The following is a 140,627-nucleotide window of genomic DNA, read 5'->3' on the forward strand; positions in this document are numbered from 1 at the left end:
AAAAAATACATTTGAAAATCTGTTAGGAAGTTGCTATTGTGGAAACTGATATTCTGTCTCCCATTAGCTGTCACAAAGTTTCCCCAGCATTGAAACCAAAGTTTTAGCGGTTGAACACCTGATAAAGGAGTTAGTTTGAGTTCATAGGCCAAGTTGTAGGAATAAGATGTATTTTCAGGTACCCAGCTTGGAATAAAGTGATGAATGAGATTGTCCATGCTATTTAAAGCACTCTCGGGCTTCCCTGGTGGCGCAGTCATTAAGAATCCTCCTGCCAATGCAGGGGACACGGGTTTGAGACCTGGTCTGGGAAGATTCCACATGCTACGGAGCAACTAAGTCCGTGCACCACAACTGCTGAGCCTGTGCTCTAGAGCCCTCGAGTCACAACTAAGGAGCGCATGCTCTGCAACGACTGAAGCCCGCTCACCTAGAACCAGTGCTCCGCAACAGGAGAAGCCACTGCAATGAGAAGCCTGTGCACTGCAACGAAGAGTAGTGCCCGCTCGCCACAACTACAGAAAGCCCACATGCAGCAATGAAGACCCAATGCAGCCAATAAATAAAAATAAATAAATTTATATTTTAAAAAACTTCAAAAAAAAAAAAAAAGCACTCTCTCCTACACCCCAAAGCGTGTTGATGTAACTGTGAACTAAATTCGTATTTTATGGCAAGATAAGAAAAATTTAAGCATAAAAAATTTTCTCTGCCCTTTGGCTTCCTCTCTCCCCTCTACTGTGCGTTGCGTATCTGCATTATTTATTGACCAAATCTCCCCATAGGCAGTAATACCTGCTCAACCATAAAAAGCAACATTCTCCCAGCATCAACAAGACAACTCCTTAGGAGATAACACTCCCTCTTAATCTTGTAAGGAGCCACAATGACTCAAGACCCACTACTCTACTACTGCTAAATTGTGAAACTGTCAAGAATACGTCACTTAAAGTACAGCCCTCTCTCTCAAACACTTCTATAACAGTGCTTTGACCTCTAACCAGGGGAACAATTCACAGAGCTTTCTGAGAGGCTGTGCCAGGTTATAATCCTCAATTTGGTTCAAATAAAATTTTCCATTTCTTTCTGAGATCGACTGATTAAATTTTTTCATCAAATAGCAGAATCCCAACAACTTAAATTTGCATATGATATGGTTCTAATATCGTCATTTTAAAAGTTTGCCCTTTAAGTAATGTCCTTTGCACATTAAAGTAACCATTTTCATCTAAGGAGAAATTGATAGTAATGATATTCGTGGGAGCATGATTTCTCTCTTTAAGTGCTAACAGCAAAATGAAAAGTTGGTGACCCTTGGCCACTTGAATGTGGGCAGGGCTTTTGTCTGCTCCATGTCCCGTTATCTCTCCAACGCCTGGCATGAGAGTCACCCACTGAATAAATATTTGTTGAATTCATTTTACAGGCCTGTGAAATCTGAAGGGCTGGGGAGAAGAAAAGCCTGCACCAAGATGCGAGAAGTCACGACTGAACCCATGGACTGCTCTGTGGCCAGCCCCATAGAGGTGTCCCGTGATCATCTGCCTGAGAACAGAGTCATCACGGCATTCCAACCAGCAAGAACAGAATGGCAGCCTGGCCAGGATGCTCCGGTGTTACTCACACTCAGTACATTTCACTTGGGAGGTTTTTCCCACAGGAGGAGGAGGGAAAGCATTGCTCTGTGATGCGCCTCAAAAGCCAAGAGGACCCTGTGTGTTTTGACCCCCAAAGGAGGGTCACTGGGGATTTGCATCTCTGTTAGATGAGGAAGAAAAGAGATTCCAAAAAGAATCACAGCAGAGAGGAGCCTGGGATTGTCAAGGCTGCAGGGATTTTCAGAAAAGATGTGAGGAACGTTGTAACATACTAATTTAATGATGAGCAAGTCTGGTGGAACCCTCTGACCTGGAAAAGCTGCCTGGTTTTGAATATTGGTCGCTTTTTTTGTAATATCTTAATCTCTTTATTTATAGTTTACCTGTAAGAATCAAAGAGAGAAGCCCCATCCCTAAACCGAACCCCACAATGTTTAAAGTTTGGCCATTTGTACCTCTAAGATGGTTCAAAAGGAAGTACTTGGAAATGAAGCTGGAATATATGGAAATGGATGGAAGCTGTGAAGGTCGGGAATACAGTCGGAGCACTTTCATTCATGTGAATTTTGCAGGGACCCGCCCATCTACCCTTTAGTCTTTAGCACATGCCTTCCTCTCGGTGAGTGTAAGATGGAAGCAGGAAATCTGCTGTCCCCTCCCCCATCCCATTCCCACCTGCTGGGGCGACTGATAATCAAAGCTTGCTATTTCCCTTCAACACGGTCCCAAGAAACACCTCCTCATGGTGCTCAACCAGAGAAACGCAGTGATGGATTCCAGCCTTGGAAAAAATGAGCTAGGTGTATGGAGGCAGAACCATGCTGTATATTCCAGAAATCTGAGAAACTATTTCAAAGATATCTTTGCCAATTCATGTGTTTCACCATCCCTGGTGACGCTGGCGCCTCCCCCGTCGCATCCCCACACTGAAAAGGATGGGGAGGACGCGCGTGTGGCTCTCTGTCTCTGAAACTATGGTCACTCTCATCCTTTGGGATGTTTTGGTCAATTGCAACTTGGAATGCTCTTGCTGCAGGGTCTGACTCTCTTCGTCTGACCCGTGTGAACCCATCACAGATGCCGATGTGATTTCTATGTCCTTGAGAGACGACATCACCCATGATCTCTGGATCGGCCTCCCCACACCACCTCCCTGGCTCAGCCTGACGCTGCTGGGGCTGGCGTGAAAGGATGCTCCCTGCTGTTGGGCCCTCGCCCCGACATCGGGCTGCCCCGAGCCTGGGCAGCATCTTGTTCGTGGTAGGGCGCTCTGGCCATGTGCCTCACAAAATGCCGAGTTGCTTTCGTGCACCTTTCACAGAAACAGAGGCCCTTCACTTTTCCTCCTTTGTTAAAGGCGCATTGAAGGAAAGGAGGAGTGAATTTGGCTGTCTTTTTATAGCTTCTCCAAAGGTCAGGCTTTCTTCTGCGGCTGGAAGTAGCCCGTGACACACTGCGGGCATGAAAGGGTTGGGTTATCAGCTTGGCCTTCATGTCAGGACTGTGCTGAGCACAGAATCTACCTCTCTTTTCTTCAGCAAAGCCACCCGGGGCTCGATTTGATGTTTCATTTCTGCCCTGCGTGAGGCACCCCTGCCCCCAACACTCCCATCCTGCAGGAAGCCTTGAACAATACTCACCTCTTTCCTCTGGGGCACCCCACCTGGACCATATCAGGTGTGAAGCGGGTGTTTCATTCACATGAATAAAAGTCCTAAACGCAAACTAGGCGCAGCTCGTCACAAGCACAGAGGGACACCAAGAACCAGGCATCTGTGCGTGTCCAGAGTCATTTTACAGGACAGTCGTGGAGCCACCGTGTGGCTTTGGTTCACCTGCAAGTACCTGTGTGCGTTACTGATGACTCACTCAACATCCATTGACTCAACACATCCTTTTGGACCACCTACTATGTGCCATACTCTGCTCTAGGTGCCTGGAATACACTCAGAGGACAAAGCAAAGATCTCAGCCATCCCTGAGCTGACATCATAGTGAAGACCCCAGAATGTGTTCAATGAACTCAGATACTCTCGCAAGGGAAAATGGTTGCCATGGGTAGGTAAGCCAGACAACAGGCACTGACCAGGACCATCTTGGCAAACCGCAGGGGAGGTGTTGCGGTCCCAGAGCTTGCTTGTAGTGGACACAGCCCGGGAGCCAGGACACAGCACGCTCTAGTGGGAAGCGCGTGTGCTCTGGGGGCGAGCCACGCTGGGTCTGAGTTCCAGCTCAGAGTCATACTCACTGGGTCTCATCAACTCCACAGCTCTTCTTGCTGGTCTTCAGGTTCCCTGGGTAGTAGGGTTAAGCGAAGAAACACATGGAAGGCATCCATCCCACACTTGGTACGTGGTTGAGACTGAACAACTATTGACTTCCCACCATTCAACTCAATACCACCACGCCCACCCCCAAACACACACACAACACACACATGCACACAGGTTTATAACTCTAATACATTAATCTTGAATATCTAAAGCAGTTTACTCGGATTTGCATGAAACTTTATTTGCTTCTGCTGGAGGAAAAGGAGAATAAGATAAGAGAGAAAATCATAATAATGACTACATTTTTTGAGGGTTTGCTATAAACGCTGTCACTGTTATGCTTTTTGTGTTCCGTAATCCTTCTGATCTCTATGAAGCACGTCATGTTTTCGTTGACCCATTTTAAAGATGAGGAGAGTAAGGCCTACACCAGGGGCCAGCAAATGCTTTCTGTAAAGGGCAGAGAGTACATATTTTAGGTTTTGTGGGTCCAACTATTCACTTTGCCGTGGTACCAAGAAAGCAGCCACAGACATGTAAGCAAACGGTGTGACTGTGTCCTGATAAAACTTTACTTATAACAACAACTGGATTTGGCCTCCGGGCCATAGTTTGCAGACCCCTGACCTAGAGATGTGAACGTCAGCTCAAGCTCATCAGGCCGGTAAAGGTTAAGCTGCACACATTGTCCTGCATCTTGGTTTTGCTCCACCACTGTGTTTCTCTGGAGATGTTTCCATATTACAGCAAACAGCCACCTCATTCTTCCCAATGGCTGCAGGGCCATCCCTGGCAGCTGAAATGTGGTTTGTGTACCTGAACCCCTCCTGGCAGGTCCAGAAGTTGGTTACAGTCTTTTGCTATCACAGATATGCTGACACAAATCTCCTCTACACAAGTCATTCTGCTCTTGGCAAACTGTGTCTTCTAGGAGGGGAATTGAGGCATCCAGCATCTAAGGCACGTTGCAGAAAATTAGACTCTTCTGAAGAGGCCGTGTGAAGATGGGTGAGCCAAGAACTCTAGAATCTTCCTTCATTCCCATGCTCAGCATGCTGGTGCCCCGTGCAAGCAAGCACCAAACACCATGGTTGGCCTCCAGATAAAGGTAACTCTTAAAGTTAATGAATGACTAAATCGCTGTATTGGGACAGGTGAAACTTGATCAATTCTGCCTTCTTGATCGTGGAGTAATTTCCTCCCATCTATCCCATCTAAAGCAGAAATCTAAACTGTGTGCTTCCTGGGGGCAGAGATTGTCTCAGTCAGCATCGATTGACTGATTCATTCATTCATTCGCCGATATGTATCAAGTACCCACAATGGCTCATCTGCTGTGCTACTGCTGGGAATACAGTGACAACAGGAGAGACAAAGCGCATTGTCTTGGGGAGGCTAAAGCCTGGAGGGGTTCCAAGACAAGCAAACAGGTAATTAGTACGCAATGTGATAAAGGGCTTTGGCATAGGACAGATAGGGCATTACAGGAACCCATAGAAGGGAATTCAGATCAGGAGCTGGAGATCAGAGAAGGCCTCCTGGAGAAAACAGAGTCTACCCTAAGACTTGAAACTATTCACTAAAAGTATCAATTAGGGTTGATACCTTTTGGCTGCTATTAACAAACACCAAAAATAACAATGGCTTAAACATGATAAAACTTTCAGGTCAGAAGGTGGGCAGTCCAGAAATGATTGTGACAGTATCGTGGTCACCAGGGATCTGGAAATTTTCTATCTTTTTGGGTTGCCATCCTCAATAATGCCTCATGGTCTACAACAACTGCTGGAATTCCAGCCATCATATCCACATCCCACGATGGAAGCAAGAGTTAGGGGCAGGTAAAAAGGGCCAGTTCCAGCTGTCGACTCCATTCCTCAGGAGCTTTCCTGGAAGTCTCAGCTAAGGACTTGTGTTTTACTGTTTCATTGTTCAGGTCTGTTTCACTGACCTGACATAGTCCCCCTGGGAACACCCAGTTGTACTGTAGAGGGAGACAACATCTGCTGCATTGTGCGCAACATGGAGATGGTGGCATCAGGTAAGAGATGATGGTGGCCTCTACTTGAGAAGAGGTGATGGCAGTGCAGAGAAAAAGAAATGGTTTTGAATTTTTTAAAACCCAATAAAACTTCCAAATCATCTCCAGCTTTGCTCAAGGCTACTTAGGAATCAATACCAAAGGCAGAGTCTCTTTTACAAAGTGATTTATTCCTCCCTTCATCTCTGTTCAGCCAGAACACAAAGAAGGAAACGGGGAAGAGGGAGAAAAGCCTTCTCGCCATTGGATTCTTGCCGCGGAGAATGCACAGCCCCCTACCCCCCTCACCCAAGATGACTTAATAGTCTGAGCGCCTCCCCTGGGCTCCCGGGGTGGAAAAGCATGATGCTCTATGCAACGCCAAGGAGGTGAGGCTGGTCCACGCTCTCCCTTCTTCGTGTGGCCTTCTTAAGGTCCCCTTCCCTTGGATGAGGATAAAGCATGAGGTATGACGTCACCCTCAGGACGCCGGACTCTCAGCCTTAGCTGCCACCCAGGACAGGCATCTTTTTCTCCCTGTGTGAAGAGGTCCTCTCTCCCCCTCCCATCTTTCCTATGCTTTAGGCCCTGCTTTAATTAATGGCATTATATTGAAACATTGCAGATAATTTTCCTTTGGACACCATGTCATCCCTTCAACAAACACTGAACACTGTTGGTAACATCCTGATCACCTTAAGTAGCTTGAAATTGCAAGATACGCTTTATGTCCTTTTACTTTGATCAACACCAATAACTTTCTATTTCTTAATTTCACATATAGTAACTCTTCAAACACGTCAAATATTTCCATGGTCTTCCTGAACCTTAAGTGAAATCACTACTAAATGCTGTGGATCTAAAAGGATGGGGGATGGTGATTCCAATGAGGGCCCTCTCTACCTGACAAGGAAATGGAGTTGAGAGCAATTCAAGGAGGTAAAGTTATAGATCTTAAGATTAATTCGGGACTTCCTAGGCAGTCCAGTGGTTAAGAATCCACCTGCCAATGCAGGGAACACGGGTTTGATCCCTGCTCCAGGAAAATCCCACGTGCAACAAAGCAGCTAAGCATGTGTACCACAGTGACTGAGCCTGCACTCTAGAGCCCATGAGCCACATCTATTGAGCCCGTGTGCCACAACTACTGAAGCCCACACGCCTAGAGCCCGTGCTCCGCAACAAGAGAAGCCACAGCAATGAGGAGCCTGTGCACCACAATGAAGAGTAGCCCCTGCTCTCCACAACTATAGAAAGCCCACACTCAGCAATGAAGACCCAATGCAGCCAATAAATAAATAAATAAATAAATAAATAAATAAATAAATAAATAAATGTATAAATAAAAAAGATTAATTCTATGTTGAGTGTGAGGCTGAAGGCAGAGGCAAGGATGGATTTGGCCTCCAGGTTAGGTAACTGGTACATCTTTTAATCTCCCACAACGGGTACTTTATTTGGCACAGGGCAGATGCTAAGTATTTGTGAAGGAAAAAAACTCCCCCAACCACTCACTTCCTTGATTCGATTTCCTTATTTCTGTCCTATATTCTGATTGTTTTCCTAGTCATTCAGCCTGAAACTCACCGTTGACTCATCTTCCTTTTAGGTTCCGTATTAGTCAGGGTTCTCCAGAGAAGCAGAACCAAGAGGATGTGCAGAGAGGAAGGAAGGGACTCGTATGATGAGGAAGGCTGCCCAGGGCCAGGGTCTGCAGTCGGCAAGTCAGGGGCCTGGGAGAGCTGGCCGTGTGGGTCCCATGGGAAAGCTGGTGGCTTCGGACCCAAGAAGGTCCAATGTTTCAACTCAAGTCCGAAGGCAGGAAAAGGTTGCTGCCCCAGCTCAGTAGCTGGGCAGGAGGAGCTTCCGGCTTCCTTCGGGAGAGTCCACCTTGTGTTCTGTTCAGGCCCCCGGCTGATTGGATGAGGCTCACCCACCATGGGAAGGGCACCTGCTTCACTCAGTCCACAGATTCAAATATTAATCTCAACCAAAACACCCTCACAAAAACACCCCAAATCACGTTTGACCAAATGTCTGGGCACCCCAAGATCCAGTCAAGTGGACACTTAAAACTGACCATCACGGGTCCTTTCTGATTAGCCAACAAGTCCTGCTCTTCTTCTGGAGAGGAGCTTTCTCTGCAGTCAGTATCCTGGCAGGAAAGACAGGCACACGTAGCAGGGGGTGATGGAAGGGAGTTGAATGACGGGACTATTCAGAAAGGCAAGGCTGGGATGAAGGGAACTCAAGATGGTGATGCTTCAGGGACCGGGGAGAGTCAGCAGTTGCCATGACCTCCAGGCCTGATGGTGCGGGCAGCGCAGGTGTGCCGGGCACTGCTCACAGCACTTGACTCGTATTATCTTTAAAAAACACTCCACAGTTTTGGGACTTCCCTGGTAGTCCAGTGGTTAAGACTCTGTGTTTCCAGTGCAGAGGGCACGGGTTCGATCCCTGGTCAGGGAACTAAGATCCTACAGCTGTGTGGTGTGGCCAAAAGATTAAAAAAAAAAAAGATGAAAAAAATCTCCACGGTTTTATTCACATACCCTACAATTCACAGGCATAAGGTGTACAATTCCGTGGCTTTTAGTATATCCACAGCTGCGCAACCATCGCCACAGTCAGTTTTACCCCCCACACCCCAGCCCCAGGCAATCACCTGTCTGCCCTCTGTCTCTGTAGGTGTCCTGTTCCGGACATGTCCTGTACGTGCCTCATACGTTACGTGGCCTTTGCAATTGGCTCCTTCCACTTGGCATGCTGTTTTCAGGTTCATCCACAACACACCCGGTGCCAACTTTTTACAAGTGGGGCAATTAAGGCACAGAGAGGTTAGGTAACGCCTGGTAGGTGGCAGAGCAAGATTTCAGACCCAGGCGGTGTAGACCATGTTGTTAAGCTGCCTGTCGCCACAGAGCCCTCACCCAGGTCTTCATGTGTCATCAAGGGGAGGCTATAGTAATGTTCCCCTGGTCTCAGCCTTCCAGCCCATGTGGAACCCACTGCCCCACTTGCATCCACTCAAGCCATGTCTCCATCACGACTTTCTGGGCTCAGGGGATGTCAGGGCTTTTTATCTGCCCAACATCTGTTCTCCCTTCTGGTGGCTTCCTTTAGGGGAACGACCTTACCGCACTCTTGACCCATGTGGCTTGGGTGGAATTGTCCCCACTCCACCTGCTTCCGGAGCAACCATGTGACCGAGCCTGGCCAATGAGATTAGTCATAATCCCCCAGGCCAGGTTGAGGGCCAGGAATGTGATCTGATGGGAAGAAAATGAAGCTAGAGGTGGGGGAGGGCTGTGTTTTGGATTCTGGGAAAACCAAATTTTCTCTCTCTTCTGCAGAAGCTAGAGGAAAAAACCCTCGTGTTAGGAGGTGATATATGGAAGTGCTGCATAACAATAATTATGTGGCCATATTTGAAAAGGGCCCCAGGGGCCACTGTCAGCCTCACATCAACACTGTAGAAAGCAGAGAGAGGAGAGAGAGAAGCCAAGGATCTGATTTGAGCTCCTGGATCAAACCATACCTGAAGAACACCCTATGGATTTTTCATTTAGCTAGCACTAACAACTTCCTAGTAAAGCAAAGGTGAGATGTTTTGTGTCTCTTCTAAATAATATAAAAGAGGAGTGTGAATTTCATGTCCTAAAATTCCTTTATTCCACAGAACTTAGAATAAAATGCTACCTTAAAGCCTCCAGATAACTGAGATAATTATTCTTTTTAATGCCCATGTTTTCTTACTTAAACACACGTATAGAGAGCATCAGGAAGTAAGCAACAGGTGGTATCTTTGCACAGTTTTCTTTTCTTTTTTTTTTTTTTTGTTTCAATAAAGCTAGTTGGAAGTTAGGCATGGAAAATACCACACAAAGGCCGCTCGCCCAGCAGTGCGGGGAGCACTGCTGTTCACCATTGTTTCCACCTGATGAAGACAGCTTGGTCTGAAATATGTTTCTAGCTGTCACGGCACTGAATGGGCTGGAGAAAACTGGAACTACAAGTCACAGCAGAGCGCAGTGCAGGGGAAGTGGTACAGAGTGCAAATCCTGAATCAGCCCAGAAAAGTAGGATGTAAAGCTTGGGAAAAGCATCCGTTTGGAGGAGGGTTTAAAATAAAGTCCTTGTGGAATTAAACTACTGACTCTTACCCACGGCTGCACATCAGAGTCCCTGCGTGAGTTTTTAGATTATGTTCATCCCTGAGGCCCAGCCCAGAAGCTTCTGCTTCACTAGGACTGGGGGGAGGAGGAGCATCTGTAGTTTTTTGGTTTTTTTTTAATCTCAAGGGTTTATTCTGATGTGCATTCCCAGTTAAGAACTCCAGCATTAAGAAGTAGGAAATTCTGTATAAGCTTGGAAATACTGAGGTTTAACTGAAAAAAAACCAAAACAAAAACAGAAGAAAGTATCATGAAAACAAATTCTCAAAAAGCAAAACACAGCAGCAATGATTAAAAAGCCTTTCTAAGGAGAAGAGTAGACACACGGTCATGCGTTAAATGTCTACCAGGCTTTGGAGTGCAGATGGACCAGAGGAGTGAGGGGCCCTCACAAGGTTGACCCTCCCTCCCCACTTCATAGTTTCATCCAGAAGCTTCTAGGTGTGTTCATATTGAGATCAGCAGGATCGTTTGTCATTACGTGTAATTACTTCTGTTCTATGAGCCCACATGATTTTTTAGCTTAGATTAGTTTATCAAACATTGGCTTGGGGCCTGCTAAGCTCCAGGTATGGGGGGAAGCCCTTGACTTTGAGAAGCTCCCAGCAGCTTGGAGAGGTGGTAGGAGAAGCTGAGGGATGGGGATGGGAGAGGTGGTGTGTGATGACTTCACCTATGAGATGAGGCTTTACAAGGGCAAATAGCCTTCATCAGGCAAAGCGCTGAGCGTGTGGACTGGAGGAAGGCGTGTGTCCAGGTAGCAGCATGAACATAAATAAACATTCAGAGAGACCCCTTGGACACTGCTTGACGCCTGAAGTCGGTTTCATCGTGTGGTACCCCTAGAGGGTGAGCAATCGACCTCCCCTGTGTTTTCCTCTCCCTTTTCTGTAAAAGAAATTGCATCCTCCCGGTTGAGGACGCCCAAGTCAGAGGGCCCGCGCAGCCTGGAGCAGCCAGGGGAGCCCGCCGCACCTCGCAGTGTGTGAACGAGACATGCCAGCCCCGTCCGACAGCGGAGATCAGGAGGCCGGATGATCACCGCTGCCAGCAATGACCTGGCCTTGGCCGCCAGGCGCGGCCCGTGACGTCTGGCAGGGACCGGCGGGCTGGCGGCCGCGGAGGCGCAAGGCCGGGGCGAGGGCGCCCTCTGGCGGCGGCGGGCACCGGGAAGCCCGAGCCCTTCCTCGCCCTTGGCGCGCCGGGGAGCCGCTTTTCCTACACCCCGCGGATCCGAAGGCCCGTGGGGTTCGGTCACGGCCCTGCAGGGCTGCCACTTCGGGAGCAGGAGTGGGAGGAAGCACGGCCCCGAAGGCAGAAGGAGCCTTTTAAACCTCTGAAAACATACTCAGTAGAAAAGTGCTTTGTGTTCCCGCAGAGCCAGAAAGAGCGAATTGGAGGAAAGGTTTCTTTTGTTCCTCGCGGTTGGGAAAGGTCACGTTTTCTTCTCCTCAAATCAGCCGCATCAAGAGGCCTTATGGAATGAAACTGAGTTGTTTGTAATGAGGTGGATAGACCTAGAGACTGTCATACAGAGCGAAGCAAGCCAGAAAGAGAAAAACAAATACCGTATGCTAACTCACATATATGGAATCTAAAAAAATGGTACTGATGAACCCAGTGGCAGGGCAAGAATAAAGATGCAGATGCAGATGCAGACCACGGACTTGGGGCGGGGGTGCTGGGGCGGGGGGGTGGAGCTGGGACGAAATGAGAGAGTAGCATTGACATATATACATTACCAAATGTAAAATAGATAGCTAGTAGGAAGTTGCTGCATAACATAGGGAATAAACTCCATGATGGGTGATGCCTTAGAGGGCCAGGACAGGGAGGGAGGGTGGGAGGGAGTCGCGGGAGGGAGGGCATATGAGGATATATGTATAAATAGAGCTGATTCACTTTGGTGTACCTCAAAAACTGGCACAAGAGTGTAAAGCAATTATATTACAATAAAGAGCTTAAAAAAAATTGGGGCAGGGCTTAAAAATATATATTGTGGTTAACTTTTCCCTGACATTTTATGGAATATTGATTATGTTGTGCTAAAAACTTTATTCCATATTGTTCAAAAGGACAAAAAGTGCCACCAAAAATGTAACAATATAGTTTTAAAACAAAACAAAAGAGGCTTTATGGAAGCCCGGGGTGAGGGTCCAGAGCTTTTATCATATTGTCAAAGTCTGGGATCTCCAGAATGGTCAAGGACCCCAAGGGGTCCCTCCCCCAGAAATTCCTTACAGACTATGTTCGTAGGTGGTCTCTGAAGTATTAGAATTCCCCCAATTCTGCGTTAATAACCTGAATGCCCACCGTTGGGGAAGGAGAGTATGTAAGAGTGGTGGCGGTGGCCCTGCTGTAAAATAGCAGCCAGCTGCAGGGTGCTGACTTGGAAAGGTGGCCAATACTGGTCACGAAGTGAGAAATGTACATGTCAGATCAAGATACACAGTATTATTCCATTTGGGGAAAAATACAAGCCCAAAACTGTAGACATACAGACAGAAGATTTTTAGTCTGGCAATGAACACAGTAAACTATTAATAGTGCTTACTTTTAGGGAATAAGTTTGAAAGGGGTGTTTTTTCCCCCTCTTTTTAATGTACATGCAGCTTATATTGTTTGATTTTGAGGCAAGTGTTACTTTTGGAAGTGAGAGGAAGAAAGGAATGCGGCAGATTGATAATAGTTAATTACAAAGTAAGGCAAGTGGTCACAGTTTCCTGGTAATCAACAAACAGGGAGATTTGCTTGTCACTGTAAATACCCTTTAACTGTTGGAATATCTCACCATGTGTATACATGCATTTATTACAGAAAGTTTTAATTAAAAACAAAAAAAACCAAGGCAATTTAACCTTGTATTTAGTCCGGCAAAAACCGACTGAGGGACTTCCCTCGTGGCGCAGTGGTTAAGAATCTGCCTGCCAATGCAGGGGACCCAGGTTTGAGCCCTGGTCCGGGAAGATCCCGCATGCCGTGGACCAGCTAAGCCAGTGAGCCACAACTACTGAAGCCCGTGTGCCTAGAGCCCGTGCTCCACAAAAAGAGAAGCCACTGCAATGAGAAGCCCTTGCACCGCAATGAAGAGTGGCCCCCATTCACCACAACCAGAGAAAACCCGCGCACAGCAATGAAGACCCAACACAGCCAAATAAATAAATAAATAATTTAAATTCACAGAGTGTCAGGCACTGTGCTAAGCTCTGAAGATAAGGAAATGACTAAGTGGTCTCTACCTTCCTGGAGTTAATGGTCTAGTTCAGTGCTTCTCAAACTTTGATAACCTTCCAAATCACCAGAAAGTGTATTGGTTATTTATATGTAACAAATCACCTCAAAACCCAGCAGCTGAAAACAACCAACATTTATCATCTAACACAGTTGCCAAGAGTTAGTTCAGGAGTGACTCAGCTGGGTGGTCCTGGCTCTGGGTCTCTCATGAGGTTGCAGTCAGGATGTTGGCTGCAGTCATGTCATCTGAAGGCTTGACCAAGGCTGAGGATTCACTTCCGAGATGTTGCACATGATTGGTGGCAGGGGCCTCAGTTCTTGGCCACGTGATTAACTGCTTGAGTGTCCTCACCACATGGCAGCTCTGGCTTCCCGGAGAGGGAGAGATGCTAGAGAGAAAGGTGGAGCCGCGAGGTCTTTCATGACCTAGCAGCCTTGGAGGTCGCACTCCACCGTTTCTGCTGCATTGTTATAAACAAGTCACTAAGGACAGCCCACACTCAAGACAAGCGGAATTCGGCTCCACCAAACAGAGGAAAATCAAGGAATCTGTGGACATACTTTAAAACCACCTCATCTTGTTAAAATGAGGATTCTGATTAGGTAGGTGTGGGGAGGAGCCCCAAATTCTGCATTTCTAGCATGCTCCCAGGTGACACCATTGCTATTGGTCTGTGGACCGCTTCTGAGTAAAAAGGGAATCAAAAACATGCAAAGAACTATAGCTCAGATCACATGTTTGGAATTGTATCGCGTGCAAGGGTAATAGCCTGTCATCCTGGCATCATCTTTGGATGGTGTCCAATTTTAAAATCACATTTTCCCTGAAAGGTCAGAGCAGTAAAGTAAGAGAAAGGCAAGATTACCTTGTTACTACACGAGCACAGGCTGTAACGGAATTAAAAACAATCAAAGGGGGATTCGGAAAATCTCTCTGGCTTGTTCTGGAAGCTCTCAGAAGCGTAAAACATCAGCCATCAATACTAAAGGGGATGCTAAGCAAACAGCAGCGAATCCAGGCTTTTAATAAGGATTGCACAAAGGCCTCCATAGGACTAGGACTCCTGACTGCAATGCTTACAAGATTAGCTTTGAAACAGGAAGGCAAGAAACAGCACCAGCATCTCCGAAGATCAAGGCTTCCACATACTCTGCTGGCTTGAAGGCTGGTATTTTTTTTTTTTTAAGGCTGGTATGTTAAAGAAATCATTTTCCCATTCAACAGCCTAGACTGATATGTTTTCAAATGTAGCATAAAACTACAAAACCTGTATTTTTTTTTTTTTTTTGCTATGATTCATACCATAAAATCTACCCTTTTAAAGCCTACGTTTTAGTGGCTTTTAGTATACTCACAGGTCCATCACCACCTTCTGGTTCTAGAACATTCACACCCCAAAGAGAAACCCCATATCCATTAGCAGTTATTCCCTATTCCCCCCATCTCCTGCAGTCCCAGGCACCCATTAGTCTTATTTTCTGTCTCTGGATTTGCCTGTTCTGGACATTTCACATAAATGGACTCAGATGATATACGGCCTTTTGTGTCTGGCTCCCTTCACCTAGCATGTGTTTAAAAAGTTATTACTATAAAATACACAAAACATTTACTTTCTTAAGCAGTTTCATGTGTAGAGTTCAGCAGCATTAAGTATATTCACAGTGGTATGCAACTATCGCCACCATCCACTTCCAGAACTATTTTCATCTTCCCATACTGAAACGTTGTAACCAAATATCATGTTTTTAAGGTTCCTCAATGTTACAGCATGTATCAGTACTTCTTTCTTTTTTATGGATGAATAATATTCCATTGTATGGATATACCACATTTAGTTTATCCATTCATCAGCTGATGCAAGTTTGGGTTGTTTCTACTTTCTGGCTGTTATGAACAATGTTACTATGAATATTCATGTACAATTACTTATTTGAACACGTTTTCATTTCTTTTGAGCTTATACCTAGGAGAGGAGTTACTGGATCGTGGTAATTCTATGTATAACTGAGGAAATGCCAGACTGTTTTGCAAAGGGGCTGCACCATTTTACATTCCCACCGGCAGTGTATGAGGGCTCCAATTTCTCCACATCCTCACCAACACTTGTTATTTTCCATCTTCTTGATTGTAGCCATCCTAGTGGGTGTAAAGTGCTATCTCATTGTGGTTTTCTGTAATGACTAATGATGTTGAGCATTTTTTTTCCAAATGCTTATTGGCCATCTTCTTTGGAGACATGTCCATTTGCCTATTTTTAATTAGGCTATTTGTCTTCCTGTTGAGTTGTAAGAGTTCTTTATATATTCTAGATGCAAATCCCTTATCAGATATATGATTTGCAAATATTTTCTCCTGTTCTGTTGGTTGTCTTCTCACTTTCATGACAGAGTTCTTCCAAGAACAAAAGTTTTTATTATAATGAAGTCCAGTTTATTTTTTCTTTTATTGCTTGTGCTTTTGGTGTCATATCTAGAGAACTGTTGTCTAATCCAAGGTCACACAGATTTAGCCATATGTTTTATTCTAAGAGCTTTAGAGATTTAGCAGTCTGTTTTGAGTTAATTTTTGTATATGCTGTCAAGTACGGGTCTAGATTCATTCTTTTGCATGTGGATTCACATGAAAAAATCCAGCCTGTATTTTTTAAACCATCAGCAAGAAACGTAGAGAATGGCCTTCCTTTGGTTTCCTGGTAGCATCTCCCCCACCCCCTGACCCCCACACGCCCCTGCTGGCTGAAAGATTTTGAGTTTTACAGCAAAACAGTTTGTAAGACCAGGGGGCCAAGGGCCCAGCTCAACTTGGTAGCATCTTTTCAATAAACCTCCACTGAATTTTGCTGAGATGCACACAGGAGCAGTTATCTGAAAATGACTTCTAATATGGGAGAGCAATTTCTTCATTCAATCCTATCAACAACTAGTTACTGAGTGCCCATTACGTGTCAGCGATTAAGGCAAACATTCCTGCCCTACAGAGCTTATGTCCTTGAAGGGAGAAACAGACAAGAAACATAACAAGTACATTATGTAATATGATAGAAGGTAGTAAGTGCTACGGTGGAAAAGTGCAGAACAGAGTAAGGGGGATGAGGCATGTGGTGGTGTGAGGTTTGCAGTTTTGAAAAAGGTGGTCAGGGTGTGTGTCCTTTCAGAAGTGATGTCTAAATAAAACCTTAGGAGTTGGTGAGGGACTTGACCATGCGGATATCCGGGGGAAAGGACTCCAGGCAGAGGGAACAGCCACTGCAAAGGCCACAAGGCAGAGGCATGCCTTGGTATCTAGAGGAAGAAGAAGGGGGCCGCTGTGACTAGGGCGGAGTGAGGAAGGGGAAGCAGGCACAGAGGGTCAGATCACATGGGTCCTGTAAACCATTTTAGAGACTGTGACTTTGATTCTGTGGTGACTGGGAAAGGCCACTGGGAGGTCCTGAGCTGAGCAGTATCGTGACCTGACTTACGGTTCAAAGAGTCATGCTGGCTGCTGGGTTGAGAATGGATTGTGGGAGGACAAGGGTAGGGCAGGAGGAATAGTTAGGAGGCTTCTAGAATAATCTAGGTGAGAGATGGGGGAGGGGGGAGGGACCTGAGTGGCAGCAGTTGAGACAGTGAAGAGGATTTGGTAGAGCCCGAAGGATGTCCTGGTTGATGGGAGTACAGTAGAGGCAGGTGTTAAAGGTGACTGTAGAGCTTTTGGCCTGAGGACCAGAAGGATGGAGTTGCCATTCCCTGTGATGGGGGGAGGCCACTAGGGAAGCAGGTCTGGGGGAGGAGAGGTGGGGAGCTCAGCTTGGGGCGGGCGGAGCTTGGGATTCTCTTGACTTCCAAGCGGAGGGATCTTGTAGGCAGATGGATATTTGAAAATGAGAAATCTGGGCTGGAGATACAAGTGTGAAGAAGTCAGCCACAAAGCAGAATGAGATACCAAGGAAAAGATGATGAACAAAACAGGACCAGGGACTGCACCCTGGGAGCCTCTGGCACTGAGATCCAGAGAAGGAAGAACAGCCGCAGAGGCCATTTTCCTAGCAGTTTGGTAGCTACTTTAAGTACATTCTGTCCCTCCCTTTCTTTTTTCATCTCCTTACCTCCCCTCCTTTTAAGTGGGTACCTACTATGTACCAGGAACTGGAAAAGATACTTAGCCCTCCATAAACTCATAGTCTTTACAGGAAAGACATAAAATGCACGTTTATAAAATAATGGAGATATAGGCAATAACTGAGTAGAAATTTGGCTTTTCAGTTGTTCATCAGCTCCACTAACTATACTACAGACATCTGTTTGCAACCGAGCACAAGAGTTTGGCACTCAGTTGTCTTCAACCCTTCTCTCCCGTGTTTAATTTATTGCAATTATTACCAGAAGACTTATTCACTTGATCACATAAGATTAAATACACGTTCAGTTTAGGAAAAAAGAGAGGTTGTAGAGGACTAATCCAAACCGTCCCGGTGTCAGAGTCCTTCAAAACAGGACCCCTTGAGGCGAGTGAGCCCATCACGATGTGCCGATTACACACAGGGCACTGGGTGGGAGGCAAAGACCCAGTGACATGATTCTCACCACAAGAAGCAGACGATCTAGTCCAGGAGATCCCAACCCTGACTCACCCTAGAATCACCTGGGAGCTTTTGAAACCATTCTCATCCTGGGCCCCATCCTAATTAAGTCAGAATTTTTGGTTCACGATCTGAAAAATTCTAAGATGCTCTTCAGGACATTCTAATGTGCAGCCAGAGCAGAGAACCACTGATCTAGATTTTTTTCAAAAATAATTAAAAAGTTTGCAAATCATAAAAGATTTCAACAAAATATGAAAATTATAGTTTGTTTTGCTCCATTCTTTTGGGAACAGACCTAAAGGAAATGATTATAATTCAACTTCACAAATAATCCACAATTTAATATATTCTCTGATGGAAGTCACCTGCCCTAAACCCACAATTCAAAATAAAAACGTCTTCCACTTACCTGATGGGCTCAACAGTCTTGCTTTGTGAATCTTGAACACCGTGTGTCTTAAATTACTTTGTGTTACCAGTAAACTCATTTTCTTCTTCTCTTGAAGATTTCTGTTACTTTCTTAATGATTCATCCTTGATGCTTTAGCAAAAAAATTAACTATAGACCAAGCAAGGACCAGCTTCATTTGCTGTAATCTGAACACACCTGGCGAACCGTCATCCACATGGCCATAAAGCAGCACAGAGAAAAATCAATACTGGAGAGTTTTATTAATGAAAAAATCTCTCGCAGTTTATCAACAAATTCACAGAACAATAGCTGTACATGTCCTCTTCTGCCAACGTCACTTGTTAAAATACTATCAGCATTTATACACAAGGAAAAGTGGACGCACTTTAAAGTCTTTCGGATAAATATATCGCCACACGGCATCCGGCCTGGATAACGCTCTTCAGAACAGCATACGCTGGAGCCTGTGAAAAACAACAACAATAAGCAAACCAAAGAAACCTGTTCTACACTCCCCTTCAGTTGTAAGGCACAGGCCTGGCGTGGCAGGGCTGGGACTTCTCTGGATAAGTAATAAGATCTAAGAAACAATTTAATTGGGGGGGAAAGAAACCTATTCAAAAGGCTGGAATGCCTCTGCTACAGCCAAACACTTGACCCAACCGGTTTCTCCCGGGAAAGGGGGAAAGTGCTGCGGAAGGGGAAGGGAGAAAAGCAAGAACTAAGACTCCCGGTTGGGAGCGAGGCGTTTGTCTGCTTTCCATCAAGCAATGTACTGGTTTTCTCCCTGACGATCACTTGGTATTTTTCTGGGAACAGAAACCTTCCGGGCCCTCATCCTTCCTAATAAGGTGCCACCACAAGCAAACAGTAAAGGAGGGTCCCCACCAGTTCTGCGTCGTGCTCGAGGCCTATGTCATGGTGCTCAAGCTCTTCATCCCGAAATTTCCTTATCACCTGGTTAAGTAAAAAGAAATTGAAGCAAGTCAGCCTTCCACCTCCCTGCTGTCCTGACTTATTTTGGAGGCTAAAGCCTTGTATTATCACCTAAGACACAGGCAGGCAACCTTTTCCTACCAAGGGCCAGAGTCAGTATTTCAAGCGTTGGGGGCTGGAAGGTCCCCGTCACGACGACGCAGCTCGGCCACCCTAGAGAGGACGGCAGCCGCGGACATGCAGACGAGCAGGGCAGCTGTGCTCCCACAGAACTTTACGTACAGAAACAGGCGGCTGGCCACTGACTTAGGCGTAAAAAAATGAAACAGTTCCCTTACGGCTGTAGAACATTTCTGAGGATATTTACTTCTTTATTATCATTCTGAGGATATTCATGTATTTAATCTGAAGGGTTTGTGCTCATGGCATTTGCTGAGAATCGATTCACGATCCAGAAGCAGAGAGAATACAGGTCTGGGCTCAGGAAACACGGGTTCAGCCCCAGCTCCGCCCAAGCATGTGACAGGGCACATGGCTTCCGCTGCCTCAGTCTGCTTGCCTTTAACATGAGTCTGCTGGCCTAGGTTTCTAAGGCATCGCTACGCCCCAACACTCTGTTTAGTTCCTCTTCCCAAACTGCGTATCTGCCCTCTCCTCCAGCAGCCCCTCCCAGGGCACCGTCAAGCACCTGAAGAAGCTCCTCATACTTTTCGGGCTCCTGCTCCATCAGCATCCTGATCTGGTTGTTGTAGTGGTGCGCTATGGACTCCTCCACAGCCACCGTGCAGGCCATCGCGCCCTCCTTCCCAAGCAGCGAGGTTCCCACACCTGGAATTGTCAGATCCAGAAGGAGATCAGGTCAGGTCAGGGTCTGTCACCTCAGCACCCCGGACTCTGGGGCGGGATGATTCCCTGTGCTGTGAGGGGCTGTCCTGAACACTGCAGCATGTTCAGCAGTGCCCCAGGCCTTTACCACTCGGTGCCAGTGGCATCCCCAGCTGTGACAACCAAAAATGTCTTTAGATGTTGCCGAGGGTCCTCAGGAGCAACCTGCCCTCCTTGAAAACCACAGTTTTAGGTGGTACCAGGTCACAGTGTTAAACCCTGAATCCCACAGTAAGAATGTTCTTCTCTTTTCAGTGCTTTTTCTAACCCTCTGATTATGGCAGGAGCCAGTCTTCACTGGGGGTGAGTGTGGTTTTGGTTCTTCTATACCACTGACTCTCCTTTTTTTTTCTTGTCCTTTTTTTTTTTTGGCTGTGCTTCTCAGCTTGCAGTATCTTAGTTGCCCGACCAGGGATCGAACCTGGGCTCTTGGCAGTGAAAGCGCTGAGTTCTAACCACTGGACCACCAGAGAATTCCCTGACACTCCCTTTTTAAGAGTGAGCCGATCTCAGGTTTAGAACCATCATCAGGGAACATCATTTGACTACAATTGAATTACTGTAGCTTTTTTCTTCTCTGTTGTATTTATTTTCACTGTAACTTCTATTTATAAAAGTACAGATTTTAAGATTCTATCTTAAATAAATTTAAGGGGAAAAAAAGCCAATTTAACTTTGGAAAAACATTAAGTAAATTAAAAGGTTGTAAGAGGACACAGCAAGAGTTGTAGAAGTGGTTATTTAATGATTCAGTCATCCCAGACCTCTAGGCTCACACAGGCTCTTCCGGACAGACACGTACCCAGTGCAAACCCCACCACGTTCCAAAAAGGCATCAGAATGGTCGGCCGCACCCTGAAGGCAACCATCAACTCATTGAACTTCTTCAAGTGGTCCTTCTCTTGATCCCACATTTTCTGTAAGAAACATAAAAACAAAGACACGCAAGCACTGCACAGAGACCGCCTGCTGTGCGCCACGGAAGAAGCTACACGCCCCGTCCATCTGGGGTAGAGGAAGCAAAATGGGGAAAATGATGAGACCTGTGACTTCCCCCATTCCTCCTGAATCATCAGAGAAGAAACCCAAATATCAGACTACAAAGAGACTGACAGCAAACCAAGAGAAGCATCTGTTATCTTAATTCCAGACAAGCGGATCCGGAACCATGGTGCCAGAAGAAGTTCCTCAGACCCACAAGGCGCCTATTCAAGGACAAGGGTCCACACCCAAAAGAAATGAGATGTTTAGCCCATTTCAAAACTGGGAGGGCAGAAAATTACCTTGTATATAATTTCCTTTCAGACAGCCAGAAATGTAAGTATCATTTACATCAAAGAAAAAAGGGAGAATGATCCTTAAGAGCTAACACTTAAGAGTACGTCCCATAGCCAGGTACTGTCAGATAGCTTACATGCATAATTAACCACCTGCACAACTGCTCTGTGAAGGACAAACTGTTATGATCCTCATTATACAGATGAAGAAAGTGAGGCACAGAGAGGTTAACTAACTTGCCCAAGGACTCAGAGCAGGCATTTTAACCTGTGCTAAATGTCTATTACATGCAAGGTATTAGCTGTTCTACACCAGCTCATTTGTCACCAAAACCTAATGAGGTGTTACCAGTTCATTTTGCAGATACGGAAATGGAGAGGTTATGTGACTTCCCCAAGGTCACACAGGTAGGAGGTGGGAGAGAGCTGGAATGTGAACCTTGGTCTGTGTGACCACAAAGCCCAGGCCCATCCGTGTGCCTCTCGGTATAAAATACAAAACATCTCCGCTGGGCCTCACTAGGGGTGGGACCACAGTGTCTCACAGCTGGTGCTTTTACCCAATGCAATGACTCTCAGCCCTTTTTTATTGCCCCCCTCCCGTGAAATTTTAATACTACAGATAGACTGCATATGTTTACATACTAAATGTCCGCGCCTTATACAAGAATGATATGCTTTTTACTCCTCCACGTCCACCCCCATAACCGATGTTTGCTCTCTTGGGGACAACAGTACCTCCCTTGAGGATGCATGACCCAATGTGATTCATTACTCAGAAATAAAAAGGTGCCCACCTGAATGACCGGCCCGACGCTCGTCCGGCCCAGGACGGCCATCTGCCCCGCGTAGATGCGGTTCGCTCCGTATTCACCTGCGTGATCCACCCGGATTATTCGATCCACAGCTGCCCGATTGATACTGTCTAGGGTCATTCCCGAACTGCGAAACCTGACGCTGATTCTTCTTCCATAAGCTGCAATGCAAGTGTTTACTCCCCATTACTCTCGGGTAAAACTGAGATGTTTCCTTCATAGACGGAAGAAAGGGGCATCTTAGAACAAGGGTCACAGATAACCTTCCGATAGGTTGGGTATGCCCACGAGTGTATTCTGTTTAACCTGCAGTGGTTTTGGTTTTTTTAATTTAGTGAATGTACTTCTTTTTTTAAAAATTTATTTATTTATTTATTTAGTTGGCTGTGTTGGGTCTTTTTTGCTGTGCGCGGGCTTTCTTTAGTTGCAGTGAGTGGGGGCTACTCTTCGTTGTGGTGCGTGGCCTCCTCGTTGCCGTGGCTTCTCTTGTTGCGGAGCTCGGGCTCTAGGCGCGTGGGCTTCAGTAGTTGCAGCACATGGGCTCAATAGTTGTGGCTCACGGGCTCTAAAGCGCAGGCTCAATAGTTGTGGCGCACGGGCTTATTTGCTCCACGGCATGTGGGATCTTCCTGGAGCAGGGATTGAACACGTCCCCTGCATTGGCAGGCGGATTCTTAACCACTGCACCACCTAGGAAGCCCAACCTGCAGTGGTTTTTGTTTTTTAAAGTAACTTAGTTACCATTATTTAAAACACAGACAATTTTAACTAAAGATATGGGCTCTGGTTTCACTTTAAGTACATGACGATCTAGAAATACTGACCCTGTCTTCTCACCAGGCAGTTGACATGGCAGCTGCCTCTAGATGGGCACAGTTCTCCAGTTCACCCACCCGTCCCTGCTCTGTTCTGCACCCTGGCTGCACAGAAGCCCTAGGGAGCTCTCAAAAGCATGGCTGCTCCTCCCCAGTCAATCGCTGGGAGGGGGACACTGATGTTTTTAAAAAGCTCTGTGCACAAATCTTCTCTGCAGCCAAGGTTAAGAACTGTAGCTTTAATTTCTCTTAAAAATAACCACACCCATGGGCATCTGACTTTGAGAATTTAATCTAAGCCTTAGAGTTGATTTGATTAAGTACCATCTCAATATGGTACTTAATCAATTCAACTGAACTTTTCTTGCTTTCAAAATGTAAATTCTTCATGATAGATTAGATTTTGTTTTTTAAAACAATCTCCAAACAGTAACACCTTGACTGTAATCTCTGAGGCTTGTACTAGGGCATTCCCAAAGTTCTCTCCCCTAAGAGAAGACTTCTGTAACATGTTTAGATGTATAAGGTTTTATCAACTCATTTTGCAGATACGGAAATAGAGACTCAGAGAGACCATTTAGTTTGTAATGTGAACCTGTACTGACATCATCTTGAGATGTGTTTCAAGGCTCTTATGTATGACTACTGTGTGTTTAACAGATACTTCTCTTCATTTAGGCTAACCCGAACACCCACAAAATACTCAGAAAGTTTCATTCTGGGTACATCTATAGTTTGGGGGGTTTTTTTGTTTGTTTTTCATTAAAAAAGGCTTAAGTGCTTTGGACACAAAGTGATGGGGCAGGCCTGATGAAGCTTGAGGTGGTTCTGCATTTGAACTTTTCAGGCAGGGGATTTTAAATGCCTCACCCTAAACAAAGGAACAGTAGATATGGGGGTCTGAAGCATGTGACCCAGCTTTGATCCACACTTCCACATAACCTGCTCTACCTCACTGAGCTTATCTGACTCAAGAAAGTGGATGGAGTCCAAGTTCTGCCAGGTGTAAGGTACCACTCAGATGTGTGCCATCAGACAGTGGGTCACTGTGGTCTGTGGCCATATGTAGAGAACAATTTGAGACATTTGACGAAGTCAAGGTAACCTATCCCAAGTTTTTGCCTCCACGTCCAAAAATTGGTGCTTCCATCAGTCTGGCCTACTTGTAGAAAGATGGGGCCCAAAAGTTAAAACTGAAAACGATGAGATGATTCTATTTCTTAAAATAATCTTGTTTTCTTGTTCTTTTATTTTGTTATTCCCACCCAAAAACGTGTTAATGGGAAAGAACTTTAAAGACAACTCAATACTTTTTTTTTTTTTGGCCATGACATGCGGCTTATGGGAGCTTAGTTCCTGGACCAGGGATTGAATCCGGGCCCTCAGCAGTGAAAGCACCAAGTCCTAACCATTAGACCATGAGGTAATTCCTCAGTCCTCATTTTTAAGAAATCACGTATTGGGAAATAGAAAGGGGCTGAGTGTGTAGGAGGAGGGTGAGTTCAAACACACAGCTGACTTTTGATGGGTAGAATTATACTTCTATTAAAAACATACTTGACTTTTCCCCAGCATTGCAACACTTTTCCAGATTCAGGCACCTAATAAATTCTTTTTGGGGGGGTATGTATGGAGGGTGGGGTATTGTAATATTTGCTATTTCTATGTTTTCATAATCTCTGCAAGGTGTCTTTAAAACATTTGGGATGGATGCTTTTGGATTGGAAAAATTAATATTATTTAAATGGCCATACTACCCAAAGCAATCTACAGATTTAATGTGATCCCTATCAAATTACCCATGACATTTTTCACAGAACTAGAACAAATAATCCTAAAATTTATATGGAACCATAGAAGACCCAGAATTGCCAAAGTAACCTGAGGAAAAAGAACAAAGCAGGAGGCATAACCCTCCAGACTTCAGACAATACTACAAAGCTACAATAATCAAAACAGTGTGGTACTGGCACAAAAACAGACATATGGGTCAACAGAACAGAATGGAGAGCTCAGAAATAAACACACACACCTACAACCAATTAATCTTTGACAAAGGAGGCAAGAATATACAATGGAGAAAAGACAGTCTCTTCAGCAAGTGGTGTTGGGAAAGCTGGACAGTCACATGTAAATCAATGAAGTTAGAACACACCCTCACACCATACACAAAAACAAACTCAAATGGCTTAAAGACTTAAATATAAGACATGATACCACAAAACTCCTAGAAGAGAACATAGGCAAAACATTATCTGACATAGATCATACCAATGTTTTCTTAGGTCAGTCTCCCAAGGCAATAGAAGTAAAAGCAAAAATAAACAAATGGGAACTAATCAAACTTATAAGCTTTTGCACAGCAAAGGAAACCATAAACAAAATGAAAAGACAACCCGCGGACTGGGAGAAAATATGTGCATATGATGCAACCAATGAGGGCTTAATTTCCAAAGTATACAAACAGCTCATACAACTCAATAACAGCAACAAAAAACCCAATCAAAAAATGGGCATAAGACCTGAATAGACATTTCTCCAAAGAAGACATACAGATGGCCAAAAGGCACATGAAAAGATGCCCAACATCGATAATTAGAAAAAGGCAAATCAAAACTACGAGGTACCACCTCACACTGGTCAGAATGGCCATCATTTAAAAGTCTACAAATAATAAATGCTGGAGAGGGTGTGGAGAAAAGGGAACTCTCCTACACTGTTGGTGGGACTGTAAACTGGTGCAGCCACTATGGAGAACAGTACGGAGGTTTCTCAAAAAAAACTAAAAATAGAGCTACCATATGATCCAGCAATCCCACTCCTGGGCATATATCCAGACAAGACTATAATTTGAAAAGATACATGCACCCCAATGTTCATAGCAGCACTATTTATAATAGTCAAGATATGGAAGCAACCTAAATGTTCATCAACAGGTGAATGGATAAAGAAGATGTGGTCTATCTATCTACACACACATGTATAATGGAATACAATGCCATTTGCAGTAACATAGATGGACCTAGAGATTATCATACTAACTGAAGTAAGACAGAGAAAGACAAATACCATATGATATCACTGACATGTGGAATCTAAAATGTGAACTTATTAAGAAATTAACAAATGAACTTATTTAAGAAGCAGACTCACAGACACAGAAAACAAACTTATGGTTACCAAAGGGGAAAGGGAGTGGGGGAGGGATAAATTTGGAGTTTTGGATTAGCAGATACAAACTACTATATCTAAAATAAACAACAAGGTACTACTATATAGCATAGGGAATTACATTCAATACCCTGTAATAAACCATAACGGAAAAGAAAAAAAAAAAGTGGGATGGACCACAGACAGGGTACAGAGCTAGAGTCAGAAAATATTTATCCTATCTCTAACACAGACCTAAGACAATTTAGAATTATCATGTCTTACATGTAAAATATGGAATGATCAGGTTATTCCCTTTTCAAAGGAAAACACACAATAATAAAAGCTTTCTTACTGAGTTATCATGAAGATAAATTAGATACAGGAAGCAAAGTAACTACAAGTGAAAAAGAATGATTCTTATTCTATTATTGGCTCAACAAAGGAGCATTAAAAATCACGTTCAACAATCCACTGACTTTTACCTGCATTATCACACACTTTAAAATAAAATTGAGAGGGACTTCCCTGGTGGTCCAAAGGTTAAGAATATGTCCGGTAATGCAAGGGTTGGGGGTTCCATCCCTGGTTGGGGAACTAAGATCCTACATGCCATGCACCGGAAGTACTGAGCCCGCTGCCACAACCAGAGAGCCCGTGCATGGCGACGAAAGATCCCGCGTGCCACAACTAAGGCCCGACACAGCCAATAAACACACAAACAAACAAAGTTGAGCAACAATAAAACAAAATTGAGGCGCAGTGCTAGAAGCTCTCAAATGCATCATTTTATATTCATGTTTTCCCCAAATGTGAAATGTATACCAATGGTGGTACCTAGGAGATTGCAAGTGGCTAATGGGAAGATCTTAAGTGGCTATGAACATGCATTAAGTAACACCCATGTTTTTTAGTAAGAGTTATTCTCTTCCAACTCTTTTGATTTCATGGAGACTGCCTCAGTTTACAGCTGACATATCTTAAACATCTTCCTAACACTTGCCAATCTCCCTTTCTTACCAGAAAGGTCTTGGGTTCAAGCCTTGGTAGGCAACAGTACCTAATACAGTAACTTCCTGTTTTCAGCGTTGTTTTTTTTTTTTTTTATGATTACTTTTCCCGGGACAGGAAATACTGGTTTTCCGTTTACCATAAGGATCAAGTTCCCGTGAAATTATTTAAAACTGGAACGCGGTTTAGGAAAAACAAAACTTTAATAATCAAGATACAAATGGCATGGCTATAACGCAAAAATCCTGAAGGTGGTACACGAACGATTTAACTTTGAGAAATTGACCTCACAATTTTCTCAGGCAGCTGGGCTGAAACGAGGATGCGAGGAGCCGGGATTCAAGCCCAAGTCTCCCGACTACCAATGCGATGCTCCTTCCAATACCCCTGTGCTTCTCAATATTGCAAATGCATGCAAATCATTCGATGGGCTTGTTAAAATACAAACATAGCCTCCAGCAGGGCAGGGGAGGGAGGGCAAGCCGACGCCGCCGGTCGTAGGACCACCTACAAGGCCCACGGCGAAGGCTACAAGGACCGCCCCCCACGCCACCAGGACACTGAACTCTCAAGGCCGCCAGCTGTCCTCAGTCCGGAAGGCCGAGCACTTCTGCAGTGACGTCACGGAACAGGTGCTCAATCAGCTCACCCGCAATACAAGGACCCGGAACGGGCGCTCCAGAAAGTCAGCGCGGAAAGCCAGCCCCTTCCCGCCCGGCGGGCCTGCAGCGCGCCACAGGCCTCGCCCCGCTTTTCCTGCCGCGCAGTCGCGCTCCGTCGCAGCCCTGTGACGTAACGGGCACCTCCCCCGTGACCTCTCCGACCCGAGCCGCAGGAGAAAATCCCTTGGCTCGCCGGCCCAGCGCGGGGCGGCGGTCAGGCTCGCCGTTTACCTGAGAGGGGCCGCCGGGCGGCCGTGCGTAGCTGCCACAGGCAGTGAGAAGCCGCCACCCGGGCGCAGCTCATTGCCGCGGCAGCAGGTAGACCCCTCCTTGAACGGAACGATCCCAGCGTGCCCTTAGCGCAGACTGATGTCGCACGGCCGACGTAAGGCAGAGGCGGCCGGCTCCTGCACCGGTGGGAACGCCCCTAGGCCCCCGCTTCCACCCGATTGGTTGGAAATGTCAGATGCGAAGTTTCTATTGGATGCAATCACTATCAATCACTCAGGAAGGGTTGCCATGGAGATGAGAATGCTCATTTGCCCATTCTAAGATCCGGACAGGGTAAAGATTACTCACCTCAATTCCTGGGAAAGAGGACCTTGAGAGAATTGTTTACAAATAGCCATCGTATTTCATGCTTTACCTATACAGGAGATTTTTCTCTATTTGTAGCCACTTTCGAGTAGTAGAAATTACATTCTGAAATTCAATCCACCACATGATCAATAGTGTTATCTCTAGGTATTGGGGTTGACAGACTAAATTTCTTCCTACTCCTTTTCTCTATTGTTAGGTTTTCTACAGAGAACATCTATTATTGCTATTATTGTTTCCACTTTACTGTGAGTGTATACTGGCGCAAACTGGTTTCTAGAGGGGACAGTTGGGCTGGGAAGATTTAGCAACATATTCCATATTTTTAAGTCTATATCCAGTCTGTCAGTGTAGACTCATCAATTGTAACAAATGTATCACTCTGGTGGGGGAGGCTGTGCATGTGTGGAGACGGGGGTATATGGGAAATACTGTACCTTCCTCAATTTTGCTGTGAACCTAAAACTGCTCTAAAAGAATGAAGTGCAAAAAAATTTTGGACACTTGAAAAAACGCATATCCACTGCCACAACAATCCTACTTCTAAGCATTTATGGAACAGAAATAATTTCTCGAATGTGTAATGTATATGAGGGCAAAAAAATCAAAGGTGCATACCTGAAAGGATGTATAACAAAACGTTTAATAATGATAACTTTAAAGGGTTGGGATAGTGAGAAGGGAGCTTTCATTTTCTACTTTAAATCCTTGGATTATACATCTTTTATGTGTTACTGTAAAATATTTAAGATACATTACTATTGTAAAACAATGCTGCTAATTGTTTTCAAATTACTTAACACACTGCAATAATTTAAAATTATAATCAACTATTATATGCCTTTTTAAATCTAAATACTTGGTGAAAGTGAGGGTGAGATAACATTCTCATGTAAAGCTCCTGAGTTGTAAATCTGGCTCTCAAAAGCCTTAAAACCTTGGCTGTCATCCCATTTCCAGGTCTCTGTCTCCTAAAAAACAAAAAAGGAGGAAAAAATGTTGACAAAGATTTATGTCTCAGTTTATTATCAGGGACATTTGGAAACAAAACGTTAACCAGCAAGGGAATGTTAAAAAAAAATTGTGATCCATCTTTGGATAAAATGAGAAGAAAACACTTAGGAAAAAGAAATATCAATTTTTTTTCTTTCTCTTCTTTTCATCCTCCCTCCCTCACTCTGTTCTTTCTACCTTAAAAGGAATCTTGCCAAGATTAACACTGGATGTCCATAAATGTTGCTTATACACGATTTTTACTTTTTTTCTCTACAGCTTTCAATGTTCTCTGTATTTTCTATACTAAACAAGTACATTTGTAATGAGAAAACAAATTTTCATAAAGAAAAGGCTTATTATTCCCTAATTCAATCCTCAAAATAAAAGCAAATGTCTATTTTTCCATTTTAAAGATAAGGGAACTTTGTCTCAGAAAGGTAAAGACACCTGCACAAAATTACACAATTAAGTAACAAAGCCATTCCATGTCCAGAGCACACCCCATGCATTGGAAAGAAAATACACCAAATGGAATTTACTAATAATGAAAGAAGACACATTCAGAATTCTATCTTCCTAGGAATCAGACCTTGCAGTGCCATCCCGGGAAATTAACTTTCTTCTCCAATACTTTCTCAAAGTGGGTCTGCAATCAGATATGTAGCTGCAGGAATTTACTTTGCTAACTTAAAGAGTTAATGCAAACTAAAGACTTGCCTAACTGGATTCTTCTTTTTGCTGGGATGAGAATATTTTGTGATTGCAAGAAACTGCAAGGCTTTGATAAAGAACAAGAACCTGAAGCCAAATGGGGTAGAATAGAGAAATGTTTGCATGGACTTCCCAAATTCCAGCTCCCAGTGTTTTTAATGAGGTGTGTGTTGGGTTGGGGGGCGGGGGAGTGACTGAAAACTAAGTATCCAGCATTGGTGAATAATTATGAAAGTAAACACGGACACAATGGAAGAATGCCACCTAGTCATTAAAAAGAATGAGTAGCTACTCTCCATGTAAAGATCTTCAAGATGTTTTAAAGCGGAAAAAAAGGGACAGCTCTGAAATAAATAAACAAATATCACACATACAACTACAGATACATATCTGCTTGCATATAATAATTTTCTGGGAGAATAAAATAAGCATCATTAGCAGTGTTTTCCTCTGAGAGGTGGGATGGGCAGTGCTTGAAATAACCTTATGTCTTTTAAGTTCAAAACACACGCCCCCCTCTTTGCCTTAAAAGCAAATCTTAAAAAGCATTCATTTGATGATTTTCTATAATTAAACACTTCTTTCTTCTCTCTGATTCTTGGGAAAGGCAAAGAGCAACTTTACAAACTGTTATAGTTTTCTGTGACCACCTGATTGCTGACAAGATGCCTCCAAGAATTCAAATACACACCATCACGTTTTTAAACCAAGACAGTTTATTCAGTAGTTTTAATGCCCATTTGTTCGAGAGAGCTGCACTTTAACAATTATACAGACACACCTGCAGTTATTAGTTATCAAAATATATAAAAACATTCAAGTAAGAAGTATGCAAACTAGCAGCATTTAACTAAAATGGATATATTAGCATATTTCAGTATAATAGGGAAAGAAAACAGCTTCCCTCTCTCTCTCTCTCCCACACACACACACACACACACACACACACACACACACACACACACACACACAGACACACACACACACATCCCACAGAAAACCTGACTGTTCCCAGAAGCATGGTGAAGGCAAGAATATTATACGTATAAATCCTCTAGGCAAAAATGCCAACAATTTAGAATTTCTTAAAAGTGAGGATGGAATGAACTTTCGTTTGCTCAAAATTCCATGATACTTGTTATTAGACTTAAAAATTCATAAACCTTAACAAGATAAGAAAAGCTTGAAAAGCTCATTAGTTTCACAGGTATAAAAATATACCGTGTTAATACTACCTGTAGAAGAGCAAAATAAAAATGATCTGGAAAAGAGACACGTAGACAGAAATGTGTTGCCTATGGTGAGCTTGCTTTGCTTCTCAGAACAAGGAGTCAATCATCTTTGAGTATTGGGGGAAGGGGTGAGGGTGGGAAATATTCTTCACAACAGCAGCTTTCTAAAACCTGCACCCACCTGTAAATTCCAGGCTACCCCCAGGAAAGGTTTAGAGCCAGTGAAAGGAAGGAAAACAATAGAAGGAGGGCACAAAACTACAGAAATCTTTGAAACTACAAATCTTTGAAAAAGATTCTGCAGGTATGAAAATGAAAACTGATTACATTAAACCATAATCTGGGCTTACATTAAAAGGTTTAAAGCTGTCAATTTCGGGTAAACTTATGATGAGGTATTCATTGCATATGGTTTTTATGGTAATGGAAACCTGAAAAGATACTCCACGTTTTGTAAAAATAAAAAATTATAAGCACAGGAAAAACAACAGCCCTTAAAAATATGCAAATGTACATTTAAGATGCTAGCATTCAGTCTAGTTTGGTACACAGGCACACGCCGGCCTGATGCTGCAAACCCACATGCCAAAACACTCAGAGACACAACGGCTCTTTCCAGCCTGGCTCTGAACCGTGACGTGTCATTCAGAGACCTCAGTGCAGGAAGGGAAATGGCTGTTGAAAGACCGAGAGACAAACTTTGCCTCTTAAATCTTGATGGCACAGGGCCCTCTGCCAAGTCTCCAAACCCACGACTAGAAGGGAACGGAAGGTTTGTGGATATCCAGGCCCTTAAAAGCAGCTTCCCCTGAGTAATGAGGCTGTAGCAAAATGCCCAGGAAGCTAGGAAATCTAGGCTGCCGTCCTGCCCCTGTTCCTCTCCTCACAGGGCTCAATCCAGGGCACTCAGGGCCTTGCTGATTCACACAGCAGGAAGGGCTTTTCGCTCATATAATATTACTCTCATATTACATATTACCATGTAGCTGAAATTCATAACCATTCTCTCCGTGCTTCCACCATCTGTTCCATACATCACAATTCAAGGGTTTCAACGTTAAAAAAAAAAAAAAAATCAAGTCTCCATTTTAAGTCTACAGAACTGTTCCAGAGAGTCACTACTTCTTAAGGAACACTTCTCAGCCTAAACCTCCAGAACCTGGTTCAAAAGAACTAACCCAGGATCATGGATAGATGACCTCTACAGTTAACTTTAAAAGACAATACAAATAAGCTTGTAAAAACATAAATGGTCTCTCCTCAATTTTGGCTGAAAAGCTTCAATGGCTTCATAAGTCAGTGTTTTGGTCGAGCCGCCCCTGAGCCGCGGGACTTCAGGCAAAGACATGGTTTTTGACCCTGCTTTTCTAAGTCCCTAAAGCCCTAAGTAGGGGCTGGGTTGTGTAATGTAAACATGGCCACTGGAGCTGCACACATGGAGCCACGTTCAGGAAAGGTCCAAACTCCAGAAAAATATATTTAAAAATTTCTGCTAAATCCCAGGTGGACGTCGCAGGCTGCAGGTCACTAGGCCAGCCTGTAAGCCACACGTGGCAGTGCCCCACCCCCGTCAGTCTAGCCGGTTCCTCATCTCCCTCTGGGCTTCTGTTAGCTTCTGGATTAGGTAACGCTTGTCACGACTTTCCTAAAAACAGAGACAAGGTTCAAGAGCGTATTCAATATACCTGGAAACAAATATCATTATTTCAACCTAAGCAACCACCTATCAGACTTGGGACCAAGGATCCTGACCACTGGACCGTGGCAATGGCCTCCAAACTGCCTCTTTCACTCTTCTCCCCTCCCCAGCCCCGATCCACAAAGTGGCCTTGTAAAAATGTTCTTTTAAAACTGAACATCAGACTTTTACTTACCACCCTCCAATGGTTTTCTACCACACTCTGAATTAAACCCAAACTTCTCACCAGAGCCCTCAGGGGATGCTGTGAGCCTGGCTACGCTGTGGCTCTAGCATCACATTGCCTCTGCCCATCATCCCGCACCCTCCAGCCACACCTCCCTTCCCCCTGGCCCAGGACTGCCCGGCTCACTCCTCGCTGTACCCTCTGCCTGTTACTCTCGTGCCCGAGACCTCCCATAACTGGCTCCTTCTCATCACGCAAGTCTCAGCTCCATCGCTGCCTCCCCAAAGAGGCCTTCTGTGGCCACCATCTCAGCAGCAGGTGGTCCACCCACCACTCTACCTACCTCTCTGTATCACCCTCATAGCAGTTATCACAATCAGAATTTATCTTTTTTCTTTAACTGCTGAGCAGTCTCGTCTCCCTTCGTCACCTCTGTATCCCAGCACAGTACGAGGATACAAACGTCGAGGGAAAGGATGAGTCAGGGAATCAGTGGAGCTGAAGGCAGGGTTTTGGGAGAGTGGGGATGGGAACATCCCACCCCCTCCCTGGGAAAAGCTCCTCTTTCCTTTCAGTGTCCTGGGTAAGCATCCCAGCCTTGCCCCCAGGACCAGTGCTTTCTTACCAGGGACAGCTGCTCTCGGAGCTGGACGACCACCCGTTTGTGCGCTCCCGCTAGGGCAATGAAGTAAAACATAACGAGGCTGCAACACAAGGCAAGAGGTCACTAGAGAATTTCTACCATTGGAAGGCCGCTGGAAAACAAGCCGACACACTCTGCCCAGAACAGTTTTACTTTTGTTAGAAAAAAAAAAAAAGAAAACCCTCATCTCTCCCAAGGAAAGGGCACCAGAAACAACCAGGGGTATACACCTGAAACTAATACAACATCGTAAATCAACTATAACAAAAATCAAAAGAAAAAAGAAACAAAAAATAGCCAGAGAGGTTTTATTTGGCAGTGGCAGCAGAGACTGATTCCGGCCTTGCTTTCTAAAGTCAATGTTAAAAGCTGGTGATACTCCCTGGTGCACACACGAGAAGGGGAGAGAGGAGGAGATGGACGAGAAGGTCAGCTCGGCATGGAATGAACTGGCTGTGGATGATCCTTGTGGAACCCCCCTGGCCTCAGTTTCCTCATCTACAAAACGGGGATAATAGAGGAAAACCCAGTGATAACAAGCCTAAGATAATACAATTTTGAATAAAAGCAACTGGCCATTGGTTCCTGTTTTCTGTGCAGCGGAGGTGGCTGCCTGTCCAATCTCCCCATAGAGGGCTGGGGAAATGAGGGCCACTGGAATCAGTGATGTCAGTCTTCTCATAGCCAAGGACAAGAATGACCCCCGAAGATGTGGAACCCAGATCAGGTAACCACCAGCAGATGCTGCCAGCCAAACCACAGCTGGGGGGCACCGATTAGGAGGGAGCTGCTGGATTCCAGAATCCTCGGAATTCCAGGCTAACTGGCTGCAACCCCCACATCATTTTCTTAATATCAAAGGTATCCTGCCTTGAACAAATGAACTGTTTAACCCCTTTCTTGCAATATGGTGGGGTTTTACTGTAGTAGTATCCACATCATAGGATAATTGTTATGACTGCATGAGTGACTACATGTAAGCTACCACCAATTCCGGTGATTGGTGGCAGTTCTCTTCTGTCCTATAGTCTCCAGGAACACTGAGCCAGTGGATTCTGAACCAACGTCCCCAGGGGAATACATAGCACGTTCCTTTGCACCTCTGGTCACATTTTTGTCAACATATCAATACTGTGTTTTATGTTTCTTGAGAAAGAAGGTTATTAACACATAACCCTGTTTCTGTTTCAAGACACCTTATTTATTATCGCTGAACTGACAGCCAACAGCACCATAACGTGTGTCTGAATGAAGCTGATCTAACACACACACTGTCTTCATAAAACACAGCCCAGCCTTCCTGCACTAGGAACCCTAAACAGCACTGCAGCTCCACGTGTGAACAGTGAAATCACCAACCAAAAGCATAAAATGCAAGAAATATTGCACTAAATCCATCACGAAAAGGACACTCAGTGACAGTCTAAGCTATGGTTTGAATATTTGTGTCCCCCCCAAACTCCTATGTTGTGAAATCCTAATCCCAATATGATGGTATTAGAGGATGGGAGCCTTTGGGAGGTGATTAGGTCATGAGGCTGGAGCCCTCACTAATGAGATTAGTGCCCTTATAAGAAGAACTCCAGAGAGCACCCTAGCTCCTTCTGCCATATGAGAATACCAGAAGTCTATAAGCCAAAGAGGATCTTCACCTGACCGTGCTGGCACTTTGATCTTGGACCTTCAGCCTCCAGAACCGTGAGAAATACATTTCTGTTGTTTAGCCACCCAGTCTATGACATTTCACTACAGCAGCCCAAATGCACAGAGATATTGTGCGTCAGGCAATTCAAATTTTTTTCTGCTCTACATATGTCTACAAATAACCACCAAAAAAAAACTACCACTAGTATTGATTTTTGGGTTACAAAAATATTTTAGCTAGTAAGTACATTTGCAATACAGAAAAAAAAATAAGGAATTTACAAATAATGAGAATGGACTGTAATTAGAACAATGCCTAGTACAAAGGAAGTCCTCAACAGATATTTGTGCTTAGAATTACTTTAACACTCAAAATGAATCACTGCACAAAACCCCTCGTCACCCTTGCACCCAACACTTGTCATTTACTGAGTCTTCACTAAAGGTCAGGTCCTCTGCTAAGCACGTCACAGGCGTCACCATGTGTCCTTCTTCTCACAGCCCTACAAGGTATGTGCCACTCTTATTCCCATTTTCCAGGCGAGGAAACCAAGGCTCAGAGAGGGTATGTGATCACCTGAGGCCACATAGCTTGTAAGTGGTAGAACCAGGGTTCAAGTCCATGCTCCTAATCTGGTGCTCTTCTCTCAGACCAAAGAGCAGCTAATTTCGTGAATAATCACTAGTATAATAATAGGCAATGTTTATTGGGTTCTATTTTATAAGTCAGGCAACTGGCTAAGCACCTTGTATGTGGGATCTCCCTGAACCCGCTCAAGGACCCTCTGAAAGAATTACTATTATTACACCATTTTAGAGATGGGAAAGTGCAGCTAGAGAGGTCTGGTACCATATCAAGAGTCACAGGGGAGCTGCATTTCCCAGCAGAGAGGAGCCCAGCAGGCACAGAGGAAAATACCCGCGGAGGCCAGGAGGTTCTCACGCACCAGATGATCATGAAGAAAGGCACCGCGAAGGCCTCCGACGTGATGCCGCGAGCCAGGGACTGCAGCGAGCTGGGGAAGGTGCTCACCGTCTTGGGGACCACCTCCCAGGTGGTGTTGAAGTTGGTGAACGGCCCACAGGCTTTGGAGGATGAGATGCTGCCAGGACACAGGACAGGGGCTCAGGGCCAGGCCTGCAGCATGGCCGAGTGTCCCTCCGCTGCGCGCCCACAAAGCTTTGTGAATAGTGACCCACGAAGAACCGCCTTACCTCATGGGCCTTCTGGAGTATTCTGGTCAAAAATGCTTACCCTGAAACCTCATGAAATCCCTAGACCTGACTTCTGGTTTACAGGAAATTGAGGACAGAAGGTCAAGTTTAAAAACAGAGTTACCATATGATCCTGCAATCCCACTCCTGGGCATGTATCTGGAGAAAACTTTAATTTGAAAAGATACATGAACCCCAGTGTTCATAGCAGCTCCATTTACAGCACCCAGGACACAGAAGCAACATAAGTATCCATCAACAGACAGATGGATGGATAGGAAGATGTGTGTGTACACACACACACAATGGAATATTAGCCATAAAAAAGAATGAAATAATGCCATTTGCAGCAACATGGATGCACCTAGAGATGATCATACTAAGTGAAGTAAGCCAGACAAAGACAAATATCGTATGATATTGTTTATATGTGGAATCTTAAAAAAAAGGCACAAATGAACTTATTTATAAAACAGAAATAGAAAACTAACTTATGGTTACCAAAGAGGAAGGTGGGGGGGGTAGGGGTAAATTAGGAGTTTGGATTAATGTATACACACTACTATATATAAAACAGATAACCAACAAGGACCTACTGTATAACACAGGGAACTATACTCAATATTTTGTGATAACCTATAAGGGAAAAGAATCGGAAAAAGAAAATATATATATATATATGTATATATATATATACACACACACACATACGCATACATACATACACATATAAAACCAAATCACTGCTGTACACCTGAAACTAACACAACATTGTAAATCAACTATATGTACCTCAATAAAAAAAAAAAAAGACCCTGTTACTTGAAGATAGCTACTCTGGTGATATTTTAGAACAACAATAAACTGAGCATCAGAAATTAAAGAAAAAACAAACAAAAAAAGAAGGTCAAGTTAAATGATACTGCAAGAAAACAATCAGACAACTTCAGAATGGGGGCGTCCACTCCTCAGTCTCCTAAGGTAGAGGTGAGGAAACTGGCTTGGACTCTTTGAAGAATCAAAGGTTAAAAGAGACTCAAGAGACATCGCAACTGAAAGTAATGAGTAAAACTTAAAAGATCTTCATTTAAAAGATAAAGTTATAAAACACTGTTTTGGGAATGGAGAAATCTGAACATGGCAGGAATATGATATTGGCACTAATTTTCTTAGGTGTGATAATGTTATTGTGGGTACATATGAAGGAGAACTTCCTTACTTTTAGGAACTGCACGTTCACGTGTTCAGGAATGAAATGTCATGGTGCCTACAACTTAATTTCAAATGGTTCATCATCACACACACAAAATGTATGTATATATATATAGAGAGAGAGAGAGAGAAAACAAATATAGCCAAATGTTAACAATTGGGGCATCCAGGTAAAGAGTATATAAGTCTTCATTGTTGCTATTTTTTCAACTTTTCTACAGATTTGAAATTTTTCAAAATAAATAGTAAGGAAAAATAAAATTACAATGGAAAAAACTAAATTAAGGCTTACAAGAATTGCCTACATTCATATCACAAAGTTCTGTGTAGGAAATTTTCCACTGCAGCTCTACGTTAGGGATAAAAATAGATTCCTGGAAAAAACCTAAATGTTGTTTAAGGAAAAGGATGAACAATTTATGATCCATTCACACAGTGGAATAAACAACCACGGAGAGAGACACACGTATAGATAAGACTGTCTCAGATAGAAACTTAGTAGTTAGGAAACAGAATTGGAGAGTGAATTTCCACCATATTCTCTTTTACACTTTCTGAGTTCTGTGCCAAGTGAATGGCTTCCTTATTAAAAAAAAAAATCAAAGCTAAAAAATAAAAGAATGAGAGTTCTGTATGTGCTGCCCTGGAAAAGGGCACGATATAAAGTTAAGTGAAAAAAATTAAGCTGCCAAACAGTATGATTCCATATGCATTAAAAAATACACTTTTCATAATAAATTTCTGGAAGTGCTCATAAAACGTTAACAGTGGTCACCTCTTAGAGTAGGACTAAGAGATGAGGATGAGGGGCAATTCTTTTCTCTTCAATTTATACCCTTTTCTGTACTTCTGTTCTAGACGTTTCATTTAAAGATTAAGAAATGGAAAAAAATACGATAAAACAAAATAAATATGAAGAAATGGAATTCCATGAGACTGGAAATCAAGAGTTGGCAAACTACAGCCCATGGGCCGAATCTGGCCCACAGCCTTTTTTTTTTTTTAATTGTCTATTTCTATCATTTTTTTTTTAGACATACAATAAACTGCATATATTTAAAGCGTACAATCTGATATATTTTTTCTCGTTAGTAATGTATATATGGCGATCCCGATCTCCCAATTCATCCCATCCCACCCTACCCCACCCCCGCCTCCCGCGTTCCCCCCCCGCCCCGGCAGCCTATTTTTTATAAATGAAGTTTTACTAGAACACAGCGATGTCTCCCAGTTCCTGTATCATCTGCGACTGCAACACGGATGACATACACACAGCTGAGCTGAGCGGCTGCTACAGAAACCATACAGCGCGCAAAGCCTAAATCATACTCTCTTTCCAGCCTCTGGTATAAACGGTTAGAACACGAGGGAGTTGCATCACTGCAGGCTGACCCCTCAACTTCTCATCCTCAGTCCTGAGCATTTGTGCTCTTTCCAAACCCCACACTCCATTCCTTGTGCCATGGCTGAATTGCCTTTATAGCCCCGGCAGCCAGCACAGTGCCTGGCACACAGAAGGCACTCCAAGTCTTCTCAGTGACCATGTGTTATCTTTATCACCAGAAACAAACAAACAACCCCAAAGGGGGCTAGAAGATAGGCTCTAGGAAGAGGGGTCTGGGTAGAACAGCCCCAACCCACACTCTCAAAAACAACGGGACGCCTGCAAGCCCAAGCTCAGAAGTGAACCAGGATACTCCAGCATCCAGAAGGAGATCCCGAAACAGAGGTGGGCCTCGCTGGGCCAGGAGTGACGTACTGACCTCTGCGGGTGGAGCGCCGTGAGGAAAGGCAATAAAGAACGCAATGAAGCCTTTAACAGAAAAGAGGGACAGGTCAAGGAGGGAATGTGCTAGAAAACTAAGTCATGTTTTACCTTGCCATGCTGATCGTCAGAGGTATTACTGCCAAGCACAGCCCAATCAGCAGCACCAACAGGAAGAAGAAATTGGAATTGGATGCTCTGAACTGCCTCGGAGACGGTCTGCAGGTATAAAGAAGACTTACCTAAGGGGAGAGGAAGAGAGAGGAAAAATCAAGGGCACAGCTTCCTTGAGGATAAATAAGCACAGTCATTGGTATAACCTTTCTAGAGGCTAGTCAGCAATACAGACTAAAATAAAAAAAAACAAACACATGAACCGAACATATGTACGTGGTATTTGCTGCTACAGTTGTTATCAGGGAATAACTGAAAGCAACCAAAGTAGCTACGGATGGGGTTCCTTAAAGGTTAAAGTACATCCACACAATGGAAAACCACAGAGCCCTTAGGATAAACGAGGGAGCTTTACATCCTACCGGGCACCGCGAGGTGAAATGGGTAAACTTCAAAATTCTGCACTGGATGAGCTCACTTACGTTTTTAAAATGTTTTTTTAACATTTTACTGTAGATTTATTTTTTCAGCTTTACTGAGGTATAATTGACAAAAAAATTGTAAGATACGTTGAGTGTACAACATAATGGTTTGAAAGGATTCGTAAAGGATTCTCTATAGGGATGTAAATATGTATTTTTTAAAATTATTTTATTATTTATTTATTGGCTGCATTGTGTCTTCGTTGCTGCGCGCAGGCTTTCTCTAGTTGTGGTGAGCGGGGGCTACGCTTAGTTGTGGCAGCTTCTCTCGTTGCAGAGCACGGGCTCTAGGCACGCGGGCTTCAGTAGTTGCAGTACATGGTCTCAATAGCTGTGGCGCACGGGCTTAGCTGCTCAGCGGCACATGGGATCTTCCTGGACCAGGGCACAAACCCATGTCCCCTGCATTAGCAGGCGGATTCTTAACCACTGCGCCACCAGGGAAGTCCCTAGACATGTATTAAATAGAAGAGACTTTGCTTGAATTTTTACAAGCATACATATTTTTCCTATATATTAAAAATAAATATTTCCACTGAGGGAAAAAAGACTTGAAGAAAACATCACGTGGGGAGGGAGTGAGGGGTGCTTCCAGTTCCTCCTGAATATGATACAAAGCTACAGCCTCAGGAAGGCACGTCAAGCTCCTGGGACTGCAGCAGCCAGAACAGCTGTGAGCCGGGGGCGCTGAGCACCAGGGAGCTTGGTGTCCTGTCAAGGTGTCTGGGGGTAGCCGGCCAGTCAGGCTGGGGTGTCAGAACTCACTTCAGTGTCTGTGACCCATGCATGACCCCCACGCTGTCTTTACTGGGCCACACGCTGGCAAGCCACTGCCTGATATTTTCTGGAAGAAGTTCCTCTGCGCTTTCTTGTATCCATCTCTCCTTTGGTGACTTTAGCCAATTGAAGTTTCCAAATGAAAGTATCAGAACATTCTACAAAGGCCAAAATATCCGGGTAGAAAGTATGATCCAATTCAAGGTCCTGCCTCCTGGATTAAGAGCTTAGGCTCTGGAGTGAGGTACACTTGGGTTCAAATCCCAGAAGTCACGTTCAAGCTGTGTGACCTTGGACCAGTTACTTAACCTCTCTGAACTTCAGCTTCCTGATTTGTAAAATATGGTTATTAGCAGTATCTTCTTCAAAGGGTGTGTGTAAGCATTACATGATCATCTATGTAAAGTGCTGTGGAGGCACCCAGTATTGTTATCTGTTATTACTGTTATTATTATTAATACTATTATTACTTCCATTTATGAATCCTCAGGGCATGACCTAATGGGTGATCAATAATGTTGGGTTTATTAACAGAGAGTACCTCTGGAGGAAGAGATGGAATTCATACTGGTATTGTTTAAATGTTTAATAGTGAGCATATATTGCCTCTATAATGAAGAAAAAGTCTGGTTAATAGGCCCAGATAAATTAGTCATGTGTAGGGCTACCTCATCCATTAAGCACTTAGTTCAGCTACGATGCTTACAGTCTGTGAGCTGTTTGAGGAGCTACACGGGTAATTGAGAACTGAAAATAAATGCACCCGCTCCAAAAGCTAAACAGAAAACTACAAAATTTTAGTTAATAAACCTTTTATTAAACATCACCAGAACGAACCACTGTCAACTGATCAACTGCAACTCCACTCTTACACAGTTACATACAAAAACACTTAAATCACGGGAGAGAAACTATTCTTCAAAAAACTCTCAAAATGATACAAATGTGAAAATCCACTGGAAGTCTTGTTTCCCAAATAAAAGTACATATAAAATAAGGGATGCAATTTTGATGCATCTGATGGGATGTGGGTGGGCTTCAAGCCTATGTGTGCCAAATGTCTTGCAAGGTCAAGGATGGTCTGGGCTATCAACCCCTCAACCCCACTTCTCCTTACCTCTTTCACGTAAAAGATGATAATGAACTTCAAGGTTGCAATTGCAGGAAGAAGGGGTGAGAAAAAGGCTCCAATCCAGCAGATGGTTTGCCCGTAAACAATCCCCAGGACGTTATCAGGGATGGCAAACTCCTGATGTCCCCAGCACTGAAAAAGCTTCCAAGAGGAACAGTAGGTCACCAGGATCCTGGAACAAACAGGACAGTGTATCACCTGGCCTGCCAGTATCTGGCAAGGCCACAGAACCACGTCCACAAATTTAGGGCCGTTTCCACACGTACTTCTCAAGCAACCTGGTTAGTCATGTGTCTAGAAGATGGAGAATACAGTGAACTCTGGAATCATTAAGACCAGGGTCCGAGTCTCAGATCTACAGTTTAGCAGCCAGATAACATTAGACAAGGCTCGTTTTTCCCATCTGGAACATGGGGTATTATAATACAGCCTTCTTCACTGCACTGTAGTGACAATAAATGACACGGCAGTCTCTGTGCTCCGGCTTGTTGCGCAATCCAAAAAGTACTGAGCTATTGTGCACCCACACAGAAAACAGCGTATGAGGACCCTACCACCGCATGCCACTCCCCGGAATCCTAGACACTTCCTACAGAAACCCCAGGCCCAGGGGCCTGAGAGAATCACACACAGTTGTTCCCTGCAGCACTGCCATATGTTAGCAAAAATACTGGAAACAACCTAAAGGCCCAGCAGTAGTGGCTGCATCAATAAGTTAGAAGCCATGAGTAGGATGGAATATTATACAGTCCTTAAAACAAATGAGGAAAATCCACGTGTTCTGACATGGAAGGTTATTCATAGTATTTTGTTTGTATGGGGAAAAGCAAGCTGCGGACCAGTGTGGATATACCGTGACCCCATCTGTGGGGAAAAAGGACATTTCCAGCAACACCGTGTTTACTTACACGTGTATTTATGCAGGTGTGTGTTTTTGTCTTTAGGAACTGCTGGATCTACCCCAAAGTGTTAACCACGGCCACCTCCGCAGAGTGGGGTGGGTTTGGGGAGTAAGGCATAAGGTAAAAAAGGACAATGCTCACTGTGCCCCGGATTTCTATATTTACTTAAATTTAAATATTGAAAAAAAGTTAATATACACACACTCATGTCATACATGTGTAATTTTTTAAAAGGACAGTTTTTTTTTTTAATTAATTATTTTTGGCTACATTGGGTCTTCGTTGCTGCACAGTGTTTCTCTAGCTGTGGTGAGCAGGGGCTACTCTTCATTGTGGTGTGCAGGCTTCTCAGTGTGGTGGCTTCTCTTGTTGCAGTGCATGGGCTCTAGGCACATGGGGTTCAGTAGTTGCGGTGAGAGGGCTCAGTAGTTGTGGCGCAAGGGCTTAGTTGCGCCATGACATGTGGGATCTTCCCGGACCAGGGCTCAAACCTGTGTCCCCTGCACCAACAGGTGGATTCTTAACCACTGTGCCACCAGGGAAACCCTAGTTTCTTCTTTAATGTTTACTTTTAAGGGCTTACTGGACCACTGGCATATGCTTGGAGAATTTGTACAAGTGGGTAAAAAAGTGATTAAGTGAAAAGAGTTTCAGTTAAGGCTCAAGGAGATGCTGAGAATAATGTTTTTTTTAATGACAGCATGGTAATGATAATCCTTTTTTTAAAACTTTTTAAAAATTTTTATTTATTGGCTGCATTAGGTCTTCCTTGCTGTGCACAGGCCTTCTCTAGCTACAATGAGCTAGGGCTACTCTTCATTGCTGTGAGCGGGCTTCTCAGTGTAGTGGCTTCTCTTGCTGCAGAGCACAGGCTCTAGACATGCAGGCTTCAGTAGTTGTGGTGCACGGGCTTCAGTAGTTGTGGTGCACAGGCTTCAGCAGTTGTGACTTGCAGGCTCTAGAGCGCAAGCTCAGTAGTTGTGGCTCATGGGCTTAGCTTCCCCACGGCATGTGGGATCTTCCCAGCCCAGGGATTGAACCCGTGTCTCCTGCATTCGCAGGTGGATTCTTAACCACTGCACCACCAGGGAAGTCCCAGTAATGATAATCCTGATGGTGATGGCTAATATTTTGTTGAGTTCTGTGGCATGAAGTGTTTTTAGTACTTTTATCTGCATTTTGTCATTTAATCCTCACAACAGTGCTATGAGGTAGGTACTGCTACTAATCCCATTTCACAAGTAGGGAAAATAGGCTTGGAGCTTAAATAACTCGACCTAAGTCACATGCCTAGGAAGCAGCAGTGCTGGGGCTTGAACCCAGATCAGGAAATGTGGTGTCCACTGCAGCCCAAGGTCTCCACTAACAGGGCCCATGGCTGTGCCAATGGCAAGACTTCACCCCCATGGGAGCCCCACGGAAAGCAGCACCGTTTCTGCTCTTCGTGCTGCCTTTCTATGGGGCATATAATGGACTGGGGTGGGGATGATGGCCTGGAGCTGTCTGAAAGTCACCAGCGGCTATCAGTGGTTTCCAGGATGTGGTTTCTAGGATGTGGAATCATCCAGCACTTTGTGAAGAGCAGCTGTGACGGGAGCCTGTGGTGGGGGTGAGGTGGGGTACAATAAGAGGGTTACCCCTCACACTTACTTTCTAGGAAAATCCACAAAAAGTGTCACAGCCAAGATGATGATGAGGTCGAAGATCATCAGCTTGTACATTTCCTGCCCAACTTGTGTCTCCCAGCACTGAAACCGAGAGAAAAATGAGCCTGACTTGGAGCAGAAAAAGCCAGGTTCTCCCAATGCCACTTCCAGTCCCTGATCCCACTGCCTCTGGAGGCCGTCAGCCAACCCTACTCTGAGCTCCAGCAGAGACTCTGATTTTCAAGCCCTTAGAAGCACCTGGTGTGCCAGACTGCTACACAGCAAGGAAGTGGATCAACTGGGATTCAAACCCTTGGCTCATGGGCTGTTCTCTTGACCTTGATGCTACTACCCCCAAATGACCCACCAAGCAGGATGCCCATTCCTGCAGCCTCACCGGGTAGAGTTTCTGGTTGTAACCACAGAGCTCACATGACTGGTTATCGCAGGATGTAATCTTGGAGCCCAGGGTGAACACCAGCACACAGATGGTGGCCAGCCGCATAAAGACACACCTGTAGGGAAGAGAGAAGGAGAGATGATGGGAATGGGAGGGCTCAGGGAAGGCGGGCCCCTTGGAACACGGCTGGGGTGCAGAGAAGCTGCCTTTCTTAACAGCAAACCCACAAATGGGCACAGAGTTTCTGTGTGGGATGATGGGTAAGTTCTGAAAACGAACAGGGGTGATGGTGGCACAACACTGAACATGTACTTAATGCCACTGAATTGTACACCTAAAAGGAGCTAAGATGGTAAATTTCACGTTACATATATTTTACCACAATTTTTTTAAACAGCCGAGAAAAAATCAGATCAGAAAGCTGGGAACTCCTGAATCCATGATGACATAGCCACTCCCTGAACAATTCCTGAGAAGCACTAACTGAATCTTCTAAGGATCAGCTTTGAGAGATGGCTGATATATTGAGAAGTGAAAAAAACACACTGCAGTGTTTCATGTAGTTACAACCCTATTTTTAAAAGAAGACAAAACGTATGAACGTTGGCATGAACAACAGGAATCATGCAGATGAGGGCTGCAGGGGAGCTGGATTCAAGAGAGGAGGGGAGAGGGCTCATTTTTTTTCTTTAAAGATGCTTCGTGAATTGTTTGTACTAAAAAATAAGTGAAACAGAAACATTACACAGTGTGTGGGTGGGGAGCAAGCCCACACCATGCGCCTGACGTTCTGTGCCTCCCAGGGGATGCGAGGACCTAGCACCATCAAGGAGGTTTCCATAACTAGAATCTGAAACGGAATCAAATACAAAGTCTGAATCTACAGTCGTTTACAGTGACGAGGGGTCCAGAAAAACAAAAGACACCATGAAGAAACAATGAACTAAATCCAAAATACAGAACATTCTATACTATAGAATGTACACTATAGCATACATATTATACTATAGAATGTATAGGACAAATGCCCCAGTTTCTCCCACAAATCACTGGCATAGTACAGGGGAGGTGGAATTCTTGAAAGAATAAAAGGGATTTAAGAGACAAAACAACCCGACACACCATGTGCTCTTTCTTTGGACCTTGATTTGAATACACCAATTGTAGAAAGCCCTCTGCAACTCCATCAGGAGACTGACTCAATTCTCTGAGGTGTGATGATGGTTGTTTAAAAAGAAAAGGCCTTGTCACTTAGAGATATACCAAAGTGTTTACAGTTGAAACCACACATTACATGAGATTTGCTTTGCTTAAAAGAATCCAGCAGAGTGAGGGAGGCAACACGAAACAAGAACGGTAAAATGCTGGTAAATTGCAGAAACTAAGCGTAATGTCCTGTTTGAAAATTTCCAAAATAAAAAGATTTCTTAAACAAAGATGCAAATGCCATCTGAGACATTTGAGAAGCAGAAAGAAATCATTCCAGTTTCACACAATCCCCACCTGGGCCTCTTAACTCATGTGTGTGAATTCCTTGGGCCTGGCTTTACACCTGCCATTTCTTTATTTTTTATTTTATTTTATTTTTTTTTTAGGAAACTGAATATTCATTTAGCATGAGAGAGATATTACCACAAATTATAAAAAGTTAACGGTAGGACAGACAGTTCAAGATGGTGGAGTAGGAGGACGTGTGCTAACTCTCTCTTGCAAGAGCACTGGAATTACAACTAGCTGCTGAACAGTCATTCACAGAAAGCCACTGGAACTCACCAAAAAAGACACCCCACATCCAGAGACAAAGGAGAAGTCGCAATGAAACGGTAGGAGGGGAGCAATCGCGTTAAAATCAAATCCCATAAATGCTGGGTGGGTGACTCGCAAACTGGAGAACAGTTATACTGCAGAAGTCCACCCACTAAAGTGAGGATTCTGAGCCCCACGTTAGGCTTCCCAACCTGGGGGTCCAGAAACGGGAGGAGGAATCCCCAGAGAATCAGACTTTGAAAGCCAGCGGGATTTGATTGCAGGACCTCCACAGGACTGGGGGAAACAGAGACTCCACTCTTGGAGGGCACACAAAAAATAGTGTGCTAACCAGGGGAAGAAGCAGTGACCTCATAGGACGCCGAACTAGACCTATCTGCTGGTGTCGGAGGGCTGCCTGCAGAGGTGGGGGGCAGCTGTGGCTCACCGAGGGGACAGTGACACTGGTGGCAGGGGTTCTGGGAAGCGTTCATTGGCGTGAGCCCTCCCAGAGTCCACCACTAGCCCCACTAAAGAGCCTGTAAGCTCCAGTGCTGGGTAGCCTCAGGCCAAACAAACAACAAGGTGGGAACACAGCCCCACCCACTGGCAGACAAGCAGATTAAAGTTTTACTGAGCTCCGCCCACCCATCCCAACCCACCATCAGTCCCTCCCATCAGGAAGCATGCACAAGCCTCCTAGATAGCGTCCTCCACAAGAGGGCAGACAGCAGTTATCAAGCAGTATCAGCAGTATTTCATTCTGTGGAACTGAAAACCACAGCCACAGAAAGATAAGGAAAATCAAAAGGCAGAAGACTTTGTACCACATAAAGGGACAAGATAAAACCCCAGCAAAACAACTAAATGAAGAGGAGATAGGCACCCTTCCAGAAAAAGAATTCAGAATAATGATGGTGAAGATGATCCAAGACTTTGAAAAAAGACTGGATGCAAAAAGTTGCAAGAAAAGTTTACCAAAGACCTAGAAGAACTAAAGAACAAACAAACAGAGATATGCTACACAATAACTGAAATGAAAAATGACCTGGAAGACAGAATGGTGAAAATCACTGATGCAGAAAAGAATAAAGAAAAAAGAGTGAAAAGAAATGAAGACAGCCTAAGAGACCTCTGGGACAATGTTAAATGCACCAACATTCGCATTATAGGGGTCCCAGAAGGAGAAGACAGAGAGAAAGGACCCAAGAAAATACTGGAAGAGATTATAGTTGAAAACTTGCCTAACATGGGAAAGGAAATAACTACCCAAGTCCAGGAAGCGCAGAGAGTCCCAGGCAGGATAAGCCCAAGGAGAAACTCACCAAGACACACAGTAGTCAAACTAAAAAATTAAAGACAGAGAAAAGTTATTAAAAGCAACAAGGGAAAAACGACAAATAACATACAAGGGAACTCCCATCAGGTTAACAGCTGATCTCTCAGCAGAAACTCTGCAAGCCGGAAGGGAGTGGCACGATATATTTAAAGTGATGACAGGGAAGAACCTACAATCAAGAATACTCTACCCAGCAAGGATCTCATTCAGATTCAAAGGAGAAATAAAAAGCTTTACAGACAAGCAACAGCTAAGAGAATTCAGCACCACCAAACCAGCTTTACAACAAATGCTAAAGGAACTTCTCTAAGAGGGAAACATAAGAGAAGAAAAGGACCTACAAAAACATAAACAAACCAATTAAGAAAATGGTAATAGGAACATACATATTGATAATTACCTTGAATGTAAATGGACTAAATGCACCAACCAAAAGACACAGACTGGCTGAATGGATACAAAAACAAGACCCACACATATGCTGTCTACAAGAGACCCATAAATATGCTGTCTACAAGAGACCCACTTCAGACCTGAGGACACATACAAACTGAAAGTGAGGGGATGGAAAAAGACATTCCATACAAATGGAAATCAAAAGAAAGCTGGAATAGCGATACTCATATCAGATAAAATAGACTTAAAAATAAAAAATGTTACAAGAGACAAGAAAGGACACTACATAAAGATCGAGGGATCAATCCAAGAAGAAGAGATAACAATTATAACTATATATGCACCCAACATAGGAGCACCTCAATACATAAGGCAAATGCTAACAACTATGAAAGGGGAAATCGACAGTAACACAATCATAGTGGGGGACTTTAACACCCCACTTACACCAATGGACAGATCATCCACACAGAAAATTCATAAGGAAACACAAGCTTTAAAAGACACAATAAACCAGCTTGATTTAATAGATATCTATAGGACATGACATCCAAAAACAGCAGATTACACGTTCTTCTCAAGTGCACATGGGACATTCTCCAGGATAGATCACATTTTGGGTCATAAATCAAGCCTTGGTAAATTGAAGAAAATTGAAATCATATCAAGCATCTTTTCCAACCGCAATACTATGAGATTAGAAACCAATTACAGGAAAAAATCTGTAAAAAACACAAACACATGGTGGCTAAACAATACACTGCTAAATAACCAAGAGATCACTGAAGCAATCAAAGAGGAAATCAGAAAGTACCTAGAGACAAATGACAATGAAAACACAATGATCCAAAACCTATGGGATGCAGCAAAGGCAGTTCTAAGAGGGAAGTTGCTGGCAATACAATCCTACCTCAAGAAACAAGAAAAATCCCAAATAAACAATCTAACCTTACACCTAAAGAAACTAGAGAAAGAAGAGCAAACAAAACCCAAAGTTAGTAGATGGAGAGAAATCATAAAGATCAGAGCACAAATAAATGAAATAGAAACAAAGAAAACAATAGCAAAAATCTATAAAACTAAAAGCTGGTTCTTTGAGAAGATAAATAAAATTGATAAAGCTCTAGCAAGACTCATCAAGAAAAAGAGGGACAGGACTCAAATTAATAAAATTAGAAATGAAACAGGAGAAGTTACAATGGACACCACAGAAATAAAAAGCACCATAAGCGACTACTACAAGCAACTACATGCCAATAAAATGGACAACCTGGAGGAAATGGACAGATTCTTAGAAAGCTATAACCTTCTAAGACTGAATCAGGAAGAAATAGAAAATATGATCAGACCAATCACAAGTCATGAAACTGAAACTGTGATTAAAAATCTCCCAACAAACAAAAGTCCAGGACCAGATGGATTCACAGGTGAATTCTATCCAACATTTAGAGAAGAGCTAACACCCATCCTTCTCAAGCTCTTCCAAAAAATTGCAGAAGAAGGAACACTCCCAAACTCATTTTGTGAGGCCACCATCACCCTGATACCAAAACCAGACAAAGATACTACAAAAAAAGAAAACTACAGACCAATATCACTGATGAATTGAGATGCAAAAATCCTCAACAAAAGACTAGCCAACAGAATCCAACAGCACATTAAAAGGATCATACACCATGATCAAGTGGGGTTTACCCCTGGAATGCAAGGATTCTTCAATATACGCAAAGCAATCAATGTGATACACCATATTAACAAACTGAAGGATAAAAACCACATGATCATCTCAATAGATGCAGAAAAAGCTTTTGACAAAATTCAACACCCATTTATGATAAAAACTCTCCAGAAGGTGGGCAGAGAGGGAACCTACCTCAACATAATAAAGGCCATATACAACAAACCCACAGCAAACATCATTCTCAATGGTGAAAAACTGGAAGCATTCCCTCTAAGATCAGGAACAAGACAAGCATGTCCACTCTCACCACTACTATTCAACATAGTTTCGGAAGTCCTTGCCACAGCAATCAGAGAAGAAAAGGAAATAAAAGGAATCCAAATTGGAAAAGAAGTAAAACTGTCACTGTTCGCAGATGACATGCTACTATACATAGAAAATCCTAAAGATGCCACCAGAAAACTACTTGAGCTAATCAATGAGTTAGGTAAAGTTGCAGGATACAAAATTAACACACAGAAATCTCTTGCATTTCTATACACTAACAATGCAAGATCAGAAAGAGAAATTAAGGAAACAATCCCATTCACCATGGCAACCAAAAGAATAAAATACCTAGGAATAAACCTAACTAAGGAGGTGAAAGACCTGTCCTCAGAAAACTATAAGACACTCATGAAAGAAATCGAAGACGACACAAACAGATGGAGGGACATACCATGTTCTTGGATTGGAAGAATCAACATTGTGAAAATGACTATACTACCCAAAGCAATTTACAGATTCAATGCAATCCCGATCAAATTACCAATGGCATTTTTCACAGAACTAGAACAAGAAATTTTACGATTTGTATGGACATGCAAAAGACCCCGAATAGCCAAAGCAATCTTGAGAAGGAAAGACGGAGTTGGTGGAATCAGGCTTCCTGACTTCAAACTATACTACAGGGCTACAGTGATCAAGACAGTACGGTACTGGCACAAAAACAGAAATATAGATCAATGGAACAAGATAGAAAGCCCAGAGATAAACTATGGTCAACTAATCTATGACAAAGGAAGCAAGGATATACAATGGAGAAAAGGCAGCCACTTCAGTAAGTGGTGCTGGAAAAACCGGGCAGCTACACAAAAATAAACTCAAAATGAATTAAAGACCTAAATGTAAGGCCAGACACTATAAAACTCCTAGAGGAAAACATAGGAAGAACACTCTTTGACGTAAATAACAGCAAGATCTTTTTTGATCCACCCCCTAGAGTAATGGAAATAAAAACAAAAATAAAGAAGTGAGACCTAATGAAACTTGAAAGCTTCTGCACAGCAAAGGAAACTATAAGCAAGACGAAAAGACAACCCTCAGAATGGGAGAAAATATTTGCAAACGAATCAACAGACAAAGGATTAATCCCCAAAATATATAAACAGTTCATCCAGCTCAATATCAAAAAAACAAACAACCCAATCCAAAAATGGGCAGAAGACCTAAACAGGCATTTCTCCAAAGAAGACATACGAATGGCCAAGAGGCACATGAAAAGCTGCTCAACATCACTAATTATTAGAGAAATGCAAATCAAAACGACAATGAGGTATCACCTCACACTGGTGAGAATGGGCATCATCAGAAAATCGACAAACAGTAAATGCTGGAGAGGGTGTGGAGAAAAGGGAACGCTCTTCCACTGTCGGTGGGAATGTAAATTGATACAGCCACTATGGAAAACAGTATGGAGGTTCCCTGCAAAACTGAAAATAGAGTTACCATATGACCCAGCAATCCCACTGCTGGGCATATACCCAGAGAACACCATCATTGAAAAAAGACACATGCACTCCCATGTTCATTGCAGCACTATTTACAATAGCCAGGACATGGAAGCAACCTAAATGTCCATCAACAGATGAAAGGATAAAAAAGATGTGGTACATATATACAATGGAATATTACTCAGCTGTAAAAAGCAATGAAACTGGGACATTTGTAGAGACATGGATGGACCTAGAGACTGTCATACAGAGTGAAGTGAGTCAGAAAGAGAAAAACAAATATCGTATATTAACACATATATGTGGAATATAGAACAATGGTACAAATCAACTGGTTTGCAAGGCAGAAATAGAGACACAGATGCAGAGAACAAACATATGGACACCAAGTGGGGAAAGCGAGGAGGGTTAGGGGGGATGAACTGGGAGACTGGGATTGCCACATATACATTACTAATAAGAAAAAAAATACCCAATTGTACACTCTAAATATATGCAGTTTATTGTATGTTAACTGTATCTCAATAAAAGTTCTTAAAATAAAATAAAAAGTTAATGGTAGTACACACAGTTAGTGACTGGGCCACATTTTTCTTGTCACTCACTCCAGCGCAAGTCTCAGGTTCCTACTGCCAGTTCCCACTGTAAGTCTCCTCCCAAGGCCATGCGTGGGGGTAGTGTGTTAGGCGAGTTAACACCCCTGGGACCCAGCCACCGCTAGGCAGGGCAGGATGAATACTTGTTGGAGGACAAACACTCTCCTCAGTAGGAAAATTCTAAGATATTTTCCACACAAACTCCCAGAGCTGTCCCATAGGACTGAGTCGCAGATGCAACTTGCCAAATAACATATACACCCTTTATCAGCTGCCTTCCCTTCTCTCTCTCTCTCACTTCCTCACTGTCCTGCCGGTATGCAGTTGTCTTTCTAACATTGTCAGAGCATCAGCTCCTCCAAGGGCCCCACTCTATGCCCTCAGCTGTTGATGTGCTAATACCTGAACCAAAAATATACTACAGCTAAGCAGACACTCAAGTCAAAGAGATTTCCCTGCATGCGCAAACTCTGATTCATTCAGAGGGGGGCGTCCAAAGGCTGAAGAGGATTCTTGACTCAGCAGGGAAAGGTACCACAATTGATTAGCAATGTCTGCCGTGGGCACAGGAGGGGACAAGTGGTGACCTGCTTGGCACGTTTAGGCATTACCTGAGGATGGTCAGCCGGATCTCAAAGCCTGGGGAATAATCCTCATAGTGGATGATCTTGGCAAAGATTATTGGGGTAATGAAATTGGCCAGTGTGATCACAATAGAAGGGAGGTACAATATCAAGAGGTTCTCTCCAAAAACCATCTTGTCGATTTCCTGTGAAGATAATGAAACTGGTCACGAATAAAATAAGTTGCATCACAAATGAACCGACCTTAAAAGAACTCAGCTATACGTATGTCAAATCGTTATGCTGAACACCTTCAACTTATACAGTGTTGTACGTCAAGTACATCTCATTAAAACTGTAACGGAAAAAAACAAACAAACAGGTTTAGCAAACAAAACATTGGTTTCATTCAACATGGTACCTAAAACTAAGCCATCTCCTTCCTTGGGTGTTCAGAGGAACCATGATCTAGTACCATACCGCAAGAAAAATCAGCTCTTTTGGATTTATTACAGTGAAACATAAAAAATCCATGCATTCTGTATCAATGGGCAATTTAAAGCATTCTCAAGGCTGTGCTAATTGACTTGGAATAGCCATTCTCTCCTTCTTTCATAAAAATAGACTATTTAATCACATATATGGCTATCTGGGATAAAACTAAATCTGGCTATCTTCCTAGGTAAATGGCTATCTGACTAAATTCTGGCCAAAGGGATGTAAGTGGAAGTTTTAAGTGCAACCTCCAGGTCCTGCCCTTGAAGGGAAGAGGTGTGCTCTCCCCATCTCCTTCACTTCCTTTACACTGGCTAGAATGTGAACACGGTGAGCTACCCTGTGTCATACAGAAGAAGGCCACAACCTGAGGATGGCAGAGCTACAAGACAGAAGGCACCTGGGCCCCTGATGACTGACTTCATGAAGCAGAGCCACTAGACCAACTGAGATTATTATTATTTTCTATCTATTTTTTATTTTTTGGCCACACCGCAGCACGCGGGATCTTAAGTTCCCCAACCAGGGATCAAACCCGTGCCCCCAGCAATGGAAGCGTGGGGTCTTAACCAGTGGACCACCAGGGAAGTCCCCAGCTTGGATTTTTAAAACCACTGTTATTTTACATAAACTGAGGCCCTAGCTAACAAGTCATGCAGTTGGGGATTAAATCCAGGCAGTCCAGCCTGGATTTGAATCTTGTAAATTCCAGGAGTAGGTACCCCAATCACTCTATTTTGGATACTTTTTTTTTTTCTATTGAAAGTGGAAATTCGTCACTCTGATTTTAGGTTCTCTGTCATATCCGCCAAACTTCTATCCTCATAGGTAAAATAGAATGATGATAGTATCTATCTCAGAGGTCTGCAATACACTTAGCACACATAACGTCCAACCAGAGTAAAAGTGAAATTCACTTTCACGGAGCACTTACTTTTTTCATGTGTTCCTGAGAGAATATAGTTGCTCTATAGATTGCATAAAAGCATGCTGCTAAGACAGCCAGCACAATACAGTTCAAAAACAGTCTCAAAGAGTAAATCCGTATTGTTTCTTCTGAGGTCCTTTCTGCTATTTTCTGCCGTATTCTTTCTTCCTCCAGATCTGCCTGAGAACCAAAGAAAACTCATTTGTGAGGCACTGGGATGAAGCGATATTTAGAGGTGGAAACTGTGACTCATCACCGTACCCTCCCTTTAAAGATCCCAAGGAACCTTTAAAGTTTCCTTAAATATTCATCTCCCCCAGGATACCCTCCCAGACTAAGCCCAACCAGTTTCCACGTCTACTAAAAAGGCCTCAGTGAAGGCAGACCTCCTATTTAAGACTGAAATTAGACTTTGCAATAAATGTGAAAACAGAACTATTCAGGACATTAACTATATGTAGTCAGAATTATTTTTTTCTTTCTTTTTTTATCTTTATGGGAGTATAATTGCTTTACAGTATTGTGTTAGTGTCTGCTGTACAACAAAGTGAATCAGCCATATGTATACATATATCCCCACATCCCCTCCCTCTTGAGCCTCCCTCCCCACCTCCCTATCCCACCCCTTTAGGTCTTCACAAAGCATCGACCTCCCCTTCACAAAGCATCCACCTGATCTCCCTGTGTTATGCAGCAGCTTCCCACTAGCCATCTATTTTACATTTGGTAGGGTGTATATGTCAACGCTACTCTCTCCCTGCGTCCCAGCTTCCCCTCCCTGCCCCCAACCGTGTCCTCAAGTCCATTCTCTACGTCATCTCTATTCCTGCCCTGCCACTAGGTTCATCAGTACCATTTTTCTAGATAATATACTTCATTTGATTCCTTCCATCTTACTTTATTAGGGTTTTGGTATCATTGTCTCCTTTCCTGGGCAGGTTTGATCAAGATGCTATTTGTTACTCCTTTTCTCTTGCTTAATGTTTCATATTCTCTCAACTCCACCTTACCATCATAGCATTCTTAGTCCTATTTCTCCGGGTTTAAGCGATGTTTATGACAGGTTCTAATCAAGTGGAAAAATAACAGTGCAAACCAACAAGGACCTACTGTAGAGCACAGAGAACTCTACTCAATATTCTGTGATAGCCTACATGAGAAAAGAATCTAAAAGAGAATGAATATATGTATATGTATAACTGAATCACTTTGCTGTACACCTGAAACTAACACAACATGGTAAGTTGACTACGCTCCCACAAAATTAAAAGAAAAAAAGAATAACAGTTTTCTTCAACTGGGATTAAAATAAGTTCCCTAAATTAAAAAAAACAAAAACAAAAAACAGTACAAAGTGGTGGGGGAGGAGGGAAGATACCGCCTCTTTCCCCAGCCCCAGTTCACCAGCTTCACGCTTGGGGCCAAGGAGATCAACCCCAGGAAGTGGTTCTCTGCAAAAAGCTCTAGAAACACTGGGGACAGCCTGGCCCCCACTTGCTCCCTTGCAAGCTGCAAGCCCGCCTCCCGCCAAGAGAAGACCGAGAGGCACTCACTCGGAGCTCGTAGCGCAGGCTGCTGTGCTTCAGGTCCGCCATGCTGCGGTTGGTGATGCAGAAGTCCCAGCCTGCAAAGATCTTGTTGCAGTAGCTCTGGAAGTGCTCCTCGCTCCGGATCAGGCTGATTTTGAACCCTTCCACGGACCTGACCCCAAAACACAATTACCCTTCTTATAACAACAACAAAATACAGGCTCATGGATTGGCTTTGTCTAAAATTAAAAAGTTACACACGGCTGCATCTTCCACCCATCTGGACGTGCATGGTCACGTTTTGGACGGTTCTAAATGTGTGGCAGCCACCCAGGCACCTCATTGTTGAAAATCACTTCCTTTCATCCATTCAATGGCTTCTTTCACGGCTGGAATAAAATCCAAACTCTTTTAACAGGCCCTAGAGGTCCCGCATGATCCTGCATGGGGCCATCTTTCCCCTCATAGCGCCACTCTGCTGCAAAGACAAAGCCTTTCTTTCCTATCCATAAACACACAAACCTCTCCTCCAGCCTCAGGGCCTTTGCACTTGCAGTTCCCTCCGCCCTCTCCTCTTCCCATGGCTGTCTCCCTCTTATTCCCCAGGTTTGCTCAAATATCCCCTCCACAGATTCCCCACCACCCCATCTAAAGTTGTGACTCCTACTTCAAGTCAGTCTCCTTAGTTTCACAGCAATAACCTAACCTACAATCATCTTATTGAAGTGTTTACTGCTTGTAGTCCCTTATCCTGACTTAATTTTAAATTCCTTGAGGGCAGGTACCCTGGCTGTCTTGCCACCTTTATATCCAGAATACCTGAATATAAAATATGGTCACTATCCAGCTGATGGATAAATGCATGAATAAATGATTTGAACAGTAAAATAACCAAATATTGAGTGAGCACCTGTTTAGGTCACACGCCACTCTGCTGCACAAGTTCATAATCATCACTCATTCAATATGCTTTCCTGGAAAAAAACACACTCGGGCACTTGAGATAAAAACACCAAATGCCACACACTCTGTAGACGAACCAGGGTATTTTTAGGATTTGCTGATTCGTGAAGACAATAGAAATCCAAGGAATTATAGCAACCAGTCGTTCTGCCAAAGGTTCACAGAGAAGAATTTATGTCAGTGCCAACTGGGGTGCTTCTCCAAAATGCAGACTCCCAGGCAATTTCATATCCTGAGATTTTTAATTCAGTGGGCCTCTTGGGGGGTCCAGAAATACGCTATTTATAAAGCTCCATGGTGATTCTGAGATGCCACCCCAGTTAAATGGTCTGATTTAGACCAAATCTACATTTTACAGATGAGAAAGCTAAGATCTAGAGAAGGGAAAAAGTACTTCCGTAGACCCAGAGAGCTAGCGGCAGGACTGGGGTGAGCTCAGGGATGGCGGTGACGATTTTAACGTAGTAAACATTTACAAGGTGGCAGGCCCAGCGCTAAGTTCTTCACCTGCCTTGTTTCAGTTAATCTTCCCAACAACCCTTCTGGGGTTGGGAAGCCAAGGACATTTCCCATTTCCCAGACAAAGGAAACGAGGTTCAAAGGGGTGAAGTGACATCTGAACCTTGGTCTCTGGACCCCCAAATCCTCGCTCTTTGCCACCCTGTAGCACTTCCTCCTCCCTGGGCAGGCCACTCCTCATGACATCACAGCCACCCTCCCTGCAGGCTTCCCCACGCAGCGATCAAGGCCCGGAGGTGCAGGAGTTCCAGCCAGACCCGGAGGTGGATTCGCTGTTCAGCTAATAAAGCTTCCTCTTCAGGGCCCGTTCCAAGGTCCTGGGAGTGCCTCTAGCAATGTGTTCATGTGGTCTTGTTTTTATATTTTATGATTCACAAAAGATATTTTCATGTTCTTTGCCCCTCTACACTGTCTATACTACAGGTCCATAAAACCCGGATCTGCCCCTCCCACGAGTACAGAAGAGCAAAGCCAGAACCCAATCAACCAACATCTCTTTACCAAACAGCTTTCTGCTCAGAACGAGCCACTCCTCATTCTATCACCATGCTGCCTGCTTGCAGGGGGGATGGACACACACCAGTTCATGTTCATCTCACAGATTCTGACTCTGGGGTTTTCTCTGTGGCGATGAGCCCTGGTTTCCATGGAGGACAAACTCAGTCTCTAACACCCTGGTCTCTTCTACACCTGTGGTTCTCCTTCCACAGTGTAGCGCTAGTGCTGGGATATGGCTGCCAGTCAAGGACCACATTTCCCAGCCTCCCTCGCAGTGGTCATGTGACTAAGCTACAGCTGATGGAATGTGAGTGATATCCATCACTCCCAGGCTGAGCCCAGAAACACCTTCCACGTGATACTCCTCCAAGGTCGTTTTCCCTTCCAGCCCTCACGAGGAACATCTAAGCCACATGTTGACGATGGCTGAGCTTCAGTCAACTTGAGTCCCAGCAGGACTGAGAAGGACTCTTCCACACTCCCCTGCGGCCCACTAAGAACTCCATGTAAGAAAGAGACACAACTTCTATTGTGTTGGGCCACTGTACTTTTGGGGATGGTTGTTTCTTAAAGTAATATTCCTCACGTTTCTTGGGAATTGGCACCCCCCAATAAAACGCTTGTCTACCAATGGGAAATGTCACGTTCGCACAAGACCTAACCCACTGGCCACAACCGAAGGGTGGGGATTGGGTGCCTGAATGAAGCAGAGCCAACAAGTCTCTTCAAAGGATTTCTGAGCCTGTGAGCCTGGGAGTCCACATAAGGAAGCTGCCACCAGAAGAATCAGAGATGCAGGAGCCCTCGCTTTGGGTTCTTTTGAATCCATTCCTGTACCCTTGTCCTTCCTGTAATCTGGAGTTTCCTCCCTTCCTTGGCTCTCTCAGTCACTCAATTCCCCTTTACCCCAGTTAGTCAGAGCTGAGTTTCTGCCACCTCAACCTAATAGAGACCCTGTTAGCACACACACCAGATCAAAGATAAGGTTGAGGGAATGGTACTGGCGAATGTGTTCAATGATGACTGACTGAAAACTCCAGGCTGCTACTCCACTCCCAAATGCTGCCTCCATTTCCTCCAGGTCTCCACAGGCTCCAACACACTCACAACCCTTTCCCCCAAAGCCCACCCCTAGACGCTGCTCATCCTTTGGGCAATGGCTCCTGGAGTCCACAGACCTTCAACAGACTTCAGCCATCAAGAGTAATTCAAAGAGAGCACGATGACAAGATAAACTTTACCTTTTCACTATCCAAAGAAGGCTCAGGGCCAGGTAGGCAACTGTGCTTAACACATAAGCCAGAGGCAGGTCATAGACGAAGTTCTGAAACTTCACCCCATCAATGGTGTAATGTCCATAAAAGAGGCAGGTGTCCTCCAGGAAACCCTAAAATAAAGCCAAGGGCATGAGGTCAGGTTGACGAGTTGACTGCAGGGAACCAGGAAACCTGCCTCTGCCTCAAGGACCTCATATTCCGGTGTCATTGTTCATCCCTGAAATCCCAGAGACTAGAAAAATTCCAGATCTGCAGCAACATGGATACAACTAGCGATTATCATACTAAGTGAAGTAAGTCAGAAAGAGAAAAGACAAATACCATACACTATCACTTACATGTGGAATCTAAAATATGACACAAATGCACCTACCTATGAAACAGAAACAGACTCACAGACATAGAGAATAGATGATGGTCGCCAAAGGGGAGGAGGTTGGGAGTGGGGGAGATGGAATGGGAGGGGGAGAGATGGAATGCGAGGGAGGTTGGGGTTAGCAGATGTAAGCTTTTATATACAGAGTGGATAAACAAGGTCCTGCTGTAAAGCACAGAGAACTATATTCAATATTCTATGATAAACCATAATGGAAAAGAATATTAAAAAAAAAGAATGTATATATATGTATAACTGAATCACTTTGCTATACAGCTGTAATTAAGACAACATTGTAAATCAACTATACTTCAATTTTAAAAAATAAATTGAAAAAGAATTTAGACCAATTAAAAAAAATAGAAAAGAAAAATCCCAGAGGTATATGGGGTGCTCAACTAGGGTTTGGGGAATAGGGCACAGATAAAGCCTGAGCATTAAAAATACACAGGGGTACAATCCAAAAATGAAATTAGGGAAACAATTCCACGTGCAATAATAGCAAAAATAATAACATATTTGGGAACAGATTTAACAAATGAAGTATAAATCTTATACTCTTAAAACTATAAAACATTGTTTAAAAATTAAAGAAGGTCTCAGACTTCCCTGGTGGCACAGTGGTTAAGAATCCACCTGCCCATGCAGGGGACACGGGTTTGAGCCCTGGTCCAGGAAGATCCCACATGCTGCAGAGCAACTAAGCCCGTGAGCCACAATTACTGAGCCCTCTCGCCACAACTACTGAAGCCCGCACGCCTAGAGCCCGTGCTCTGCAACAAGAGAAGCCACCACAATAAGAAGCCTGTGCGCTGCAACTAGAGAAAACCTGTGCGCAGCAACGAAGACCCAATACAGCCAAAAAAAAAAAAATTTAAAGAAGATTTAAACAAATGGAAAAACATCCCCCGCTCATGGATCAGGAGATTCATGGCAACACTCGCCAAACGGATCTACAGAATCAACACACCCCTATCAGAATCCCAGCTGGCTTCTTTGTAGAAACTGATAAGACAATCCTAAAATTCATATGGAATTGCAAGGGTCTCAGAATAGCCAAAATAATCTTGAAGAAGAAAAACAAAGTTGTAGGACTCACACATCCCAATTTCAAAGCTTACTACAAAACAACAGTAATCAAGATGGTGTGGTCCTAGCACAGGAATAGACATATAGATCAATGGAATAGAATTGAGTCCAAAAATGAACCCATACATCTGTGGTCAACTGATTTTTGATAAGGGGGAAAAAAGAGTCTTTTCAAGAAATGGTGCTGAAACAACTGGACAACCACATGCAAAAAATAAAATAAAATAAATTGAGCCCCTATCTTACACCATATATAAATTTTAACTTAAAATGGATCAAGGGCCTAAATGTAAGAGCTAAAACTATAAAAGTCTTGACGAGGGCAGAGAGTTAAATCTGCATGACCTTGAATTTCACAATGGATTATTAGACAGGACACCAAAAGCACAAGTAGCAAAAGAAAAAATAAATTGACTTCATAAAAATTAAAAACTTTTGTGCTTCAAAGGACACTATCAAGAAAGTGAAAAGACAATCCAGAGAATGGGAGAAAATACCTGTAAATCATATACGCGATAAAGTACTTTTTAAGAAAACTCATAACTCAACGATAAGACAGATAATCCAATTAAAAGTGGAAAGAAGGGGACTTCCCTGGTGGTGCAGTGGTAAAGAATCTGTCTTGCAATGCCGGGGACACAGGTTCAATCCCCAGTCGGGGAACTAAGATCCCACATGGTACGGGGCAACTAAGCCTGTGCGCACCACAACTACTGAGCCTGTGTGCCTCAACTAGAGAGCCCACATGCCACAACTAGAGAGAGAAAACTCACATGCCACACTAGAGAGAAGCCCATGCACCGCAATGAAAGATCCTGCACGCCACAACAGAGATCCAGCATGCCGCAACTAAGACCCAACACAACCAAAATAAAAATAAATTTTTAAAAATATAAGAGGGTCTAAACAGACATTTATTCAAAGAATATACAAAAGGCCAAAAAGCACATGAAAAGATGATCAACATCATTAGTCATTAGAGAAATGCAAATCAAAACCACAAAAAGATTCCACTGCACACAAACTAGGGTGGCTATAATAAAAATGTTAGGTAATAGCAAGTGCTGACAAGGATGTGGAGACATCAGAAACCTTATGCACTGCTGGTGAGCATGTGAAGTGGTATAGCCACTCTGGAAAAGTCTGGCAGTTTCTCAAAAAGTTAAATATCGGGTTACCATTTGACCCAGTGATTTCCACTCCCCAAAGAATTGAAAAGATGTCCACACAAAACCCCAGACATGAATGTTCTTAGCAGCATTATTCATAACAGCCAAAAGGGGGAAACAACCCGTGTCCGTCACAAATGTATAAACAAACTGTAGTATTTCCACACAATGTAATCTTATTTGGCCACAACAAGGAATTAAAGACTGATAGATGCTCCAACATGGATGAACCTTAAAAACATGCTAAGTGACAGAAACTAGAGACAAAAAGACCATGTATCATATGATTCTGCTCATATGAAATGTCATGAATAAGCATTTCATAGAGACAGAAAATAGATTAATGACTGCTTAGCACTGAGCAGGGGAATTGGTAGGTAGTAGTTAAAGGCTACAGGGTTTCTTTTTGAGGTGATAAAAATATTCTAAAATTGACTGTGGTAATGGCTGCATAACTCTGTGAATATACTGAAAACCACTGAATTGTACACTTTAAATGGGTGAATTGTTTGATATGTGAATAGTATCTCAATAAAGCTATTACCAGAAAACAAACCAAAACCCTCCCCAAACCTAAAGGTGCCCTATGTGAAAGTACAACAGAGAAAAGTCCATGACTTCTTATGGTGGGAATAACTGAACATCTCAAACTCCTCCCTGAATAGCAAGGATAGAACATTCTAGGAGATTGAGAAAGGAAATATATACAGAGAACAGAAATAGTATAAGTAGTACCTAGATGTTCACTACAGTATTGTTTATAAAGGGGAAAGGGAAGCAATCTGAATGGCCACCAAGAGGGGACTGGCTAGATCATGAAAAATCCATATTATAAAATATTAAGAAGCCCATAAAAGTGCACGAGAAAGGTTGAGAAAGCTATGAACCATGTAAAGGATCGGTGTTCTCTGGGAAGAGGTAATTTTATATTTTACTCTATAAGTCTCATATTTTTATGATAACCATGTATTCTTATATTAAGTAGTTAAGTAAATTTTTAATAGAAAAAAAAGCTGTAGAAACAGAAGACTGTCTTTTCTTTAACTCTCCTGAAGCTGGGGAACACAGGCCATAAAAACTTCCCCAATTACACAAAACCTGTTTTTATTGCCCCAGGTTATCAGGACAGTCATCAACCTCTCCCACAAAATCAAGTAATCTTACAGGACAAAGGTCAACTGGGCCTGGAAAATAATTTCTCTGGTATGATCATGAGCTTAGCTCAATTGTTTTTAGTAAAAACAAGCCACTGCTTAATCTCTCTGGCCAGCTCCCTCTTGGGCCTATTTAAATTTAAATTTATATGCGACATGATAAAGGTTATTAGCTAAAACTACTGCAGTAATCATAACATGTACATGTATCAAAGCAACATGTCGACATCCTCAGACGTATACAATGTTACATCTCAATCATATCAATTAAAAAAAAAACACATGCACAACATGAAAGAATGCTACTAGCTTGCTATGTTGAGAACTGTGTTTTTCAGTGAATGAATGTGACAGGCATACTGTAACACATTAGTAAGATTTTAAAAACACAGGAAAAAAAGATGGTTGTAAAAGTGTCACTTGCTCAATCTGTTCAGAGTACTTTTATTTTAGTCAGTGCATAGGATGTCAATTCTGTAATGTGTGTAGAAAAGTTTTCAAAATTCAGTGTGACAGAGGAGTCTGTAAGACTGCTACAGACGTGCAACCCACATGGAGAAAACCACCTGGTGTTTCCAGGAGTGGATGTGATGGTCATTTTGTAATACATACAGAAATGTTTAAAAACACTTGTAAGAAATATGTTAAAGTGGTATTTGCTTGCTACATAGAAAACCCTGTTCAGTGAGTGGATGTTCTGTTCATTCTATAAACATGAACAGAAGTGTTTAAAAACACATGAGAAATAAGTGTAAGTCTGCTACTTGCTTGCATCAGTGAGAACAGTCATATTACAGGGAATGTACATGATGGCCATTCTGTAACGCGTGTAGAATGGTTTTAAAAACACATATTGAAAACAAATTGAAATTGAAATCAACAACATAAAATGAAATTAAAATTCAGTTTCTCGGTCACATTAGCCACATTTCAAGTGCCTAAGAGGAAATGGCTGTCGAATTTCACACCAGGGACCCAGAACATTCTCATCACTGTAGAAAATTCATTCTTTGGGCCAGGGCTGCTTTTATCATGCATACTGAACATCTGTGATCAAGTGCATCTATGTCTCCTGTAAGATCTTTCCTATAACGAAGAAGATCATGGTGTGCGGAGATCTAACAGGAGAAACTGAGGTAACGGTTGTGTCTGGGTGTCCCTGTGTGACTGGGTCCCAGAGTTGGGAGGGGCGGAAGGCTGAACCCTCAGCATGAGCCAAATGACCCCACTCCTAACGTTGAGAGGGTACAGATGTTCTGTGTTTGAGGCCAAACTGAGTGGTCACCATGGTCTTCCCCTCCCCATTCCTCAGGAGCCCATCACGGCGACAGCCCCTAAGCTGTAGGCGGTGGAGGCCACGGAGGAGAAAGTGCTGTGCTACGCAGCTTTCATCTCTGACGTGCTGCAGCGGGACCTGCAAAAGGTGCTGGAACGTTGCGACAAGGTATATGAGCAGCTGGCCAAATACCTTCAACTGAGAAATGTCATCGAGAGACTCCAGGAAGCTAACCACTCAGAGTTATATATGCAGGTGGAGTTGGGCTGTAACCTCTTCGTCGACAGTGGTCCCAGACACTTCACGGAGCTTTGTGGCCCTCGGATATGGTTTTTTCCTGGAGTGGACACTGGCAGCAGCTCTCAAGTTCATTGATCGCAAGAGCAATCTCCTCACAGAGCTCAGTGACAGCCTCACCAAGGACCCCACGGATATCAAGGCTCATAGCCACATGTGGCTAGAGGGCTTAGAGAACCACAAAGCCTGCAGAATTTCCCGGAGCCTCACCAGGACTTCTTCCTAGCTCCCCTGACATTAAAGAGCCTGAATGTCTCTGCGGAAAAAAAAAAGGAGAAACTTCTCTTGTGGGATGTGACCTAAAGAAATGGGGATTTGATCTCACTAGTGTGTACCTCAGACGAGGCACTGACTTTCTTTTCTCCTTGTGTAGTTTGCAGTTCTCCTTTGCATGGTGGACATTTTAACACCCCCCGACAATTCCTCTCAGTTGTTTTGAGGAAAACATGAGATCAGAGATGTAAGAACCACTTTTTCAAAATCAAATACTTTGAATAAATTCGAAGCTTTCTATTTATTGATTCAGAAATGTTCAATGGCATGGCATTTTAATACCAGGAACTTTCAGAAAGATATGTTTATACAGTCGTTATTTCTTAAAACATCTAAAGGAGTGGTTCTCAACCTGGGGTAATTTTGTCTCCCAGGAAACATCTGGGAATATCTGGAGACGTGTCTGGTTGTCATAACTGTGGGGCTGCTACTGGCATCTAGTGAATGGAGGCCACAGATGCTGTAAACACCCTACAGGGCATAGGACAAGCCCCACAACAAAGGAGGATCAGGTCCAAGGCTGAGAAACCCCAGTCAAGAAGGCAGAGATGGCCACTTTTCATAGCTGCAATCGTATGTGATGAAAAAAGTGGGATAAAAAAAGTGAAACTACACACAAAAAATAATTTTTTAGAATAAAGAATAAAAAACCTTTGGACCTACTACAGGAAGGATGTGATTAATTCCACTTTAGAGCAGCAGAATTAACCTGGGATTAATAAACTTGTAAGGGATTTCAGGGAATGTGTGTGTGTGCACAAGTGCAGTGTGTGCACATGTGTACCACACATGCCTGTGTGTGTAATTTCTGGGGAGAAGAGTCACAGCTTTCATCCAGGTAGTCCAGGACCGTGAAGGTTTTTCAGTGTCAGAGAAGTTAAATTCTTTCTGGATTTATTTTCACTGAAACTTCTTTCTATGGGGGAATTCATATTTTGTTGCAGGTCAATATGAAGGTGGTGGGACTTCCCCTGGTGGCACAGTGATTAAGACTTCATGCTCCTAATGCAGGGCGCCCGGGTTCGATCCCTGGCCAGGGAACCAGATCCCACATGCATGCTGCAACTAAGAGTTTGCATGACACAACTAGGGAACCCATGTGCCACAACTAAGGAGGCTGTGAGCCGCAATTAAGATCCAGTGCAACCAAATAAATAAATAAATATTAAAAAAAATATATGAAGGTGGCAGTCATTAGGAAAAGGCCAAGGGCTGAAAGTGACAAAGTACGTTTCCTCTACATCTTAGCAGGGGTGGGTGAACATTATCCTTGCTGAGAAGGTCACTGCAAAACCTGTGTCTTTTACTGCTACTTGTGTCAACACTGGTGTTTGACTCCCATTGCAGACATTCAGGAACCTTGTCTTTAAATTAACCTATTTCAGTACTAAGGGTCCAAATCCAGAATTATGTTAAATACTTACAGTGCCAGAAAGTAAGTCTATGATATAACTGTAAAAGTAAATGAGTCCAGAACTACTTATTGGATACACTGTGCACTGAACATCTGTAAAAAACAAAAACAAGAACATCAGTGGAAATAGCTTCAGTCTCTATAAATTGTCTATCATAATTTGCATATATATGCATGTATATGTATATACATTTAGATGTCATATACAATTATGTATGGATGTCTTTGTAAATCTGTGATTTTCTATTTGCAATCCAAACCCCCATGCACCAAGTACAATACCATTTCCCCCTTTCACTGTTCTCTCTAAATATCTGGGGATATATGTTTTTTTCTATATGTTTTGTATATAAGTCTACTTACAGTACAGTTTTTCTGACTGTATTGGTATTTTATGTTTTGGGGTTCATGTTTGCACACGTTTTGGAAGATGTGGTTGATATAATTATTATTCCATTTTAAGCACATCCAATTTTAAAAGATCTCTACACGTGTGTAAATTAACAAGCAGTCTCACTTAAAAACACACACACATATTTACCTACGTATAATTGACCAATAAATTTTTTGAACACCAATTTTAGTGACACTACATTATGCTTGAAAAACTAATTCACTTCCTCTGTATCAGTCAGCCATTGCTGTGTAACAAATAACCTTAAAGTCTCAATGACTTAACTTCCAAACATTTATTTTCTCCTTCATAGATCTGCAGTTTGAGTTCACTCAGCTGATTCAGGTTAAGCCAGGATGGACCCCAGGTTCCCAGTCGGGCTGAGGTCTGCTCTACATGACTTCACTTTGGGGCAGACTAGAAGAGGCAATGGCTACCCAAGGGGTGCTCTCCTCATGGCTCTTCTCATAAGGCAGGCGAAACACAAAAAGCTATTTCAAGCTAGTAGTCCACTAGATAAAACAAGTCACATGGCCAAATGCAATATCAATGGGGGCAGAAAGTATTCTCTCCCTGTAGTGGGAGGCTTTGCAAAATCACGATTACAGAGGAGTGACAAACTGGAGGAAATAATCCAATCTACTACCCCATCTCTGCGCCTTAGTTTGCCCTTTGTTTTTGTCCTTTGTTAAAATAAGAGAGTTGAACCAGTTCCTCCAAGGCCAATTCCACCTCTACCATTTTATAATTCTAACATGTGTGTTCACTTATTCATTCAACACACATCTCTTAATTACTATGCACCAGGGAGATGTTGCAGATAAAGTGATGAGTAAGAAGTAGTTCCTGCCTTTGAAAAGCTCACCATAAAGTGGTAGAAAAGACAAGTAGGAGTTAGGTATATATAAGGTGCTCAAATAGTTGTATGAACACAGTATTGGAAGCAAAGAGGAGGAAGACGGTCACTCTACTTGGAGCAGAGTCAGGAAGATGGAATCAGATGGCTGCCACTCTGCTCCTCACTCACTGTCCTCAAGACTAGAGGTTGGAAAACTATGGCCCTTGGGCCAAATCTGGCCAGCTGCCTCTTTTTGTCAATACTGTGTTTTCGGAGCACAGCCATGTCCATTCAGGACATTTGTCCAGGGTCACTTTTGTGCTACCATAGTTGCAACAGAGACTGTATGGTCTGCCAAGCCTACAATACTGACTACCTGGCCCTTTCCAGGAAGTGCGCCCACCAGCCACACCAGGCTTTTCATTTCCCCCACGCGCTGAGTTATCCCCAGCTCCGAACCTTTGCAGACGCTGTTCCTCTGCACGAAGATGCTTCCCCAAGCTCTCCAACGACTACCTTCTCCTTGTCCTCCTGGGCTCACCTTAAAATGTCCCTGCATTCACAGAGGGCTGAGGGGACCCCTCGGCCTCCAGTGTCCTGGCGTCCGACCTCTCAGCACCTTATCCTTTCCCCTCTTCCCACAGGCAAATTCATACCTCATATACCTCTTTGTGCGGTCCCTTCCTAACGCCCATCCTCTGCTAGAGCGCATTAACATGGATGTAGGTGTGGCGGTCACTGCTGTAGCCCCAGGACCTGGCTCAGGGCCCAGAGCACAGCAGGGTCCAATAAACACTTGTTGAAGGAATGAAGAAGGGAAGGAAGGTGAGAAGAGGAAGAGAGGGACTTCTTATCCTTTCCTTGAGGGACAAAGTTTACTAGGTAAGTTAAAACGAAAAAGAGAGCATGTGCAGGAGGAGGATGTAGTAAAGGGGAAACAATGAGCAGAAAGAAGAGATGTGTGGTGTTTGCACTCGGAGTCCAGCTCCATTTCCTCCAAGGGGGTGGCCCGCCCAAGGCCAAGGCCCTGCTCACGGCTGAAAGGAGAACTGAACAGGCAATGGCGTCTAGTGAGAGAGATGGCATTCACTTCTAGAAAGAAATAATACTAAAAAAAAAAAAATAACAGCTGCATTTATTGAGCACTTTCCATGGGCAAAGCAATGTATTATTTTATTTAATGTTCATTTTAAAATTATGAGTATTGCTTAATCATTATTTATACTTCTTAAGTTTTCCACATTAAATAATATAGAATTTATATTATTGTTTTCAATTATTTATAATTTAAATAAAAAGCATCTATTATTCTTTAATGAGCTAAGTATTAAACAGTGTAGTAGTATCTGAATACTGAAACAATCATCTCACTATTTAAATCACCATCTTCACTCTATGGATAAGGAAAATGAGGCTCAAAAAGTCTAATCAACTAGCAGAGCTGGGCCTTGAACCTGAACCCAGGGTTTTCACACAGCAGCAGGTGGTACTTATCTATGAAATCGGCATATTAGAAAATGAGGACCAGCATCGGGCATACAGCAGGCACTGAAAGTCAGGGTTTCCACGTTATCCTTATTTGATTTTTAAGTGTAATAGAATGAAAATAAAAACAAATACTATGAGGAGGAATGTTTAGGGCCACAGAAGTGACTGCAGGGGGAGTTCTGGGCAAACAAGTCATGTGACAGAAGCATGAGGTTTCCACTTCCAGCTCCTAGCACAGAGCCAGGTACTAGAGGGTAGTAGATAAACATCTCTGCAATGACAGAAATTAACCCCATTTGAATGAACAGGATGCCAAGATCCAGCTGACGTTGAGAATTCAGTAAGAAAACACAGGTCCATTACCTGCCCTAGTGTCTGCCAGGTGACTGGTGTTCAATAAATGGCAGCCTGAGCATCACCATTATTGGAGATAAAAGCCTGAAATAAAGTGACTGGAGTAGACTGCATTATGTTTACTAAATATTCCACTTTCCTAGCCTCCACTGCTTCTCCCAAATGCCTTGCTGCAGTGGCAAATGACTTGCACTGGCTGATAAGAAATGGCAAAAAGGATGTGTGTCATCCTCAGGCAGAAGCACTGGGAGCCAGCACATGTTTGCCATGGCTCTTTTTCCTTTGGACATAGTCACGGTCAGTGGTCCAGAGACAGGCTGCTCCATCAGGTTGGGCTCCAGTGTGAAGACAACATAGAACAAAGCCACCACCAAACAGGGATGGACATAGAGTGCGAACAAGAAAGAAACCTTTGTGGCTATTGGGTGCTCAGCTAGGGGGTCATTTGTTTCTGCAAACAACCTAGCCTATCCTGACTAATACAGCCACCCACGACTTAGATCATGAAGATGGCTAGAGCAAGAAGCCTTGCAGCTAGGCACACAATGAAAAGAACACTCTTCATGGCAAGCCAGGCCTTCCACTCACCCAAGCCTTTGGCTGGAATGAGCACAAAGCTGCTGTTGGTAATCTTGTATCTGGTGAGCAGGACTGGGAGCAAAACCAGCAGAAAGATGATCAGGAATATCACCAAATTCAGCAACACCAGAAACCGTAAGAAGGAGAAGTAGGACTGGATCCCAGTGCCAAACTTCCCTGGAAAAAAAGAAATCCAGACGTCACTGATCAGGAGTATTGACCCAGTACCCACTGCAGGTTCAGTCAGCAACAGAGGCTGAGCTGAAATTGGGGGATCTTGGTGAGGGAGGAAGGAAGAATTATTTTATATTTTCCACTGTTGCCTTTAAGGCTCTACTTCCTAGTGGTTTAAACTTTCACATATAAATCTACAATCAATCTTAAATTAACACTCTGAGATGGATAGGGAGGGCTCAATATTTATATTTTCTCATAGGAATATCTAATTGACTCAGCACCACTTACTGAAAAGGCGATTTTTTTCTCTAGTGAAGTGCAGTAGTGCTTTTGTAATTGACTATGTATTTATAGGCCTGTTTCTGAATTCTCTCTTCTGTTCTATTGGTCTATTTGTCTATCCTTGCCCCAATACCAGACTATCTCATCACTGCAGACTTAATAATAACACTTGCTATAAGCTGCTCTAAGCCTTTAGGCTTTCTTCTTCCTCAGGCATCCTTGGTCCTTAGCATTTCTATATGAATTTTAGAATTAGCATATTCATTTTCACACATACACACACACATGCGTGTGTGCAAAGTATGCTGAGATTCTGACTGGGATCACATGGAATATATAGGTCAGTTTGAGAACAACTGACATCTGTGTAATATTGAGTCTTTGATTCATGAACATGGTATATCTAGGTTCTTTAATTTCTCTCAACAGTATTTTATAGTTTTTCTGTACAGAATTAGTTCACATAGTTCTTTAGATGTATTCCTAGGTATAATGATACTATTGTATAACTTATTTTTTAAATGTTTGTTGCTGGTATATAGAAATACAGGGTTTTATATATAGATCATACATCTAGCAACTTTGCTAAATACACATCAATTCTAATAGTTTGTCTTTTTTGTTTTCTACAAATAAATCACGTCATCTGCAAAAAGAAAAACAAATACAACTTATTTCTTCCTTTCTGGTCACTGTCCCTTTTTCCCCCATCACTGTACATTTGCTATGATGCTGAAGAGAATCTGTGACAATTAGCAGCCTTTTCCTCATTCTCAATCTTAGGAGAAAAGCCTTCAATATTTCGCCATTAAATATGGTGTATGCTGCAGAATGTTTATAGGTATTTTTTGCCAGATTAAGAAAGCTCCCGGGAATTCCCTCGTGGCCCAGTGGTTAGGACTCTGGGCTTTCAGTTGGCCCGAGTTCAATCCTTGGCCGGGGAACTAAGATCCCACAAGCCACGCGGCACAGTCAAAAAAAAAAAAATTAAAAAAGAGAGAGAGAGGGGGAGAGGGAGAAAAAGAAAGCTTCCACCTATTTCTTATTTGTTAAGAATGAGAATTGAATTTTATCAATGCTTTTTCTGTATCTGTTGGGTTAACCATATAATTTTTCTCCTTTATTCTATTAAAGTGGTGAATTACATTCATTGATTTTCAAATAGAAAACACACTTTCCACCAAATAACGATTACAAGGACAGACAGAAAGCACTCAAAGAATAAGAGTGTCTGCTTGCTCTTGGTGTGGGCAAAGAACTTATATGATGAGACTAAAGATACAAAGAACTTATATGATGAGACTAAAGATACAAAGAACTTATATGATGAGACTAAAGATACAAAGAACTTATATGATGAGACTAAAGATACAAGACCCATGATCCTTGCTTCTCTCCTTGCCAGGGGTAAGGAGCTTGACCATCGAAGCTTCACTTCCTGCCAGATAAGTACCCAGTCAGCCAAGAAATCACAGGACTGGAATCGCTGAAGAGAAAATCAAGGCCCCAGTTCCACGGGGAGAAACTACCCTCCAACATACAAGCCACTTTATGAATGAACATCTCCAGAAAGGCCCCCATTTAACAAGAGAGGAAGCTGGGTATGGTGGCTAAAACCTTGGGCTCTGAAGCTTGACTGCCTGGGTTCAAATTCTGGGTCTGCCTTGTCCTAGACAATGAACGTGGGCAAGTATTTTAACCTCTCTGAGACATACAATGATAAATGCCTATATGGAAGGTTCTTGTGAGGATTAACTGATATCATATGAGTAAAATATTTAACACAATGGCCAGTTCACAGTGAAGGCTCAATAAAGGTTAGCCCTTACTAGTTTTTGCTCCAAAGAAGTTGTTCACTTAAACCTCTAAAGTGGATGGTTGAAGTTCTAAGTTCCTAATGAAACCTCCTGGAAATATGTTTACATTCTCCCAATACAACAACAACTAAAAAAGATAGTTTACCAATGGTAAATGAATAGATTACCAATGGTATTTTATAGGTTTTAAAATAGCCATAATGGGGATAATAATTTCTTCCACTTACTCTGCCATGTTCCTTACAAACTTCACAAGATTTCCATTTTAGCAGTTTTGAGGAGATGCTTGTATTTGTTTTGCTTTCCAGTAGAAACCATGTAATCCTAAAAGGTATTTTCCTCCTGGTTCTGTTATGTTACCCAAACATTTAAATTTTTTTTTCTAATCTTACATTTTGTCATAATTTTTGTATACTTGTGATGGACTGAACTGTACTGTTCCTCCTGCCAAATCCACATGTTAGAGCTCTAACCCTCAATGTGATGGTATCTGGAAACAGGCCTTGGGGAGGTAACGTAGTTAAGGTAAGGTCATGAAGGTAGGGCCCTCATGATGGGGTTAGTCCCCTTGGAAGAAAAAGCAACAAAGCTTGTTCTCTCTCTCTCCCTAAGCACACACAAAGAGGAGGTCATTTGAGGACAGAGTGACAAGGTGGCCTGGTCTCAAACTTTCGGTCTCCAGAACTATAAGAAAATAAATTTCTATTCTTTAAGCCATCCAGTCTATGGATTTTGTGATGACAGGCATACCTCCTTTTACTGTGCTTTGCTTTACTGTGCTTTGCAGATATTTCATTTTTCACAAATTGAAGGTCTGTGGCAACCCTGCATTAAGCAAGTCTATCAGCGCCATTTTTTCCAATAGCATTTGCTCACTTTCTGTCTCTGTGTCACATTTTGGTAATTCTCCCAATATTTCAAACCCTTTACCAGCAAAGAGATTACAAGTCACTGAAGACCCAGATGATGGTTAGCATTTTTTAGCAATAAAGTACTTTTTAATTAAGGTATGTACATTATTTTTTAGATATAATGCTATTGCACACTTAACAGACTACACTGTAGTGTAAACACAACTTTATGTGCACTGGGAAACCGAAAAATTCATGTGACTCACTTTATTATTATATTCACTTTATTGCGGTACTTTGGAACCAAATCTGCAGTATCTCCTAGGTCTGCCTGTACTTCATGCCAAGTCTCACTATCATGGGAAAGCAGGATTCTTAGCATTTTCAGGGCCATGGGTGCCTTTGGCAGTCTGAAGAGGCCTACTGAACTCCATCCTGGAATAATATTTTTAAATACAGATGGCCGTATGATGATCACAATATTATTATAGAAACTAAATGTGTGATGCATACATGAGCATCTTTATTAACACCTTAAATAGCAAGATCTAGTGGCAGATCGAGTCACTGCTGTAACGTCAAAGTCGTGATGAGCGCAGATGCTCCTCCCAGACAACTACAACAACTGGAAGGGACAGGAAGACATCTGCGATCTTCCCGGTGACAGAGACACAAGCTCTGTTAATCCTAACTAGGATTGGTTCCTCGCATTCATCATGGAGGGAAATGCTACATTTCAGCTGGAGGTGAGTGAAAACAAAGCTGCGTTTTCTCCAGGCGCAGGACACATCTGCAGAGGAGCACCTGCAGCGCGGGGTGTGGTACCTTCTATGCTGCGAATGTCGTCCCGCCACAGCTCCAGGTGAGTTGTCATCTCGCGAGCCTTCTCTAGGAACCTCTTCCAAGACTTGCTGCTGTACCGTTTCCACTGGTCCCACTCAGATAAGTACTTCATTTGGGTTTCCTGAATGTCCCTGCATCAAAAAAACGAGCATGACAATGACAATGCAGTGTCATCAACCTCAGTATCAAATAAGACCCCAGCTGAGAAGATGTGGAAAACCTGGAGCCCTCATACACTCCCAGTGGGATTGTAACCTGGTGCGGCCACCGGGAAAACATTCGGCTGTTCCTCAAAAAGTTAAACACAGAATTACCATATGACCCAGCAATTCCACTCCTAGGTAGATACATCAAAAGAACCGAAAACAGGGTCTCAAACAAAAACCTGTACACGAGTGTTCAATGCAGCATTAATCACAACAGCCAAAGGGTGTTAACAGCCCAAGTCTCCTTCAAAGAGTAAGTGGATAAACGGTGCTATATCCACGCAATAGGATACGATTCAGCCATTAAAAAGAAGTACTGAATACATTCTACAACTTAGATGAACCTGGAAAACATGACATTAAGTGAAAGAAGTCAGACACAAAAGGTCACATGTTATATGATTCCATTCCCATGAAATATCCAAAATGGCAAATCTAGAGAGACAGAGAGTAGATTACTGGTTGGTAGGTGCTGGGGGGGAAGGGGGAACAGTGACTGCAGACAACAATGAGGCTTTGGGGGCTGCAGAGCCACAAGACGGAAGGAGCCCATGTCCCCGAGTGACTGCCAAGTCTCTCCTTGATCTCAACCCAGGACTTTTATGTGAGCAAGAAATAAACTTCTAGTACACTGAGATTTTACATGTGTGGTTATCTTTGTCACAGCAGCTTAGCTTATCCTAAGTAATAAACTTTTAATCATGTGAACTCTTCAGGAAATACATTCCATGCATAAAAAGCGCCTCTTCCCAAAACATACATCATATGCCTTCCAGGTGGCTACTGGACAAACCTTAGTCTCCGCTTCTCAGAAATGTTCAGTGCATATTTCCGAATGGATTGGTTATCGAGGTTTTCGGTGATTTCTCTCTCCAACTGGGAGCTGTAAGAGTCTGTTGGCTTCAGCAAAGTGCCACTTTGCTTGTCCCGGGAAAGGATGGTCGTCCTCTTACGAGCAGTGGACCGGTAGCTTGGCAATTCTTGAAGGAAATTCACAGGTGGAGAAGAAAAGCAACTGGAGTCCAAAGACAGGCTCTCTGGGTAAGAAAGAAGAAAACCTATCATTCACCCCCATGAACTTGGGAGCCAAAAACCAAAACTCATATAGTGTTTCTATCTTAATTATTTCATTTATCGGGATGGTGCTCAGGACAATGAAATCAGCTGCAAAAGGGTCCACGTTCAGCAGATACGTTTGCAAATATGCTTTCAGTTCTATGATACCTGTGTTCTCGTGTTTGGCTGCAGCCACTTGCTGTGTGTGTGGCTTTGAGGAATCTAACCTCTGATTTTCATCTGTCAAATGGGGCTGGTGACATTTGCCCCAACTATCCTCACACGGTGTAGGGTGTCCAATGCAGGCATGAAGCTCTGAAAGGCATAAACTGCTATGCAGGTGCATAGTGATCACAACGGCCATGATAATACTGCTGACAGAGCATTTCCTGTGCACCCGGCCCTGTGTTAAGAGCTCTGCAACCACGCACGGGATGTGGACTTGCCTTATGGCCTGCTTGGGCCAACAGAATGCAATGGCAGGGACGCTGTGCCCGTTCCAAGCCTAGCCTCAGGAGGGCCCGCCAGCTGCTGCTGCTTTCTGGACGCCAGCTATTGCCTTGTACACAAGCTCAAGCTAACCTGCTGGAGGATGAGAGCAGGCAGAGCAGGGACAACCACCCCAGGCCAGCCTACTGCCAGCCATCAGCCAAGTGACCCCAGATGCTCACACGTACTCAGGTAGGTACTATCATCATCCCCATTATACAGATGAGAAAATAAAGCCATTCATGGGTTCCCCAACCCCTCGCCCAAGCCCCCAAAGCCCTGCATGACCTGACACCTGCCCGCCTCTCCAGCTCCGCAGGCTCTCTGCCCTACAACCTGCATTTCTTAGGATCCTTCATATACTAAAATGGGCCTGTGTTCCCTCCTCCTCAGAGCCTTTGCATATGCTGTTCCCTTTGCCTAAAATGAACTTCCTAGCTCCTGCTCAAATGCCACTTCCTTGAGGAAACCATCCCTGCCTCACTGCACTATTGCAGGTGCCTTGTTACACATTTTCCCACGCCCAGTAAGTCCTTCACAGCACTTATAACCTTATATTTATTTGTGTGACTATGTGAGCGTGTCGGTCTTGCCCAGTGGACTGTAAGTTCTCGGAGGCCAGGGACTGTGATGATTTCCTCACCACTGCAACCCAGGACCTAGCAGCATCCCTGGCTCAGAGTAGTTCAATACTCACTGGATAGATGGATGAGTGGATGACGTTGGTAATTTGCCCGTGTTTAGAGAGCCTGGGGGTGGGGGGCACTGGAAACAAAGCCAGGTCTGCCTACTCAAAAATCTCTATTCACTCTGCTACATCAGACCACAGCTAGAGGCCAAGCTTTGCTGCGCCTTGTGCAGAGGTCCAAGGAGGGAGAGCTTTCTGTTGAAGGTGAGGAACAAATGCCACCCTCAAGATGGATTTTAGCCTGATCCGATTTTAGTTTGGAAAGACCATCCTGAGTGGAGACAGGACACAGAAGGAGGAGGTAGCAGGCAGCTATAATAACCTAAGCAATTACCCCTACAGGCTGCAAAGCTTGCTTGGGTTCGAATCCAGGCTCTGTTGATTACTAGCTGTGTGTCTTTGGGAAAGTTACTTAACCTCTCTGAGCTTCTCTTTTCTCATCTCAAAAACTTATTCATTCACCAAATATACCTATCATGTGTCAGATCTGGAGCTAGGGATACTGAAGTGAACAAAGTAAACACCCTACTCATATGGTACTTATATTCTAAGATGGGGACTGGGGAAGGTCACATAATACAGAGGCAACAAATATTATGCCAGAAGGTAACAAGTGCAATAAAAGAAGAAAAAAAAAAAGAGTGGGGTAAGGGCACAGAGGTAAGACTACCAGGTCAGACTCTGTGGACACAGGGCATACACACAGGGTACCCTGTTTTTGATAAGATGGGATCAGGTATTGTTTCTCCATTAAGGTAGCATTTAAGCTGAGGCTAAATAGAGGGGGTATGTGAGCCCTGTGGAAATTTGAAGAAGGGTATCCTGGTAGAGGGAAACAGCAAGTGCAAAGGCCCTGAGGCAGGAGTGTGCACAGCATGTCTAAGGAAGCGCACGGAGGCCGAGGTGGCTGGGAAAGAGTGAATGAATGGGAGCCTCAAAGGCTCTTTTGCTGGTGGTCCCCGAAGAGCCACACCAGCCCTCTGTGGTCCCCTCCTCTTGAATCCGGGCTGGATCCGTGACTTGCTTTTAACCAAAGGTCGCGAGACAAGCGACACTCTGCCAGTTCCAGATCCAAGCCTTAAAAGGGCCAGGAAGCTTCTACCTTTGCCCTGTTGGAAGTCTGGGGCTCTGTGTTAGACGTTCACCTATGCTGCTGGCACACCCATGTGGAGAGAAAGAGGCCCCAAGACTCCAAGGAGGATGACCAAGGAACTAGCTGACAGCGAGAACCAAGGCCCCGGCTTAGGACCCCAGTGAGCCACTGCAGCCGGTCCCCAGCCCTCGCGGTCACCCTCGCCAGGCCCTGCTGAGGCACAAAAAGGCCACTGGATGCTCAGACCCAGCAGACAGGACACACAGCTGAGCAAACTGCCTCCTCTGTAGCCTGCTCACTCCTGGTGCACAGAATCAGCAGAAACAATGAAATGGCTTAAGCTATCACGTTTGGTGCAGTCTAATAAGCAAAGATAGGGAGCTGGGACAGGAAGAACGGAAAGCAGGGATCAGAGAGGTGGCAGGGCCAGACCAGGTCAGACTCTGTGGGCTGGGCTATGACCCTTCGATGTGGCAGACGGGCAGCCAAGCAGGGCTCTGGGCCAAAGCATGTTGTGATCTGACCACGTTTCAAAGGACCCCTCCGTAGGCCTCGGGGCTGAAGACCCATCACAGGAGCGCCAGCGTATGAGAATCAGAGGTGCTCCCGCAGGCAGGAACTCTGAGCGCAGCCAGGCACGCAGTGAGCCCCGTAAACGCACTTAGGCGAACAGGGCGAGGGAGCGCTGGGAGGAGGGGACCGGCCAAGGTCTTGATCCCAGCGGGAGTGCGACGGTGCAGAGCCGTCACCCTCACCTCTCTGACGGGCACATGCGCATGGCGGGACAGCGGTCCCCCTGCTGATGGCACACGGACAGGCGTCTGGAGCCCTGCCAGTCGCCCAGGGCCAGCCTGCACACCCCACCCAACCTTTCACCCCGCAGCCCCAGCACCCCCCGAGGGGATGACACACTTCCATTAGTCACATGGCTCCCCAAGAAACACGGGGTGGGGGAAGCGCTGACGGCTGCAGGGTCCAGGCCCCGCTGAAGGCCACTTCTGCCTCTGGCCAGCAACAAAGGGCTGTTATGAACCAGAACAAAGGCCTGTGAGTGTGCAGCCGCACCGACCCACTGAATATTCAGCAACTGCGGGGTCCGGGACCGGCGCTGGAGCTGGAGCCGGGCCGGCTTGTCACCCACTAGCCAGGCCACCCCAGGAGGGACAAAGACCGTCTCTGAGTCACATGTTTCTCATCTCAGGAACGCGGGATATAATACCACGACCTCATCAGCGTGATCGTGAGGACAGATTTACCAACAACATAAAGAATCCTGGCTGGGAACTTCTGAGCGCTTACCTTGTGCCAGGCTATTTGAAGTATACGATGTGCATCACACTCAGTTCTCCGAGCGACCCTTTGAACAGAATTGTCCTATTTTACAGATGAAGAAAGGGAGGCTCGGAGAAGTTAGGTGCTTTGCCCACTCACACAGCTAGGAAGTGCTGGAACTGGGAACCTATCACAGGTCTGTCAAATGCCAGAGCTGTAGTCTGCACTATGAGACCACCCAATGGGCCACGGATTTGGAAATGCTTCACAAACACTAAAATGCCACACAAACTAATCATCTGATTTGGACTCCATGTTGGATCTGTTTCTGTGACTTTAAACTTTGCTTTTCGCTGCTTTTGTTATTATAATCATACATGATGGCCTGCCTCAGGGAACCCTGCCCACCTGTGTGAATGGCTGCAAAAAAGAAGAAATTAACCAAGGCTGGTCATTCCAGGAGATGCTTTGCAAGACTGATGGCCCTTTTTACTTTACTTCCCCACCGCCTCTCCCTCTCTATTCTGCCTTTTTACTTTGCTTCCTCACAGCCTCTCCCTCTCTGATTCTATAAAAGAACTGGCATCCAGACCCCGATAAGATGGTTTTTCGGAGACATTAGTCTGCCATCTTCTCGGTCTGCCGGCTTTCCAAATAAGTCATGTTCTTTTCCTCAACACCTCATTTCCGATTCATTGGTCTGTCCTGCGGCAAGCAGAGCAAGCTTGGGCTCGGTAACAACTGTTCTTGCAGCCACACCGCAGGAAGGATACATCCTATTCACATCTCCTAACAACAGTGTCTGGTAGAAAACTCTATTTTCAAAATGGCCACCATCAGGAATGCTTTTTCCTTTTCAGACATCCCTGGGAACGTCTCCATCTTCAAGTTAAAAAAAACAAATCGCAACTATACCCTTGAACACAGGCATCATTATTTTTATAGCTGATCCACCTCCAACCTTTTGCATATAGGACCACACACTTTCCAAAGCATGACGTCACCAAATTTCTCATGCCAACCTGCAGGGAAGGCTTCGCTGCCCTGGCTTTTCAACAGGGAACCTGAGGCCTGGAGAGACAGTGGCTTGCCCAAGGCTTTGATGTCAAGACAGGCTCCTGGTTCTACCGCTTCTTAGAAAGGCAGGTGGCATCACCTCTCCTAGCCTCGGTTTTCTCATCCTGAGAGGATAAGAATGTCTCATCACATTTACTGTCAGACATTCTCCTGAGTGGATCATTTAAGTCTTTGGTGTGTGGACTGCTTGATGACCATTTGCACGGGAGGCAGGAGCATGTCTCGGATACTGGGATGCCTCCATCTAGGAAGGCCCAGAATCTGTTGGCCACTGGAGCCAGACTTCAGCAAGTAGGAGGTTGCTTAGGTGGGAGGATGACTGTGTAATTACAGGAGACGTTGAGGGCAGGAACGGGGTAACTACTTTTTCTGGTATCTGCTGTTCTTCCAGGTTAAGGACTAAGTTAGTCTCCCTGAGGCGTAGAGCAGTGTCTTGCTTACAGAAACCCCTCCATCTGGAGAATGAATGAATGAATGAACAAATGAATGGGCAGCAGCAGGCACAGCTGGAGAGCATCCTTAGGTCCCAACTTTCTTGGCTGCTCTTTCCACAGGACACCAAATCCTGCCAACGGGCACAAACATTCCCAGAATGTGGGCACAGGCCAACTATGACCTAAATGGCACTAAAACCACCACCAGCCTCCCTCACAAGCTTGCCAAGAACCTAGCCTGACCGTATTTGGTGCAGGCTTCACTTCAGGGTTTTTCTTCCCACTCACAGAATCATGGACACTCTGGGGAAGAAGGGACCTTCTGGGTCATCTGGTCCAGGTAACAGGCCAGCTGCTGTGGGGATTAGTTCTGTTAGATACCTTGCATGGAGCCCCTCTCTGTGTGGGTCTCTGGGCTGGGGGCTGGAACTCTGGAGACGATGAAGTTTTGCAGACTTGCTTCCTGCCACAATGAGCTTGCCCTCCCTCCTCCAACCAGCACAGAGGGCTGGGCACAACCCTCCCACGTGCCCCACCCACTGCAGCCCTGCCATCACCCCATCCTCCTCCCGAAGAGTTTACCCACGTGTTGTCTCTGACCCTCTCCCTCCCCCACTGGACTGTGACCTCTGTGGGGAAAGGGACCCCATCTCTCTCCTTCACCAGTGAGTCCCCGGGCTCTAGCACAGAACCTGGCACATGGTGGATGCTTAATAAAAACCCATTAAATGAATGCATGCACGCACGAATGAACTGTGAATAAATAAACTTGGTGATGAGGACACAGGTGACACCAGCTCACCCACCAGGCAGATCAAAATATGTATTTAGCACACCAGCAAACCAGGGGCACCAAAAAATGAGAAAAAGATGTAGAGAATTTAAGCGTTTAATATTATTCTTTTTTTAAGGGATGATTTTTTTTCATAATTGAGAAAGCTGGCCAAAAATATTGACTGAGATGTTGACTGTTTAGTACAGCCCTTCTACTTCGGGTACTTTACACAAGCCAGCCCTATTAGACACGTACATGTACACCTAGTGTGATGTTACCAATAAGACAATGTAGGCATTGATTTCAGAGCTTCTTCAACTTCTTTCCACTCATGTCTATGTGTGTGACATTGCTTTGATTTTGGCTGCTAACTGGGGATAATTTGTGCTCACAGCTGCCAAAGGATCTTAACCCAGGGCCAGGGGATCTGGTTGAAGTTGCTATGACATTTCTACCAAGTGCTCAAAAACCTCTGCGGCCAGGGACTCATCAAGGCCCTACTCCTGGCAAGGCCATGCCCCCCCAATTCATTCATTCACTCATTCGCTCAAAAAGATTTACTGAGCAACTGCTATGTGCCACGCACTGTTCTAGGACTGGGACACAGCCTTGAATACGACACACAAACTTCCCTGCCTCTGGAGAAGACAGACAATAAACAAAAACAATATATTTCAAATGGTGATGGATGCATGGAGAAAAGTAAAGCAGGGGTGTGTGTGAGCAAAGCCTGAAGGGAGGGAGGGAAAATGCCACATGGTTACCTGGAGGAAGAGCATCCAACAGAAGACAGAGATGAGCAAGGCAGAGACAGATACAGAAGAGGAAGTGCAAAGGCCCTGAGGCAGGACTGTGCCTAGTCAGTTCGAGGAACAAGGAGGAGGCCAGTGTGGCTGAAAGAGAGTCAGCAGGGAAGAGGTAGGAGGTTGGGGACAAACAGGCCAGGCCACGTGGGGGAGGGGGATTCTGAGCAGAGGAATGACACAGCGTGACTCAGATTTAACAGAATCTCTCTGGGCAGCCCTGTGGCTATTTCTGTCCTTTCTGTCAGCAGGGTTACATGCCACGGCAGGGCATCACATGTCAGGTTGCACTATCCTGCAGTGATGGAAATGGTCTATAATTGGACTGTTTCATACGGTGATTACTAGCCACTTGTGGCTACGGGGTAACTGAAATGTGGCTGGTGAGACTAAGGAAATGAATTTTTAACTTTATCAGACTTTATTCAATTTACATTTTACAGCCACGTGTGATTAGTGGCTACTGTACAGGAGCCTTGTTCACAGAAGCCCAGAGCCTAGTCTGAGAGGGGAGGAGCCAGGGCCTTGGGAGCCTCCTCCATCTGCCGACTATAGACCTGCGGGGCTGGGAGGACCTGCACGGAGTCACACCACCTGGCACCTGGGTGGAGCCTGGGGAATGACTGGGTCCAAGACTTTATGACCAGACAAGCAAAAGCCGTCAGAAGCAGTAACTAACTGAGCAATCAGATCCATGCTGATCCCAGAACCCAGGTCTCCTGGTTTCCAAGCCAGCAGAGCATCCAGTGGGCTGTGCATGGAGCAGTTACTGTGATTCTGTCTGTCTGAGGTGGTGACATGACATGGTGGTTAAGAGCACTGGCTCCAAAGCCCGCTGCCAGGATCTTAACCCCACCTCCGCTTGCCACCTGTGTGACCTGGCAAGTTTCTTGACAATTCTGTGCCTCAGTTTTTCCACCTGTAAAATGGGGGTAGTAGTTCCCACCTTGCACAGCCATCCTAAGGCTATTTTATGTCAAGTGCTTAGAAAAGAGGGCAGCAAACCTTTTTCTGTAAAGAGCCAGAGAGTAAATACTATTTACCACACGATCTCTGTCACATCTATTCCACCCGCCATTGCAGTAGGAAAGCAACTATGATTCGCAAATGAATGTGCGTGACTGTGTCCTGATGAAACTATACAAAAACAGGTGGTGGCCCAGATTTGGCCTATGGGCTGCAGCTTGCAGACCCCGGGCTTAGAGCAGTGCCCGGCACATCGTGTTACCTACTTGCAGCCAGGACTCTGGTTATTTATTGATGGACTTAATATACATGGAGATTTAAATGTGCAGGGGTGGAGGGTGGGCGTGTCTTCTTGCTATGGACCAAGCTACTCCCTGTGTGGACTGTTTATCTTCCTTGGCTAGGACCTCTCCAAAAAAAAGATTTCCAACATTTCTGCAAGTGACACCAAAAATTCGCTTTTACTGAGCATTTACCATGTGCCAAGATGATGCCAAACCTTTTACACAGTTGTCCCCTGTGGTCCTTATGATGGGCCCTTCTGATATATTACCCTTATCTTACAATATGGGAAGTTCAGAGTAGACAGGGGCTTTGTCCAAGGCCAAGCTGAGGTCTGGACCATGAGGGCGTGTCTTACTCACTCTCATACCCCTAGTGATTAGTACAGGGCTGGCACATAATAGGAGCTCAAAAAACATCAAATTAATACATTTACATGGTAGCTCTAAGCACAGCATGAACATCCCTCCGGAGTCAGGAGCTCGTCAAGTAACTTCTCAGGGCCCCAGTTTCCAGGGCGATAAAATGTGCAAATAACACCTAATGCACTGAGTTGCCCTGAGGAATTCAAGAAAGTTACACACCTGAGTCCCAAATCAAACTGCTGGGAGCCTACCAGACCCTCAGGAGCCGGCTCCTGCTGGCTGACCTTGGCCCACCTGCTCTCCAAGCTCCAGCCTGAGGACCCCTCAGGCACATGGAGGTCATTGCCACCTCTGCCCTTTGCTCTTCCTGTAGCCCCTCCGAAGCTCTTCCCACCCACCTGCACTGGCTCCTCTACATCCTTGGGCCTCAGCTCAGCGGTCCCCTCCTGGGAGAGGCATCCAGGCAGGCCCTCCCCTCTCTATCCCCCCACCTGCTTATCTCCTTCTCAGCACCCAGGGTTAGCTGTCTCTGACCCTATTTCCCTCTACCTGTTTAGCGCCTCCCCTGCTGGCCTAGAAGGTTCGAGAAAGCATGTCCCTTGCCTGCCCCTTTCATCACTAGGCCCCACACCTGGTGTGTGCTTTTGGCTCAGGGTCAGCTTCCGGCCTCCTCCTGCTGGGGGTGTGGGGAGTCCCACAGAAGGGCTGGGTGGTCCCACAGACAAACAATGTTCCTTCAAAAAGCAGCCAAACTGCAACAAAGTTTACAATACTGAGAAGTCATTTCCCCCTTTTATCCCTTAAATTCTTCACTTCCTGCAAAGACAAAACAAAACAAAACAAAAAGCCACTGGGCCTTTGGCCTTTGGGCCTAATCCGGGCCTGAGCTGCTGGGCAGAGCTGAGCCTCTTCCAGACAGAGGGGAGAAAAATAACTCAGGTCAGATGGCTGGCTCACTGTGGCCTGTGCCCAGACCTGCACAAGAGCCCTCCCACCCAGGACACCTTTGATGAATAACCTGGATGAATGGACTTAGCAGAAAAAGTAAAAAACAAAAAAACACTGCAGGTCACATGGTTACTTGTCTTCAAATTTCGTACAATCTGTCAGACTAAAATAGTGCACAGAATAGTTGTTTACATAGCTATCTAACAGGTAACTTCAAAACATATAGGCACAGAGCACATGCAGTCAAACCTTATCATACTGGGCTTAGAAAAGGCCCTAATAATCAGAATCACAATAATACCAAGAGCCACCATTCAAGTGCACAGCGCCTGCCCACACGGGGCTAGATTCTTGACATGCTTATCTCATTAAATCCTTCCAGTGGCCCTAGCAGATGGGAGTATATGGCAATATTTTGGAACTAGAGGTGATGGCTGTACCATACTGTGAATGTCCTCAATGCTCTACATTCTAAAATGGTTGATTTTGTTATGTGAATTACACCTCGATCCCCCTCAAAAAAAAGTGACTGCAGGCATGCTAGCTGAAGGGCTTCTGACTGAGATAAGCATGTAGTTATACTGCACATACTGTACACATACATTTCCTGACGGGTATGAAGTGGTGATGGACTGGCGTCTCATAAATATTTGACAAAGCGAAAAGGCCATGAAGAGTCACTCCATTCCACAAACATAGAACATGCCAGTACGATGGGGCTGAGGGGCAAAAAGCCCCGGGAGAGGATGAAATGTCTTGTGGCGGGGGGAGGCGGCGTTACCTCTCGGAGGAGGTGGCATTCAAGCTGAGAGCAGAAGTGTGAGGAGCTGGCCACAGGAAGAGCAGAGGGAAGGGTGTGCCGGCAGAGGGAACAGAGGCTACAGAGGCCTGGGAGGGCTGGCGAGCAGCAGGAGTTGAGGTGGAGGTCCTGGAACAAGCTGGTCCTCCAGCTTTCACTCCTAGCAGAATCTCCGCTTTATAGATGGGGAGACTGAAGCTCAGAAAAGGCAGTCACTTGCTCAAGGCTACACAGCTTCTAAGAGGCCAGGTCAGCGTCTGACCTGGGTCTGCTTAATTCCCAAATCCCTGCTCTTAAAAGCGATACAACTCAAGAGGAGTGAGAATACAGTTCCAGGGATACTTAGGGCGAGGCTAGCAGGCTCTGTGGGGACAGAGAAGGGACACAGTCCAGCCTGTGGGAGGGGAGGTAGTCAGGGACGGCTTCCAGGAGGAAGTGACAGCAAACTGAAAGACGAGAAGAAGAATGTGCCTTAAAAGGAAGTAAAGTAATAGCCCCACTGTAGAGGGACCAGCAGGGGCTTCTCAGGCTCAGAAAGTAACATGGGGGCCATCAGGCAGGTCGGGGGCGGGGTATGGAAATGGGAGCTGAGACAGGGACTACATCACGAAGGCATCCTTCCAACTAGTGTTTACTGAAGGCTTACTGTGCACCAAGCACTGGGCTAAGCATGGGGATGCCATGGTGAGCCCAACAGGCCCAGGCCCGGCCCTGCTGGAGTTTACCATCTAGCAGGGAAGCAGAGACAGTATAACAACAGTTAACACATACACGGGCCATGGCAGCCAGTCCCCAGCATGGTCCCTGTGATCCTCTCCTCCCAACAGTCACGCCCTTATACAGGCCCCATCCACACGGAACAGGGCTGACCCGAGTGAACAATAAGAATAACACAGCGTGATCTCTAAGACCAGCTCACAAAAGACACGGCAGCGTCCACCTTACTCTCTCTTGGATCATCTACTCTGGGAGAAGCCAGCCACCATGTCTCGAGGACTCTTAGGCAGCCCTCTGGGAGGTCCACGTGCAGAGGAACTGAGGCCTCCTGTCAACAGCCAGTGTCCACTCACCATCCATGCGAGCAAGTCATCTTGGAAGGGATCCTCCAGCCCCAGGCAAGCCTTTGGATGAGTGCATGGCTGACACCATTAAGAGAGAATGAGCCAGAAAAGCTAGATACGTCACTCCCCAGTTCCTGACCCACAGACACTGTGAGATAAGTGATTATTACTGTTCTAAGTCTCTAAATTTGGGGATAATTTGTTCCACGGCACAGATAACTAATATAAGCACTTACTAAGTTATTTACATAAATTAATTATCTGAACCCTTATAATGACCTCCTAAAGTAGGTACTATCGTTATTTAATACATCAGGAAACTGAGACACCAAGCACTTAAGTGCCTTTCCCAAAGAAAAAACCAGTAAATGGGAAAAAGAGGATTTGCATCTGGGAATCCAGATTGCAAGATCTGGACTGGAAACCACTGCACTATAGCTGCCAGCATGGCTGTGGGTACACTCCATCATTCGTTCATTCATTCATTCAGCACATATGTAGCACCCACCATGTGCCAGACACTGTGCTAGGTCCTAGGGGAAAAAGAAAAAAGCCTCTGCTTTTCATGACACCCACATTCCAGAAGGAGAGAGAGCTAATAAACCAGGAAATGATCAACCCAGATGACTTCAGATGCTGCTAAGTGCTTTGAAAGAATAAGCAAGGTAACAGGTCAGGGTAAGAGAAATGGGGGCACTTCTCCAGACAAGATGACTCCAGACGTCTGCCTCTTAGAAGTGACACTTGAGCAGAGACCTGACAGGAGCAGAGAGAGGCTGCCATATGAAGATCAAAGAGAAGTGTACTCCAGGCAAAGAGAACAGCACATGCAAAGGCCCTGAGGCAGAAATGAGCTTGATATGTTGGAGGAATGAAAAGGCAGTTAGTGTAGCTGCAGCAGGATGGGCTGTAGGTGACATGAGTCTGCAGAGGTGGGCTGTGGTCCTTGGTGGCCTTGTTGGAGGCCTGGAGTTTATTCTCAGAACAGTGGGAAGCCACTGAAAAGTTTTAATTAAGAAGGCAAGTATTGGCTACTCAGCCATAAAAAAGAATGAAATAATGCCATTTGCAGCAACATGTATGGACCTAGAGAAGATCATACTAAGTGACATAAGTCAGAAAGAGAAAGACAAATACCATACAATATCACTTATATGTAGAATCTAAAATATGACACAAATGAATTTATCTACGAAACAGAAACAGATTCACAGATATAAAGAACAGACTTGTGGTTGCCAAGGGGAAGGAGGGATGGGGGAGGGATGGATTGGGAGTTTGGGACTAGCAGATGCAAACTATTGCATATAGAATGGACAAACAACAAGGTCCTACTGTAGAGCACAGGGAACTATATTCAATATCCTATAATAAACCATCACAGAAAGGAAAAAAAAAAAAGAAGGCAAGTATCAGATGTGTTTTATCATTAAGAAGGATACACATTTCCCATTTCTGCAAACCACATGCCCTTTGTCTCCTGTCTCCCTCCAACTGTCCTCCCATTATGCTCACACAGTGGTGTCATGGTTTACAAAGTGCTACAAAGTTATAAACACAGTCTCTTCTGAGCCTCCCACTCATGCTGGTGGGTACAAGGTCATAAAATATCATCTGTCCAAGGGACCGGAAGAACATTTTAACTACAGGAGCTAGTTATAATACTCATAAAAAGATATGAATCTCATGCCTTCTGTATGGGAAACCAGGGTTGGCATCTTTTTTTTTTTTTTGGGGGGGGGGTACACCAGGTTCAATCATCTGTTTTTATACACATATCCCCGTATTCCCTCCTCCCTTCCTTGACTCCCCCCCCCTCGAGTCCCCCCCACCCTCCCCGCCCCAGTCCTCTAAGGCATCTTCCATCCTCAAGTTGGGCTCAGGGTTGGCATCTTAAATGTGATGAATTGTGATAAAATAAGAGAAAGATAAATAAAAAATCAAGTGGAAAATATTTGAATAGGTATTACTGAAAGGCTGAAATTGAGCTGATGCCAGCACAATTAATAATGCACTAGAAAATAATTAGCATGAAACCCAGTGTGACTTTTTCCTGATTCCCAAACAAGTTTCCAGAGTTTGGGTCTCCCTAGATGTGTTTCTCTTTTTCTTCTTCTAGATGTTGAGATTAATCCAATTAGAAGGGCCCAATGCCCAAATCTACACTCATGTTTTACTGTAAATCCTTGTAACAAAATCTCTATTCTCAAATTGAAATTTAAAAAATCCTGCAGGACTTCCCTGGTGGCGCAGTGGTTAAGAATCTGCCTGCCAATGCAGGGGACACAGGTTTGAGCCCTGGTCCGGGAAGATCCCACATGCCTCAGAGCAACTATGCCCGTGCGCCACAACTACTGAACCTGCGTTCTAGAGCCTGCGAGCCACAACTACTGGGCCCACGTGCCACAACTACTGAATCCTGCGCGCCTAGAGCCCGTGCTCCGCAACAAGAGAAGCCACTGCAATGAGAGGCCCGCACACTACAACAAAGAGTAGCCTCCACTCACCACAACTAGAGAAAGCCCGTGCGCAGCAACAAAGACCCAACTCAGCCAAAAATAAATAAATAAATCTTTAAGAAAAAAAATCAATCCACCTGCCAATGCAGCGGACATAGGTCATAGGTTCGATCCCTGGTCCAGGAAGATCCCACATGCTGCGGAGCAACTAAGCCCACAAGCCACAACTACTGAGCCTTCTTGCCACAACTATTGACACCCACGTGCCTAGAGCCCAGCATGCTCCACAAAAGAAGCTACGGCACTGAGAAGCCTGCACACTGTAATGAAGAGTAGCCCCCACTCGCCACAACTAGAGAGAAGTCCACACCCAGCAACAAAGAATAAATAATAAATAAATAGTTGAAAAAAAATACTTAAAACTCACAGTGGGGTCTTGTGTTTTCTTAAGGGCAAATATAAGAGACAAATGCTGCAAGGAAGCCTGCCTGGGTGCTGGCAACTTTTCTATCTTGACTGAGTAGCGGTTGTACACATTTATGAAAAAATTCACAGAGCTGTACACTTCACTCTTAAGTTTTACCCAGGAAAAAAGAGGGAAAAACATATAGTATTTGGCTGGCTACCACTGACAGTGCTTTTCTTGTATCAAGTACGGTGCTAGGTACTTCAAACATTTTTCTCTCAACTAATCCCACCAACATCCTATTCCCATTTTACTGCTGAAGCATCTAAGGTTCAGAGAGGGCAAGTCACTTACCAAAGATCACATAGCAATAAATAGCCGAGGCAGAATTCAGTTCTAAGTCCATCTAATTGCAAAGCCTCATGTGTCCGGGAGGCAGGCACCTCTTGATTCAGAATGTTGGGGCTGGCAGGGATCTCACAATCTCACATTCAACATATAAGATGATTTTGAGACCTAGCCCGGGATCCCTCGACCAACTTTGGGAAGGCAACCTCACCACGGCTGGGACTCCCGTTCTAATGCTCCTTTCGGGAGGGCACGCGCTCTCTGAGTTGGGTGAGGATGGGCTGGAGGAGGCAGAGCAGGAATCAGGCAGACCCGCTTTCCCCCAAGCCGCGAGGTGGGGAGGGGGCTGGGCCCGCGCCGAGCTCCCAGCACCCCCGCCGGCCGCGGGGAGCCCGGGCCCCGCCGCCCTACCTTGGTGGATGAAGGGCTGCCCGCTGGGCCCGCCGAGCGGGAGCGCACTGGCACTGGACTCGCTCATGGCTGCGCCCCGCGCCCCCGAGAGGCCGCCGGAGACCCGCTCCCGCAGCCGCCGCCGCCGCCTCCCAGCCTTCGCTCCCGGAGCTGGGATTCCAGGTTCCGGCGCCGACGTCACAGAGGCGGGGGCGGGGCGCGCGGCGGCCCTTCCCACGCCCGCCCGCCCTGGACCACCCGAGGCTCCCGGCGCGGGGAGGCAGGTGAGGGCGGGAGCTGCGGGAGGGTGCAGCCCTGCGGCGGCCGGGACCGGGGATGCGAGACGCGGCTGCAGGGCCGGAGAGACCCGAGACAGTTCCGTCCGGCGGCCGCGACGAGGGGCAACCGCCCAGATTTTAAAAAGTGGAATAAAAATAACCAAGACGCCAAACAAGTGTATCTAGTAAGTTACCATTTGGGTTCAAAAAGGAAAAAAAAAAGTGGGGGGATATATTTGTAAATGCATAAGATACCTCTCGAGTGGGGAGCTGGGAGGCTGAATGAGAAAGGTACGAGGGAGAGTTTTTCACTACATGCCGTGTTTGCCTTTTAAAATTTGCACCGCATCCACGTTTCATCTCTGCCTCAATCCTGTAGAGCTTCATAGAGAATGAAAAGGAATTACCAAATATAAATAAATGCCAAGTAATTAAAGAAATGGAATCGTATGTACGTTTGTATGTAATACAAGTAACCGCTCAATTAAATACATGGGAAGTGTAGATAAATCGCCTATGCAGAAGAATTCTAAATAATTTACACAGATACTTCAAGGAGGTGGGGCATGAACCTGCCCCGCCCCGCCCCGCCCCGACCCAGTCTTTGAATGTGGGCTGCACACAGTGACTTCCTTCCGAAGAGGACGGTGTGGAAAGGTAGGGCGGGGCACTGCAAGTAACTACCTGACTAATACCTGACAGTTTCTCAGATAGATGATCAAGGTCAGCATCAACAGTGATGTCATGTTGGTGGTATGCACCCTTAATATGATGTGATGGGAATGACACTTTACCTGTGGGGGTCTTTCTCCCCAAAACCCATAACTTCAGTCGAATCATAAGGAAAACATCAGACAAACCCCAATTAAGGGACATCCTACAGCATACCTGATAAGCTCCACAAGACTGTCAAGGTCATCAGAAACAGGGAAAGTCAGAAACTGTTGCAGCCAAGAGGAGCTGAAGGGGATGTGATGACTTAAGTGTAATGTGGTCCTGGGGATGGGAATGTGGAAGAGGAAAAGTAACAAATAAGCAAATCTGAATAAAGTATGGACTTTAGATGATAATAGTGTGTCAATATTGGCTCATCTACTACTGAGATAAGATAGTAATTATCACAGAAATTGAGTCTAAGGTGTATGGAAATTCTCCGCAATATTCTCAAATTTTCCTGTAACTCTAAAACTATTCCAAGATAGAAAGTTAATTTTTTTTTAAGAAATAATTGCCTGGATCAAAATAAAGGCCATTTTTATTGTAGTTAAGGGTTAAGTCACTGAGTTTCCAGTTGGAAACTGGCTTCTGATTATCCCCTGAGTGAGCTGGGCCATGTGACTCAACCTCTCTGAGCCTCTGTTTTCTCACCTGTAGAAAGGGTTGTAGTGAGAATAATCTGCTGAAGTGCCTGGCAGAGCATCTGTGGGAGAAAAAAAAAAAAACTAATCTGATGCCAACCTCACATTTACACAAAAGAAAATCCAAACAAAGATATAAATGTAAAAAATAAAACCATGAAAGTGCTTTTGAAAAGAGTGGTTTTGTTTTGTTTTGGGTTTGATTTTGTTCATATATTAGTATCAGAGAGGGCCTTACTAAGTTTGACCCAAATCTGGAGGCCAAAAAAAAAAAATAAGTTCAACTACATAAAATTTTAAAATTGTACAACACAAGCGATAACACTTCTACGAGGCTGTGCCTTGCAATGTTGTTTATACTAGCAAAAGGATGGAAGTGGCCTAAATCAACATAGATAACGAGGCTGGTTAAATTTTGACACATACATCCAGCGATCATATAGCTGTGTATGTAGACATATAGAAAGTTCTATGTGTGGAAATATGCAACTAAGTGACAAAAGCAAGGTGCAGAAGAAGTGTATTAGGTAAACTGCCATTTGGATAAAGTATATGCCTAGAAATGCATAGTAAATTTCAGCACAAGTTGGTGGGTATTTACTGATTATCCTTTTTTTTTTTTCTGTACCGCACAGATATATCACCTATATATACTTGAAGTTTTAAAAAAAATCACCTGTAAAGTCTGTTGCGCAAAGGAGTGTGGACAAATGATTAACTATTTCTATCGTGAGACAATGCCTCCCTCTTCCCTTCCTCACCAGAGGCCACCTCCTGGTCCCTGATCCCAGCCCACAGATCTAGAAGTAGATGGATGGAGGCTCCTGACTTCAGGTGCTCATCTCCCTCCTACTGGTCTCATCTGGCACCTGGCCCTGGCTTGATCTGCATCTGGAGCCAGGAGAGGCCTCAGGTTCTCTCTGGGGCAGGGGAATGAGCCCAGTATCCTGAAGGAGACTCCCTCCTCCCAGGAGATGACTGATTTTACAGGAATAGAAATAGGGTAGTTCTTTGGGAAAAGGTCACAAAAATCTCCTGTTGGAAGGAAGTAGAAGGGGGAAGAAGGCTGGTAGCTGGACAAACAGAAATTCAGACAGAATAATGGCAAGTAGGACAGAAAGCAGAAGCAAACACGGAATTCTCGATTCCATTTATGTATTGCTGTATTTCAAGGGGATGCACACGCCTTTCTATTGCACCTGCTATGGGCTTTATCAGTCCTAGCACTTTATTTTTACTACTTGTTTTGTCTGTTCCCCACAGTAGAATACAATATGAGGAAAGCTTGGGGAGGTCTCTCTTTTACTATTAGAATAATATTAATAATAACTGCCACTTATTGAGGACTTACTGTGTACCAAATCCTTATCATGCATTACCTCGTTTAACTTTCATCATCCCTAAGACAGTAGGAACCTTCAATCCCCATTCTATAGAGAAAAGAACCAGGGAGCAGAGGGGCAGAGTGCAATCAGTGCTCAGCCCTCCTTCCCCACCAGTGATCACCTTACCCAAAGCACCACCACCTCCACCAAGGCAAGGACTGCCTCCTGACTGTCTCCCTCCTTTGTCCAATCCTTGTCCACTAGTAGAGCCACTTCTCAGAAAGGAAATTGAGCTTGTAATTTTCCTGCTTAAACATCCTCTCCTCCTCTGGTTTCCTCTTGCTTCCTTATCATGTGTGGAGCATGCTTTACAGGATCTGTCCAGCCCCATCTCCTACTGTCACCACTGTGGCTGTGTTGTCTTTATAAGAAAAGTGTTCAGTAATTGCAAAAATTTTTTTAAATTAAAATATAAAAATAGGTATAAATTATTCTAAGGAGATTGTATTAGGAATGCTTTCATTTGCAAGTAGCAGAATGTACAGCTTAACCGTTAAGGGCGTTTTTACTTATTTAGTAAGATATCTCAAGATGAGTTTGGCAGCTCATCAGTGCCATCAAGGACTTAAGTTCTATTTTTCTGCTTTGCCATCCATAGCGTGTTGGCTTTTTGTCTTCATGGTTGCAGGATGGCTGCCACATCTCTAGACATCACATCCATGTTGAAGGTGGTAAAGAGGAATAAAAGATCAAGTCAGCAGAAATTGGCATTATGACCACCCTTAGATGCTAGGAGGGTTCGGGAAGTGAGGATCTGGTTCTCTAGCTTCTAGAATGTGGTCAGGAATGACTATTGGGTGGCTCATTGAACATTGTCAGCTCTAGCTCTTCTTCAATAACAAGTAATACAAATGTTCATAAAAGGTGGGTGATTGGGACTTCCCTGATGGTGCAGGGGTTAAGAATCTACCTGCCAATGCAGGGAACACAGGTTTGATCCCTGGTCCGGGAAGACCTTGGGACATGCCTCGGAGCAACTAAGCCTGTGCACCACAACTACTGAGCCTGCACTCTAGAGCTCACGAGCCACAACTATTGAGCCTGCATGTCACAACAAATGAAGCCTGTGTGCACCTCGAGCCTGTACTCTACAATAAGAAAAGCCACCACAATGAGAAGCCCATGCACCGCAATGAAGACTAGCTCCCACTCTCTGCAACTAGAGTAAGCCCGCATGCAGCAACGAAAACCCAACGCAGTAAATAAATAAATAAATAAATAAATAAGTAAATAGGTGATTGCATTAAATCAGTTCTGTCCTGACTCCTCTTTTCACTCCCTTCACCTCCTGCTCCTAGAGGAGATGGGAAATCCTGGCACTGTGCAGAGAAGATTCCCTCGGCTACAGGATCTCTCACTGCGCTTCCCTCTGAGGTCACTCTCTCTAGGGCATGCTGGGAGTAGAGCTTCCACCATCCCACTGCCATTTGCATTGCTCCTTCTTTTCCTTCCTGTGGGATCTTGAAGATGTTCTGGGTGGTGAATGTAGAATTCAAGAGTGAAACAACCTGGGTACTGTTCGTGAACCTCCGTGTCTAATGAAACAGAAGCCAGTCTAACATGGAAGGACATGATCTCAAAATATATCTCCAGAACACACAGATCACTCACAGGGGTCCCTGCAGGAGAGATCAACTCACTAGCTTGTAATAATTATAACAATAAATCTCCATTGATGATCAGATTATCATAGAATAGCAAAAATCCTATCTGTCCATCAGGTCACTTCATTTTTAGAAATTTACGTTAGGAAGACCTAACTCACGCACACAGAGAGTGACAGTGAGGATGATGATGGTGGTGATGATGACAGTGAAGCCACAGTGAGTGACTACTTTCTGAAGGCTGGGCACCATTGTATGTATTTTGTGTGGATTAATCCATTTAATCCTTACAGTAATATAGTGAGGCAGGGACTACCTTAAGGCCATCTCACAGACAAGAAAAATGAGCTCTGGAGAGTTAAATATCCTCTCCAAGGTCCTATAGGGGAGTGATAGAGCTGAGCTTGGATCCCAGGAAGTCTGAACCCAGAGTTCACACAGTCAACCACTGTGTTTTTATGATGATCCTACTTAAAATATAAAACGGAATTCCCTGGCAGTCCAGTGGTTAGGACTCTGTGCTTTCACTGCCGAGACCCGGGGTTCAGTCCCTGGTCAGGGAACTAAGAACCCAAAGCCGTGCGGTACTGGGGAAAAATAAATAAATAAATAAATAAATAAATAGTTTTATATATATATATATAAAACAAACCAAAAAAGGAATGTCCAACAATAAGAGATCAGTTGGATAAATAATCCATTGAATGGAATACTAACCAATCATTAACAATGATGTTTTCAAAGAATTCACATAATGATGTGAAAAAATTTTCACAATATTTGTAATTGAAAAAAGATTGAAACAATGTAGAAAAATATAAAGGATATAAAGGATATAATCATATTTTAGTAAAAATGTATGTATATAAATTAAAAGAACCACACCAAGACATTAGCAGTTATTTTTAATAGAAGTCATTTTTTTTCTTCTTGATTTTCTAAACTTTCCTACAAAATTGCATTCTTAACTGAGAAATGAAAGTTATTACTTTGAAACATATTATACGTCACCTGTACTTTACCCCTATGTTTCCTTTTGGGTCAAACTCTTAATAGAAAAACACAGAAACACTGAACATGTAATTTTTTTCCTTCTGGTTTTGTTGAGATATAATTGACATACAGCACTGTATAAGTTTTAAGGTGTACAGCATAAAGATGTGACTTACATACATCATGAAATGATCACTGCAATAGGTTTAGGGACCATCCATCATCTCATATAAATACAAAAGTAAAGAGATAGAAAAAAGGTATCTCTTCCTTGTGATGAGAACTCAGGATTTACTCTCTTAACCACTTTCATATATAACATAAAGCAGTGTTAATTATATTTATCATGTTGTACATTACGTCCCTAGTGCTTATTTATTTATGGCTGGAAGTTTGTACATTTTGACTGCCTTCATCTAATTCCCCCTCCCCCCATGCCCCTGCCTCTGGTAACCACAAATCTGATCTATTTTCCTGTGAGTTTCCTTGTTTGTTTGTTTGTTTTGATGTGGACCATTTTTTAAGTCTTTACTGAATTTGCTACAATATTGCTTCTGTTTTATGTTTTGGGTTTTTTGGCCCCGGAGGCATGTGGGGTCTTAACTCCCTGACCAGGGATCAAGCCTGCACCACCTGCATTGGAAGGTGAAGTCTTAACCACTGGATCACCAGGGAAGTCCCTGCTTGTTTGTTTTTGAAATACAATTGATGAAGAAGGAATCAAGATGGCGGAATAGGAGGACGTGCGCTCACTCCCTCTTGCAAGAGCACTGGAATTACAACTAACTGCTGAACAATCATTGACAGAAAGACACTGGAACTCACCAAAACAAAAAAAAAACAAAAAAACACCCCACATCCAGAGACAAAGGAGAAGCCACAATGAGATGGTAGGAGGGGGGCATTCGTGTTAAAATCAAATCCCATAAATGCTGGGTGGGTGGCTCAAGCTGGAGAACAGTTATACTGCAGAAGTCCACCCACTAAAGTGAGGGTTCTGAGCCCCACATCAGGCTTCCCAACCTGGGGGTCTGGCAAGGAAAGGAGGAATCCCCAGAGAATCAGACTTCGAAAGCTAGCGGGATTTGATTGCAGGACCTCCACAGGACTGGGGGAAACAGAGACTCCACTCTTGGAGGGCACACAAAAAATAATGTGCTCACCAGGACCCAGGGGGAAGGAGCAGTGACCCCATAGGAGACTGAACCAGACCTACCTGCTGGTGTTGGAGGGTTGCCTGCAGAGGTGGGGGGCACTGTGGCTCACTGAGGAGACAGGGGCACTGGCAGCAGGAGTTCTGGGAAGTGTTCATTGGTGTGAGCCCTCCCAGAGTCCGCCATTAGCCCCACCAAAGAGATTGTAAGCTCCAGTGCTAGGTAGCCTTAGGCCAAACAGCAAACAAGGTGGGAACACAGACCCACCCATTGTCAGACAAGCAGAATAAAGTGTCACTGAGCTCTGCCCACCAATTCAGATTAAAGTTTTACTGAGCTCTGCCCACCCAGCCCAACCAACCATCAGTTCCTCCCATCAGGAAGCCCAAGTAAGCCTCCTAGATAGCTTCCTCCACAAGAGGGCAGACAGCAGAATCAAGCAGTATCAAGAGTATTTCATCTTGTGGAACTGAAAACCACAGCCACAGAAAGATAAGGAAAATCAAAAGGCAAAAGACTTTGTACCAGATGAAGGGACAAGATAAAACACCACCAAAACAACTAAATGAAGAGGAGATAGGCACCTTTCCAGAAAAAGAATTCAGAATAATGATGGTGAAGATGATCCAGGACTTTGAAAAAAGACTGGATGCAAAGATCGAAAAGTTGTAAGAAAAGTTTACCAAAGACCTAGAAGAACTAAAGAACAAACAAACAGAGATATGCTACACAATAACTGAAATGAAAAATACACTAGAAGGAACCAATAGCAGATTAACTGAGGCAGAAGGGCGAATAAGTGACCTGGAAGACAGAATGGTGAAAATCACTGATGCAGAAAAGAATAAAGAAAAAAGAATGAAAAGAAATGAAGACAGCCTAAGATACCACAGAGACAACATTAAATGCACCAACATTCGCATTATAGGGGTCCCAGAAGGAGAAGACAGAGAGAAAGGACCCAAGAAAATATTGGAAGAGATTATAGTTGAAAACTTGCCTAACATGGGAAAGGAAATAGCTACCCAAGACCAGGAAGCACACAGAGTCCCAGGCAGGATAAATCCAAGGAGAAACATGCCAAGACATACAGTAGTCAAACTGACAAAAATTAAAGACAGAGAAAAGATATTAAAAGCAACAAGGGAAAAACGACAAATAACATACAAGGGAACTCCCATCAGGTTAACAGCTGATTTCTCAGCAGAAACTCTGCAAGCCAGAAGGGAGTAGCACGATGTATTTAAAGTGATGAAAGGGAAGAACCTACAACCAAGAATACTCTACCCAGCAAGGATCTCATTCAGATTCGACAGAGAAATCAAAAGCTTTACAGACAAACAAAAGCTAAGAGAATTCAGCACCACCAAACCAGCTTTACAACAAATGCTAAAGGAACTTGTCTAAGCGGAAAACATAAGAGAAGAAAAGGACCTACAGAAACAAAAACAAAACGATTAAGAAAAAGGCAATAGGAACATACATATCAATAATTACCTTGAATGTAAATGGACTAAATGCCCCTACCAAAAGACACAGACTGGCTGAATGGATACAAAAACAAGACCCACATATATGCTGTCTACAAGAGACCCACTTCAGACCTAGGGACACATACAGATTGAAAGTGAGAGGATGGAAAAAGAGATTCCATGCAAATGGAAATCAACAGAAAGCTGGAATAGCGATACTCATATCAGATAAAATAGACTTAAAAATAAAAAATGTTACAAGAGACAAGAAAGGACACTACATAAAGATTGAGGGATCAATCCAAGAAGAAGAGATAACAATTAAAAATATATATGCACCCAACATAGGAGCACCTCAATACATAAGGCAAATGCTAACAACTATGAAAGAGGAAACTGACAGTTACACAATCATAGTGGGGGACTTTAACACCCCACTTACACCAATGGACAGATCATCCACACAGAAAATTAATAAGGAAACACAAACTTTAAATGACACAATAAATCAGCTGGATTTAATAGATATCTATAGGATATTACATCCAAAAACAGCAGATTACACGTTCTTCTCAAGTGCACATGGAACATTCTCCAGGATAGATCACATTTGGGCCATAAATCAAGCCTTGGTAAATTCAAAAAAATTGAAATCATATCAAGGGTCTTTTCTGACCACAGCTCTATGAGATTACAAACCAATTACAGGAAAAAATCTGTAAAAAACACAAACACATGGAGGCTAAACAATACACTACTAAATAACCAAGAGATCACTGAAGCAATCAAAGAGGAAATCAAAAAATATCTAGAGACAGATGACAATGAAAACACAATGATCCAAAACCTATGGGAAGCAGCAAAGGCAGTTCTAAGAGGGAAGTTGCTGGCAATACAATCCTACCTCAAGAAACAAGAAACATCCCAAATAAACAATGTAACTTTACACCTAAAGACACTAGAGAAAGAAGAGCAAACAAAACCCAAAATTAGTAGACGGAGAGAAATCATAAAGATCAGAGCACAAATAAATGAAATAGAAACAAAGAAAACAGTAGCAAAAATCTATAAAACTAAAAGCTGGTTCTTTGAGAGGAAAAATAAAATTGATAAAGCTCTAGCAAGACTCATCAAGAAAAAGAGGGAGAGGACTCAAATCAATAAAATTAGAAATGAAACAGAAGTTACAATGGACACCGCAGAAATAAAAAGCACCATAAGCGACTACTACAAGCAACTACATGCCAATAAAATGGATAATCTGGAGGAAATGGAAAGATTCTTAGAAAGGTATAACCTTCTAAGACTGAATCAGGAAGAAATAGAAAATATGAACAAACCAATCACAAGTAATGAAACTGAAACTGTGATTAAAAATCTCCCAACAAACAAAAGTCCAGGACCAGATGGATTCACAGGTTAATTTTATCCAACATTTAGAGAAGAGCTAACACCCATCCTTCTCAAGCTCTTCCAAAAAATTGCAGAGGAAGGAACACTCCCAAACTCATTTTATGAGGCCACCATCACCCTGATACCAAAACCAGACAAAGATACTACAAAAAAAGAAAACTACAGACCAATATCACTGATGAATTGAGATGCAAAAATCCTCAACAAAAGACTAGCCAACAGAATCCAACAACACATTAAAAGGATCATCCACCATGATCAAGTGGGGTTTACCCCTGGAATGCAAGGATTCTTCAATATACGCAAAGCAATCAATGTGATACACCATATTAACAAACTGAAGGATAAAAACCACATGATCATCTCAATAGATGCAGAAAAAGCTTTTGACAAAATTCAACACCCATTTATGATAAAAACTCTCCAGAAGGTGGGCATAGAGGGAACCTACCTCAACATAATAAAGGCCATATATGACAAAGCTACAGCAAACATCTTTCTCAATGGTGAAAAACTGGAAGCATTCCCTCTAAGATCAGGAACAAGACAAGCATGTCCACTCTCACCACTACTATTCAACATAGTTTCGGAAGTCCTTGCCACAGCAATCAGAGAAGAAAAAGAAATAAAAGGAATCCAAGTTGGAAAAGAAGTAAAACTATCACTGTTCGTAGATGACATGCTACTATACATAGAAAATCCTAAAGATGCCACCAGAAAACTACTTGAGCTAATCAATGAGTTAGGTAAAGTTGCAGGATACAAAATTAACACACAGAAATCTCTTGCATTTCTATACACTAACAATGCAAGATCAGAAAGAGAAATTAAGGAAACAATCCCATTCACCATGGCAACCAAAAGAATAAAATACCTAGGAATAAACCTAACTAAGGAGGTGAAAGACCTGTCCTCAGAAAACTATAAGACACTCATGAAAGAAATTGAATACGACACAAACAGATGGAGGGACATACCATGTTCTTGGATTGGAAGAATCAACATTGTGAAAATGACTATACTACCCAAAGCAATTTACAGATTCAATGCAATCCCGATCAAATTACCAATGGCATTTTTCACAGAACTAGAACAAGAAATTTTACGATTTGTATGGACACACAAAAGACCCCGAATAGCCAAAGCAATCTTGAGAAGGAAAGACGGAGTTGGTGGAATCAGGCTTCCTGACTTCAAACTATACTACAGGGCTACAGTGATCAAGACAGTACGGTACTGGCACAAAAACAGAAATATAGATCAATGGAACAGGACAGAAAGCCCAGAGATAAACTATGGTCAACTAATGTATGACAAAGGAAGCAAGGATATACAATGGAGAAAAGGCAGCCACTTCAATAAGTGGTGCTGGAAAAACTGGACAGCTACACAAAAATAAACTCAAAATGAATTAAAGACCTAAATGTAAGGCCAGACACTATAAAACTCCTAGAGGAAAACATAGGAAGAACACTCTTTGACGTAAATAACAGCAAGATCTTTTTTGATCCACCCCCTAGAATAATGGAAATAAAAACAAAAATAAAGAAGTGAGACCTAATGAAACTTGAAAGCTTCTGCACAGCAAAGGAAACTATAAGCAAGATGAAAAGACAACCCTCAGAATGGGAGAAAATATTTGCAAACGAATCAGCAGACAAAGGATTAATCTCCAAAATATATAAACAGTTCATCCAGCTCAATATCAAAAAAACAAACAACCCAATCCAAAAATGGGCAGAAGACCTAAATAGGCATTTCTCCAAAGAAGACATATGGATGGCCAAGAGGCACATGAAAAGCTGCTCAACATCACTAATTATTAGAGAAGTGCAAATCAAAACTGCAATGATGTATCACCTCACACTGGTTAGAATGGGCATCATCAGAAATTCTACAAACAGTAAATGCTGGAGAGGGTGTGGAGAAAAGGGAATGCTCTTGCACTGTTTGTGGGAATGTCATTTGATACAGCTACTATGGAGAACAGTGTGGAGGTTCCTTAAAAAACTAAAAACAGAACTACCATATGACCCAGCAATCCCACTGCTGGGCATATACCTAGAGAAAACCATAAGTCAAAAAGATACATGCACTCTAATGTTCATTGCAGCACTATTTACAATAGCCAGGTCATGGAAGCAACCTAAATGTCCATCAACAGATGAAAAGATAAAAAAGATGTGGTACATATATACAATGGAATATTACTCAGCTGTAAAAACAATGAAACTGGGACATTTGTAGAGACATGGATGGACCTAGAGACTGTCATACAGAGTGAAGTGAGTCAGAAAGAGAAAAACAAATATTGTATATTAACACATATATGTGGAATATAGAACAATGGTACAGATCAACCAGTTTGCAAGGCAGAAATGGAGACCCAGATGTAGAGAACAAACATATGGACACCAAGTGGGGAAAGCGGGGAGGGTTGGGGGGAAATGAATTGGGAGATTGGGATACCAAATAGTACACTCTAAATATATACAGTTTATTGTATGTTAACTGCATCTCAATAAAAGCTCTTAAAAAAAAAGAAATATAATTGACCTACTACATAACATAGTGATTTGATATTTCTATACATTTCAAAATGATCCCTGATTCTGCCAAAAATTATTCACTATTTCAGAAAATCAAAGCCTCTCAGAGTATTTGGGTCATCACCACTGCACTCCTATATCAATCTGCTTTTGTACCTGAAGCATTTTCAGTGCTGCTTCTGGAAGCCATCCGCGACTTCATTACTATTATCTTGTTATAAAACAATTTTCTTCTCTCCCTCGTTTCTCTTACAGGTGGGTCAGTACAGTATTTGGTTCTCCATGTGAAATAAAGTTAAATAAAATATATGGTCTGAATAAAACTTTTGCCGGTGAAAAGAGAGACTTGAATTATTCATCTCTGAAGAATAAGGGAGACCCACTACAACCTTAAGTAAATACTGCTTGTCTGGAGGGCATGACAGAGGCTGATACTAGCTCTTTGAGCACCCATGGGGGTTTAGACCATCACAGGGAGAAACCGAGACATGTAAAAGGGTCGGATTTCTTGGGGAGCTGGACTTAGAAGCAGCACACATGCAATGCATTCCACTATCCTCAGAAAGTCTCTCAGCCATGTCTCATGTCTGAAATATGCCACAAAATTAATAATGGGAAATTGTGCCTCAAAGACCAATCAGATCCCATGCAGAACGCCACCTATGGGAATATCAACTGGGTTTATGTATGCTTGCAAGTACTTAATTTGGAATTGTGGGAAACTGGGCTTGGAAATGGCCAAGATCAAGTTCTTTGAGCACTCCAAAACTGGTAAAGCCGGCAGTCTTCTGGATCTGTGCCTACAGGGTCTACTGGAAATAACAGTGGTAAGAGTTTTTCTTTTTTCTAAAATTAGATTAGGGACTTCCCTGGTGGTCCAGTGGTTAAGACTTCACCTTCGAATGCAGGGGATGCGGGTTTGATCCCTGGTGGGGGAGCTAAGACCCCACATGTCTTGGGGCCAGAAAACCCAAAACATAAAACAGAAGCAATATTGTAGCAAATTTGATAAAGACTTTAAAAAAATGGTTCACATCAAAAAAGAAATCTTTAAAATTAGATTAGCAGGGGGAAATATTTGTAGGGCTAGCTCCTTGGCTCCATTGAATTGGAAAGTCTACTAAGTTGTTAAAATCTTAGAGCATTCTCATCTTACACTATTGTACCTGTTTTAATTGTGTGCAGAAGCCCCAAGAGGCTTCAAAATTCCAAAACAGCCTCATTGAAAGATTTGTTGCATAAGGCTAATGGTTAATGATATAAAAAGTATCTAAACTTTAAGTATTGCTCCTCTCTATCCTCCTTTATTTGAGTATTCATTCTAGTATAGTGAGTTCCTTACATATGAACAAGTTCTGTTCTGAGAGCGTGTTCATAAGTCCAATTTGTTCGTAAGTCCAATGAAGTTAGCCTAGGTACCCAACTGACACAATCAGCTGTATAGTACTATACTGTAATAGGTTTATAATACTTTCCACACAAATAATACATAAAAAACAGAGAGAAAAAATAAACGTTTTTAATCTTACAGTACAGTACCTTGAAAAGTACAGTAGTACAGTACAACAGCTGGCATACAGGGACTGGCATCGAGTGAACAGACAAGGAGAGTTACTGACTGGAGGAGAGAGGGAGGGGAGAGATGGTAGAGCTGAAGGATTCAATTCTACTTACCCTCTTGAAAAAATGATCCAGTGATGTCTCTGTAGTAGCTCTTTTTTTCTCATCATAGATGGCACGATAGCACTGGATTGCATTCTGAACGGCTACTGCAACCTTCATGTACTGTTCTACAATCAGGTCCTGTGACTCAAAAACTAACAGTGCCTCCTCAAATAAAGAAAACCCCCTTGCCATTTCCTGCATCGTGAATCTCTTCAGTTCTTCAGTTACTTCTTCCTCTTGTTTCTTTTCGTCCTTTCTCTGGGCCTCCAGTTCCATCAGGTCTTCACTAGTAAGCTCCTCATGTTGCACAGCAAAGGGTTCAATGAAGTCATCCTTGCAGATCCAGCTCCAGCTTCTCACTGGAGGGTGACTACGTTGCTGAAGACCTCTTTGGACTCCACCCATCTTCTCAAATCCATGAAAATCATAAACAAACTGCAGGTAAAGTTTCTTCCAAACCCCATTCATGGTGATGGCTGTGACCTCACACCAAGCAAAGTCAATGTTTTTTTTAATATAAATTTATTTATTTATTTATTTATTTATTTATTTATTTATTTATTTATTTATTTATTTTATTGGCTGTGTTGCGTCTTCATTGCTGCACATGGGCTTTCTCTAGTTACAGCAAATGGGGGCTACTCTTCATTGTGGTGCGCAGGCTTCTCATTGCAGTGGCCTCTCTTGTTGTAGAGCATGGGCTCTAGGTGCATGGGCTTCAGTAGTTGCAGCACATGGGCTCAATAATTGTGGCTCACGGGCTCTAGAGCGCAGGCTCAATAGTTGTGGCACATGAGCTTAGTTGATCCGCGGCATGTGGGATCTTCCTGGGGATCAAACCATGTCCCCTGCATTGGCAGGCGGATTCTTACCCACTGTGCCACCTAGGAAGTCCAAAGTCAATGTTTTTTATGGCCTTGTAAATGTTATAGTCCTTCCAAAATTGTCACAATGTTGTTCCTGTTTCATCACTCACCTTTACTGCCTGACAAAAAGTGTGAAGTAAATAATATTTCTCAAAAGTCACCATAACTCCCTTTTCCATAGGTTGGATGAGCAACGTAATATTGGGTGGCAGATGCACTACTGTACCTTGACGTTGGGATGAAAGTCGTCCATGAATGGGGGGTGGTCCAGAGCATTGTTGAGCAGCAAAAGAATGTTGAACAGGGTATCCTTCTCCAGGCAATATTTCTCTACCTCTGGGGTAAAGTGGTGGAAAAACTAGTCCTGAAAAATGGCTTGTGTAACCTGGGCTTTCAGGTTACTCTTCCACACAGCAGGAAGAGCGTCCTTGGCTATGGTCTGAAGGGCTCTCCAGTTCTCTGAATGAACTAAGAGAGGCTTCAGCTTCATATCACTGGAAGCATTGCCACCAAACATCAGAGTTAGCCTATCCTTTGCTGTTCTATAACCTGACATCAACTTTTCCTCCTTATGGATGTAACTTCAGTCTGGCATCCTCTTCCAGCACAGTCCTGTCTCAACCACATTAAAAACCTGCTCTGGTAAAATCTGTGCCTTCATCCATAATATCTCAAAGCGTTTCAGGAAATTCCTGGGCAGCTACCGTTTCTGCACTTGCTGCCTTGCTACTTACTTTTACATTGTGAAGGTTGGCTCTAGCCTTGAACCAATGAAACTAGCCATAACTGTCATTAAAAGATGCACCCTCTGATTCTTCACCCTGTTTTTCCTTCAAGTCTTCATAAAGGCTTTTATCTTTCTCTTGAATCAGCATTAAGCTGAGTGGGACTTGACACTGACACTGATCCTGCATCTGCACACTGAGGAATCTCTTCATCTCCTCCATCACTTTCCATGCTTCTTTGATATTACTGTTGACATCATTGGCACAGCAGACTTCACATGTTCCATGATCTTGTCCTTGTTCTTTAGAATCGTGCTGGTGATTGAATGATTCATGTTGTAAGAAAAAGCAACGTCTACCATCTTTTCGCTTAGCTCCACTCTCTCGATTATTTTCACTTTAGTTTCTGTTATTACTGCTTAGCACTATGTAACAGAACCAGCTACATCACTGCTGCTTTTGTGCTTGGTTCTGGACCTCCTGGGCTTGAGATAAAGAAACTGTACTACTGTACTCTATACGCTACTGCATAGTAAAGTACACAAAAGCACAACCACTTGTAGAGGATGCACACAATGTGACAATGTATACAAGACGTGTGAACTAACTTACATGGTTAGACATGCGAATGCACATTCACATCTTTGAAAGTTTGCAACTTGAAGGTTTGTATGTAGGGGACTTACTGTAATCCTCTCTCTGAGTTGCCTTTCCACTCTGAAGACATTATTTAATGGTCACCTTTAGAAATGGGTCCACCTAAGGCTCTAGGTGGGCCTCTTCAGATAAAAGGCTGAACTGAGGGCCATAGTTAAAGAATTTCTAAAACCCAGGTAGAATCCTCAAAAGGGTTTAGCCACCTAGACAAGAAAACCTGTTCCATCTGCCAGAAACCCAATTTGAATCCAACCTCTTGTAACTTATGGGTTTTATATTGTTGTACCTGATTCATGGCCCAAATTTTGGAATGGGAACTATGAGGTCTCTGTGTCTGTTTATGTGTTTGTGTATATCTATATACTTGTGTTGTAGATGTGTAGTATTGCCAAAATTAATTTGTAAAAGAGCTCTATTTAATTGGCTTGAAGGAAATTAAGTGTTTATATAAATACCCAGAAATACAAAAGAAACTGGCCAAAATGAATTTCAGATTCACATGATCTGGGAAGTACTCAGTACTGAATTAATATCTGGTATCAAAATTAGCTTAAGCTTGACAGTTTATTTAAATGGCATGTTGTTAGAGTCATTAACATTAAGTATAATACTTTTATTGTACCTACGTGTACTAGAAATCAAAGACCTTATTATTCCTGTTACAAACTTTGTCAGCAAGGAAAATGATGATATAGTGAAATTTTAAGTAAATATAATATATGTAAATGAGATAAGAGCTCTTAGGTAAACTCCTCAGGAATAATTATGTTTTGAGTCTATCCACATTTTGGTAACTTGAAACTTTAAAGTCTTGCTAAATTAATTTAAATGATGGGAATCCATTGGATATCCAGTTCATTTCCAAATAAGATACTGAAACTTTAATTACTGAACCTAGGCTTCCTTTTACAGAGAAAATAAAGATATTTAGGACTATTAATAAATATGTTTGGTGCCACACTAAGACATTTTCCATGAGAAAGCACGTTTTCTAGAAAACATAAATAGTATTTGTAAGATTGCCAATCTATAGAATGCTAATGTATAGTTCATAATTGCTTACTTCTTAGTTTTTGCTAGCAATTAGGTTTTAAGGTTAAGAATTATATGTACTAAAGCTACTAAAATAATAAGGGAAACATTTCAGTATGCAAGGAAAATGGAATGTATACTTTCAGTGTAAGAGGGTATAGGGAATGGAAATGCTTTTTATTAAAGGGAAAAAGGGGTGGTTTTGTCTTAGAGCTGGTTGTTTCTGAATGGAAAAGAAAATGAGGGACAGAATAATATGGATATAGAAAGTTGTGGAATGTCTGTAGAGGAGCAACACTGAGAGAAGTGTTCTATGCATGGCCAGGATTGACTAAGACTGGATTGAATTTAATTGAGCAAATGAATTTTGTTATTAAGGGTAGTCTGACCCAAGCACATATGCACACCTTATCTTTGACAAAGGAGGCAAGAATATACAATGGAAAAAAGACAGCCTCTTCAATAAGTGGTGCTGGGAAAATTGGACAGCTACTTGTAAAAGAATGAAATCAGAACACTTCCTAACATCATACACAAAAGTAAACTCAAAATGGATTAAAGACCTACATGTAAGGCCAGACACTATAAAACTCCTGGAGGAAAATATAGGCAGAACACTCTATGACATACATCAAAGCAAAATCCTTTTTAACCCACGTCCTAGAATAATGGAGATAAAATCAAGAATAAACAAATGGGACCTAATGAAACTTAAAAGCTTTTGCACAGTGAAAGAAACCATAAACAAGACAAGAAGACAACCCTCAGAATGGGAGAAAATACTTGCCAATGAAGCAACAGACAAAGGATTAATCTTCAAAATATACAAGCAGCTCATGCAGCTTAATACCAAAAAAGCAAATAACCCAATCCACAAATGGGCGGAAGACCTAAATGGACATTTCTCCAAAGAAGACACACAGATGGCCAACAAACACATGAAAAGATGCTCAACATCACTAATCATTAGAGAAACGCAAGTCAAAGTCACAATGAGGTATCATCTCACACCAGTCAGAATGGCCATCATCAAAACATCTAGAAACAATAAATGTTGGAGGGGGTGTGGAGAAAAGAGAACTCTCCTGCACTGTTGGTGGGAATGTAAGTTGGTACAACCACTATGGGAAACAGTTTGGAGGATCCTTAAAAAACTAAAAATGGAAATACCATATGATCCAGTAATCCCACTCCTGGGCATATACCCAGAGAAAACCATAATCCAAAAGAAAAAAAGAAAACAACATGTACCATAATGTTCATTGCAGCACTATTTACAATAGCCAGGACATGGAAGTAACCTAAATGCCCATCAGCAGATGAATGGATCAAAAAGATGTGGCATATATATACAATGGAATATTACTCAGCCATAAAAAGGAATGAAATGGAGCTATATGCAATGAGGTGGATAGACCTAGAGTGTGTCATATAGAGTGAAGTAAGCCAGAAAGCGAAAAACAAATATTGTATGCTAACTCATATATACGAAATCTAAAAAAAAAAAAAAATGGTACTGATGAACCCAGTGACAGGGCAAGAATAAGGATACAGATGCAGAGAGTGGACTGGAGGACACAGCGTTGGGGGGGCAGGGGGCAAAGGGGAAGCTGGGACGAAGTGAGAGGGTGGCATAGACATATATACACTACCAACTGTAAAATAGATAGCTAGTGGGAAGTTGCTGTACAACAAAGGGAGATCAACTCAATGATGGGTGATGCCTTAGAGGGCCAGGACAGGGAGGGTGGGAGGGAGTCGTGGGAGGGAGGGGATATGGGGATATGTGTATAAATACAGCTGATTCACTTTGGTGTACCTCAAAAGCTGGTACAAGAGTGTAAAGCAATTATATTCCAATAAAGAGCTTAAAAGAAAAGAAAAGAGCAATCTGAAGCAAAACTGGAGTTTTGTTTTCCCCCTCTGCTGGGAAAACAAAGTTTTCTTAAAATATCAAGCTGCTTTTGGTAATAGATTGTGTGAGTTTCTTTGTATTTCAGTGATTTATTACAACATCTGAGATCTTTTATTTTCACTTTGGTTAAGTGAATGTGTATTACTTCACAGTGACCTATGATCCTATTTGACCAGGTGTTTTGAAACTTTTTGATATTTTTGACAAAATTCCCAAAGATAAAATTCTAAATGAAGTTCAACTCTGGCGTTTTCCAGTGGGTTCCTGGAACACCTTGCCAATGAAAATTCAATTAACTATCAAGTTAAGAAGGAAAAAAAAGAATTTTATTTGAGCTAAGCTGAGGATTATAACCAGGGAAGCAGAGTCTCAGAAACCTCTGAGACCTGTTCTGCCTGTTAGAAGTGAAAGGCACAGTCATGTACATTTTTGAGACAAAGATCATACATCAAAATGACACACTGATATTTTACATAAAGTTCACCAAGGAGACATAGTCCAGGTAAGCATGTACGAAGCAAGTAGCAAGTCACCACAACCCCCTACAGAGCTGGGGAAAAAATGCTATCCTTAAGAAATTATATTGCTTGTGTCAGAAGAAAGAAAAACAACATTCATCTTTATGGCTGAGCAGGCAATCCCATCTTTGAGGTTGTCTACTTAATGTGTAATGCAGATGCACACTGCACGTTAGGGAGAGAGGAAGCAGGCCCAAACAGAGAGAGAATTTTATGTTTAATTTTTTTCTTGTCCTGCCTTGAAGGATAAATTTTACTTCATAATTTCCCCCCTTTTGATCATTAATCTTTCAATAGAAAGCATTGGGTGGTCAAATATTTGGTCCCTCAATGCCAAGGTAGTTGCTTATCTGCCCTAGCTCCATCATGTCCCTTGATGCTGGGTCTTAACAGCCGAGTTCCTTCTTTCCTTTCAGGGGGTTAGGTTAGTGGAACACTTGGTAGGGACTGATAGTCAATTCTAGGTTGTCCAATAGGACTTATGCCAATTTTACCCTATATGAGCATTGTTCATGCCCATTACTTTATATAGAACTACAGATATGATCAATACTTTCAAGTCATTTAGGTACCATTATTTTAGTCAGAGTTTTGAACATACATTGAAAGGCACAAGAGGTTATTACTCTATAAATGATATAGAACACAATCAAAATAGTCAAAAACAATAACAAAGTCAGAAGCAGAGATTCAGCTGTGAATCCCCAGCCTTGAACCATTTACCCAAGATTCCATTTAGGCTAGAAAGGGGATCTTTCAATGCAGAAATTTGATTTTATATATGTTGTTAGATGGTTATATTAGAAGACATCTGATATGAAAACACAACATTCAGTCTGGATTATAGCCGAAGTTTCCCCTGCAAAGCAGCTTTAAAAGTCAAGAACCACTTGGTGTTGCAACATCAGAATTGCTAATTGAATGTACTAAATAAACATGAAGATACATGCTGATGGGGAAACACTTTATAGATTATAGAACCAACTGAAAAGTCAGTGACGAGAATTATGATGGGCTTATATTGACCTTGAATTGACCAAGAAATTTGATGACAAATCTGACAGATAAATCTCCCCCAGTAGCTACAACTTGTGATAGTGTTACCAAAGTGTTTTCTTTCCATTCTAAACATTGGGGCAAAAACATAGTTAGAAATATAACAACTTTTCTTTTTGCTTTGTCCCTTTTAATTTATTGATTTTTTATTAGAATATAATTACTTTACAATGTTGTGTTAGTTTCTGCTGTACAATGAAATGAATCAGCTATATGTATAAATATATTCCCCCCTTGGACCTCCCCCCACCCCCATCCCACCCATCTAGGTCATCACAGAGCTCCGAGCTGAGCTCTCTGTGCTGTACCACAGGTTCCCACTAGCTATCTATTTTACACATGGTAATGTATATATGTCAATCCTAATCTCCCAATTCATCCCACCCTCCCCTTTCCCCCATGTCTGCATGTCCATTCTCTATGTCTGTGTCTCTCTTCCTGCCCTTCCAAATAGGTTCATCTGTACCATTTTTTTAGATTCCATATATACGCATTAATATACGATATTTGTTTTTCTCTTTCTGACTTACTTCACTCTGTATGATAGATTCTAGGTCCATCCACATCTCTACAAATGACCCAATTTCTTTCCTTTTATGGCTGAGTAATATTCCATTTTATATATGTACCACATCTTCTTTATCCATCCATCTGTTGATAGACATTTAGGTTGCTTCCATGTCCTGGCTATTGTAAATAGTGCTGCAATAAATATTGGGGTGCATGTGTCTTTTTGAATCATGGTTTTCTCAGGGTATATGCCCAGGAGTGGGATTGCTCAGTCATATGGTACTTCTATTTTTAGTTTTTCAAGGAATCTCCATACTGTTCTCCATAGTGGCTGAGTCAATTTACATTCCCACCAGCAGTGTAAGAGAGTTCCCTTTTCTCCACACCCTCCCCAGCATTTATTGTTTGTGGATTTTTCGATGATGGCTATTCTGACCACTGTGAGGTGATACCTCAATATAGTTTTGATTTGCACTTCTCTAATACTTAGTGATGTTGAGCATCTTTTCATGTGTTTGTTGGCCATCTGTGTGTCTTCTTTGGAGAAATGTCTAATTAGGTCTTCTGCCCATTTTTTTGATTGGGTTTTTTGTCATTTTGATATTGAGCTGCATGAGCTGTTTGTATATTTTGGAGATTAATCCTTTGTCATTTTCTTCATTGGCAAGTATTTTCTCCCATTCTGAGGGTTGTCTTTCATCTTGTTTATGATTTCCTTTGCTGTGCAGAAGTTTTCAAATTTATTTAGATCTCATTTGCTTATTTTCATTACTCCAGGAGGTGGGTCAAAAAATCTTGCTGTGATTTATGTCAAAGAGTGTTTTCCCTATGATTTCCTCTAAGAGTTTTATAGTGTCCAGTCTTATATTTAGATCTTTAATCCATTTTGAGTTTATTTTTTTGTATGGTGTTAGGGAGTGTTCTAATTTCATTCTTTTACATGTAACTGTCCAGTTTTTCCAGCACCACTTCTTGAAGAGACTCTCTTTTCTCCATTGTATATTTTTGCCCCCTTTGTCATAGATTAGGTGACCATAGGTGTGTGGGTTTATCTCTGGGCTTTCTCTCCTGTACCTTTGATCTATATGTCAGTTTTTGTGTCAGTACCATACTGTCTTGATTACTGTAGTTTTGTAGTGTACTCTGAAGTCAGGGTGCCTGATTCTCCCAGTTCCATTTTTCTTTCTCAAGATTGCTTGGTCTATTCAAGGTCTTTTGTGTTTCCATACGGATTGTAAAATTTTTTGTTCTAGATCTATGAAAAATGTCATTGGTAACTTGATAGTAATTGCATTGAATCTGTAGATTGCTTTGGGTAGTACAGTCATTTTCAGAATATTGATTCTTCCAATCCACGAACATGGTATATCTCTCCACCTCTCTGTGTCATATTTGATTTCTTTCATCAGTGTTCTAGTTTTCTGAGTGCAGGCCTCTTGCCTCTTTAGGTAAGTTTATTCCTAGATATTTTATTCTTTTTGTTGCAATGATAAATGTGATTGTTTCCTTAATTCCTCTTTCTGATCTTTCATTGTTAGTGCATAGAAATGAAAGTGATTTCTGTGCATTAATTTTGTATTCTGCAACTTTACCAAATTCATTGATTAGCTCTAGTAGCATCTTTAGGATTTTCTATGTGTAGTATCATGTCATCTGCAAACAGTGACAGTTTTACTTCTTCTCTTCCAACTTGTATTCCTTTCATTTCTTTTTCTTCTCTGATTGCTGTGGCTAGAACTTCCAAAACTATGTTGAATAACAGTTCTAGAGTGGAAATCCTTGTCTTATTCCTGGTCTTAGAGGAAATGCTTTCAGTTTTTCACCATTGAGAATAATGTTGGCTGTGGGTTTGTTGGACATGGCCTTTATTATGTTGAGGTAGGTCCCCTCTATGCACACTTTCTGGAGAGTTTTTATCATAAATGGGTGTTGAATTTTGTCACAAGTCTTTCTGCCTGTATTGAGATGATCATATGGGTTTTTCTGTTTTGTTCATTTGCTTTCTTTGACTGTGTTGGGTCTTCATTGCTGTGTGCAGGCTTCCTCTCTAGCTGCAGTGACAGAGGCTACTCTTTGTTGTGGGATGTGGGCTTCTCATTGCTATGGCTTCTATTGTTGCAGAGCATGGACTCTAGGTGCACAGGTTTCAGTAGTTGCAGAACATGGGCTCCATAGTTGTGGCACACAGGCCCTAGAGTGCGTGGGCTTCAGTAGTTTCAGTGCATGGGTTCAGTAGTTGTGGTGCATGGGCTCTAGGGTGTGCAAGTTTCAGTAGTTGTGGCATGAAGGCTCAGTTTTTGTGGCTTGTGGGCTCTAGAGCTCAGGCTCAGTAGTTGTGGTGCACAGGCTTAGCTATTCCACCGCATGTGGGATCTTCCTGGACCAAGGATCAAACCCATGTCCCCTGCGTTGGCAGGCAGATTCTTAACCACTGCTCCACGAGGGAAGTCCCAGATCATATGGGTTTTATTCTTTAATTTGTTAATATGGTGTATCACATTGGTTGATTTGCATATGTTTAAGAATCCTTGCATCCCTGGGATAAATCCCACTTGATCATGGTGTATGATCCTTTTAATGTGTTGTTAGATTCAGTTTGCTAGTATTTTGTTGAAGATTTTTATGTCTATGTTAATCAGTGATATTGGTGTGTAATTTTCTTTTTTTTTCTGTGATATCTTTGTCTGCTTTTGGTATCAGGATGATGGTGGCCTTGTAGAATGAATTTGGAAATGTTCCTCCCTGTGCAATTTTTCAAAAGATTATGAGAAGCATAGATGTTAGTTCTTCTCTAAATGTTTGAGAAAATTCACCTATGAGGCCATCACGTCCTGGACTTTTGTTGGTTGGAAGATTTTAAATTACAGTTTCAATTTCATTACTTGTGATTGGTCTGTTTATATTTTCTATTTTTTCCTGGTTCAGTCTTGGAAAGTTGTACCTTTCTAAGAATTTGTCCATTTCTTCCAGGTTGTCCATTTTATTGGCATGTATTGCTTATAGTTGTCATTTATGATCCTTTGTATTTCTGTGGTGTCAGTTGCAATTTCTTCTTTTTCATTTCTAATTTTATTGATTTGAATCTTCTCCCTTTTTTCTTGATAAGTCTGGCCAAAGATTTATTAATTTTGTTTATCTTCTCAAAGAACCAACTTTCAGCTTTACTTATCTTTGCTATTGTTTTCTTCTTTTCCATTTTGTTTATTTCTACTCTGATCTTTAGGATTTCTTTCCTTCTACTAACTTTGGGTTTTTTGTTGTTGTTGTTGTTGTTGTTGTTCTTTCTCTTGTTGCTTTAGGTGAAAGGTTAGATTGTTTCTTTGAGATTTTTCTTGTTTCTTGAGGTGAGATTGAATTGCTATAAACTTCCCTCTCAGAACTGCTTTTGCTGAATCCCATAGGTTTTGGGTCATCATGTTTTCATTGTCACTTGTTTCCATGTATTTTTTAAATTTCCTCTTTGATTTCTTCAGTGATCTCTTGGTTATTTAGTAGCATATTGTTTAGCCTCCATGTGTTTGTGTTTTTTATAGATTTTTTTCCCGTAATTGATTTCTAATCTAATAGCATTGTGGTCAGAAAAAATGCCTGATATGATTTCAATTTTCTTAAATTTACTGAGGCTTGATTTGTGACCCAAGATGTGATCTCTCCTGGAGAACATTATCATGTGCACTTGAGAAGAAAGTGTATTCTGCCTCTTTTGGGAGGAATGTCTATAAATATCAATTAAGTCTGTCTGGTCTATTGTGTCATTTAAAGCTCATGTTTTGTTATTTTCTGTCTGGATGATCTGTCCTTTGGTGTCAGTGGGGTATTAAAGTCCCCTCCTATTATTGTGTTACTGATGATTTCCCCTTTTATGGCTATTGGCATTTGCCATATGTATTGAGGTGCTCCTATGTTGGGTGCATAAATATTTATAATTTTATACCTTCTTCTTGGATTGATCCCTTGATCATTATGTAGTGTCCTTCTTTGTCTCTTGTAATAGTCTTTATCTTAAAGTCCATTTTCTCTGATATGAGTATTGCTACTCCAGCTTTCTGTTGATTTCAATTTGCATGGAATATCTTTTCCATCCCCTCACTTTTGATCTGTATGTGTCCCTAGGTCTGAAGTGGGTCTCTCATAGACAGCATATATAGGGGTCTTATTTTTGTATCCATTCAGCCAGTCTGTGTTTTTTGGTTGGAGCATTTAATCCATTTACATTCAAGGTGATTATTGATATTACATTCCTGTTACCATTTTCTTACTTGTTTTGGATTTGTTTTTGTGGGTCTTTTCTTCTCTTGTGTTTCCCACTTAGAGAAGTCCCTTTAGCATTTGTTGTAAAGCTAGTTTGGTGGTGCTGAATTCTCTTAACTTTTTCTTGTCTATAAAGCTTTTGATTTCTCCATCAAATGTGAATGAGACCCTTGCTGGGTAGAGTAATCTTTGTTGTAGGTTTTTCCCTTTCATCACTTTAAATATATCCTGCCACTCCTTTCTGGCCTGCAGAGTTCTGCCGAGAAATCAGCTGATAACCTTATAGGGATTTCCTTGTATGTTATTTTTTTCTTTCTCTTGCTGCTTAAATTTTTTTGAATTTAATTTTTGTTAGTTTGATTAATATGTGTCTCAGCATGTTTCTCCTTGGGTTTATCCTGTATGGGACTCTCTGTGCGTCCTGGACTTGGATGGTTATTTCCTTTCCCATGTTAGGGAAATATTCAACTATAATCTCTTCGAATGTTTTCTTAGACCCCTTTTCTTTCTCTTCTTCTTCTGGGACCCCTATAATTAGAATGTTGGAGAATTTAATGTTGTCCCAGAGGTCTCTGAAACTGTCCTCATTTCTTTTCATTCTTTTTTCTTTATTCTGCTCCTTGGCTGTTATTTCCACCATTCTATCTTCCACCTCACTTATTTATTCTTCTGCTTCAGTTATTCTGCTATTGATTCATTCTAGTATATTTTTCATTTCAGTTATTGTGTTGTTCATCATTGTTTGTTTTTTATTTCTTCTAGGTCTTTGTTAAACATTTCTTGTATTTTTTTGATCTGTGCCTCCATTCTATTTCCAGATTTTGGATCATCTTTACTATCAATACTCTGAATTATTTTTCAGGTAGGTTGCCTATTTCCTCCTCATTTATTTGGTCTTGTAGGTTTTTACCTTGCTCCTTCCTCTGCACTATATTATTTTTGTCATCTCATTTCTTTTTTTTGATGGTTGGGGCTGTTTTCCTATCTTGCTGGTTGTTTGGCCTGAGATGTCCAGCACTGGAGTTTGCAGGCAGCTGGGTGGAGCTGGGTCTTGGTGCCAAGATGAGGACCTCTGGGAGAACTCACACCAATTAATATTCCTTGAGGCCTAAGGTTTTCTGTTAGTTCAGCAGTTTGCATTTGGCACTCTCACCGTAGGAGCTCAGGCCTGAGCCCTAGTGTGGGAACCAAGACCCCGCAAGCCAAGCGCGTGTGCACACACACACACACACACACACACACACACAAAAGGCAGCAACAAAAAGGAACAGAACAATAACAAGGGATTAAAAAATAAAATAAAATTAGAAAAATAAAAAATATATTTAAAAAAAATTTTTAATGTAACAACAACAAAGCAAAATAGAACCACCACCACCACAACAAAAAAGCTGGAAAAGGCCCTGGCAGGGAGTGGGGGGTGGGGGCAGGTCTCAGGCCTGGGACCCCTTGCACCTAAAGAAGACCTGGGGGATGGGGTGGGGGCAGGGCTTAGGCTTAGGATGGAAAAGGCCCTGGTGGGGTGGAGTGGTTGGGGGGTAGAGGGAGGACTTAGGTTTAGGACCTGAGTGGCCAGAGGGGTCCCCAGAGGCCTGATGTTCAGGCTTGGGACCCAAGCAAGCTTGCTGGGGCCCTAGTGGGTGGGGGAGATGCTTGGTGCTTTCCCCTCCAATCCCACAATCCCCTGGAGGTCTCTCCCCTTCCCCACTGATCCCTGCACTGTGGGTGGGCCCCTCGGAGCATGGGAAGACTTTTCCTCCCCTGGCCACCCCTCAGGGGCGCTGGTCCCATCCCATTTCCACTTTTCCACCCCCGGTCCTTCCCCACCATGTCCTACCTGGTCACGTGGGGATTCCTCCCATCCCCTTAGGTGTCCAAGGTCCCTCAGCAGCACCTGGTTGGTGCCCTGCTTGTGAGGAGATGAGAACTCTGCATCCTCCTACTCTGCCATCTCAACTCCGCCCCTCAATAACTTTTAGTTTTGATAGAGAAACAGACATTCGGTAAACAGTACAACTGATCTGGTAGGATGGTTCTTACAGGCCTGGTCTGGGTTCTTGGGTCAGTTGTCTGCTACTGTGATCATCTTCTTCTCATTCTAGCTTGGTGATGCTTGTCTTATGAAGCCAGGTGCTAGAAACAGGGGTCAAAGTCCATTCAGGTGGAGGGGCCCTTTTAATATAAAAGAGATGAATTAACGTCTTTCAGTCTGGCTGCGCATGGATTAGTTAATAATATCTGATAAGGTTCTTTCCATTGTGGCTGCAAAGAATCTTTGATATTCTTTCCAATAAACAAAATCTCTAGGTTGTAATCCACGATTCTTTTCATCTCCTGGGAGCTTGCTGTAAAAGTAGTTACCAACTTTTTAATAAAATGTCTCAATAAGACCCTGTCAATAATGCAATATATTTCCTTTGAACCATGGAGAGTGAAAGTTTCCAAAATACTGTTTTCCCCATAAAACCATTCTTTTAGATGCCCAATGGGTTAAAGAATGTACACCCTGGAGTAATGGCATTTGGACTTCAATAGACTATAAATTTTATTTTGTCTTATCAGGTCTAAACCATATTTGTGTGGTGGGTCAAAATTCCCCCTCTTTGTTGCCATGACTCTTTCTCTTCTTTAGTGGAAATTTCTTGAGCCTGTAGAAAGAAATCTTTTACTGGACTAGTAGGGTTAATGGAGAGCAGTGGACATTCTTGGACAGGATGAATATTTAAAGGTGCCTGTTTGGCTGCAGCATCAGCAAGCTGACATATTTTTAGCTTCCTAGTGTCACATTTGGAATGCCCTCTTGTTTTAAAAAATTGCTGTTTTGGCAGTTATGTAACAATTAATAATCCTGGAATCTGTTTTCTATTTTTTTATAGGCTCTCCAGAAGAGGTTAAAAATCTCTTGTTTTCATAACATTCCAAAGTTGTGTGCCACTGCAAAGGCATAGTGATGGTCAGTTAAATATTAGTTACCTGGTCTTTAGCTAGTTGACTAGCTCAGGATAAGGCAATTAATTCAGCTTGTTGTGCTGACTTTGTTTCTGGTAAATAAAAGCTTTCAGTTATGTCCACTGTGGACATTATTGCATATCCAGCTCGATAATGTCCCTGCTCACCCCTTAAGTAGGATCCATCTGTAAATTAAATTAGGTCAGCCAGCCTATCAATTGGGCCTTCTTGTAAGTCATTCCTGGGAGCAAGAGGATAATCTGTTAACAAAATGGTTGTTTTCTTCCAGTGATGCTGGAAGCACATTGCAAGATTAATGTTATTACATCAGACCAAGGTAGTATTAGGTGCAAAAAGCAACAATACTTCATAAGAAGTTTTACTTGTCTTACAGAATTGTTCTGAGTGTGGTATGAGTTTAGAAGAGACTCAACTGAGCGTGGGACATAAATAGTTAAAGGAGGCCCTATTACTGTTTCTTCAGTAGTCTTACATAAGAGAGCTGTTTCTGAAATAGTCCTCATACAGGTGGAAGTCATTTTTTTACCTAGTCTAATTTAGTTTTGGAGCATATAAGCAAGTCATCTACAAGCATTTTATAAAAGCATCAGAGTTAGACAATAACTATCCATAAATGACAAAAGACTTTAAAAAAATGATTAAAGATCTGAACACAATGCGATTGTCAAGGAAATGGGGCTATTTCTGTGAGATACAACATTTTAAGATAATAACTAAGAATTAAGACTGACAACATACCAGGACATTTCAAATTTCAGAAACTTCATATAATATCAAGAGCATTTATAATAATATTTACCTACACAATATAACTTAAGATTTACTATTACTCATTTGACAATGTTTCCCATGTAATTTAATATACCAAATAAGCCTAATTAGTTTAATTTCTCTCTTTGGGATGTTCAGGGGTCCTCTGAAGCATCCCAAAGTTAGCTGGAGGTCAAAAAAACTTCATTTAGAATTTGACTTGAGAAAAATTGTCAAAGATATCAAAAGGTTTTAAACATTTGGCCAAGTAGGATCATAAGTCTCTGTGAAACAATACTTGTTCACATAACCAAATGACAATAAAAGATTTCAAAGGCCAGGGCAGAAAGTTACTGGTAAAGAAATTTTACAATCTGTTATCAAAAGCAAATTAGTATTTCAAGAAAACTTTGTCCTCTCAACAGAGAAAGAAACCAAATTCCAGTTTTACATCATCTCACTTTTAGTATTAAAAATCATTTATTTACTTAAATTCAATCTAATCTTAGTTAATCTTGACCATGCATAAAACTCTTAAGATTCCCTCCTCCCTTTTTTCTTTTGCAGAGAAATGTTACTAATCAAGAGGGCACTGACTGAGAAGAGAGATGTAAGTTTGTCTCAGACCCATCTTCAAGATTCCCATTTTAAAATTAATTTCTAGAAATATATGCCATTTTATGGTACAATCTTCAACAAAGCAAAAAATATATTTATTAACAGTTTCAAGCATTTAGTCTGTCTGTAATAAGAGGTCCAAAGTAGGTAGACTTCTTTAGCAGGTAATGTTTCAGATTTTTTATCTACGCATTCAGTGAATTTCCATCTTTAATTTAATTTATCAGAACTTTAAAGTTTCAAGTTGTCATAAATCTGCAGAAACTGTATTTACGTAGACATACTATAAAACACATATTATTCTTAAAGAGTTCATCCAAAAGCTTTAACTCTTTTATCTCTATTTTATTGCTTATGAAAATATCATCATGCCACTAATTACCTCATTGACAAATTTTGTAACATAGGTAATATGAGCTTATTGACTTTCAATAAACCTAGGTACAATAAAAGTATTATATTTAATGTTGATGACTTTAAAGACTTGTCTATGTTAATTAAACCTTCAATTTAAACTTGTTTTTATTCATTAAAGATTAATCATAGATCATGTGATCCTTTAAAAGCTTGGGATAGTTTAAGTTACATTTAGAAATATTGGATTTGTAAGAACTTAATTTTAAGTCCTTAAATAGAACTCTTTTACAAATTGATTTTGATAACATCATCCAGAGGTAAGAACATATCATATTTGTAATGTACACACAGACATACATATATCCAGACAGACACAGACAGAGATCTCATAATTTTCCTGCTTGAGTTTTAAAAATCCTCTTTCCTTTATTTTTTTTTTTCTTCCTTTCAGCTTCAAGTTCTACTACTTGAGCTAAGATTGTAGGCTCAGGTGATGTGGGCTGTGTTTACATTTCAAGGACATATTATGAGTTATAACTTCAGTCTTTCTCCTAGTAATATTTTTATTCTCTTGGGGTCAGAATTTTGAAAAGATATTTCATCAAACTGGCTTTTTCTAAAATGTCAAAAGAGCTCCAGCCTGGCCACTTAAGAGTTAAGAAAAGTGCTCGCAAGCATTGGCTTTGTTCCGATTGTACGTGAAGCCAGCTGGAATTCCAATGAGTGGCTGCCCATCTGAGAGCTGTTCAACCTTTGAGGCATGGCTTCCCATTAGTAGCCTAATTCAGATATGATCTGAACAGCTTTCTGAGGGCAGTGTGATGACCAAATGTATACTGCTTCTGAGTCTATCTCCTCATGGAGTCACCCTTGGGTCAGTTCAACTCTCTCATGTGTCTCGGTTTCTCCCTCCGACAGTTGTGGGTGCTTGGGGCAGTAGGTGATCAGCCTCTATTATGCCCTCTGTTGAGCCGAATTTACTTAATGATCGTAGTGAGATCCTCTGTGGGACTGCTACAGAGGACGATCACTGGGAGTGAGCCTCAGACACTTCTGCTAGGTTCTCAGTCGCCTGAGAATGCATTGTGGGCAGAAAGAGCAGGTGTCCCTTTTTCTTTCTAGCTGAGCAGGTTCAGTGTCTCATTTCACGAGCAAAGAGTTTGTTCAGACCATATGTATATAATCTTTCCAATTAAGCCAAATTTTTAAAAAGGACAGCCAACCCAGTTCACTCAAAAGTTCCCCCAAGGTTCTTATCTAGGAACTTCCCCCTAGGTCCCTGCCTAGGAAATGTACTGGTAGCCCCTTAGGACTCAAAGTCACAAGAAAAATAGCTCAAGTAAAATTCAGGATGTCATTTGAAACAATGATGTCTGGGTATCAGGAGAATTCACCAAAGCACCTGAAGAATACCAAGAAGCAGGTGGGGCTGAAAGGGCCCCACCTGTGCTGGCACAAAGCACTGGTGTGGGGTAGACTCCAGGTGTCTGCTGGTGGGTGCTTCTGATATCCTGCTACTCCACCAAGGAAATGTCAATGAAAATTCAATTAACTATCAAGTTAAAACGAAAAAAAAGAAAACTTTATTCAAGCCAAACTGAGGACTATATCCAGAGAAGCAGATCCTCAGAAAGCTCTGAGAACTGTTTCACCTGTTAGAAGCTGAAGACACAGTCATATACATTTTTGACACTAAGGACTGTACATCAAAATGACATACTGATACTTTACATAAAGTATCACCCAGGATATATAGTCCAGGCAAGCATGCACAAAGTGAGAAGCAAGTCACCACGACCCCCTACAGAACTGGGAAAGAATGCTGTTCTTCAAGAACTTACGTTGCTTGTGTCAGAAGAAAGAAAAAAAGCATTGCTCTTCATGGCTGAGCAGGCACTCCCATCCTTGAGGTGGTCTGTTTAAGGTGTAATGCAGATGCACGCTGCACATTAGGGAGAGAGGGAGGAGGCCCAAACAAACACACAGAGAGAATTTCATGTTTAATTTTCTCTGTCCTGCCTTAAAATATCTTATTTCATCAACCTCAAAATATTTTTCTCTCAGAGAGGAATATTAAACTAATTATTTGGTATGTTAAATTACATGGGAAACAGTGTCAAATGAATGGTGATAAACCTTCTTAGGTTACATTTGTATGGGTAGATTTTTATTAACATAGATATTCTAGAAATTATATGGAACTCCTAAAAAAAAATGGGATGTCCCAGGAAATGTTATCAGTGATAATCTGTCATTATCTTAAATTGTTCTGTCACAGCAGTAACCAAGTTTAATTGTCAAATTTATTGTAATCAGATCTTTAACCATTGTTTTAGGCCTGTCATTTATATACAGTTATTGTACTCTGCTACTTTTGTAAAAAACAAAACAAAACAAAACAGAACAAAAAAAACCCTTCATCCTCAATAAGATTCATAGAAAGGGCTTTTTGACAAGTACAGGTTTCTGATAACTTTCAGAGCATATACCACTCAACCGGGTAAGAAATTAAAGAATTCCAATGGAAAACCTGATGGTTTCATAAAACTGTTAAGATTAAGATCAAGGGTTCATCACATAGGACTGAGCAAACTGATGAGTATGGTTGTAATTTTGGGGTTTTGTCTGAAATATTACTGGGTTTTAATCTGTGTTTTCCAGATATAAAGAAACCTTTCCCCTCAATCTAATTATGATATAGCAATTTGGTAAATTATACTTTTGTAATGTAAGCAGCTCTTTGCAGGACACCCGCCCTCAGCAGGAGCCCCTTTCTTGTTGCTTTAGCAAAGTCGTATTGTACCTAACTTTTTTTTTTTTTTGGCCACACTGTGAGTCATGCCAGATATTTGTTCCCTGACCAGGGATCGAACCTGTGCCCCCTGCAGTGGAGTGCAGAGTCTTAACCCCTGGACCACCAGGGAAGTCCCATGTAACTAACTTATTTTAAACGAGGAGTCCAGAAGCCTGCAAACAATGGGGGTGGTGACAGCTCTGACCCCCTATCTCAGTGACGAACTGAGATCACTTCTGTTTCCCTTTAAAAATGTTCATGGCTGAGCAGAATCTTCAGGGGTGGTTTCTGGGGGATGCTGAGCCCATCGTCTCCCCAGATTGCTGGCATTCTGATTAAAGGCACGTTTTCTTTCTGCCCTTTGTGAGTATTGATTTTGTTAAGTGGTGAGCAGTGGGACCCAATTCATTCAGTAACGGTAAGTAGAATTGAAACATTTATCTTTTCTCTCTCTCTGATCCCTCCAGAGTTTGGAAACTCTTAGGTTCCCAGCAGTTTTATCAGGTAAATAAGGAAGGCCACCTCCTAACAGGTGCAGGAATCTCATGGTATTTTGGGGACCTTGAAAAGAGAGAAAAAAAAAGCTGTAGAATTTGTGACACACCATTGGTGGGGCTTTCCTGGCCTTGAGAGATTTTTTAAAAGTTCAATCTGAAATTCTTTATGACAAGTTCCAGCACGGCCAATTTAAAAGACCCTATGTGATCAACTAACCAGACTTACTTACCAAACAAATTACTTTTAACTTGGCTATATTTGGTAGAAGTGAGAGAAGTTTTAGAGAGAGAAAAAGGTTATGTTTCAGGGGATATTAAATTCTAGTTCTGTTAACTGAGGTCTGTATGTACTGCTGAAGACTCACTTCCCAGATAGCTTCTTGTTGTGTTATTGTAAAGTTTAGTTATTAAAAGGACACTCTGGACTTCCTAGGTGATGCAGTGGTTAAGAATCTGCCTGCCAGTGCAGGGGACACGGGTTCGATCCCTGCCCCAGGAACATACCACATGCCATGAAGCAGCTAAGCCTGTGCACCACAACTATTGAGCCTGTGCTCTAGAGCCCATGAACCACAACTATGGATCCCATGTGCCGCAACTACTGAAGCCCACACACCTACAGCCCATGCTTGGCAACAATAGGAGCCACTGCAATGAGGAGCCCGTGCACCACAATGAAGAGTAGCTCCTGCTTATGCAACTAGAGAAAGCCCGTGTGCAGCAACAAAGACCCAACACAGCCAATTAATTAATTAATTAATTAACTTAAAAAAAATGACACTCTAAGTTTGTTTCTGAAGCTCATCATAGTAATCTAACTTTGGATGGAGATCAGATGCACCACCACCTGCAACCAGGAGATGATGTATACTGGAAAAGACACAGCCACGTAGGGAGGGACCATATTGGGCCTCCTCTCCGGAATGCACTGTAACTTTTGCACCTGACTTCGACTAAGACCCGCAGTACCAGACCAGGATGAGAGAAGACGACATCTGAAGCAAACAGCTGACTAAAGATGCCATGAGGTCTGTATGCCAGTTACAATGACAATTGCTCTCATGCTTTTCCTTATGAACCAGATGTATTTCTTTCTTGGGTTCTTGGGTTAAATCATGTGCAAGTTTCTATCAATCCAATTACTGGGTTTATGGCCAGTTACCTATGTCCAGTACTCCCAGGTTGCCTTGGTGGATTTCTCTTCTCCAAGGCTCTAGTTGTATGGCCCTTAGACATTTTATTTTAAAAGACAGAAATTCTGGCACCATGCAAGCTAATGTTACTGCCATTGTCACTAAGTGAGACCATCTTACACAGCCAACTAATGATGCCTATTTCATCAACTAACACAAATATTTAATGGAAAAATTTAGTATATTTAATAAACATTTATACATCACTCACTATGGGTCAAGCATTGTTTTAGGTGACCTCATATAGCTTCCCAACATCCTTAAGAGCTGGGCTGGGAGCAGGGAGGAAGGGCGGGGCAGAGAGACAGTCACTCTTGGGTGCCAGTCCTGCACTTAGAAAGCCCTGAGTGTTTCCTTAAGTGTTTGCCCAGGCACTCTTCCTGCCTTACCCTAGGCCCAGTCCTATTATCAGAAATGATGAAATAAAATTCATGTTTTATGGGAAGACAAGAAAAATTTAAATATAAAAATTTTCTTTGCCCATTTGGGCCTCCTCCTTCCCCTTTAGTGTGTTGTGCATCTGCATTAACCGGACCTCCTTGGGAGGGAAAATTCCTCCTTTATCTTGTAAGGGTCGTGATTACCCACTACTTGATAACTCTGTGGGAGAGAACCTTCCTTCTTAAACTCGTAAGGGGTCACTGTGACCCACTACTCACTTTGCATGTGCAGATCTGGGTTGCGTAAACTGTCAGTACATCATTTGAAGTATAACCCTTTATCCCCAAAGCATACATAAGTGCTTTGACATCTAAGGAGTGGAACAGTCCTCAGGGATTTCTGAAAGACTATCTCCTGGGTTATAATTCTGAGGTTTGCTTAAATAAAATTTTCCATTTTTAAAAAATTTTTATTTTATATTGGAGTATAGTTTATTTACAATGTTGTGTTCGTTTCAGGTGTACAGCAAAGTGATTTAGTTATGGAACAGTCCTCAGGGATTTCTGAAAGACTATCTCCTGGGTTATAATTCTGAGGTTTGCTTAAATAAAATTTTCCATTTTTAAAAAATTTTTATTTTATATTGGAGTATAGTTTATTTACAATGTTGTGTTAGTTTCAGGTGTACAGCAAAGTGATTTAGTTATACATACGCATATATCTATTCTTTCTCAGATTCTTTTCCCGTATAGATTATTACAGAGTATAGAGTAGAGTTCCCTGTGCTATACAGTAGGTCCTTGTTGGTTACCTATTGTATGCACAGTAGTGTGTATATGTTAATCCCAACCTCCTCATTTATCCCTGCCTCTCACCTTTCTACTTTGGTAACCATCATAAGTTTGTTTTCTATGTCTGTGAGTCTCTTTCTATTTTGTAAATAAGTCCATTTGCACCATTTTTTTAAATTCCACATATAAGTGAATTCCACATATAATTCCATATATTTGTCTTTCTCTGGCTTACTTCACTTAGTATGATAATCTCTAGATCCATCCATGTGGCTGCAAATGGCATTATTTCATTCTTTTTTGTGGCTAATATTCCATTGTATATATGTAACTTTTTTCCATTTCTTTCTTTTTTAAAAAATTTATTTATTTATTTATTTATTTATTTATTTATTTATTTATTTATTTATCGGCTGTATTGGGTCTTCATTGCTGCGTGTGGGCTTTTTCTAGCTGCAGCAAGCAGGGGCTACTCTGCATTGAGATGCTCGGGCTTCTCATTGTGGTGGCTTTTCTTGTTGTGGAGCACAGGCTCTAAGCACATGGGCTTCAGTAGTTGTGGTTCGAGGGCTCAATAGTTGCGGCTTGCAGGCTCTAGAGCGCAGCCTCAGTAGCTGTGGTGCACGGCCTTAGTTGCTCCTCGGTATGTGGGATCTTCCCGGACCAGGGATGGAACAAGTCCCCTGCATTGGCAGGTGAATTCTTAACCACTGCACCATCTAGGAAGTCCCCCCCACCCCGCCATGGCTTTCTTAACTTGACTATTAATTTTTTTTCACTCACATAGAAAATGGTAGTATTTTTATTATTTTTATGTAATTTTCCACAGTGTTGGCCATGTAAAAGACAAACAAACAAAAAACAAGTGACCCTGATTTGGTTCCCAAGGTTTGTTGGAGACACTTTATTGCTTTGTATATATCACACTCCATCGCACCAAAAGGGACCTGATATCAGACGGTCCCACAACTGGTAATGTTAAGTTCGCTTGTTGTGTTGAGATGGCTAGTCTGGGAATGTTAAAGCAGCAACTTTGAAACATCTTGACTTACTAACATCCTGATTACATCTGTAAGTAAATTTGATTCCTTTTGTCAACATTAATGATCTGTCTTTCAGGTCCTTTCTCAGAGTTAAGATTTGGGCTGATCAAATCTTTGCAATTTCAGAAAAAGTAAAATACCAGAGTGATTTGTGATCATCAGTATGGAAGAAACAATGTCGGCACAGTAGAGAAACTTGTGGGCATCTGATTAAAGAAGAGATCCAGGCCAACAACACCAAAGGGATAAACCACTTCATGTGACAGGATCTCACCTGTTATCTGAATCCCTTTAAGAAGAAAGAGTCAAATCCAGATTGTGGGACACTCCTGCAAGGCAGCTATCCTGGACATTTCAAAAATGCCAATGTCTTGAATGAATACACACACAAAATGGGACAAATTAAAGATTAAAGGATTAAAGGAGGATAAAGTGGTGTGAAAATAAATGCAGTTCCTCACTAGGTGGGCCTCTCTGCACAGCTGCTTGAGTGTCCTTACAACATGGTAGCTGGCTTCTCCCAGAGCGGGTGATACAAGAGAGAATAAAAGGTCTCTTATGACCTTGCCACAGAGGTCACATACTGTCATTCCCACAACATTCTGTTGGTCTCACAGATCGGCCCTATTCGGAACTGGAGGAGAGCACACAGGGACGCAGGCATCCCAGATGAGGGTCGCTGATGGCTGTCATGGAGGCTGGCCACCACGGGACCTACCTCACGGGGTTGTCGTGGGGATTAAATGCATTACTGTAAGGAAAGGATTCCAGACCAACACCCTGTATACTGTAAGGCTCATAAATGATGCTGTCTTTTATTATTGGACCAGAGGAAAGCAGTTTCACTTTCTTCAGCTACTATCACTGTTACAGTAACTGCAAGTGTTGTCACCGCTCAAAAGCTAATAAAGAGGCAAGATTGGTGGAAAGGAAAGTTTGTTTTATTTTGGATACCGGCAATCGGGGGGTAGGAGTGGGGGGAGGGTGGACTCCTGTCCAAAGGCCAACTCCCCCTCACTGACAATCAGTGGGCAAGAGCTTTTACAGACAGAGGGAGGGAGCTACATGTAGGAACAGCACAGTTCTGACAGGCATCTTGAAACTGGTCTTCAGTGGTCTGGCCAGCGTCATCTTGGTTGTTTTAGGTACAGTTAATCTTCAGTTCCAGGGCTGGTTTTCTCCCATTTCTTTGAGGCCAGTTCTCAGAATTGTGGCAGTTTATGTCATGGCTACAGACGTAAACCTCATGTAGTTAACTTCTTCTACCTGGTGGGGGTTTCAGTATCTACAAGACAGCTCACAGGATACGGCTCAGAATATTATCTATATTCCTTGAGAAGGAACTAAAGGTCCTTGACTATGCTTACTGACTATTATTGTTTTTTCTGCTTTGCTTCGGCATTTTCTCACTTCTCTGATTAAATTTATTCTTTGGCTAAAGTTTTTCCATAGACAAAAGGCAGGCTGAGGACATGGGGGGCAAGGACCGTAGGGTTCTGCTCCGTTTCATTACCCTTTTTAAGATAATAATCTTTCAATCTTTAATCTAGGATGCCCCTCAGAATCACCTGTGGATTTTCAGCTTAATATTGCCTTTTAAAATAATTTTAATTGCCTTTTGAATTTATGAAAATAATGCTTTTTCAACTTTTCAGATATATGCGTAAATATACTTGCTTCCAATGGCACAGAAATGAGAATAAAAACTAACATCCCTCTTCATACTCTATCCTGTTTCCCTCTCCAGAAGTAACCACTTTTAAGTTTATGTTCTTCTGACCACTTTATCTTAAATTACAGACATGTTATGCTGGTTTTTCATAAATGGGATTCTAGTGTATGTAAGTCAGTGGTTTAGAAATTGGAGGAACAGTTTATCCCAGGAATCATGCGTGTTATGTCTGTGCATTTAGATGTCAGTCAGCCTCCAGTCCCATCCTACTCCCTAGTACCTGACCATTGGGGGATTTTTTTTCTAGGGGCTGGGGGATGTTTTTATAATTTGTGATTCCACGTGGGATGGAATAATGGAATTGTGAAAAGGGGGATCCCCAAATAGGTCCCTTGGCTTGACTCCATTTCAACGCTACAGTGCAACATTGGGGATAGTCTGCAAGCTCCAAGGTCAAGACAAGCCTGGCTTCCAGCGCTGGCTCTGATGTTTACCAGTGGTGTGTGTGGGCAAGTTTCGTTTTTCTTTGTATTACTTTCTATCCTTCAGTCCCCGTATTTGTAAAGCTAGCTCATGGAGATGTTAAGTGAGGTCATACTTGACGTTAAGTGCCGGGTGGGCTCCCAGCCCCGAGGTGCTTCGTCTAGGTTGGTTCCCTTTGCTGCCGCAGCACCTGCTGGACAGCCTGCGGGGGCTTCCCACAAGGGGGCGCAGGCGAGCCGGGGTGAGCTGGGCGCCGCCTTTGGGCGGAACGCAGTTCCTGCTTCCGGAGGCTCCGGGGCTGCCTTTGTGCTCATGGCAAGCAGGCCTGCTCTGTGTAAACACCATCCTCTCAGGAGATGGCGGAATAAAATCGTGGCTTGGATTTAATGAGGGCTCCAGGGGGTGGCAACTGCCCTGCTCTGCCCCTGGGGAGCCTGCCTTCTGGTTCCTATGCAAGTTTCACAGCCACTCTTCCCAAAGCACTGAGTCAAATCCCTTTTGTGACCAGGAGCCTTAGTTTCACCAACTTTAAAAAAGATGATGTCATACTTTCCAGTCCCTCCCCATCAGCTTAGCTGAAGAAATCTGGGCACAGTAGGGGCCAGCTCAGAAAAGGACTTGAGTGGACACAAAGTAGCATGCTTACATTAAAAATAAATACATAAATAAATAAACAAAAAAGTAAAAACCTGGCTCATGGTAGCATTCCGGATCTCATCTTGTTCAACCCACAGAACAACCCTATGAGGTAGGCTCGATACTATTATTAACCCGTTTGCCATTGAGAAAATGGAGGCACAGAGAGGGCTAGTGGCTTTCGCAATGTCGTACAGCTAGGGAGTGGTGGAGGCAAGTTTCAAAGTCTTTTGTCCAAACTCCACAGCTCGCAGGTCTAACTACTGCACACACGCCTTTCTGCTTGAGATAAAGATGCCTTTGTCAGAGTCAGAAGATGTAGTAGAGTCACAGTTCTTTTACCACTGAGTAAATTGTCCTGGGCAAATCCCCTGGTTTTATCAATTTTTCCATCAGAAATTGGGATCTGGACAATTCCACTCCTGGGTATATATCTGAAAAACAAAAACAAAAACACTAACTTGAAAGAATATATGCACCCCAGTGTTCATAGCAGCATTATTTATAATTGCCAAGATACAGAAGCAACCTGTGTCCATCAAGATATGAGTGGATTAAGAAGATGTAACACACACATGCTCGTGCACGTATGCACACACACACACACACACACCCCCACACTGCGGATGGAATACTAATCAGCCATAAAAAAGAATAAAATGTTGCCATTTGCAGCAACATGGATGGACTTGGAGGGCATTATGCTAAGTGAAATAAGTCAGAGAAAGACAAATACTGTATGATATCACTTCTATGTGGAATCTACACACTACAACAAACTAGTGAATATAATACAAAAGAAGTAGACTCACAGATATAGAGAACAAACTAGTGGTTACCAATGGGGACAGGAAAGAGGGAAGGGACAAGATGGGGTAGAGGAGTAAGAGGTACAAATTATTAGGTATAAAATAAGCTGCAAGGATCTATTGTACAACACAGGAAATATAGCCAATATTTTATAATAACTATAGAGTGTAACCTTTGAAAATTGTGAATCACTGTATTGTACTTCTGTAACTTATATTGTACAGCAACTATACTTCAATTAAAGATAAAGAAAAAAAAGGAAATTGGGGTCTGGGAGTAGTGTGACTCTTCAGTCCACTAATATCCCTCTCGTGGGGTTGTGTAGATATCAAATGTGATGAAGGGTGTGAAAGTGCTTTGCAAACTGTAAAGCGATGTACACACATGTAAGGGGCATGCTGACAAAGTTGAAGATGATGATGGTGAGGAAACAATTAGTCATGGGCTGCAGGGGCCTCATTGAATTCTCGGGCTGGTTGATTGCCTTCTTTCTTGCTCTCAGCCCCAGTGACTATATTCATTCAACGATTATCAAGTGCCTACAACAGGCCAGGCTCTGTCCTGGGTACTGCGGATTCATCAGAGAACAGAGCAGATGAACGTTCCTGCCCTCGAGAAGCTTACATCCTGATGGAGGGAGGCAGACAAAATACACACGCCCCTATAATGTGCGAGGAAGAGACGGGTGCTTTGGGAAAAAATAAGCAGGAAAGGATAAGGGGAGAACTCAGGCTGGAGGCAAGATGCAGATGTAATTAGAGTGACAAGGAAGACAGATATTTGAGTCTGTGGTGAAAGAGTTGAAGGAGCCAGTTGTGTGGATCTCTGTGGGAATGTTGCTCTAGGCGAAGGAAACAGCAAGTGCAACGGCCCTGAGGCAGGAAGGTGCTGGAACGCCCTAGAGCTAGGAGGCTGCGGGAGTGCTCTCCAACAGGAAAGGCCAGTGTGATGGAGCTGAGTAAGTGAGGTGGGGAACAGTGGGCGATGAGGTGAGAGGGACGATGGGGCAGACCACCTAGGGCCTCGCAGGACATTGTAGGAACCTTGGCTTTTGCTCTGGGTGAGGTGGGAGCCACTGAAGGGATGTGAGCAGAGGAGGGGCAGGACCTGACTGTGCCTTAGCAGCACCCCTCTGTTGAGAGTAGATGGCGGAGGGACGAGGACGGATGCAGGGAGACCATGAAGAGGCCAGTGCGCCAATCAAGAGATGATGGGGCCTGGACCAGGGGGGTGGCAGCGTGGGAAGGGTGGGAAGTGGTCAGGTTCTGGACATAAATTAAAGCTTGGGCCAGCAGGATTTGCTGACAGAGCAGGTGTGAGGAGCAAAAATAGGGAAGACGTGGAGGAGGGGAGACTGAGGGACGAACAGGCTGGAGGAGAGACCCTCAGGGATCAGTGTTAGCTTTATTGGGCTAGGGATGCACCCTACCTTTGATTCTGATTCTGAAAGATCGCATTGCAAGAGTATGTTTACAATGGGAGGAATTCGTGACCATTTTTGCAGTATATCACAGCATGTAATTAGATTTTATTTCACTTAACAAGCACTTAAATAGCTCTTAGGGTAAGGTGGGTATTAAATATACACCATGACTTATTATATATGCTACCTCATTAGATCCTCACAACAGCCCTAGGTGGTAGGTCCTGTTATTGTCCCCATTTTACAAATGAGGAAACTGAGGCACAAAGATTCAGTAACTTGCCCAAGATTATGAAGCTAGCAAGGATACAGCAGAGCTGGAATTTAAGCCCAAGTAGTCTGCACTTAACATTTACTTTAATTAAGTAATTACCTAAGTGAATCAGTTTTCAGTATGTGTTGGATGTTATCGCTGTCGTTATCACTGATTCTTTCACCAAGCAGGAAGGTTCCACAGAAATGCACTATAAGAAATAAATTCAGACTCATCATGTGACCTGTTTCCTGGGATCTTTACATGGGCTGCTCCCTCTGCACGGGCTCCCCCGTGCCCTGTTTAACTCTGACTCCAAGGTTTACTAACTGAACCGTCACTTTCTTGCAGAAGTCTTCCTTGACACCCAGTAAACCCCTCCAATTATAAATTCTTACAGCACCCGCCTCACTTGGAATAATCACATCATCATGTAGTTTTTTGGAGTGTGGTAAAATACTTACAACATTAAAAAATTTGCCTTCTGAACCATTTTAAAGTGTATAGTTCAGTAGTGTTAAGTATATTCACGTTGTTTTGCAACAGATTTCTGGAATTTTTTCTTCTTGTAAAATTGAAAGTCTACACAAGCCAAAAGCTAATTACCCCTCTCCTCACTCCCCCGCCCAGCCCTTTCTCCTTTATTTCTGTGATTTTGACTACTTTAGATACTTCATGTGAGTGGAATGATACACTGTTTGCCCTTTTGTAACTGGTTTGTTTCACACAGCATAATGTCCTCCAGCTTCATCTATGTTGTTGCATGTATGATACTGAATGTAGTTCCCTCCCTTTTTAAGGCTGCATAATACTCCATTGTGTGTATGTACTATATTTTCTTTATCCATTCATCTGTTGGTGGACATTTGGGTTGCTTCTATCTCTTGGCTATTGTGAATAACGCTGCAGTGACCATGGATATGCAAATACCTCTCTGACATTCTGCCTTGAATTCTTTTAGATGTATCCCCAGAAGTGAGATTGCGGGATCATACGGTAGTTCTACGTTTACATTTTTAAAGAACTTCCATACTGGTTTCCATAATGGCTACACCATTTTACATTCTCACTAACAGTGTGCAAGGGTTTTGATTTCTCCACATGCTCATCAACACTTGCTCTGTTTTTTTTCTCCACCCCCCCCCCTTTATTTTTTGTGATAATGGCCATCCTAATGGATATGAGGTGATATCTCACTGTGGTTTTGATTTGCATTTCTTTCTTTCTTTCTTTTTTTGAATTATGTATTTATTGGCTGTGTTGGGTCTTCATTGCTGCGCATGGGCTTTCTCTGGTTATGATAAGCAGGGGCTACTCTTCGTTGTGGTGCATGGGTTTCTCATTGTGGTGGCTTCTCTTGTTGCGGAGCCCGAGCTCTAGGCAGACGGGCTTCAGTAGTTACAATGCGAGGGCTCAGTAGTTGTGGCGCATGGGCTTAGTTGCTCTTATGCATGTGGGATCTTCCTGGACCAGGGATCGAATCCATGTCCTCTCCATTTGCAGGTGGATTTTTAACCACTGCGCCACCTGGGAAGCCCTGAAGCTCAGGTTCTTGATGTCGCATTGCAGAAAGGATTCAGTGAGAGACAAATTGATAGGTAAGAAGTGGATTTATTTAGCAAGAAACACATTCCACAGAGTGTGGGCCACCTCAGCAAGTGAGAGTGGCCTTGATTTGCATTTCTTACTGATTAGTGATGTTGAGCATCTCTTCATGTGATTGTTGGCCATTTGTATATCTTCTTTGAAGAAATGTCTATTCAATCCTTTGCCCATTTTAAAATCTGGCTATTTGTGTTTTGTTGTTGTGGTGGTGGTGGTTGAGTTGTGGGAGTTCTTTATATGTTCTGGATATTAACTCTTTATCAGGGATATGATCTGCAAATATTTCCCCCACTCCTTTTCTAGTCATCGTGCACTGTGTTTAACAGACCTCTCTCACCTGACCTGACTGTCAGCTCTGTGAGGCTGCTGGCAGCATCTGTTTTGCTCACTGCTCTATTCTCCCAGTGTCTGGTTGCTGGCGGAGGTCATGGAAAGGACCTCATGCTTGGTACATACTAAGTTTTCCCCCAAGTGTTTCCTGGAGGAAATAAGAAAGGGCTGAATAAATTCTAGAATGGAGAACTGGGAGAGGTTATTTGGAACACCGTATGGGTTCCTGCCCAAGGTCAACACTATCCAATAGAAATATAATAGGAGAAACATAATTTTAAATGTTCTAGTAGCTGCGTTTTAGAAAAGGCGAAACAGGGGAGACATAATAATTTCATTTGCAAAACTAAATCCAGGACTTCCCTGGTAGCACAGTGGTTAAGAATCCATTTGCCAATGCAGGGGACACGGGTTCCAGCCCTGGTCCAAGAATATCCCACATGTCTCAGAGCAACTAAGCCCGTGCACCACAACTACTGAGCCTGTGCTCTAGAGCCCACAAGCCACAACTATTGAGCCCACTTGCCACAACTGCTGAAGCCCAAGCGCCTAGAGCCCGCGGTCCAAAGCTAGAGAAGCCACAGCAATAAGAAGCTGGCGCACCCCTGCCCCCCACCCTCCACAACTAGAGAAAGACTGTACACAGCAGCTGAAGACCCAATGCAGCCAATAAATAAATAAATTTATTTTAAAAAATCTATATCCAAAATATTTTAACATTCAATTTAACACTTGTTAATGAGTTTTAAAAAAACTTCTTTGGTCCTACGTCTTAAACACGTCTCAGTCTTTGGAGCCACAATTTCAAGTGCTCCATAACCACAGGTGTCTAGCGGCCAACGATTTGGAGAGCGCGGCCCTAGCCCGCGCCGCCCTCCGTGTCCCTTGGGTGCCCGCAGCACCCAAGCCCGCACGCGGCATCTTGTGGGCGCTCTGTACGGTGCGATCAATGGAAGCAAAGAATGAATGCAGACTCGGGGCAGTGAATAGAGGTTCCGGGTGCCAGCAGGTGTGCTAACGCAGCACTCGCAAGAACCTGGCTCGAGTCCACGGAGAAAGCAATCGGCCCTCCAGGCAGGAAGCCGGCCGCGGGTGCAGGGACGCGCCACCTCCCGGCTGCCCGGCCCTGGGAGGCCGACGCTCCTCGCGGGTGAGCCGACCCGGCGGCGGCCGGACCGCCAGGCGCAGGGACGCGAACTCCGGTGGGAGGTGAGGCGGGCTCGCCAGGACGCGGGGCGGGCGATGGGGCTGCCTGGCCAGGTCTCCGCCGAGCTGGGCGGCGTGGAGGAGCCCCCTGCCCGGCTCAGAGTGGGGGTTGGTGGGAAGCACAGGGCGTCCCCGCGGGGCGTGTCCCCAACGCGAGTCTGCAGCGGGGTGGACCCGGGTGGCAGCCGTGGCCGGGCGCAGGGAGCGAGCTGGGGTGGGGTACGAGAAATGGGGGGAGACCCGTCCGGGGTGGGAGTCGGGGAGTTGGGGGATGGAGACGGTGGCTCCAGCTCTGGGCAGCCGCGCGCGCACCTCCGCGGCAGCAAAGTGTCCCAGGATGCGCGCGAGTTGCCGCCGCGCGCAGCCCGCCCCAGTTATCTGGCGCTCGCTCAACCTTGCCAGACCCGAGAGCTTCTCCCCGCGCCGCGATGGGGGTCACAGCGCCGCGGGCTACGGAATCACACTGTTCATGCGCTGTGCACCTTTAGTTAAATGACTTACCCTCTCTGAGCGCCAGTTTCCGCCTCTGTAAAAAAAAAAGGGTTAACAATAGGACTTCCTTCCTAGGGTTTCTGTGAGCCTTCTGTGTGCTGGGAACCCAAGAAGTGCTTCATAAAATGTTAGACTTCGTTATTTCCAGTGGGATGATCTCGTGAGATAGGGTCTGCTGGTCCCATTTTCCCATGAGAAGATTCAGGCTCAGACAGTTCTAGTAACTTGCCCACAGCAATGAGATGCAAATAGCAGGATTTGAAACCAGGAAGTCAAACTCCAGAGACTGGACTTTAACGTCTAATCCAGGTTCCACTATTTCCTAGAAAGATGAAGAGGAGATGGGGATAAATTGCTTCTGAGAACCCTTCACCCTATCTGTGAAATGGGTATAATACTACCTAACCTTTGGGGTTATTGTGACAATTAGCTGAGCTAACATGTTAAGTGCCTCTCTGCTAAAGTGTGCATGCCACAAGGGGAGAATTTTCCCCCCTGTTTTGTTTGCAGATACATCCCTAGTGCCTGGCACATAGTAGATGCTAAGTAAATATTTGTCAACAGTCCTTGCTACTCACATACTACTGATGAGGACACTGGTTCAGAGAGGTTAGGTAACTTGGGGGATGTTGCACTGGTGGTTGGTAGAGGAGTCAACATTTGAACCCAGGTCCATTTGATCATAAAGTCTGTGTAGTTCTGATGCTTGATCCAGGTTCCATCACTTTCTAATAGGGTGAGTATGGCAAGTTATCTAACTCCTCTGTGCCTCAGTTTCCTTATTCATAAAATAGGAACGGTGATGGTACCTATCCCATATAGCTTTTGTCTGGATTAAATAAAGATAAAGCTCTCAGAACAGTGCCTGACACTTAACAGGGAGTCAATGAACATCAGCTACAGTAAATGCTATGTCTGCTGGCTAGAGAGTGCAGACATGTCTGTTTAGGGAGAAGGGAGGTGGGGGAAAGGGGGAGGAGGTGACCAAGGAGTTTTCCTGCCTTCTGTGTAGTTCACACAACCAGGCCCCTGTTTGCCTTCTGGAATATTGCTAAGTAGCCCCCGTGCTCAGTGCAGAGGGATGGTTGTCACCCTGCGTCCCGCTCTCTATCTAGTGTACAGGGAGGCTGTTGTGAGGACATGCTACCCTTTTGTTATACAAAGGAGGCACTGAGTCCTCTGCTTCCCTTGATTCCACATTGAAGCAGATGGGCTTTGGGGAGGAGGATTTCAGGAAGGGAGAACAGTTACGTGGTGGTTATTCTAGCTAGACCTGCATTCAAATGCCATCTCGAAGTAATTCCCAGCTCTGGGACTTTGGCAAGTCGCTTTGCGAGTCTCAGTTCCCTCATCTGTAGAATGGGCACAATCATGCGCCCTCACAGGGCTGTTAGAAGGATGATTTGAACCGTCTCACAAGTGTCCGGCACAGTGTCTGGCACGTGAGGAACGGCATCTGTTGCTCATGTTATTGGGTGTGTGATGCTTTTTTCTGTTCCTGGCCTTAGGGTCTGTTGATGTGCAGGTAAAACTCTCCAAAGAGGATTAAATAAAGTGCCCTTTCCTCAAACCCCTTCTCATCTAAAAAGTCTCCTTCTGGGATCTCCACCCATCAAATCCTTGAAGAGCTTTGTATTCTGACAGGGCAAGTGCTGCCCTTAAGTGCTGCAGGGCAGTTTCTGGGGACACTAAAGCTGTGATGGGAAGAGCACTGTGCCCTCTGCTTGGGGACCTACAGCCTTTGATGTGGGTACTTGGTGGGGGTGGGGATCCTAGCCTTTCAGTCTAATCAGAGTCGTTAACGTTTGTGCTGCTTGTTCTGTGCCAGGCATGGTGCTAAGCCCCAGCTCTAGGCATCTACGGAATCTGGGCTCCAAAGCCAGACTGCCTGGCTTCCAGGCCTGCCTCTGCTACTTCCTAGCTGTGTGAACTTGGGCCAGTTACTTAACTTCCCTGTACTTCAAATTCTTCATCTGTAAAATGGGATGATTGTAATATACATAACTCACAGGGCTGCCATAAGAATTAAATATAATCAACATATATGATGATAAGAACAATGTAATAATGAACATTAGCTACTTATATAATTATAATCTCCGTTTTATAGCCAAAGAAACGGAGGGAAATTCATAAACAGCCCGATGACACAGAGCTATGCTTTCTTCTCAAAACTGTCATTTATTTCCATTTCCACTGTCATCCTCTTAATGCGTGCCTCCTCTTTCCATGTCCAGTTCCCTCATCAGCCCCTTTCTGGAATCCCTGCTTCCTGTGTCTGGGGTCCCAGTATCTGCTCCTTCCAGAAGGCACTCGCCCTCTCTCTCTCACAAAACTCTAGGCGTTTCCCAGAGGCTTTGGAAATCGTTTTTTTTCTTCTACTCTTCCTGTTGTTTTATCTGATAACAAATGTAATACATGATGCAGGTTATTTTTAAAATTTGTGCCTCCTAAAACTATTTGTGTAGCAGGAGAGAAACTGATTTCATCCCCTGGTGATAATCATTGTTTAGTTTCATGTATGTTTCTCTAGGTTTCTCTCCCCACCCTCCCAGATATGCTAAATTAATATAGGTCATTTTTACTGGTTTTTAAAAAATGGGATCGTACCTTCAAATTTTAATTTGTTTTTTGAATGTTGTACTCCCACATGGTATTAAAGACACTTAAGCAAATATTGAAAAATCTCTCCCTCCATGTCTATCCCCAGCCACCGGGTTCCTCACTCCGGAAGCAGCCACTATTGCCAATTTATAGTCTGCCTGCAGACAGAGCAAGACACATATAATTACAGTTTATAGGGCACGACATATGTGTTATAAACCACAGTATGTAAAAACATGGCATAGTTTCTAGCCGTGGGGAAACCGCGGGGGAGAAAGTTTACTAGAGGAAGATGATGAGGCACTCCTTTCCTTGTCTTATGCAGTGGGGGACGAGAGATGCCATCCCACATCCACGCAGCATCACAGCCCTCATAACAGTCTCTCAACCGGAGGCGGTTTTGCCTCCCCGGGGACGTTTACTCATTCCAGGAGACCGTTTTGGTTGTCTCAGCTTGTGGGGTGCTGATGGGGAGTGTCCTCCTGGCATCCACTGAATAGACGCCAGGGTTGCTACTCAACATCCTACAATAGCCAGGACACCCCCAAGACGGGGAATCATCTGACCCAAATGTCGGCAGTGCTGGGGTTGAGACACCCTGACTTACACTTACAAAAGAACTACTGATCTGTCCTTTTGCCTCGGACTCCAACTTAGCTCAGCTCCGTACTGCCTGGCAGGCAGGACCCCGAAATTCAGGTGTTCCCTGAGTCACATGCTGCCAGGCACTGTCATCTCACCCCGGGAGTGACAGTTCTGGGACAAATAAAGCCATCTCCCTGGAGATCACCAGGCATCTCCTCCTTTTAAAAAAAATTAATTAGTTAATTAACTTATCTGTTGTGTTGGGTCTTTGTTGCTGCACACAGGCTTTCTCTAGTTGTGGTGAACGGGGGCTCCTCTTAGTTGCAGTGCCCGGGTTTCTCATTGCGGTAGCTTCTATTGTTGCAGAGCACGGGCTCTAGGTGTTTGGGCTTCAGTAGTCGTAGCATGTGGGCTCAGTAGTTGTGATGCATGGGCTTAGTTGCTCTGCGGCATGTGGGATTTTCCCAGACCAGGGCTCGAACCCAAGTCCCCTGCACTGGCAGGCAGATTCTTAACCACTTCGCCTCCGGGGAGTCCCTCCTGTCTTTTTAAGTCCTTTCCTCAATCAGACAATTTGTAAAGCAAGTCACTGTCTAAATATTCCTTGCCTTTGGAGAGCCGCTATTTTATATTTATTGGGATGGGAGGGCGGTGTTAATTACTCGTCAAAGGTTGGGACCAGTAACTGTGGTCCCCCAATTCTTCTTGTGGATTATAGAAATAAGACTTTCTTTTTTTCTTTTAAATGCTATCCGCCCAGATTCAGATGCCATAAGAAGCTTGTTTGTTGTGGCATTTGTGAAAATGTGGAAATCTTACTCTACCCTGGGTCACCTACTTCTGTCTTCCTTTCGGTATGTCTCCCTCCTCGACGTGATCGTTCCGGGAGGCTTAGCCTTCCTGTGGCTGCAGTTTCTCTCTGGGAACTTGAACCTAAGGTGGCTGTTAATGAGCTGCCCATTAAAATGGATCCAACCTTTCTCAAAGAATAACCCATTTAGGTCTTCCCAGCTCTTTCAGGAGGCTGAGTATATTGTCTGCATTTTGCAGGCGAGACGGGAGAAATTGAGCTTCAGAGGATTAGACTTGGTTCGGGGAGTAGCCACAACGTGCTGGAGTCAGGGTGTGCTTCAAGTGGGCCTCGAGTGTGGGCTGGTTCCACACTATCCTTTGTGCCTGCAGGACAGGCCATCATAATTATGAAGTGAAACCTGTAAGGTCTGACTATTGCCCCGGGGGCTGAGTCTGCAGGACAAAGTGGCCAGTGCCTGAGGCGGAGTCTAGTGGAGCCCTCTGTTCCAGAGCGGCTTTGTCGTAAAAATGAGAAGCTAAGCTTCCTGGTGGGAGGGGAAAAGAAACCCAACCCTACTAACTTCCTTATGGTGTCCAAGAAATAAATTAACCTCTAGTAAGAACTTTGATCTTTTTATTGCACCAATGTTGAAAGAATATTGATGAGAGGGTGGAGCTGAGGTTCGGGAAGAAATAAGTACACAGTGTGGGGCCTGAATTAGGGCTTTTTTCCCCCTCAAACCAAGCACACAGAGGACATGGTGCAGCCATGAAGTTGGGGGTCAAGGACTGATCTGCATTTAATGGGTGAGACCCAGTTACTCATTGGCCTACAAGGAGAGAGATGATAACCTGGCATAAAACTGTCAGGGGCCGGTAAATATCCCCTG

At 43.2% G+C, this 140,627-nt stretch overlaps 2 protein-coding genes and 1 pseudogene across 5 annotated transcripts; 1 reads left to right on the top strand and 2 right to left on the bottom strand.

Moving 5' to 3' along the window:
- Window positions 1–18,520: 18,520 nt before the first annotated feature.
- On the bottom strand, window positions 18,521–28,218 carry COQ7 (coenzyme Q7, hydroxylase). 3 transcript variants are annotated; one of them, XM_057695459.1, is made up of 6 exons: window positions 28,060–28,218; window positions 22,173–22,351; window positions 20,901–21,015; window positions 19,902–20,041; window positions 19,166–19,234; window positions 18,521–18,741 (listed from the first exon to the last, which is right to left on the bottom strand). In XM_057695459.1, exons 1-6 carry the CDS (start codon window positions 28,130–28,132, stop codon window positions 18,664–18,666), a joined length of 654 nt encoding a protein of 217 aa, XP_057551442.1. In that variant the 5' UTR covers window positions 28,133–28,218; the 3' UTR covers window positions 18,521–18,663. The 3 variants fall into 3 exon arrangements, with proteins under 3 accessions (XP_057551442.1, XP_057551444.1, XP_057551443.1); XM_057695461.1 differs by lacking the exon at window positions 28,060–28,218 and adding an exon at window positions 27,816–28,024; XM_057695460.1 differs by lacking the exon at window positions 19,166–19,234.
- Window positions 28,219–30,835: 2,617 nt separating this feature from the next.
- On the bottom strand, window positions 30,836–90,205 carry TMC7 (transmembrane channel like 7). 2 transcript variants are annotated; one of them, XM_057750774.1, is made up of 16 exons: window positions 90,073–90,205; window positions 75,134–75,377; window positions 74,117–74,265; window positions 70,174–70,341; window positions 66,522–66,604; window positions 59,428–59,573; window positions 56,231–56,378; window positions 54,684–54,857; window positions 53,303–53,460; window positions 45,159–45,276; window positions 44,766–44,863; window positions 42,199–42,385; window positions 39,820–39,950; window positions 36,464–36,619; window positions 33,855–33,933; window positions 30,836–33,009 (listed from the first exon to the last, which is right to left on the bottom strand). In XM_057750774.1, the coding sequence occupies exons 1-16, from the start codon at window positions 90,137–90,139 to the stop codon at window positions 32,935–32,937; spliced, it is 2,181 nt and encodes a 726-aa protein (XP_057606757.1). In that variant the 5' UTR covers window positions 90,140–90,205; the 3' UTR covers window positions 30,836–32,934. The 2 variants fall into 2 exon arrangements, with proteins under 2 accessions (XP_057606757.1, XP_057606758.1); XM_057750775.1 differs by lacking the exons at window positions 66,522–66,604; window positions 74,117–74,265; window positions 75,134–75,377; window positions 90,073–90,205 and having other exon boundaries at window positions 70,174–70,310.
- On the top strand, window positions 64,471–65,127 carry LOC130860177 (protein UXT-like; annotated as a pseudogene).
- Window positions 90,206–140,627: the final 50,422 nt, after the last annotated feature.

This window comes from Hippopotamus amphibius, chromosome 9, assembly GCF_030028045.1.
Source record: "Hippopotamus amphibius kiboko isolate mHipAmp2 chromosome 9, mHipAmp2.hap2, whole genome shotgun sequence".
NCBI lineage: Eukaryota > Metazoa > Chordata > Mammalia > Artiodactyla > Hippopotamidae > Hippopotamus > Hippopotamus amphibius.

Excerpts from the sequence above, each read along its gene's own strand:
- COQ7 (XM_057695459.1), bottom strand. The coding sequence starts at position 28,132 with ATGAGCTGCGCCCGGGTGGCGGCTTCTCACTGCCTGTGGCAGCTACGC. Across the intron at positions 20,042-20,900 it reads CGTGGTGGGGTTTGCACTGG|GTGTGGGAACCTCGCTGCTT; the intron begins GTACGTGTCTGT and ends TGACAATTCCAG. Across the intron at positions 19,235-19,901 it reads AGTATGAGGAGCTTCTTCAG|GTGATAAGGAAATTTCGGGA; the intron begins GTGCTTGACGGT and ends TTACTTAACCAG.
- TMC7 (XM_057750774.1), bottom strand. The coding sequence starts at position 90,139 with ATGAGCGAGTCCAGTGCCAGTGCGCTCCCGCTCGGCGGGCCCAGCGGG. Across the intron at positions 74,266-75,133 it reads TCTGAGAAGCGGAGACTAAG|GGACATTCAGGAAACCCAAA; the intron begins GTTTGTCCAGTA and ends TTTTTGATGCAG. Across the intron at positions 56,379-59,427 it reads CTTCTTTGGATAGTGAAAAG|GTCCGTGGAAGGGTTCAAAA; the intron begins GTAAAGTTTATC and ends TTTTGGGGTCAG.